This window comes from Lytechinus variegatus, chromosome 6, assembly GCF_018143015.1.
Source record: "Lytechinus variegatus isolate NC3 chromosome 6, Lvar_3.0, whole genome shotgun sequence".
Taxonomy (NCBI): Eukaryota; Metazoa; Echinodermata; class Echinoidea; order Temnopleuroida; family Toxopneustidae; genus Lytechinus; species Lytechinus variegatus.
In genome coordinates this window covers 18,205,974-18,326,263 of record NC_054745.1, presented here as the reverse complement: position 1 = coordinate 18,326,263, position 120,290 = coordinate 18,205,974, and the positions used below count along the sequence as shown (strand labels likewise).

Below are 120,290 nucleotides of genomic sequence, written 5' to 3'. Positions count from 1 at the left end.
AATATATATAGAAATAAAAATTAAATGATCTGAACATGATACCTCAATTTCTAATACTTACAACAGACAGTTAAAAAAAATCAAATGTTAACTTTGACCAGTTTGTCTCAACACTAAAACTGTAGCATTGGTATAGATAGACAAGGGTGGAAAATATGTAAACAATACACATAAATCTATACAGTTAGATCACAAATTAAAAATAACATAAAATTCATAATCTAGAGAACCTAGAGTATTCACGATTGTTTGATTGAATAAGTTCCACTGTCATGATTTGATATATTGACCTTATAATGGGACACAAGTTAATATGCCAACAATATTACTGTCATAATCCAAGGTCAAATGAAAGTAAATGTGGTGTGTTTTTGAAGGTTAATATCTTCTTTCTTCCTTACCATCCATTAATTTCATTATTTTATTTCAAAACCTTTAAAAAATATATCGTAAATCGAAGTACCCTTCAATTAATTCACATACATATCATAAATCTTTGGTAAGGATTGGTGTTGAAAAAAAGTGGACATTTCCTACTTTTAACAAAATTATCATAACATTTATTTTGTTTATTCTTTTTTTTTTCATTTGTTTCAAAACCTTTCAAAATATATTATACATGGAACAGTCTTCATCTTCAATTAATTCATGTACATATCATAAATCTTTGGTAAGGATTGGTGTAAAAAAAAGGAGAAAAAAAGAGCAAGTTCTTACATTTAACAAATCATAAAATTGATTTTTAATTATTTTTTGGTTGAAACAGTGCTTTCAAGGAAAGGAGTGTTATAAATTAAGCTTCCTTCAGTCCCTTTAAAAAATAGAAGATTGCTCTGTGAACAAGAATCACTAATAGTTCATTGTGTGTTTAAGTAGGACAGCCAATTTAAAAAGTATACTTTTTATGGACATGCTTCATAAATCTTCTATAATCTAAGCTGTATGAGAAACAAAATATTGTTTCTTAATCACTTTAGAACTACTAAAAAAAGTATTAAGACAGCCCAATTTTAACCGAAGTAGCACCAAAATAAACGAGTGATATATCAATTTTCAGCAAAACATTCTTAGGGTGGGACCATTAGCAAGGTATAGAGAGAGGGGAAAACCCCAGTAATTATGGCGAAAGAATGGGCTTGAGAGAAAGACATAAACAGTGCTGCAAAAACTTTGCAAACGACTTGCAGGTCAGTCATACGATCTAAAAAGATCAATCTCAAATCTTGTCATTGGCTGCAAATTTGCAATCGACCACTGCATGGTGTGCTTGTTGCAACAAAAATTCTAGTTGATTTTTAGCTCGGCAATCAATTACAAATTTGCAATTGATTGACACTTGGTTTCTTGCATCATTCCTATAAACACAGAGAATGAGAGAAGAGTGAATGTATAGAAAGAGACACATAATAACTTTCACAAAATTGGACCAAACTTGAACCAAAAATGGAAGTAATGTAAAAAAAAACAATTCTATAAAACCTATTTTCACCACAAGAGGGAGCCCTGTAGAGAACCGCCTATCGGGGGCGTGTGAGGAGGGTGAAATTGAAGTGCCGCGTCTCGGGAATCGGATGCGAGACCTCGCCGAATGCTATCTTTTCGGTCTGCGAGAAAATGATCATCGCGGCGGTCAGGAACGCGATCCAGAGGAAGAATCCGATGGCGAGACCCACGTAACAGAGGCGCCGGGTCGTACCCGAGGCCCGCTGGGCACCGATGATGTCACCTACGGATGCACGATCACGAACCTGTGGAAGGAAACAGGTTTTAAAAGATATTTTTTTTAGAGACTTTGATGTACCACTGACAGGCAGCTTCGGTGGACTGGACTGCCTGCTTCAACTCAGCCTTACTTTAAGCCAACCAGATACAAGGATTTCAGTACATTATAACAAAAAGGCTCTAATACAAATAACTTGGTTCCAAATTGCATTTGAAATTTGCAACTTATCTCTTTGTTTTTTTAATTTCAGGGGCAGGGGGGACGGGGGGGGGGGGGGGGTGACCAGCAAAGCCCATTTCCCCATGCTTTGGTAGAGTTGGGAACAGACATTGACTAGAGTTGGTCTCATGTAAAGATAGAGAGCACATCATGAAACTTTGGAAGAGTTTCATAACAACTTGTTACAATAACAAATTTACAGTACCAGTTAAAAGCTACTGAAATCCTTTAATCTGATTGGCTGATAGAAAATTTGTTAAAGAAATTGTGCACTTGTTAATATAACAAGTCTTTATGAAAGCGGATCCAGAAGTCAGTGATTTTTGCTATTTTCTCTGAGCCAATCAGATGCAAGGATTTCAGTAGCTTATAACTCAACGGATCTCGATCTCACCTGTCTGGACTTGAGGATAGCGACAAGTCCAATGGGAGGAAAGAAGACCAAGACGAAGATGGCTAGACCCAGATAGTCCCTGCACGGAGGACCATTGTACTGTACCCCTATGACAGAGATATTGGACACCACTGGCCGTACCTGGAATTAAAAGAAACAGAGAGAAAGGTTTCATTCAATATCATATTTTTTGTTTTAAGCCTTAAAGCATGGCATTATTATCAGCCTTTTACAGCAACACCAAATTAATATTTTTATTTTGAAGGGCGACCTTTCACAACTTACTGGCCAACTCTGCATTATTATGATATTAGCTTCAACATGGCAATGAAAGGGGATCTTTCACAGGCTCTCTTTTTATTTTCCATGGCTTTTTTACATTTCAGGGGCAAAATCACATGGAGGCCCTATGTAGATTTTTCTGTTATATTATACTCACTACACCGACCACTTATTTCCTTCTAACATGTTTTAGGTATGCTTCCAGAAGTTCAAGGCATTCCCTTTTTAAAAAAATAGACATTAAATTAATGACCATCATATTTTAGAAACCAAAATTCACTTCCAAATGTAAAAGGGAAAGTGAATATACATATACATCATAATTTGCATAGCCCTGTGGTGGGAGATTAACTGTTTTCAGAGTTGGTTGCCCCCACCCCTTCTGTTAATTAAATAATAAGCAAATTAGACTTACTGCTTGGGTATATACTCCAGGGTACGATGCGTAAGGTGACCGCATACCATGATGGAAGTTGTTCTCTTGAAGCCTTGTGTATGCTGCAAGAAAATTTCAAAGAAAAAAAAATACCTTCTGCAAACGTATCACAATTCACACAAAACAGCAACACAATTTCAAGACATGTTGCAAAACTTTGAAAAAGCCTATAAAAAATCAGTGGTATGATAAGCTAATTGAACATTCCAGGGGGAGGAAATTGGAGATTTCCAATTACTGGTATATGAAGCAAACAAGTGAAATATCAATGTTTTAAAAACAATATATTCCACAATCCATCTTCAATATCCATAAAATAATTTCACATTCTTCCCAAGTTTGTCCTTACCCTCAATTTCATTAAATTTGTTTTTTGTTTCTATATGTATGGAATCTAGTTTCGGTTTGGGGGCATACACTGCAGAGAGCAGGCTTGGCAGGGAGGACACTAATTTTTACACTCAATTTATCGTTACATATTCAATTGCAATATTTATCTCCATACTCTCCTTGAACAAGAAAGAAAACAACAAGACAAGTCAACAACTGAACAAGGCCAGGTTATAATAATATAAAGAGCTCTATTCCAAACATGATCATTTCCTGCCCATGAGAGGTTAAAGTCAGGTAAAACTGACATGTATTCAGGGGCGGATCCAGGATTTTGAAATAGGGGGGCGCCAGCGGCGAGGGAGCGAAGCAACCGAGCGGGGAGGGTGTGGGAGGGGGATCCCCCCCTCCCACGGCAAGGACTTTTTCAAAAAATCATGTCCAAAATTCGTATTTTGAGAGAGCACCTTTAGAAGAAAAATACACACTTAACCCTAAAAAGACTGGGGGGCTGATTCAGCCCCCCCCTCGACATTTTTCGCGATAAATCTGCTGCGCAATTTTTTTTTACCGTGTCGCTCGTTGACTTTTTACTTTCAAGTTTTGCGCAACTTTTGAGACCAAAATTGTGACCCCGGGTACGCGGTTCCAAAATTACACAACATTTCGTAAGTGCATGCAGACCCAAAATTACTCAAAAACGTGAATTTGTGTACAAATCCAATGCAAATAGTGTTCTTAGCCAAAATTCATAAATGTATCATTATATTTCCTTTTACTTTTTATAATCAATTAATTTTATCTTGTTTATGGTCAAAATAAAGTCCCCGACAATTTCCATTGAAAAAACAATAAAAAACAAAAAGTCGAAAAACAAAGAAATACATAAGAAATTTAGAAAACAATAGAATACATAAGAAAATAAATTTGATTTTGAATTTTTTTTTAATCAATTTGATCAGATGCCTATCTAGAGTATGTGAAACAAAAATTAGCATTTCAGGGGCATTATTTTATTAATTAGAACAAACTTATGATTTTACGCATAAATTATAGCATAATTAATGAGACATGAGATTTTTTGCCGAATTTGATGTTATAGTTTTGTAGATAATGCCATGGGTAACGCGTGTGCCAATTTTCGTCGCGATCGCGCGATCAACAGCCGAGATCATAAGGGGGGCTGAATCAGCCTCCCCCCCAGTCTTTTTAGGCGTTGAAATAGCCCAGTCTATTTAGGGTTAAATCACTGTAACTTCATGAATAAAAGACACATACTGACTCATTTAGGAGCTGGTTTCCAGTCACACACCGTATAAGCGGTCATTCAAAACATACATTTGGCAAAGGCTTTTCACTTGCTTGCATCGTGTGATTGAAACGTCAAAATTAAATGATACGAAACTGAGACTTGTAATCGATAAGTTCCGAATAATCCATTCTCTTTATTGTCATTTGTGTATTTACATTGTGTATTTCAAACGAGAATTGTTTAGTCGTATGGCAACATGCATAAAATTTGGTTCTTTTTTCCCCAAAATGCACAGCAAATTGTTACAAACTACAGAAAAAAACGACATCATCTTCTGGTAATCAACCTAATTTTCCCTCGTATTATTTTCAAATCATCTTCAATAATCCAGTCATTCTGCACAACCTCAAAGTAATATGATGCTTCTTAAGGGGATTCTCATCATTTTTATCGTTTACGTTCAAAGTCTCTCATCGCGTTGCCATCTTAACTTATGACCAGCCAGGATGAAATTGTATTTATTTTAACATAAGATAATCAATTTTTACGAAGCACTTGTTAAAACTATACCACAAATAATTAAATAAGGTCAATGATAAAATGCTAGAAAATACATGTAAGGAGCTTTGATATCCAGTCCATAATTGTATAAGTTATAACTATCAGTGGCAGAAAATGTAAAATAAACCCAGGCTCGTCTTCGGTATACAGAGTTCAGAAGGCAATTTGTAAGCTTTTCATTTATGAAATTACAACTTGTTTAGACCATGAATTCATATAGGCTTCCAATTTGATGTTTTTTCTACATGTTGAATCAATGTATACTAGCTTTCCAACCAACAAAGTAAATGTTGTAAACTGTATTGATTGCCTTCTGTTGGGGGACGGGGGACGTGTTCTCCCTCAAATATTTCGGGGGAGGTCGTCCCCCCCCCTAGATTTTTAAAACTACATTGTATTTAAGCTTGTAACCGATTTTGCAATCGGCAACCGATTTCATTCGATTTCACAACAATCGGCGATCACCTGCCGATCTTCGATCATGCCCCTTGAAGGAAAAAATCGGATATAAAAAATCGGCATAGATCTAGTTACAGTGCAGTCAGAACATATTTCAAGATTGTTCTATTTAGAGCTTGTTAACAATGGAATAGTTCGAACAATCAGATTCCTGGAATGTCAGAAAAGAGTCGCAACAATTTGACCTACTTATGACCTACCGGTAGCTGCGCTGACTGGTATGGTGGGAGTGGAACTTTAGATGAATGTATTGTATAATACAAAAAAGGAACATGTACTTGTACTGGGATTGTCATTTATCCCGCCCATGAGTGCACACAAAGGCCAATAGCAATGAAGTTTGAGAGCTGTGTGTGACCGCATGGGTGCATGAATATTACATGCATTATGTATGCTAGTGCTTATGCTGATAAATCCCGCCCATGAGTGCACACAATGGCCAATAGCAATGGAGTTTGAGAGCTGTGTGTGACTGCATGGGTGTATGACTGCATGAATGTGTTGTACGCATTATGTATGCTAGTGCTGATAAATCCCGCCCATGAGTGTATACAATGGACGAATAGCAAGGGAGTTTGAGAGCTGTGTGTGACCGCATGGGTGCAAGAATAAACATGCATTATGTATGCTAGTGCTTTTGCTGATAAATCCCGCCCAGGAGTGCACACAATGGCCAATAGCAATGGAGTTTGAGAGCTGTGTGTGACCGCATGGGTGCATGAATATTACATGCATTATGTATGCTAGTGCTTTTGCTGATAAATCCCGCCCATGAGTGCACACAATGGCCAATAGCAACGGAGTTTGAGAGCTGTGTGTGACTGCATGAATGTGTTGTAGGCATTATGTATGCTAGTGCTTACGCAAATCCCGCCCATGATGAGTGTATACAATGGACAAATAGCAAGGGAGTTTGAGAGCTGTGTGTGACCACGTGGGTGCATGAATGTGTTGTACGTATTATGTACGCTAGTGCTTTCGCTGATAAATCCCACCCATGAGTGTATACAATGGACGAATAGCAAGGGAGTTTGAGAAAAGTGTATGATTGAATGCTGTGTTGTATATATGCTAATAGGTCCATGATGCTAGTGATTGCCCTGCTTAAATCCCGCCCATAAGTGCACACACGACCAAGGGACGAATAATTGCAAGGGAATTTGAGAGCTGTGTGTGTGCATGGATGAGTTGCGTGTTGTACGTGCCAAAAAGTATAAAGTAAAGAATTTTGCGCTAGCCCGTTCATGTCTGGGCGGTACCAGTTTTCGGCTCTGCCCCAAAACTATCTTGAATTGTGTGCTTGCGCGCATTTGGTAATTCACTGATATTGTTGAGAGGGTGGATATACGAAAGATCGATACTGAGGCGTGACTTAACTTTTTCGAGGACTGATTCGGAGAAATGATATACAAGTAAGCTATTTTCACAAAATGGGTGTACTTTGGAATGGATTTTGGGCGTGGCTGTAATCACATATTATAATGAGCGAACTGAGCTGAGCCGATCGTTCATTGACCTGTGATCTATGAGAATTATTTTCCTTTGCTCGGAAGATGCGTCATTCGGTTTTCTTTCTAATAACAATCACTCATTTTGTTGTAAAGCAGTAACACCTCAAAACCCTTTTAAAACATGTTCCAAACGATCGCGCATGTCGGCGACTTCCATTCCTAAACATTCGTCTTTGTGACTTTGTCAAGAAGATGCGCGCGACCGAGAACAAAAGTTTTATGTATTCCTTTATTTTTAAACATCGCCGATTCGATTTTCGATTCGATTTCGATTTTAGAAGCTTAACTGCCGATCCGATTTTCGATCTGATTTTTGATCCGATTTACAACATTAATTGTATTTTTTTTTCGATTTTGCTGGCAATTTTTTTTTAAAAGATATATTGTAATCAGCAAACCTATAGATTATCAAACATTAAAAATGGGGTAAGGGGGGGGTTAATGTCACAATTTCTACTTTTTAACAATACACAATGTGTCCTCGGGACGTTTTTCCCCAGCACGAAAGTATTTTTATTCTCCCCACCCCCCCCCCCCGTCACATAAAATCTTCGCTCCTTACGCTGACATATAGCTGCCTATACACAGCAAACGCGGAGTGGGGTCGACTAGTGATTGAGAATATACAATTTTGCTCCTTGATAATTCGTTGGAATGATTGCTTCGGCGAAACTTAGTTGGCGCCCTGGATAATATGCCTCTGAATCTACCAGAAAGTGTAAAAGTTAGTTTACATTAAATACAAATATGTCTGACCTATACATTTCAGTGAAAACGTACATGACCAAGGCAGAATGATAATGCTGCGCACGTGGCGCCCGATATAGGGCTTTATCTTTGAGTGAAGAATAATCTCGGGGATAGACATTATCATTCGCATCGTTGACACTTTCTCTTGCGATCTGTTACTTACAATTTACATGTATTTGCCATAAAGACGGACAAACGCATGTTACAAAAAACACAAAATTTCGGGAAAAAATGATATCCAATCCAACATCTTCACACTGGTCACTGCACTGCAACTCCCGATTACAAGTGGTGCAACTTTCCAACCAATCGACTTGCGCGCCCTGGAATTCCGGAATTTACATATTGCAATACAGTATGACAGAGGTGCATTTGTGCGAACACAAAGGCCATGAGCGTAAGTTAAAATATAGTTTTGACTAGATCTAGCCCTTGAAATTGACTACATTGTACCAATCCAGTAAATATAACCATCCAAAAAAAAAAAAAAAAAAATCCGGCGAAAATAGGGGGGCGCGCGCCGGGGCCCCCCTCTGGATCCGCCACTGGTATTTGCAGATTGGAAAATTAGGTGATCATATAGGCCAGGGGTTCTCAAACTACGGCTCGCGGGCCGGCCCGCAGAGCTTCTCAATCTGGCCCGCGAGACTCTGCTGGGGTTTTTAATCACTTTTAAGTCACAATAAGAAACATAGCTCAATAAGATTACATTGTGTAACCTTGTAGACCTTACCTTAATAAAAATAATGGCAGTCAAATTAATTTAACTTTTAAACAAAATTTATAGATCTGTTCGATCTACTTTTTTAATAGATGACCAGCACTGTTCTCATCTACTTTTTTAATAGATGACCAGCGCTGTTCTCACTATGTTTGGAATTACATACAGGTGCGAACGTGCATTTTCAACAATGAACATTTTAAAGAACAAAGTACCTTCGCAGGGGCCGCCGAACGGTTTTCAAAGTGGGGGACGGCTGGCCGTGCAAAAAAATTACAATCATATGGTCATTACGTTTTTGTACATGGTTTTGGAAGCCCCCCCCCCCCCCCCTGCTTGACCAGTGAACATTTGTACCAGTGCCTTCGTCTCGCAATTACACCTTTTGTGCCAAGGTTCAAGCAGCTTGTTGCTGACAGACTGTCACGTTTCCCATGTATTGAAAGTGACTAGGAGACTGACATCCTTGTTAGAGTGACGAGTCTACAACAGACATGCTCTATTATTCAATCTACTGTGACTACAAAAAATATTGATAATTCAAAACATTATCTGTCTCCCCAATACCAGGTTTGAATAGGTACAAATACGAATCTAGTTCCTTTTAACAAAGTAACAATGTGCTACAATTTTGTTATCATTAGTATTGACTCTTGTCTCTTGCTGTATTTTGAATTTTTTTATAATTTTGCCTGCGTTCTATACGGTATGAAACTATTAATAATTTGTTGGATTAAAATATGCTCCCATAATAAGGGCCAGATTGCACAAGAAAGCATCTAGGACCCCCGGCGACCGCAAGGCAAGGGTCTTTGCGAATCGCGCACATTTTTTTTGTCAAGTATCCACTTCACCCTGGCCCTTAGTTTCAGGTTTACTTGGAGTCTCATCTGGTCCCTCATGAAGAAAGGGTTTGAGAACCCCTGATATACCTAGCAAGGCAGGGGTACTAAAGAGGCATGATTTTTGGTAGGCCTAGCTAGGTCCAACATTTTTGAAATGGCTTCACTCACGCTGGACACACTCATTTATCGCACGCACTTGTTGTGTACATTGTCAATACAACTAGACCAGATCATGTTTCACGACAGTCCGTCCTAAAAACAACATATCTTCACATCATTTTCATCCTAGACATAACTCATTCATACACTGATATCATTGAAAAGATATTGATTCCATTTAATCAGCAAAATTGTATTATTCGACTTACGGGCAGACATTTTGTAATGTTTTTTCGTCCGGATCAGCTACAAGCTAACCTCTGTTCTCCATCCATCGCATATAGATCTTTATTTACACCCGATCGAAGGTGTTTACTATTAAAATATAGGTAAATTATGAAAGAATTTTAATAAATTGAGCATTATTTCGAGCAATTTAAACGATATTTTCATAATTTTACATATTTACGAATAACATTACAGCAAATATTATATCTATTACTATTATTTAAAATGGACTTATCACAGCCTAGCGCCTAGTAATATTTTGAAAAATCTTAATGTACACAATACCCCCGTTTATATAATAGAATAGCCCAACGTCATTGGTCGCTATATTATATACCTCGGCCTCAAACATGAAAATGGATGCATTTCACATCACAGGTTCGGGAGATGCCGCATGCATCTAATTTTCAGAGCAAAACGTCATTTCGAATGTGATTTGGAGATGGAGGACTAGGAGGAGGTCCGGATGTTTTGAGAGAGGGATATCGGGAGATGCCGCATGCATGGGCGGAAATCCCAGGGGACGTGTCCCCCTACCAAAAATAGTAGGGGGACACAATATTGTCCCCCTACTATTTTGGGGGTCTTTTGTGCAAAAGAAAAAAAGTCATTAAAAATAGAAATAAAACATGTATTTTGGACGAGATGACCTTACTCTATTTATTAATAATTTTTTTTTTTGCTTGTCAGGTCAGGTCGAAATGACCTGACAATTGGGGTGGTAAGCTTTTTCCAGCCCCTGGTCCCCCCCCCCCCAGTTGGAGAGAGATTTCCGCCCTTGGCCGCATGCATCTAATTTTCAGAGAAACTGTCTTTTTGAATGTGATTTGGAGATGATAGAGGTCCCGTTGTTTTGCGAAAGGGTTGCCCATTTACAAAGAAATGTTAACAGGGCCTAGAATTTCCATAGGTGGATTCGAGGCCGGGACCACCCCCCCCCCCCTATATATTGGCGGAGCAAAAAGAGAAGGTGAAAGGGGAAAGAAAATATTCAAAAAACAGAAAAGAAGAGAAAAGGAAAGGAGAAAAAAGAGGAGGAAGACGACGAATAAAATAAAGCAGGGGAAGGAAAAAAATTCATGTCACTAAAAAAAGAAAAATCGCTCGCACTTCTCGCTTGCATTTATTTAATGATGCTTGATGTAGTTCAATAGGCGGATATCAGCTTAAAATATAAAGGGATGAAAAAATGACTGTGGGAATAAAAAAAATGGCCAGTCAAGGGATAGTGGAAAGGGCGCCGTATTGTGAGGAGCGGAACAGTTTTCAAACTGGGTAGGCTGAGCTGTACTTGTCAGTTTTATAGCCATCTCCAAGGCCGAGCGAGACATACTAGGCCTATAGGTTAGTGCAGAAGCAAAAAAAAAGGGTTATTGCAAAAGGCTCTCTGAGGGAATGTGGGTAAGAGATATTTGAAGAGTTCAGATCATCCAATGAACGCATGGGTCTCCATACTGATCCTGAATCATACTCACAAGCCTAAAATTTGTCAAAATCAATTCAACCTCTATATAAGCCATAAAGGTAGCTATTATATTAACTTCTAGAAAATGACAAATTTTCGGAGCGGGTTTTTTTATTTGTCAGAATACAAATAGTTAGGTCCCCTTAAAACTGCAAAGCCTATATAAATAAAGCCTTTTTTCTGAGGGGCATTAGCGTACCTACGGGGGGGGGGGCAGAGGGGCCCCTCTGCCCCCCCCGGGCAGACTGCCCCGCCCTTGACGATTCAGAACCCATGCAAGCCAGGGGCGTATCCCTGCTCCCCCGGGCCCCCCGAAAAGTCACAACTCCCTGATGAGCCAAGTGGCCCGCTCCTTTGAACTTGAATTGACCGGGACTTGAAGACCCTTTTTTTTGCTTGTCATGTTTTTTTTTTCTATACGAAATGCTTTATCAATATCATATTTGCTCCTCCCCGATATCCCCGTACAGTTAACATCTTCCCGAAGTGCCCCCCCCCTCGGCCCCCCTTTCCCCTCGGGGAATTCCCTAATAATCCCTGGCAAAAGCTCGACTTTGTTTGGCAACGTCATCAAAACTATTGCGTAATGATCGACTGACGTGACTTGAAAATGGAAGAACTTGGATGATTATGATTGATAGGATAATGATAATAAGCGACATTTCGGACTGATTCGACGGCTTCAAACAGAGGCATACCCAGACAGACTAAACATTGAGAGGCCTATATCAACTATGTGCCAAATTATGGTAATTGGGGGAACTTTTATTTGAATTTCAGTGTGAATCGAAGATTGATAATTGTGGTGTAGACCCACTCGTATATTTTTTTGTATTGAATGTCAGATTATCGTGTCTTAATTGCAAATGTACTGAAAATATTCTAAAAAGCTACACATTTTTTCCCCCAACGTTTTGTTTGAATAGATTTTACTGTTTATACTGTAGTTTATGGTAAATATTTTAAATATCATATCGCAAACATTTACTTTAAAATGCTTCCTTAGACGTATTTTAAATTGTAAACCTGGTTATAAAAAAAGCGTGAAAATTCCAGGCAAGCAAATTTTCAATTCTGCCATGTCTGCTGTGTTTTTCCAATGCAGGCATGACAGGCTATGCCCATGCCATGGACTTGTGCCAGATGCTATATTGATGCATGTCATCATCCCCATCAATTATCACCGTCATTACCATCATCATCAGAAAAATATATCACTATGATCATTGCATTACCAGGAATCATACTCATCAGTCTCCAGCTCCACCATCATCATCGACAATTTTCCTAGACAGCTGGCAGCCATCTGTTTCAAGGAGTTTTTTAAACATTTTTTAATTTTTTAAATTTCTCCTCGTACACAGACGGCTCGCTATAGTCACATAGTGCAGCCACCATTGGGGGCTTCAATGCAAAATCCCCCCAGTCAGTGCTCTTCAATTTTTGTCTTTAATGAAAGGCGACCGAATGCAAATTATTATTCCCTCTTTTCATTAATTGCCCCAAATAAATAAATGAAATTAAATAAAAGGAACAAAAACAGTGACTTACCTCAGCTGTCACATAACTTCACTTCTCTGTTTTATCCAAACTTAATACATTTACATATGGCCATTGAGTCCCCTGTACAGATCGCGCTAGAACTTTGGTCTCGGCTGTATTTGGTGAGTGAAGCCAATGGAGTTCAGCTGAACTACAAACATAACAGAGACCAAAGCTTTTGGTCTACATCTTTCCCTGCAATGTGCTGTTCACCTAACTTCATCACAATCATGTGCATAGGCCTAACTGTTTTGTGAAAAATAAGCAAAATTTTAAAATATCATAACTTTCTCATTTCACATCTGATTTTGATGAAAATTTTCACCGTTATGTTATATAGTTTGATTTTCTCTATTAATTCAAATCAACATTTTTTTAGGGTGGACTTGACCTTTAAATGACAATTGATAATGTCATTTTGTCATCATTTAACTTTTCTGGCTCATTTCTTTGCATGAAAAGAGAGAAATGAATTAGCCGAGCGGAATGCAAGACACAGCAAGATAATAAAGTTACTGGAATGCACTTGTTCACTGCTACCACCCTGCCTGTGGTGAATCTACAGGTAGGACTATGGTATGCCAATGCTGTATTGAGCACACAGTTTAAAAAATCATTAAAATATCTTTTGTGACCAAAATTACTAATTTCCATACAGTTGCAATTTAGTTTTTATAAGTAACTTGGGAATAATTTTTGTATTCACCAGAGCGCTCAATAACTTGAATTTTGGGCATATTTTTGTGTACGCCCTCTATTGGTGGAAAGTAATATGGCAAGAAAATTTTCATTTTTCAATCTCTATTTACAATTTAGAGAAAATAATTTAAAGAATCAAATTTACATAAGAGCCAAGTTATATGATGAATAGCTGTAATGAAAACTGAAAGTGTATTAAAATCAAGCATTTGTCCCATAGAAAAATAGAAAATAAGCCAAACATTGTCAACCTTATTTTGCCACACACAGAGATGTAACTGAGAACAAGGTTATATCATAACCTTGTTCATTGAATGAGTGCTGGAATGCTTGAAGCGAGGCAGTGGCATACCCAGGATTTCCCAAGGGGGGGGGGCCGCCAAAAAAATTGCAGAGATGCCGAGTTCAAAGACCAGCTATGTGTGAGATTTTATGTGAATCTGAGTGAGATCACAGACATTGTGTACAATGTACGTCTATATGGGGATAGGCTGTGATAGTTGCATGAGACAGAGATTTGAGGGGATGAACAAGAGTCCAAAATGCTTGAGTCTCATGCATAATGCGTGAGACTTGGCAGCTCTGAAATTGACAAGCAAAAAAAGGGCTTCAAGTTCAAAAGAGCTGGCTCGTCAAGGATCAGTTGTGACTCGTCGGGGGGGGGGGGCAGTCTGCCCCCCCCCCCCCCCCCCCGGTACGCTAGTGAAGCCAGGCTAGATGAATTAGATTGGACAGTACTGTGTAGTTAAATCAAACCATCGATGGCTGAATTATATTGACAGGACTTGTGTATTTCATATTTTCACCAAACATTTTGCTCTAATTGTAGGTGATGTACTGCTTTATCCATCTCTGAATCTACCCATCCTGCCATCAATGATCAAGGTCACGTTCAAGGGCAATGTGAAGGTCATAGATAACTCAGCAAATAAAGAAGTCAATGATGGCATCACACAGCAGCAAAGAGAGCATACGAAGAATGATTTGGGATTATCTTGAAGAGAACGACCTAGCAGAGTTTCCACGGCCGGTACATCACAGGATACCAAATTTCAAGGTGAGGATCTGCTGGGGCCCGTCTTACAAAGAGTCACGATTGATCTGATCAATCGCAACTATGGAATGCCAGCAAAGTCAACATATAAAATGCATGTTTGTTCCAAAAAAAATATGAATGTATATCCATAAATTCATTGGCCCGAATTCACAAAGGTGGACTCTGCAAAATCCACGGATTTTAGAATCCGTGGATTTTTGAGTCCATGGATTCTGGAAAATCCACGGATTCTGCAGTTTGTGATTCACAAACAGTGGACTCAAAAATCCACGGATTCTACCAGACCCACGGTTGAGTCCATGGATTCAACCGTGGACTCAACCGAATCCACGGATTCAACCGTGGATTTTCAATCAAATTTAGGGACTTCCCCTTTTTGAGACTGCACTGCGCATGCTCAGTGTCATGAAAACAAACATCTGCAGCATATACACAATATACAACAAAATATTATTCTAAAATAAATGTTTGCTGGTACCCCCCCCCCCCCCTCCCAAGAATTATGTTTGCTGGCATTGATTGTTGTATATCTTTACACACACACACAAAAAAAGCACATCATCAGCTAGCTGCACCTGATCAACCATGGCCCTGAAGTGGCAAAAAGCAGAAATCCATTATTTAATCGAGTTAATCTCAGATAGACAGGATAAGATATGTAACTGAGAAACTAATCACAGTCCTTTTTACAGCAACCAATTCCACATCACTAAAGCACCACTGGATCCATCTTTAAGAACAAGGTAATTACTGATTGCCAATTCACTCTGAATCACGCCATGATCATGATGCAATCAGGAAATTAATCATGAATAACGTTTTCACACATTCCAATCCTTTATACTTAAACATCATCACCTAATCTAAAATATCACAGCATTATATTTGATTTTGACACACACAAAAAACATATCATCACCATGATCACTCTTATGAATGGGAATAACATCTGGAATAATTCAAAGCACAATCAATTCAATTTGATAACAGACAACAATTTAATATATTATTTTGTCACATTTTCCACACATGAATAACCACACTTTACATGATTATTTAACTATGATTACATAGATTATGACTGTTAAAATTAATTTTTCTGCAAGTCAAGTGATATGCATGTAATTTTTTTTTAATTTATATACATCATACTATCATGGAATACCATCAACCCTATACAGGCCTCGGAGCCCCCCCCCCGCCCCTCAATGATTTACGCAATATTTTCGCAGCGCGATATTTTTTTAACGTGCTCGCTGACTTTTACCAGACCAGTTTTGCGTCACCGGGTACGCGGTCCCAAAATTACGTAACATTATGTCAGACCAAAAATTGCTCAAAAGCGTGATTTCGTGTACAAAATCAATGCAAATTATGTTTTCAACCAAAAATCATAAATGTATGATTATTTTTAGCTTTGCTGGTTTAAATGTATTTATTTTATGCTGTTTATTATCAGAAGAGTCCCCAACAAATTTCATTGAAAAAACAATGATATCAAATATGCATTACGTGAAATTGGGAGTTGGGAGAAATTAATTGCCAAACACAGATTTACAAACTTTTTTTGAGGGGTTTATATTGTATCAGCAGTACTGCAGATTATATTAAATACTCATAGATAAAGAAATAACAGAAGTTCTTGATTTGTGGATGTGGTTGGGAGAATTCATTTGAATATTGATATCATAAAAACTGTATATAGACATATCTATTCATAAATTAGGAATTATGTTGCAATGGATGACATTGTACTATAAAGACCAAGAAAAACAAATATAGTATACAAATACAGTACCTGACTCATTATCAATATTCATGAAAACTAGGGCCACACATTTTAAATGTCCAGCTCAGACGTCAGATAGGGGTAATACTATATTATATTTATGTTATTAATGTACTTATATTCATCACTCTGTATGATGATTAAGTATTTATTGAATATTGATATATGACTTCGGTATTATCAATTGAAAAATACACGAAGAGCATGACAGTAAGAAAGTGAGTATTTATTTTTAAAGTAAACCTAGTTAGAAGGATCTGGTCTTTGTCTGAATGATTTTCACACTTCTCTAACTTAAAGAAATACAATGGAATTATAAGATTTTGTATATATGTTGATATATCAAACGCAATTATCGAAAGACTCACTTAAATTCTTAGTCTGTAGCGTCTAATATCAAGATAAATGAATTTGTAAGGAAAATGCTCAAGAGCATATTTAACCCTATATAGCCCGGGCTATTTTGAAATTGCATAGCCCGGGGGGCCTATTAGGCCCCCCCCCTCAGATCTCGGCCGTTTATCGACCAATTGCGACCAAATTTGGTGGGTGGGTGTCTCATTATGTATTTTACAAGAATGCGTTGTCAAATTTGTGATATTATCATTTATTTATCTAATTAATTATGCAAATATTCAAATTTTTTCAAGGAATTTTCATTTTTTTGTAGTTTTCCCCCATTTTTTGAGAAAATGCAATGGAATCAAGCATGTTAGTAGCCAGTCATGTAATCTAAAAGACAGCTCACTCAACTGTATTGAAATTGTATAATTATTAGATTATAATAGTAATTAATTATGCGCATATGCTAATTTTTCTCGATAATATTCTTGTTTCCTTCCGTGTTTCCAAATTCTTATATATTTCTTTGTTTTTAATTTATTATGTATTTCTTTGTTTTGAAATCTCTACTTTTTATTGTTTTTTTTAATCTAGAATAGTTGGTGATAGCCCAAAAGAAACTCATGTGAGGAAAAACAGAAAAAAACATTCATCTGACAACACTTATTGTAAAACCCATACATTGTACACACAAAAGTCAATGGAAATTGCCATTTTCGGTGACATTGGTTACGAATATGTGCTATATCTCTGCAAGTGTACCCCCGATTTTCACAAACGGTCTCAAAATGTGCCGGAGATGTAAAAGAAAAAAGTCATGAAATTTCAGCGTATTATTTTTTTGCATTTAGAAATTATCGTGAAATATGTCGAGGAGGGGCCTTTTAGGCCCCCCGGGCTATAAAGGGTTAAAGGACAAATAAGTACTGTACAGTACATTACAAAGAGAGGGTGCTAAATAAAACAATCTAAATTTCAATGCTTAAAAATAGTCAATGACCGCTATTATACTTTAGTGACATTGGAATGATGATAGGAGTACAAGTCACATTATCGACCCTTCCCCAAAAGTTCAGACTGGCATAACAGAGTCTACATTTATATTAAAAATGCAATCTGCACACTGACGGAATACCTGTTCTTCCGATTAAGGAAGTACAGGGCTTGTTCCCCACCAGGACTCCTAATGTAGACATGAGTCCCATCGATGACACCTATGACAACAGGTAGAGGTTCACTACATTCTGTATTCCTCCTCAGCTCAGATCACCCTCACACATGTTGATGAGATGGAGTGCAGTCTCTTTTGAGAAGCGATACCGCATTCGAAAGGCTTTATCCATGTACAACTCAAAAGGATTCATTCATTTCTGTAATCCCATCAGGGTCTGGGCCTGTTGGCTATCTGTGTATACATGGAAAAAGAATTAGAGTAGACAAACATGAAAAAAAATGATAATTCAAGATTCCCTGAACAATAGGTAAGGTTTGCTAACCATTCAGCCCCCCCCTAGTCTTCTTAGGTACAGTATGGAAATAGCCCAGTCTATTTAGGATTAAGTTTTTCTTTTCCTAATTTTGTTTTTACATTAATATGCATTGCATACATCAAGTCAAATGTTTCAAATAATCTGCTGCTTTAATTGCTGTACTCCTTTCATTCATTTTGACTCCATCCATTTTTAAATCTTGAAAATTGTCACTGCTTGTGCAAGTAGGAACAAAAAATTGCCATGTTGGTTTCATCACTAGTGCTTCAACCAGTATCTCCTCCATATAGAAACAAGTCATAATTTTGTCAGTTATAAAAAAGGGAAATATTTTGCAATAAGCACTGCATCGGTTTATTGTTCAATTGAAACAAAGCTTACCTCTCTGAGGCTGTTGACACGATCAAGATGCATTAAATGAGCACGGTGATTTTCTGCCATTTTTTGTTCTGCATAGAAAATGAAATTGACATAGGGTTAAGTTTCAATGGCAAAGAAAATAGTCATAAGAAAAATGAGCATGAGACTAGAATGAGATTCAGTCATCAGTCATTGAGATAACAGTTTGAGAAAATTCTCTAAAATCTGTATTCTGAAAATTGTCTCATCTCTGTAAGGACATCCCCTATTTTATCTCTGAAAATGCCCATTTTTTTTTTTGCTAAAATTAAAATACATGACTGCTCTCCCAAATTTATTTTCTTTGAAACGATTCATCATCTCAAATGAAATCTTCAAAATTGCTGAAAAGACTAGCCTGGAGGTTCCTGGAGAGTAAAAATTAGTCATAGCTGGCCCGTAGGCTTACTCATGACCATCATGACCCTGGATAGTACCAACTGAACTTCTGTCATGTCTGTCAGTTCTGAATCTGAGACTGAGTCAGTGCACCGTAGGCGTAGAACTGATTTTTACTCTCCAGGAGCCTTCAGGCGTGCAGGCTAGAGTAAGATAGACCATGTAGATCTAAGAAAATCCAGCGACAGGGACAGGGGGAATCATAAATTTCGGAAGAACCGAGTGAAAAGGGGAACAAGTCAAGGGTCTAATCGTCTAACGTCAACGAGTACGTCTAGCCGTGTCACAGAGCTCGCGAAAGAACAACACAGAAATGCACTTGTGGGGCTACACAAAACCATTTCCGCGAGAATTTTTTTCACTATCTCGACTCTCATGACCGTACCTAATTATATACATGCATTTATGACATAAATTCGGACATTAATTCACAAATCAATACATAAAAAGTGACAAAAAATATTGCTCATCAAACAAATATGTCAAATTACTCACAATTTTCTCGGAGCTCGGTCCAGCATGTATTTTTTCCACCACTTTCACGTCCAGTCTTCCACCTTAAATTTTGCTGCAAAATTATCGTCCAGCGGTTGTTGTCTGCACAAAGCTTATACCCAAATGCTGCGCTGTGATTGGCCAATTACGCCTAGAATCCACGGATTCTGTGGAGAATCCACGGATTCTGTGGAGTCCACTGTTTCAGACCACCCCAAACAGTTGACTCGAAATCGTGACGTAATAGACTTGGTAGAATCCGTGGATTCGGTCGAGTCCACCTTTGTGAATCACAAAAGCGAATCCGTGGACTGTGGACTCAACAAAATCCGTGGATTAATCCGTGGATTTTGCAGAATCCACCTTTGTGAATTCGGGCCATTGATTTCTTGACAATTTGGTGTGTTCTTCTTTGTTAACAAGACATTTTGCAAGTTTCCTGTAGAAAAAATTATGACCCTGATTTCCATAGAGTTACGATTAATTTGATCAATGATATCAATCATAACTCTTTGTGAGATGGGGCCCAGATGTGCTAAAACAGTGCTTGACTTTACTGGTTGGTGGCCCGGGGAAACCATGAGTGTAGGGCCACCAAAATTTTGAAAAAGCCCGCACTTGGTGGCCCTGATGGGCTACCAAATATTTTAATAAATTGTAATGTTTTGCATTGTTTAAGGGCCATCAAATATGAAATTGATGATTTTGGTGGACGTAAGGCCACCAAGAAAAAAAGTTAGTGCGGAGCCTTGGCTAAAATGATCTATTCAATTGACTGTTCAGCGAGTGTGAACATGATTTAAGTCTAAAGATGGAAGTGCAATTCCTCTTTACAATGAGTTGTGTTTGAAACACTTATCACTTGAAATTAGTGATGGTCGGAAGTAGTGTTTACATGATGAATGGTGGTCAGAAATCTGTGCCGATTGGGCCCAACCACCATAGCTACAGTTTATAAACACTGATATAGAGGTTTTGCAATTATTTAGATTGGAAGTATATAGTAAATCCAACTTTTGGTTGATCGAATGCTAATATGTGTTATTTCATTTTCTCCATGTAGGGAGCAGCTGAAGCCTGCAACAGACTGGGTAGAATGGGGATCTTTCAGAAAGCAAAGACGATAAAAGTAAATCCAGACAAGCCGCAACAACAAGCGAGATTCCTTGCTTTAGAGGTCAGTATATTCATCATAGTATTTTGCGTGTTTATGAACGAGGGGTGCCCTGTCGCACAAAACTTAGTGAAAGATCTTAGTTGATTTTTAGGCTTGAGTGCACATAAACATCAGTAAAAATAAGCATAAACATCAGTCCTAAGATCAGTCTTTTACTTTTGTAAAACCAGACCCTAGACAAAGCTATTTATCCAAAGCAATATTTAGTAAAGATATATTAGTGATTAATGGTAAAGTTGCTTTGTACCCTTGATTTCACATAATAATGAAAAATTTACATCAGCCCTATGCATTAGCACTATGTATTTTGTCAACATAAAACAACCAAACAATCAAATCAGCGAAGTTATTTTTCATTAATACTAAATAGGTTCATTATTGCGGATTGAAATAATCGCTAGAGGGTATTCATTTGTCTCGCAATCTACTATGGTCAACAAGGAAATTCGTGATCACTCTCGCAAAAAGTGTTCACGGGCTTTCTAGGAAATTCGTGATCACTCTCGCAAATAGTGTTCACTTTTGAATACCCTCTAGCAATTATTTTTCATTGATTGACATGTAGGCCTACATATAAAAATACCCGGTACTTGTATAAAAAGTGGTACATTTTGGATGGTAGTTATGTAACAGCTAGTATGAATGTTGTACATTCAGCCTCCCATTTGCTTGAGTACAACAAGCTTTGTATTTCTTGTACAATAATGAAAGAATAATGAAATCAAACTTTACAGGAAAGAAGATAATTATAAATAATTGAATGTTTTTTTTTCCATATATTTGCAGATAAATAAAAGTAGTTGCAGTAAAAACTGAATTTCCAAGAAAGTCTAAAACCAAGAGTAATTGTCATTATATCATTGTGAATTGAGATCAGGTGCAGATACATTTGTGAAAAACGTTCACAGTGTAGATTGTCAACATAGATAACATGCTTGTGGGACAGCAGTGTATTATTATTTCTTGGAAAATGACACAACTTTTGGCTTTAATCTATGCCAATTTCTTAGCAATTACACAATTTCTACCAAAATCCTTTGGCACATATTCTTTGTCTATGCAAAAAGACACTTAGGGGTCATCTTAGCAGATTCAGTTCGAACTCATTTTGAGATTGTTGCCACAACTGTCATTTCTCTTTGATCCTCAGGCACACAAAACTCTGTTAGTCCCTACTCCTCGGCTCAGGACCGGTCTGTTCAATAGGATTACCCCTCCAGCTGGGGCTAACAAGAAGATGCTTAGAACCTGTTCATCTTCACAGGTAAATATCTCTTACCCCCGCCCCCACCATCACTAACATCCCTGTGGCATCGGTTCACCCCCTTCCCTCCCCTCCCAAAATCAAACTTATTTTGCTGTAACCCTTACAGAGATGTCAATTTCAAAGACTAGCTGAGTGTGAGATATTCTGTGACTTGGCGTGAGATCGTAGGCATTGTGTATAAAGTATATAGGAATAGGCTGTGATACAGGAATGAGAAGGAGATTTGGGGGATGAACGAGAGTTCCAAAAGTGGGAGTCTCATGCTTTACTCTTGTAAAACCTGCTGAATTTTATGTAACTAATATATTCAATTTGCCCCCCCCCCTATAAATATAATTTGATAATGAATAAATGAAAAAAAGTGTGGTGACTGATCCTAATTTCCATCATCATGATTCTGTTTTTGCAAAAGAGGTTAATAACAATTTGAAATGAAAATACAATCAGACCATCCATCAATCAATCAACCGATCGATCCAGTGGCAGACTGTGACCCGGAGGAGACAAAGTATTGGAGGGGCACAGCATTGTTCACTAACATCACAGAGCCCCTCCAATCATTGTCTCCTCAGGGTCACAGTCTGCCACTGGATCAATCAGTCAATCAATCGATTGAACAATCAGTCAATGAATAAATTCAAAAATGGTGAATAGGGTTGGTGGGGGCTCAATTTCTTCAATGGGTATCTAACTACATCGGTTTGAAAAAAAACATGTTTGAACTCTTCTATTCTCCAGGGTTTTTTCTACTGCTGCATTATTGATAAAAGGCAAACATTTCTGTGACGTTGATAAGAAATACATTTTAGTGAGAAGTTTTATTGTAAAAAAATTATTGCTTTTGCCATGAGAGAGAGAGAAAGAGAAGAAAGGTACTTCAGCAGTCACAGCTCATTTTGCTTCTATGTCAGTTATAACCTAATTTTACATGAAATTGTGCTTTGATTCTAAATACAGGGTGTGAGGCAATACAGCTCACCAGTAGGCTTGGATGCAGCGGTCAAGGTTGACCTGGTCATCATCGGGTCAGTTGCTGTCTCTCCTAAAGGTAACACTGTCAAACACATAGAAAAAAATCTTTGTTGTTCAATTTTGGTCCCTCAAATTGGCAACATTATCATGTTTCTTTCATTGTTACAGTTTACGTATGTTATCAAAAATAATTACAGATTGATAAATTGATGAGGAATGTCTCAAAATTGAGAACATTACTAGTTTTCTTTCATGGATAAATTTCTCCTGTTTTTAAGTTTATATGTTTCAGAATTAACTATACGTATTGATAAATTAACGAGGAATGTTTTTTGAAGTTCAACATTTTCCAGTTTGCATCAAAATCAGCCTTATTTGAGGTACCTTATGCTGAGTTTTCTAGATATCACTTTTCACCAGGAATTTCTAATTGTTATATTTTTTTATTCCATTTCTTTTTTCATAGAGAGTTATGTGTGTTTTTGTCAATTGAGATCATCCTGCTTCAGCTGTGACTTAATTTTCTTTTTGATTTTGTCAAAGTGATATCAATGTAAAAACCAAATCATGTATCCTGTGGGTAATTGCATAAAAAGTTCAACCACCTATAGAGATGAAGCATCTTTCTGACGTTATTCATTTCAGTTTTCTAGTTCATACGTGAAGTTGTGATTTGCTCAAGTTTTCATGGTTTGAGCAGTTCATGAAGTGATGAAAGAGAGTGGCGAAAAATGGGGATGGAATGTACAAAAATATTTTAATCATGAAATGTCTCTTTTTATCTTTCTCCACTTGTATTTTCTAGGTTACAGGATTGGGAAGGGTGAAGGATATGCAGACATGGAATTTGCCATGATGTCATCAATGGGTGCGGTTAACAAGGATACCGTTGTCATAACGACGGTCCACGACTGCCAAGTCAAGGATGACCTCCCTGACCATTTATTTGGAGACCACGACCTGGGCGTCGATTTCATCGTGACGCCGACGAGGACGATTGAGTGCGAGAATAAGCGTGCGAGGCCGAAAGGAATCGTCTGGGAACTGCTGACGAGGGAGAAATTCTCACAGATTCCGGTGTTGGAGGTTCTGAGGAGGCGGGAAGCGGAGATGGGCGTCGATGTCAGGCTGAAAGAAGAAAGATCTGAAGGTAGTGTTGACTGTCACACAGGAAAGGAGCATATAAACAGAAGAGTAGAGGAGAGGGATAGATTTGTAGACTCATCCACAGCCGCTACTGCAAACAATTATAGCAATGATGAAGCGTCACTGTTAGGAATGCATGGCAAAATGCCTGGTGTGGAGTCTAGTTACAAAGGAAAAAGATGTACATCAGACAGAACGGACACAAGAGTTTCTCAAGGATTGGTGGATAAGAAGAATGGAGACAATGATAAAAATGGGACAGATGAAAGGTCAAAAGCATATGAAATGAAGGGTCAAAGTGCAAATAATAGTCAAAGATCAAAGGGTCATAAGCCAAACTCTGGAAGAAGGAAAGATTTAGCTGGTATGTTTGCGTGGAACTAATCATTTTTGGTTGTTCTTCTAGGTTCACTGATTATCTGCAAAAGTGAGCCACCAGCATTACGTTGGTGATACTGAACAAATAATTAATTTGCAAATTATCCCTCTGATGGATGTAAAATAATAAAATGATATAAGATTTGTATAGCTCATGTATCCACCTCACTAGGTGCTCAAGGCGCTCCTATATTACCCCGGCTAAGCTAGTCTACCGATTCCGTTGCACACAGCTTTTTGAGGAATTACTTCTTGCCGGTACCCATTTACGTCACCTGGGTCGAGTGCAGCAGTGTTGATGAATTTCTTGCTGAAGGAAAACCAGCAATGGCTAGGATTCGAACCCACGACCCTCTGTTTGAAAGGCGAGAGTCAGGACCACTAGACCATGGCGCACCCTAATATCTATTAAAGCAACCAAACTGAACTGAACTGGACTATTTTGTGACTGCCTTAGTGGTGCATTTAGCCACTGCTGTAAAGCCTTCAGTTACATGTTTCACATGACGGCATATTAGTTCAAATAATAATAATCCGCTTTTATACAGCGCGTAATGCATCGGAACAACGTGTCTAAGCGCTTGTTCAAAGGCCATGAAACTCATATTTCTTTGATTCATCAAATCCATTATTGATTATTGTATATTTGATTATTCTTGAGTATTTTGGCTGCCATTGCTCTCTCAATGGATTTGATGGAGCGCGGAAAAAATTACCCCCCCCTTCCAAAAAAAATGTGCGAATTAATTCATTGAATGTCACCTGCTTAAGTTCATTAAAGGAGAAGTTCACCTTGACAAAAACTTAATTGTAAAAATAGCAGAAAAATAATAGAATGTATTTGTGAAGGTTTGAGGAAAATCCACTGAAGATTACCGTAAGAAATTTCAAGTTTTTAATTTGTGAGGCCATAAACGAGCAACTGCTCCATAAGTTATGTAATATAAAATGCATTTTTGTCACATTTTTTATGGTTCTTTATGACTTATTTGTATTTTTTCTTTAGTAGGAAGTGTGAAATCATTTGTGTGTTGATATACTGAAGGTATGCAATAAAAACATTTCCAATTTTCTGAGAAAATGACATTTCATTGATTTTAATAATAATAATAATACCAACATGCTGATATAGCGCATTTCACTGCCAAATGCGTCCCTATGTGCCCTATTGCGTCCTTATTTTATACCATACAATATGTAGGAAAGCTGCTCGCACATGACGTCACAACTCACAAATCCAAAAAAAAATCTATATTAATTTTTTATTCCTTGATGGATTTTCCTCAAACCTTCGTCAATATTTTTTCTGCTATTTTTACAATGAACATTTTGTCAGGGTGAAGTTCCCCATTAAGTCATTGGAATTAGCCAGGTTTCAAACAAATACACAGCAAAACCTGTGGTGTTAACCATTGCACATAGAGGACCACACCAGTTATTTTACACCAGTGTTAAATTGACAGTGTTATTTGAGCACCTATAGGTGTTATTACAACACCTTTGGTTGTTACATGTACACTCTTTGGTGTTATGTTCAACCTCTAGGGTGTAAGTTCAACACCTCAGGGTGTGGTCCTCTATTAACAACATCTGGTGTAAGTTTTAACACCACAGTTTTTACAGTTTACGAACCAGCCTAATTTACACTGATTTCAATAAGGCCTATTTGACATTTCATCTGTCCATACATTGGACCACCGTCCATAAACTAATTTATGTGAAATTTGATGTGTGTGCAGGTTTTTCATATCATGCATTTTGATATAATAGATTATGGTCTTAAAAATGCCAATTGCCCCCATTAAAAAATGATAATTATGATATTTCAGTATTCTATATCTTTATATGTATTAAAAATATATTATGATGATATATTCCCACCAACTGCACTGTTACATTGTTTTGTCTGTTAGTGTGCATGAAATTTAAAGGAAAAAAATGAATACAAGTAGTTTATTCATCTATTGATTTATTTTACATTTATTCATTAATTTGATAAATCTGAAGGATTTGTAGGAATGAAAATTGATTTGAGAACTGGCATGTACAGAGGGGGTGGGGGGTCTTGTACCTTCAACGGCCAAGGAAAAAATATATAATGTTAATTTCTGAATATCATGTCAATTATATTACAAAATAGGATTTTCTTTTTAAAAAAAGAAGAAAATTGACTCTGTGGCTTTGCTTCCTCTAGATTTTAAAGAAATTTTGCCACACAGCAACATTTTGCCACCTCATTTTTTTGCTCATTACACCGCTTGGTTAGAGATAAATATTGAGAAAGTGGAAGAACACAAGAAAGTTAGATATGAATTTAAAAAACTAAAGAGAGAGAGAGGGGAAAGGAAGGAGGGATGGAGAGCGAAATACAATGAGAGGGCTGTGAAGAATGATGGTGGATCAGTTTGATAAGATGAAGTGAAATAATGTGTTTGTGAAAGGGGTGATCATATTAGCCAGTTATTAATGTTGGCTGGGTGAAGGAAGAGAAAGTAAGTGAGAAAGTGGCGGTTGTCAAAGAGGAGGAAAGGAGCGGAGAAGAGGAGGGAAAGAGAATGAAAGCAAAAAGAGTGGACTAGAAAGTAGGAAAGAGTGGAGAGGTAGAAAGGAAGGAGAGAAAGAAAGGATGAAAGTAAGAAGAAAAGGATGAGGAATGAAAGGTAGAAATTACCGTGGTTAGGAAAAAGAGAGCTAAGTTAAATACAGGGGGGGGGGGAATAGTAAAGACGAAATAACGGAATGGGTGAAAATGAAGGATAAAAGTAAAGATAGAGAGCGGTGAAAAGGAGAGGTCTGAGATGAGAAGGAAAGAAAGGAAAAGGAAGGTGGGAAAGGAGACATGCATGGGAAAAAGAGAGTTAGAAATAGAGAAATGGAAAAGAAATGTAAGTGCCAAAGGAAAGAGAGAAGAAAAAATGATGAAAGTACGAAAAGAAAGTTGAGAAATGAAAGTGAGGTACGCAGCGCTCTTTGCAATAAAAAAGAAGGAAAATATGAACTCAACATTTTGAAAGGTTGGAGGAGTGACAGCCTTTTATGAATGCTTTATTTACCCCTTTAAATTGTTCGAACCAACGCTCAAAATATATTTCGAAAATGTTGTGAAAAAGGGGCTTGGGATTATATAAAAAAGGGGGGAGTGGAAAAGGTGAAGAGGTATGATAGAAAAAAAAAACAAAAACGTCCCAGGGCCCTGGGTGCATGAGAAATGTAAAGGAGCTAAAAAAAAGTAGATAGCTAAGAAGAGTTACATGGCCTCATTGAATATCCTCCTGTTTGTTTCGTTTAAACTGAATTAAAGAATAAAGTGATAAAAAAGTCGGTCACCACCCCCCCCCAAAAAAAATACAAAGAAGTCGCTCACAATAGCATTGCAAGAGGGCGCAATTCCCGAAAAGAGAATTTATTTTCGTTAATTCTGCGCATGCGCATTTTAACTCGAACTGACACTGGTTCGACGACGATCCGGCGAACAACAGTGGGAAAAACCCTGTTTTTAGTGAAATTTCAGGTGAACTGAAGGGGTTGGCTGCAAATCCTCAATTTTGTTACCTTGGAAAGTGTCATTTGAGTAAGTATATCGAATTTTCTTTTCAATTCATTACTCGATCAATGAGAAACTTTGAAGTATTTTTCGGTCGACTTTGTGTGCTCGCGCGAATGATCTGAACAGAGGAGTCATGTGTGTGTGTCGAGTTGGATTTGCACGGATAATGAATGAGAGAAGCTCAGCCTCGCCTAAGCCAAGACCATGAAGCCAACGCAAATTAGCCCCTCAATCCTGCCGGATGCACCGGGGTGCAAAAACTGTAAAATCGGCGATTGTCCTGTTGTGCGACTGTCATTTGTGCTAGTGCAACTTTAGAGTGTCTTTGCTTGCCAAAATATGTACCGTATGTGGGTGAATATGATTATGATGTGTTAAATTTTTTTTTGTCTGATTCATAAAAAAAAGAAATGGAATTGGAAATTGGAAGGCCTTTTTTAATGTAATTTTTAACATTAAAGTCCCCCAAGAATGGTTTGATTCAGAAAACATCGAAAAGAGCACTAAATAATACTTTGCACTGATCGACATCAACAAATTTCCCCACCTGAAATTTAGTGAAAATTATTCGCAAACTAGCTAGTTCCTCAATCACATTTCAAGGCCAATGTCCACCACTTTTCTGAATATCAGGAACGACTGTATTTCGATTTTCGGCTTTGATCTTAGGCATTGTTCAAATTTTCATACAATACAGACATTGCTTCACTTGACTCGAGCATGGCTTCATCATAAGTTTGATGGACTGAAGTTAATGACAAAAATCATGGAAAGAGTGTGAACAAATGGGTGAGCTGCCACAGCACAGGCAATCTTTTGGTCGCTTACTTCAGTCCATATCAAAATCACGGCGAAGCCAAGCTCTTACTGGTGATTTCTGACTGAAAATTGTAACAATGGGGCCGAGATCATGGCCGAAATACAGCCACTCCCGATGGCGATATTCGGACAAGCAGTGGGCATATACCTAGAAGTGTGACTGAGAGACTTGCCATGCCATGGCATTTGTAAACAATTTCATGGTGGGGAAATTTGCTCGAAGAAGTCGGTCAGTGCGAACTGCATTAGTGCCCAGAAAAGTTTAGTCTTTAGATCTAGAACTTTTTGAGGCCTAATGTTTGTTTAATGTAAAGACAATTCTTTGCTGTTACTTGTTACTTAAGAGTTGAGGCTAATTTTTTTTTTACTAAAGCTCAGCTTTAGAGATAAGAGTTAAGCAGCTACACATTTAGCAGCTCGAGGGCCTAAATTAATTCATATTTAGTATAACTTTAGTAGTTGCTGACAATTTTTATTTCTAACAAAGTTTTGGAAATTATTTATCATGAGTAAAATGAAATTATCAAAGTGATGGACAAATCATGACCTCTCTTTCATGTTTCATGCTATGCCTACATGTCGGTTTGGGAACAATTAGAAAAAAAGATGATTCTCATTCGTTAAGTTTAATAAAAAAAAATGATATCTCGAGAGACAATGATTGATTTTTCAAATTTACCTATTCTGACCTCTCCCACATGTATTATCATTGAGTGCGTAATAGATCTTTTTTTCTTAAAAAGGTAAAGTATCAACTTTTATGTATACGTTATAAAATTTGAAGGCATCAGAAAAGCAGAGGTGGGCTGAAGCCAATTCTGTAGTGATTCTTTCAACTGGGGGCAGTCTCTCATTTAAAATAGAAATTTCATTGGGTTTGAAGTAAATTAGAAACAAATTATGCAGGGACTAATTTTCCTAGTATAGCATTGCAATTTGCTCCACATTTTCTAAAGACTGCTGTGCATTGATTAAGTTTATTATATAGCATATTTTTACATAAGACTGTACATCACTTAGTTGAGAGCTTTTCTCTTATGACCAAATATGGTTTATTCCCTTATATGAGGCAAAATTTGTCATCATTAGAGATGTCCGGAAAAAAACAACAGGATAAAAAGGGACAATTTTTCATTCAAGAAATCTGCTCATTGTGTGCCATCATGCCCTGGTGATCCCTTTGCATTTGTGAGAAATGAAGCAAAACTAGGTAACATGTTTTTTTTTAATGAAATTTGGAGCTAAATTATTTGCAAAAGACCCCCTCATGGCCCCCACCCCTCCCACAGAAAAATAATGAGTTTTGAGGAATTTTTTTATTTCATTCTCTGTCTTCAGCTACAGCATTTAGTATCAGCATCAAGAACCTTGAAACAGATTCTGAGCCCCCCCCCCTCAAACAAGCCATCTCAAGTCCTAAAATCCCATACATGATGCAGGATAAAATGCATGCTCATATTAAAGTGATATATGTGACCTACCACCTAAGCTTGTAACCGATTTTGCAATCGGCAACCGATTTCATTCGATTTCACAACAATCGGCGATCACCTGCCGATCTTCGATCATGCCCCTTGAAGGAAAAAATCGGATATAAAAAATCGGCATAGATCTAGTTACAGTGCAGTCAGAACATATTTCAAGATTGTTCTATTTAGAGCTTGTTAACAATGGAATAGTTCGAACAATCAGATTCCTGGAATGTCAGAAAAGAGTCGCAACAATTTGACCTACTTATGACCTACCGGTAGCTGCGCTGACTGGTATGGTGGGAGTGGAACTTTAGATGAATGTATTGTATAATACAAAAAAGGAACATGTACTTGTACTGGGATTGTCATTTATCCCGCCCATGAGTGCACACAAAGGCCAATAGCAATGAAGTTTGAGAGCTGTGTGTGACCGCATGGGTGCATGAATATTACATGCATTATGTATGCTAGTGCTTATGCTGATAAATCCCGCCCATGAGTGCACACAATGGCCAATAGCAATGGAGTTTGAGAGCTGTGTGTGACTGCATGGGTGTATGACTGCATGAATGTGTTGTACGCATTATGTATGCTAGTGCTGATAAATCCCGCCCATGAGTGTATACAATGGACGAATAGCAAGGGAGTTTGATAGCTGTGTGTGACCGCATGGGTGCAAGAATAAACATGCATTATGTATGCTAGTGCTTTTGCTGATAAATCCCGCCCAGGAGTGCACACAATGGCCAATAGCAATGGAGTTTGAGAGCTGTGTGTGACCGCATGGGTGCATGAATATTACATGCATTATGTATGCTAGTGCTTTTGCTGATAAATCCCGCCCATGAGTGCACACAATGGCCAATAGCAACGGAGTTTGAGAGCTGTGTGTGACTGCATGAATGTGTTGTAGGCATTATGTATGCTAGTGCTTACGCAAATCCCGCCCATGATGAGTGTATACAATGGACAAATAGCAAGGGAGTTTGAGAGCTGTGTGTGACCACGTGGGTGCATGAATGTGTTGTACGTATTATGTACGCTAGTGCTTTCGCTGATAAATCCCACCCATGAGTGTATACAATGGACGAATAGCAAGGGAGTTTGAGAAAAGTGTATGATTGAATGCTGTGTTGTATATATGCTAATAGGTCCATGATGCTAGTGATTGCCCTGCTTAAATCCCGCCCATAAGTGCACACACGACCAAGGGACGAATAATTGCAAGGGAATTTGAGAGCTGTGTGTGTGCATGGATGAGTTGCGTGTTGTACGTGCCAAAAAGTATAAAGTAAAGAATTTTGCGCTAGCCCGTTCATGTCTGGGCGGTACCAGTTTTCGGCTCTGCCCCAAAACTATCTTGAATTGTGTGCTTGCGCGCATTTGGTAATTCACTGATATTGTTGAGAGGGTGGATATACGAAAGATCGATACTGAGGCGTGACTTAACTTTTTCGAGGACTGATTCGGAGAAATGATATACAAGTAAGCTATTTTCACAAAATGGGTGTACTTTGGAATGGATTTTGGGCGTGGCTGTAATCACATATTATAATGAGCGAACTGAGCTGAGCCGATCGTTCATTGACCTGTGATCTATGAGAATTATTTTCCTTTGCTCGGAAGATGCGTCATTCGGTTTTCTTTCTAATAACAATCACTCATTTTGTTGTAAAGCAGTAACACCTCAAAACCCTTTTAAAACATGTTCCAAACGATCGCGCATGTCGGCGACTTCCATTCCTAAACATTCGTCTTTGTGACTTTGTCAAGAAGATGCCCGCGACCGAGAACAAAAGTTTTATGTATTCCTTTATTTTTAAACATCGCCGATTCGATTTTCGATTCGATTTCGATTTTAGAAGCTTAACTGCCGATCCGATTTTCGATCTGATTTTTGATCCGATTTACAACATTAGTACCACCCCAAAATCACCAATAATACCTTGGTCACATTTGCTCTACGGCGGCTGTACGGCTGGTCAAAAACAGTTGTTTTATTAATATTAATTCAAACCACCAATATGTAGTTGGTACAAAAAATGTTAAAAACGGCTGTTTTCGAATCGCCGTACAGCAAATGTGACCTAGGTATAAGTTGCCAGGTAAGGTTCTCTGTCAATAGCCAAAATAGTAATTTAGCCCCCAAAATCCAAAAACTAAAAAAATAGCTTATCTGAAAGGGCGATTCTTCTTCATACTGTGAAATTTTGAAGTCGTGAAGTTGAATAAAAGAAAAGATGCAAGAGTTTTTTGGTCACTACTTTTACAGACTGCTTGGAAGTCTCACTGAGATTACACAGTGAGGCAGTATGCACATCTCATGCTTGAGTGAACCCCAAACTCTAAACCTTGTTTTCTCATTTTTTAAGCTCTTGCTAAATTTCCTCCATATTAAATCAAGTACATGTAATGGTTATTGTTGGTCAATTGTAACATATAATTTTAAAGCTTAGGAAATTAATTTTCAAGCTCAATAAAAATCTCAATATTCATTTTGGTCAACTTATTGTTGGTTTAACTTATTGATGGTTTTGTGGTGACAAGTCACATGTTGATTTTGTTTTGTTCTCTGTCTTCAGCATCATCATTGAGTATCCAGCAGAGAGCCTTGATCAAATGGATTCAGATTCTGTGAAGATGGAGACAGATGATGATGACTCATCACTTGAGGAGGAGGAAGAGGAGGAGGGAGAGGAGTGTGAACCCAAACAGGAAGTCTGGGTTCAAAGTTCATCAGGTACAATTTAATTTTCATATATATCAAGATACAATAAAAGTTGTATTTTTGAAACGATTCAAAATTGTGTTATGATTGAAGCGAAGGCTGCAGCAAGATTTCACTGACACCTTTCACTATAACAATAAACCCAACCCCTGCTTACAATGTGCACATGCAGTTGGCCTCCAGTATTAAAGAGGGGTGTAAGAGTTCAGCTTTTAAGCTGAGTTCAGTGTGGTTTTTCAGACTATTTTGAGCTTTTTGTGTACTTTGTATGAAGGTATGGAGCTTTTGTAATTTCAGCTACCGTAAGTAACGGTGTATTAACCGCACCTGTGTATTAACCGCACCCCCAACTTTGGACTAAAAAAAAAAAAAAAAAAAATCTTCTCACATTTACATGCATATTTGAGGTACGAAGAAACAAAATCTAAGTTTTTAAGATTTCAAAGTATCCAAAGAGATTACCGGTATGCAGAAATATGCTGTTCTTGATCAATTCATCTACAAATGTTAGAAAGAAAGAACGGTCCCGACAATATTGGCAACTTACACACTCGCTCACCTCACAGTCACAGTGTACACACACAGCACTGCCATTACATTGCAAACTACGATACAGTACAAGTCATGCCAGTACATCTTATCAAATTATAAAATATGATCTGTGTCTTTCCCAGCGTAGGAGGAAGAAACATTCACATTTCTTGCATCACAATCTCACAATCACTTTCAGAAATTTGATGTCTTAGCATGAATTTTGGATACGGGATTATAGGAAGGTTCAAGAAACAAAGAAATTGGCATTTTTCCAGTTGTTTTTTACGGCTTCGTGCCGTCTCTCTCGTGCGTGGTTTACATGGTATCTTATGAAAAGCAAACAGGAAGGAAAAAAACAAGCTGGCGCGAAACGGGACTTTGAATAGCGCCAGCTTAAGTCGCACTATAACCACATTACAACGCAATCTCTAAGCTCACTCAACTCTCGCTCAGCGGTGACAAAATATTACCGAGTATGCTTGGCGTCTCTTTTAAATTAGCCAGGGAACTTCACTACTTTGAATCGAGAATAAAGTCAAAATTAGTGTCATGAAGGTGGGTGCGTTATGGACAACATTTAATTAATATTGCAATAATCGCTTCCCATTACCCGCGGCTCATACCCCTCTAAACGACATTGCCTGGGTGGCTACGCCCGGCCACTCGATGTGTTGTGAACTGGCAGACATCGTACATGTACGGGAGGGGTTACGGCGGGCTGGCTCAGACCCGTCACCGTGTATAAACCGCACCCCCGACTTTTGCTTCTACCCCGCCGAGAAAAAGGTGCGGTTAATACACCGTTACTTACGGTATATTCAATAATGGTCACTCACACCTGTGAAAAAGATTTGTGATAGGAAACACTAGAAATGCAATCATTCATCTTTAGGAGATTAATGTTTTTTTTTTTTTTAAATTCTTCTCAGATTCTAAAAATTACAAACCAGTTCATCTGAACATCTCCTACCAAATGGGTAGTCAGGACTCTGCCACTCACTCCGGTAATGGGCAACAAGCAAAGAGGGTAAGTCGTTCTTCATCTACTGCTAAATTCGTGAAACTTTCAAAATAGAGCTTTAATCGTGGCACACACTGCATGATCCATTTTCAACGAAAATTGTATTTTGTATTAAATATGAAAGTTCCAACGTTTGAAATAATTTTATTTGAAGTTTGGTGCGGTCACGATTGTCTGCTGTAAGTTCTAGATACAATTCTCCTCTTCCCTATTTCATGAAGAATAAAGGTAGGGAACCATCTGCGCCAGCCGTCCTTCAAAGGCTTACCCCAGAGCTACTGCAAGGGTATAGAATCCTGATAGATCTAATGGGTGATTGTTGCAAGGTTTACCCCAGAGCTACTGCAAGGGTATAGAATCCTGATAGATCTAATGGGTGATTGTTGCAAGGTGGTACAACTCGGCAGACTATGCTTCCTCTACTTGAAATTTTATGTTATTTTCTTTGCTTTAAATTCTATACTCCCCCTTTTCCTACTTTATACAGAACAAAGGCAGCGACCCGTCTGCGTTGGATGTCTTGCAAAGACTCACACCAGAGTTGCAGCAATGTTTTTGAATCTTGATAGATCTGATGGGTGACTTAAAAGAGTTTCTCTTGGCCTTTCCTTTACAGAGCACTAAGTAAGGTGGTGCAACTCGGTGAACTTAGCAGACTGTATATCTCTTCTACCTACTTCAAACTAGTTGTTACCATTTCTTCTGCAAGGTCTATGATTGTCCTTATCCCTTCTTTATACAGAACAAAGGCAGCGACCCGACTGCGTTGGCTGTCCTGCGAAGACTCACTCCAGAGTTACAGCAAGGGTATAGAATCCTGATAGATCTGATGGGTGACCGTTGCAAGAGTTTCTCTTGGCCTTTCATGGACAAGGTCGATCCGGTGCTTCTCAAACTCCCTGACTACTATGACAGGATCAAGACACCGATGTGGCTCACTAGGAGTAAGTAAACAGAAGAGTTGATATATTTCCCAGAAAACATTTGTAGGCTATGATTTTAAAGATGAACAATTTCAGATAACTAGAAAACAATCAAGCATCCATGTGGCCTTCAAGGATTGAGTAAGGTTTAATATGTTGAGCCCTCAGCACGAGATTACTGCTGCTAGGGTCAATGGAAAATGTGCGTACACTGATATCAAACAATGTTCAACGTGTTGGAGTGTAGAATGTTTCCAAAAATGAATTTTAGGGAACGATTTGATTCTGGTATAATCATAGTTTAATCTTGCGTGAATGATCAATGTATGGCAGGTCGACTAAAACGATGGGTGATTTCAAGTACGGTGTGGACCTTTTGGTGTTGGTGTTAGGGCAATTTTCACACAATTATAACACCAAATGTAAAATGAAGATGGTCCCGAAAAGTCACTCACAACTTGTTGAGATGTCAATAATGTGATCTGGATCAGTTTTTCAAACTCTGAATAAGTTTTGGAGCTAGGGGAAGCATTCCAAATTTCAACACCAACACCAAGGCCAACACTGGACTTGAAATCACCCAATCAATACTTGATGAATGACTTTTCTACCTGACTCCCTGATTACTTTCATACTCGTTTTACCCTTCCCATTCTCTCCTTTTTCCAGTTGAAGAAAAATTTGAGGATATGGAATACACATCGATCACTGAGTTTGTTGCTGATGTTCGTCAGATTCTTGAGAATTGTTATCGCTATAACGGACTGAAGCATTCTGTGTCCAGACAAGCTCAGATGATGGAATGCCATTTTGAACAGAAGCTGTCCCAGCTCTCGAGGTAAAGCAAAGACCCCGTTTTGCAAATATTGTTTTTTGTGACATATTTGCTCTTGACCATTAAATTGCTGTTATTTCAGTAGCTTCTAGCTCTGATTCATTACATCATAGCTTTCACGCAAGTGGACCAAAATTCTTCAAACTTGCAGTTTCTTTAAACTTGGTATCATTAAGAAATATTGATTTTCTAAGTTTTATTCATGACAGATTTGCTCATGTTCAATCATATGCTACAATTTCATTAGCTTTTATGTTTTTTTTACATCATAACGAATGATAAGTTCTGGATTGCTATTAAAATTGTACATATTCTCTCAGTCAAGCAAGTGTCTCACTAGAATTGTACAGATCCATTATGGCTTTTTATGCTGAGCTGGAAAGAACAAATCGGCTGTCAATTTAGAATTGCATTTCAGCTAGATATTGAAATTTTTTGATAGTCTTTGAATTGAATTGGTGTGTTAAAACATAAAACACGCAGCTCGCCGGCTAAATATTTTCGATTTACAAACAAAAATCAGAGGGAAATTATGTAATTGAGCATGATCGGTTCATCACGGACGGACATTTGATAGATTTTGAAAGTTTTGAAGGCTTGTAACAAATTAGGAATAAGATGAACAAGGTTCCTTTGTGTTTTATAGTGAAGGGTAGGACATAGTATGCTGAATGATTAAAAAAGTTTGTTGCCATGGTTACCTACAAACACAGGTATCCACTAAATGTGCCATATCACGGACGGACAAGATAGAAATGTGGTTTTTAGAATTTTTGTACATTTTTATTGTTTCTATCTAAACAGCTTTACATGGACCAATTATTGTTAATGCACCTAACACTCGAGTATGTTAGCTTCTATGTTCAGCATATTGAATTCTTAACCAATATCAAACTTCCGAGAGAATTGCAAATATTTTCCATCACGGACGGACATCATGGACAGACATCACGGACGGACACAATTAAAATACAATGGAAGTACTCTGTAAAAAGTTCTTAGTACATTTTTGGTAAACAAATGCAATTGTTTTGATGATTTGTACATATTTTAATAATATTAAACAGTATTAGTTGCACAATCAAGTTGCTACAACTTCAATCAAGTTGCTGCAACTTGATTTAAGATGTAGCAACTTGATTTCTATGCTAGACGCACAGTATAATCTAGACATACGATTACTCTTAACACATTTCTTGTCAAAATCGAACGTAAAGAATAGGTGATGTACAACTGTATAATAAAAAAAAAAAAATGTAAAAAGCCATTGATATGCAGGCAGAAAGGAGCAAATTCACATGACAGTCCTTTTACTTTCAGAAGATGTTAGTATTCATAGAGAATTAGCAAGTGAAAAGACTTTAAATGAAAAATTGACATCCTGGTTCTTCCCGCATACATTTTTTACATAGTTTTTGTGGCTCAACTTACCCCAGACGATGGCACAACTTACCCCACAGATGGGGCAAGTTGAGCAATTTGACATCCTTTTTTTCAAAGGTCACAATGACATTCAGCGTGGGGGTAGAAAGTTATATATAGGTGAAAAATATTTCCCAAGAATCAAATTTAAAGGTAAGGTACTTATTTCTACAATATTACTAGTCATATCAATTCTAACGTGCAAAATGCAAAAAGTGTCACAACTTACCCCGCCTTCCCCTATTGTCTTTTTAAAGTGTAGAATACAAGTAGGTTCAAAATCAACAGCTAGTTGATTATTGATCATGTTGATACAAGTATTTTTATGATCATGATGATTTTAGGCATTAATTTTCCAAGAGCAAAGATGTTTTATTAAGGTCCAAAAACTAAATCTAAAAGATTAACAGGTCACTGATCCTTATGCTTGTTTGTTGGATCAACACTTGTCAGGGGCTCTCTTTAAATCCATCTTTTGCATATATCAAAGCGGAGACACCCCATAACATCAACAGCCCTCATGTATTTAGGCCCTGACCGAATCCAAAATTGAAATTGATATTCCAATCCAAAGCTTAACTTCTAAACACTACATTGCAAGCTTTATGCATTTTCACAGTTTACCAGATTAGCGATTTGCTTAAAATTAGCTCCAAAATGGACTTCGAAAAAAGGTATTCATGTAATTTTCACAAACCTATGTTCTGTTTAGAAGCATTGTGAATCCATAAGTTTGTACATGGAAAAATTGATTTTTCTGCTTAAATCAGATTATGCATTGCATTCTACTTCTTCTCCATCACTTTCTGCAAGCTTGAATTGATGAAATCTACAGCTTTGGACTTGTTCTTGCCATACTTTGTTTCCCGCTTTTTTGGCATATACATGTACATGCAGCTTTTCAACTCTATCTGCATTCCAATAATGCTTAACAATTTTCCTGACAACAATATAGCCCCAATAACGGCCAAACAAAGATATCACAAAAAATTGTGAAGAGTTGTAGGCTTATTCCATTTGAGTTCTGAATAATTCTCAGAGCCATTTTTCACTGCAATTAGAAGCTAAAATTAAACTCATAATCTGCTCAGCAAAGTTTCTCATTTGCATATATGAATCTTTCCACAAGTATTTCACTCGTCCGTCCGTGATGAAATTAATGTCCGTCCGTGATCATTTTTCATTGATTTATTAAATGCATAAAATGTATGGATTTTAGCTATGTTCAAATAAAATGATGAACAGTGTCCAGTGAAATACTTCTACACACTTTTATTTCTGTTTCTATTCTGATAAAGAATAAAAAGCTGAGTCCATAGACATTATCCTAATAAAAATGATCACGGACGGACATTAATTTCATCACGGACGGACGGAAATGTTAACATCTACAAGGAAAGTTTACTTCCCATATTTTTTCCCTACTAATTTATGTTTGATGATAGATTAATGTTCAGAGTGCAAGACCATTAAAAAAATTGGAGTAACTTTGAAAACAATAAAACTAGAGTGAAATGAATTTGAGTGAATTAACTTTGTCCGTCCGTGATCAAATTAATGTCCGTCCGTGATCATTTTTGACTGACTTTATGATATGGATAAAATGTATGGATTTTAGCCATGTTCAAATAAAATAATGTACAGTGTTTAGAGAGATACCTCTAAACCTTTTTATTTTTTATTTCTACTCTGATAAAGAATAAAAAAACTTTTCATCTTTTTTTCCATCACGGACGGAAATTTCAAAATGGAAATGTTAACACCTACCAAAAAAAATTAGTTCCCAATATTCTTTTTCTACTATATTATGTCTGATAATAGAGAAATGTTCAGAGTGCAAGAACATCCAAACCAAATTAGAGTAACTTTAAAAACAATTAAACTAGAGTGAATATAATTTGAGTAAAAATGTCCGTCCGTGATGACAGGTAGCAGCACCCCCATGAATAAAATGGACTATTCCGGTACTTTCGGAATCATCAATCTTCATGAAACTTAGTTTTTTGAAACCTGAGATATCAAAGATTATTTTAAAAGCAAATTTGATAAAAGTACCTTAAAAAAATTTTTTCACCTCAATGCGAACCCTTAACCGATCATGCTCAATTATACAATGCCAAGACATGAATCATGAATCAGATTGAGAAAAAGAAACGTTTGAAATTGGTAAAGTACAAGTTAATACTGATAGAAAGGATGCACAATATATTGATAATTCATTTTTTTTCCATTGTTATGTTGAAATGTTAGAAAATGAAGAAACAAACAGCAAATATAGTGAGTTGAATAATAAAAAATATACAAAAATATTTATTGAATTTGAATTGAATTTATTGGAACATCATTGGCATCTGCCAGTCTTCTTTTCATTAAAAAATATAAAACGTATCCAATTTGAGGAACATTTGAGGTAAAACAAGATATAACATCATATTAAATCCAATTGATGAAAATATGAACAGTTTGCTGAAGCAAAATGCAATTATATGATTGGATTAATTAAAAAAAGATGTAAAGATTGAATAGAAATTCATCTTCTTACTATTCTTTCAGGCATATTAAGGACAAGACTAATTTCCATGTGACCAGTGGCCCACAACTTACAGAGCCAGAAACATCTTCAAGCTCTATGTTTGGTAAGTGTTAACATCTGAAAGATAAGTTATGATTATGCTAATAAAAGTAATGATAATGATTTTTAGACTAGTATTTAAGAAACACTTATATTCATATAGCACTTTGCATTGGACGGTTACATGGAACACAATAACAGATTATACAAAATCATACTGAAAAAACATTTACATTGAAATAACGTTTTGAATGTGTTCCACGTAGACCAAGCTCATACCAAGCTGATACTTAAATCTTCTCTATAACAGGACGCAGAGTCAGCCAGAGGATTCTGGAAAGTAAATCCTCCCTGACACCCGTCGCAGACGCCATGGTGAAGCAACTAGAGAGAGAAGAGGAGGAGAGAAGGAAACAGAGGATTATAGAAAGGAAAGCAGAGCTGGAAAGACTGAACAAGCGACTCTTAGAATGGGAGAAAACAGAACTGTTGGTTGAGCCGCTTGCAACCCAGCTCAAATCCATGTGGGAGGTAGGATAACTTTCAAATTATTAAAAAGAAAATTATTGTGAAGCAACATTTGCTTCATCTAAGATGTAGGGTTGGGGTTGCAATGAGATTTTATTTTTGGTTTAGGATAGGGTGTATTGTTCAATCGAAAACCAAAAGAGTGCTGGTCGATATTTGATTTCAGTGTGAGTCGATTATCGCCATAACACGATGTTAGGACGATATATCGCCAAGTCTGAAAATCCATTGTATCCATTCAGTATGCTCTGCAATTCTGTGAGAGCAGGGAAGGGGGAAATGAAAATAAGGGTGTCAGTAAATGCTTGTCCATGAAAAGCGGGTATTTGGGTACCAACTTTCAAAGCGCTGAGTTGGTTTAAAGCGGTGCAGCATTTGTGGTCAATCAATGGTAATGAACTCTTAACCATAATATGAACGGGGAGGGGGCTGATTCAGCACCCTCAACATTTTCTGCGATAAATCTGCTGCTCAAAAAAATTTTGAGGGACTTTTTACTTTTAAGTCTCGCACAACTTTCTTAGGCGTCGAAAAAGCCCAGTCTATTTAGGGATAATTATCAACAATATTTCGTTCATGTATCGTGTTACTGCTATATTTCAACATAATCATAAAACCATTATGATATATCGTAGTTTTTCAATGTATAATTTCAATAATAACTTATTATTTCATTTATTCAGATTCCAGCCATCGGACAGTTCCTCAAGCTGTGCTGCGAGAACATGTACTTGCCAGAGTTCTCCATCTTTGAACTAGAGAGGGCGCTTATCCTCCCGCAATCCAGCAAACTCCTAGCACGTATCTTCACCAATATTCTTACCACGAGGTACCACCGGAAACGGTGAGTGCATATGCATCATGGAGTAGTGGTTACGACTTCCGTCTCTTATTCAAAGGGTTGTGGATTCAATTCCTGCTTCATGTTTCAGTTTTAATCAGCAAGAAATTTATTCATATTGTGCTGCATTCAACCCAGGTGAGGTAAATGAGGACCTGGGGAGCGTTTCATCAACAGGTTTGTCTGACAAGTTTTCAGATCTGACATCCTGCCTTGATTCTGATTCGCTGAGAAGCACTTTTACTATGGTAACTGTCAGATAAAATGGGATTTGTCAGATAAAATGTCTGACAAGTCCTTCATGAAACGCCCAAGGTAGGAATTCATTCCTTGAAACACTGCAAGGAACAGCTGCTCTCCTGAAGCCATGGTAAATATGCTGCATTAGCGCAGCGCTCAAGAGAATACAGTTAAATTAAGCGTTACGTGCTATAAAAAAGAGATCAGCAAGTATTATTAATATGACACATATCTAGCAGACAGAGGATTGTTGGTTCAAAATCCAGAATGCCTTGTGTTCCCTTCAGCAAGAATTTAATCCACATTTTGCTGCACTTGCTGCACTTGACCCAGGTGAGGTATTAGTCTGCAGGCACAGACCCTGATTGAAACAAGACTAGCCCATGTAAAACTTGCTGTTTCACTTCAGGACACAAGTCATTTTAGGCTGCATATTCAGACCACTTGAGTGAAGGGTTTGCCCAGCAGACTGGTGAGGTGAATAGGTATCCAGTATGATTAATTCTGAGAATGCATTGAGCGCTGCTGATGAAACAGCAGTTTGAGCTAAAACTGGGTTAATGTTACTTCCCTTTTGTATCCATTAAAAAATGGGCTATATAAATTCAGCTTTTATTTTCTGTGGGGGGCTTCATGGTCTAGCGGTCAACAATTTTGTCTTTCAATCATAGGGACGTGGGTTCAATCCCCAGCCATTGTGTGTTTTACTTTAGCAAGAAATTTACCTTCATTGTGCTGTACATAACTGGGTAAAAAGAAATTCCTCAAATGGGAGAGCACCTGTAGGCAGCGCGGCTATAGCCAGGGTAATGATTATAATCATTATAGAGCGCTTAATGGTACGGAACAACATGTCTAAGAGGTTTACAGATATATTATTACCCTTGTCATCGGATTCAATCAGTTATTCCCACAAACAATGTGTGCAGATCTTCGACTCCCTGGGGAGTATTCCAGTCAGTCTCCGATGAGGAGCACAGAGTACTGGACAAGCTACAATGACTTTCACATCCTACCAGGTACCCATTTAGAACCTGGGTCAAGAGTGGCAAAGTGTAGATTAACCTCTTGCCAAAAGACGCCAGACCTTGGTGGGATTCGAACACACTACCCTCTGTTTACAAGGCGAGAGTCAGAACCACGACACAACCGGCTCTACAAAAATAATATTATTGCAATGCGCAGTTGAGTATATACTTGTAGAAATTGCGCAATATAATTGTACAGTTATTTTTATCTGTGAATTTCATTGGGTGTTTGTGTACAGGGTGTCGAAGAAACCCCCAATGCCGTATGAATTCTGGCAGGACAAGCTACGCAAGAACCTTGATGTCTGGTATGCCTTTCTAAGCGTTGAGACTGCTACACGACAAAGTGTGAGTTGAATCGTTGTATTCCAATTCTCAGTTTCTGTTTCATATCGCCATGGTAGTAGAAATTTATAATGCTCCAGTATCAGTTATTAGAAGATGTTTATTTCACTGTAAAGACAAGAAGATAAATGGAAACATTAAAAAAGGGTCAAAGGTTATATGTGACCTGCTACTCCTAAAGCAATAGTAAGTCACCCAAAATTAATCTTGAGATTTTTGTGGAGCTTGGCAATTCCATAAAATGATCAACCATTTTGTACGTCTGACCCCCATTTTTCTCAAGTTTTACTTCATTTTATAAAATGACCAAGTCATGGTCCTTTGAGAGCTTTACAGACTGTCAAAAGAACAAGAAATCAGAGACAGAAAATTTCATGAAGGTCCCACATATAGGGGGTTGGAAGTACATATTTTATGGAATTGCCTAACTTGGTTGGCACCGGTCTAAAGAAATTGGATGAGTCAGGCCTAATTGAACATTAACGTGGAGAAGGTTTACGGCTCACAATGTATAACATGAAGAAGGGGAAGGAAATACAGGCAGAAAGATTGAAATGGACAGACCAGAATGATGAAAAGAGGAAATAAAAGTATTCTTTTCTTGAAAGTGAGTGAAGTCCTGAAAAGGACTGTAAACCAGATGAGATGAGCTGAATATGGCTTGAGTAGCGATGGTTTGAGTAGTAGCAGGATGAAATGAAGAGAGGTTACTCGACGTTTTGGGCGGGTTGACTGTCAGTCTTTCATTATTGTTTGTACTTGTAATTCGACAGGTTGCCCGTCATCTGTACATCTCTGAGCGTTTCTTTGAAGTGCTTGGGGATGTGAACCCCCTGACTGGTCGTCAGTATCATGATCTATCCATCTATGAGAGAGTCTGGATATTGAAGGGCATGTGTGATCATCTATTTGTAAGTCTGAGCTTTGTTCAAGCAAATCGTATCAAACCAAATCAAATCAAAACAAATCAAATCAAATCAAAACCAAATCAAATCAAAACAAATCAAAACAAAACAAATCAAATCAAATCAAAACAAATCATTGCTCTCTATTGTCATCATATTGCAGTGTAACAAAGTCAACTCCATATGTGTTGTATATTCTTTTGATTGTTTTCTGTATTGTGCAGGGCCCTGGTTGACAACAGTGTCTAAATCACTGAACAGGCTACCCTGGTAAAGACGACTAATAAAATATATGAAATTAGTTTACCTCTGAGAATCATAATTTTTTAAAGCAGTAGTCTGTGGCCCAGTAGGTGAGAGCAGAGCTTTCTGTGGTGACCTTCAAGGTTCCATGGCATTTGTTCCGGCGACAGTTGCTCTGATGTAAAATCTGCATGTTAACCCTATCTAGGCCGGGGTATTTTGGGAGTTCATATGGCCGGGGGGGGGGCCTCCCAGGCCCCCCCTAAGATCTCGGCCGTTGGCCGTGCGATCGTGCCAAAAATTGGCACGGGGGTTGCCTGGGACATAGTCTACAAGATTGTATAGTAATTTATTTCATGCGAAACACTATTAACCCTATCTAGGCCGGGGGGGGGGGGGGGCCTCGGAGGCCCCCCCTCAACGAATCGCTCGATATTTTCGCCGTGCGAAATTTTTTTACTGCGCCACTCCCTGACTTTTTACTTTCAAGTCTTGCGCAACTTTTGAGACCAATTTCGCGTCACTCGGGTATGTGTTCCGAAATTATGCAACATTATGTAAGTGCATGTCAGGCCGAAAATTGCTCAAAAACGTGATTAAGGTTAAGTGATTATGCTAATTAGGTTAGGTTAACCCTAAGATAGGTTAACCCTAAAAAGACTGGGGGGGGGGCTGATTCAGCCCCCCCCCTCGACATTTTTCGTGATAAATCCGCCGCGCGAAATTTTTTGACCGCGTCGCTTGCTGACTTTTTACTTTCAAGTCTCGCGCAACTTTTGAGACCAAAATTGTGACCCCCGGGTACCCGGTTCCAAAATTACGCAACATTTCGTAAGTGCATGCAGACCCAACATTACTCAAAAACGTGAATTTGTGTACAAATCCAATGCAAATAGTGTTCTTAGCCAATATTCACAAATGCATCATTATTTTTCCTTTTACTGCTTAAAATCAATTAATTTTATCTTTTTTATGGTCTAAATAAAGTCCCCGACAATTTCCATTGAAAAAACAATAAAAAACAAAAAGTCGAAAAACAAAGAAATACATAAGAAATTTAGAAAACAATAGAATACATAAGAAAATAAATGTGATTTTGAAATTTTTTTTAAATCAATTTGATCAGATGCCTATCTAGAGTATGTGAAACAAAAATTAGCATTTCAGGGGCATTATTTTATTAATTAGAGCAAACTTATGATTTTACGCATAAATTAGCATAATTAATGAGACATGAGATTTTTTGCAGAATTTGATGTTATAGTTTTGTAGATAATGCCATGGGTAACGCGTGTGCCAATTTTCGTCGCGATCGCGCGATCGACGGCCGAGATCATAGGGGGGGGCTGAATCAGCCCCCCCCATCTTCTTAGGCGTCGAAATAGCCCAGTCTATTTAGGGTTAAGCCAAACATAAAGACGTAACCTCCAAAACTAAATAATAGACCCTAATCTTATTCTGAACCGAAAACTCTATTAAACTCCTAATTCTAACCCTATGCCCTCACAGATATTAACACCAGAGCAAATGTCGCAGGAGCAATTGTCGTGTCGCCACCTGCGAAGTCAGCAACATATTTTTGAAATTAACCTTAAGTGTTGCACTGTTTATATTGGATTTAAACTTTCCCATTACATGTTCGTAACATCAGAAGGAAAAAAAAAACTCCAAGTTGACATTGCTTGAGCTGAAAAAAGAGGTACCGGTATATAAAACATGTTCTGCATGAGCTGGTCTAATTGCTTCGACTTGTGAAGCTTATTTGGAGGTTGATCTGTGAAAGTTGACCTATGTCTGTTTATTTTGCATTATATCACTGTGATAGTGTTGCACACTCATTTGGATGATTTTGTTTCGCTGATCCCCAGGAAACGGACTATGATGTATGGTTTGGTGTGGATACCAGCACAATAGAGGATCAGCGCGTTGTGATGCTGGGGGAGGATGATGACAAGGCCAGCTATCTCTACTTCCCTCATTTCTTGTCGACTGATCTTAGGATCTATCGTCAGGCTCAAATCAGAGAAGAAAAACCAAAGAAAAAGGTAAAGGAAAAATGGAATACTGTCGGTAAACTTACAGGCAGATTATTGTATGTTTTCAAGGGGAATTTGACACCGTTCTGAAATAAATAAGTTATGACGTGAAGGACATGAAGTAAAATGCGTTTCATTGGATAAATCAAGAGATTTTACATCACAATTCAATTTTTTAGGTACCTGATCAAAATAAGATATCTCCGTATTCATGTCTTGTTTTTTTTATGAAACCCCTTCTCAATTCAGAATGGGCTGAAAATTTCAGTATACAATCTTTTTGATAGCTTTGTAATTTCTGATGACTAAATATGTAAAGTAATTGCTCAAAGGTCTATTTTGAATAAAAATGAAAACATTGTTGAGAGAAAGGATGGTGGATGCCAAATTCAAACTCTAACAGCCGTAAATAGGCCGAATTTGAAACCCTGTCTGAAATAAGTTTAAAGGGATTGTTTAACTTTGTGAGCAGCCGATTTAAAAAATTCTCAAACCAAGATGAAACATGTGTACAAGTGCATGTATTAGAACTAATAAACCCTGAAAACAACCATTATTTAGAATAAAAAGCTAAAACTACGAGGCAAATCCCAATTGTGTAAATAGGCGTCTTATAGACACCTAAATAGTACACATAAGTGTATGGGATGAAATTAAGATGGTGTTTACGGTCACTTTATATTTCAATTTTTGTAGCACTAAATAATCATTTTTTAACGCAATTTTTTCTGGGCTTCATTTTTGGAACATATCACAGACACAGGTGACAAGTGTGACCTTCTAGCTCAGATTTTTAAAAGTCAAAGCAATGTTAACCAATCACTTTAAGATGAGTTTTCATTTGTCTAATATTGGAAATGAGCTCATATCTTATATTTCCAATCATTGCATCATGTGTATCCAAACCCAATAATTTGATGCTTTTTCTACCTTACATTTTATCAGTATTAAAATTGCCTTTGAGTTGAATGCCATCTACCTGGTTATTAATTTACCGAGCTTTTTTCCCCAATCTTTGTTGCCTCTCCCAGAAAGCGGAAAAGGAAGCAAAGAGCCCTTCAAAGAAGGCAAAGAAAGAAGCTGAAAGCGCTTCTGAGGTCGAGGAGGGGCCCAAGAAGAGAGGCAGGCCCAGGAAAAACGCAGAACCCGACGAGAAGTCGCCCAAGAAGGCCGCCAAGACGCCCGCAACCCCTGCCAGCGCCGGGCCGAAGAAGCGGGGCAGACCTAGGAAGGATGCAGGAGAGACGAGTGAGTCAGAGACTACTACCAGTAAAGGGAAGGAGACTGGTGGTGAAGCCAAGACCCCATCTCAGGCTACTCCTGGTGTTAAGGCAGGGAGAGGTAGACCTAGGAAGGATGGTTCCACTCCAGCTCAGGCTGCTAAGAAGGTGAGGCAGCTGTTACTGATGGATAAAAATTTCGCAGGATAGGAAACATGGAAATATATTCCACAGGGCCTTTGGCAATTTCTCTCCCAGAATGCTCACAAGAGCCCTGGGGAGCGTTTCATGAAAGGACTTGTCAGACGTTTTATCCGACAAATCCCAATTTATCCGACAGTTACCATAGTAATAGTGCTTATCAGCCAATCAAAATCAAGGAAAGATGTCAGATCTGACATCATGTCAGACAAAAATGTTGATGAAACGGTCCCCAGGAAAATTAAAAAAGTGCCCCCCACAATCCCTATTCACTGCAAAATGTTAAAACTTATTCAGGGTTCCCAGCCATGGAAAATCATGGAAAATTTTGTGGTCATGGAATTTCAGGGAAAAGTCAGGGAATGTGGAAAATTGTGAAAAGCCATTGGATTGCATTTACCTCGTGGCTATGGCATCTTTCTAGATTGTAGTGTCTCGCAACTCTCATACCCTGTCATCATACTCTGCTATTGTAATTGGTGTTCATGATTTCAATTTTTCCCAGTTTTGTGATATCCCAAATTCTGCATAACTCCCGGGACATTACAGGAAGTCATGGATATCAGCAATTTAGTCATGGAAAAATTATGGAAAAGTCATGGAATTCTGTTTTCAAATATCTGTGGGAACCCTGTTATTCATTGTTGCTTATTTAGGCTGTAGGTCATGGAAAGTAGCCCCCCAAAATAAAAATCATTTTGTTTGCCTCATAGAGAGAGGACGGTGCACTATGATTCTTGTCTGTGAGTGATAAATGAATTTCACCAAGTACGATATGAATTTCGATAATATTTGGTCATTTTTTGGGTGTTTTTCCTAGATTTTTCACAAATAGTAAAGACCAGTGAGTTTTGCAAAATCTTTAAATGTTTTTTATTTTACATGTATCTCCAAAATTTGTGTATTACAACTGAAAAATGTGAATATTTATTTGTTAACATGAAGCTGATACAGTTTTAAACGATTCATATTGCACATCATATCTTTGCAGACAGACCTTTTTGTCATTAAATTCTCATTACATGCATTTATTCTCCATAGTATCAAAGAGTTGTCGATTTAAAGCAAATTTAACAGACATCTTGAATATTTTCTTTTTTTATTCATCTGTTTACTACAGACGCCTGCTAAGCCAATGGCAATCGTAACACCAACAAGGCGTTCAAGTCGGCGATCAGCAAGATTAGACAAACCTGAGCTTGAGGAGCAGGATGAAAAGAGCCAAAATGGTGGTGACAACGAAGATGTTACAGATGCTGCCTGTGACTCACAGAACAATGGAACAAACGTTGAAGATAAGGACCAAAAATCTGATAGGACAGTATGCACTGATGGACCTCAGTCGTCATCCGTGTGTGATGACAGTCTGGATAGAACAGAAAATGAAGCAGGGACTCTATCTCGGGAGATAGAAGAGGGCGCAGATAACTTGGACAATAAACACCTTGAAACAATATCAACTAAAGACATTGACAATGTTGTTGATGGTTTACCTGGGAGTGATGAGGGAAGGACTCAGAAAAGTGGTGTACAGGGAGGGGAAGCCCGTAGTACGGTAGAAGGGGATTCCCCAAATTCAGCGGGAGGGAAATCCCCTTCCGAGAATGTATTATGTAATGGTGTAATGGAGGTGGATGATAGCAGTCATGAAACACATTCCAATGATGCCCCAAGGGGCCCCAAAGATGATGGTGCAGGTCATTCTGGTGACCTTACTAAACCAACGGAGGAGATAACCAATGGACCGGATGCCCAAGTTTCACCAGATACTGTTCAAACCAAGGGTGAGTCGGTGGATGAGACTCACCAGTTGGAAAACGGCAGTTCAGCTAATGGAATGAGTACCCTCAATCAGAACCAGTCTAATAATGTTATGGACATTGACCACAAGGTTGCCCAGCTTTCTGAAAATGACATCAGCAAGGACCCATGCAGCAATGGCATGGACATTGTGGATAATGTCATTAATGACTGCGTAAACAATTCTAAGTCTGTAGATACTGAAGCAACAAGTATTAAAAGCAACAATCTGTGTCAGGAGGATTGTTCAGTGGACAAAGATGTAGGTGCCCAGGATGGACAAACACCGCAAGAACGCTCTGAGAAGGATTCAGCGGATGCAGCAAATGGCCCATCTGTAGCTGAAGGTGAAGCTCTGCCAGAGGTTAAGGCAGAGGTGGCTGTCAAGGACGAAACAATGGAGGTGGTGGAAGGTGACCTGAAGGGGAATGATCTGAAGCAGGGTGACCTGAAGCAGGATGATCTGGAGCAGGATGACGTGAAGCCGGATGGTGAGGTCATGGAGAGAATCCCAACCCCTCCTCCCCCGCAACCTTTACCGGGTATCCTCCCGCCGGAGGGAGAATTCGAGATGGTGTGCGACAGTCTGGAAACCTTCAGGGTCCTGGTTGAGAAGTTTGCCCAGAAGGATGAGACTATCACCAAAGGACGAAAGACGGTAAGATCAGGAATCTAAGTCAATATAAAAAATGATATTGGGAGCCTTTAATGGCATGACAGAAGTAGTGGACAGAGGCCTATATGCTGGAATCTTGTTCAACTTTGACCATGGTTTGACTGGCCTAAAATTTTCATTTGTTTCATTTGTGACCTGTGTTCTTTCCCTACATGCTTTGATGGATGCAGAAACAATTTTAGTGATTATAATGAGCATTCTACTGAGTGGATTTTGAACTATAAATCACATTACTATTATTGTAACAGCTGTTTCAATATGAGATCATACAGAATCCAGTGAAATGACTACCTGATTTTCTGTTAGTATATGAGCAAAATGATTCTTGAAGAAAATCTGCTATTGCTGAGAATTTCTAAAAACATCTTGGCATTCCAGCCAGAAAGGGGTCTTTTCCCAATCAATAATAATACACTGTTCTACAGCACTAATCTGTGGTGACGATCGTTTTCAGCTTAGATTTCATAAATTTCAGTTCATGGTATATATGATCTATGGTGATACAATGGCAATTAACCTTGGTTTTACAGACTTTCTCATGAAATAAATGATTACTACAACTGCATTTACATAGCTTTAATCTTCGTACTTCTTCAGATTGTCCAACCTATCAAGAGATCCGGTCGAACCACTGACCTCCACAGGACACTCGCCAAGATGCTGGAAGACTTGGAACCAATCGAAGCCAAGCTGCAGAAGGTTGTCCACAAGGCCAGAGAGGTGGTGTACAACGAGCAGGAGGCCTACAAGAAGGATCCTAGTCCTGACCAGGTATGGTCATGATTACTTTCCTTTGGGTGTATGTGACTTGGGCAAGGGTTGTCATCAGATGTAGGAGCGACTAGATTGAGCCACTCCAATTGGGGCTTGACTGAGAATTTTATCTGAAAGCAAGGAAGTGTTAAGGGCATATTCAAGCTCCCAGTAAACAATTTTCACCGTTCGAAAATCGCCCGGCACCTTGCCACAGGGTTCAGTGGGGTAAAATTAGCTGCTTTTATTTTTTTTCGGATCATTTTCTTTGTCAGTGAGGAAATATTAGTGACCAGTAGAGTTGATATACTCTGTACAGGTACAAGCATGTATCTACTGTAATTTTGTGTATATTGATGAAGCAATGTACTTGTTCTCAAACTCCCACCAGTAGGTCATAGTTTCCTAGAAAATTATTCAATGTATTTTTCTCTATCTGCTTTGCAGGAGGCAGCAGCTTACTGGTACCAGCTTCACGTCAAGAAGCCATCAGAAGCAGTAGAGACGTCCTCAATAGCGGCAAGCAGCATTGATGATGACTTCTCCAGTTCGGAAAGCAGCTCTGAACTTGACAGTGATGAGCTTAGCGATCAGGAGAGTGATGATGACACAGCAGAGTATGATAACAGTGATGCCGATTATGAAGCGTCTGTATCCAGAGGTCCAACCCCCAGTGTTGAGGTCAATGGGTCGGAAGGATCTGAAAGTCTTGGAGGGAAGGTTGATCTGTACTCTGGTGTTGAGATTGCGGGAAGGACCATGAGGTCCTCAAAGCGTAGGAGAGCTCAGAAGAGGGAGGATATAAGGGACCGGAAGAAAGCCAAGCGATCTAAAATCCAGATCGTCAAAGGCGTTCCTCTTCAAGGTAGATATGCGCAACGTGGTGAAGTTGAGGAGACGGATGAGACCAAGCTCAAGAAGGTTCATGAGGAACTCAAGGAGAAATTGAAGGCAGGTTCTACGTTTCAAATGACAAAGAATATGGTCCCAGGAGCAGCGCAGAGGAACTTTCCGCCCTATAAAAAGAATGAGAGTTACAGCCGTCCATCTGCTCCTAAGAAGAAGGCAACTCCAGTATTCCAACGGGATACAAGTGACAAGTTCATCAGAATCCTGAAGCGTACTGCAGGAGCTAGCGAAGCTGCTGCAGTATCTCCAATCCCTAAACTGACCAAGCAGTCACCAAAAGAACCAACTTTGAAAGTTCCATTTCTACAGAAAACCAAGGCTACCGTTCAGCCTACTACTGATGCACCAGTTGCAGATAAGAAAACAAAGACAGAGACATTTTCGTTCACCATTGACGCTAAAGTTTGGGAGTCTCTGAAGGACAAGCCAGAAGAGCGTCAAAGACTAATTGTAGAGCATGTTGAAAAGATGAGGGGTGCCAGTGGACAAAAGAAGGAAATGCCTCAGAAAGTTCAGAACTATAGGAATACACCATGGTTCTCAAACAAGGGCAGTGGTTCAAGCAAGTCTACCAGCTCAGCAGGTGGGTCAGCTGAGGAATTCAGCCTATCTCTTCCTGAGACACCAGAAAAGAGATTGCATGTGGCCATTGGGAATGCCAGCCAGGGGCAGACAGGAAGTCCTGTCGTCAAGCAGACGCACACTCCAGGCATTCCAGACAGCATGCCCATCCTAGATCCAATTGGTAGTCACAAGGGATCAGTGCTTCAAAACACCAACATGCCTACCCTAGCACCGGCGGTTTCACAGAAGATTGTTCAGTCTAACATCTTAGGTAGTCCAGGAAGTGTCTCTGTGCCACAACAGGCATTGGCTCAAACCCAAGGACTTCTGCAGCCAAGATCGGGAAATCAACCTACTGCAATAGCATCCTCAGGAAATAATGTAAGTACTTCAGTGCCCAGGGAACAACTGTTCATCCTCTTACCAAATGGACAGCTGACTCGAAGTGACGGTACTCCTCTGGAAACCAAGCACTTTGGTGTCGCTAACAAGGCTACTTTTTCTCCTTCACGGCAAGCAATTGAGAACTCTCAACAGCTTCCTAGGGTGCAATTAGGCACCCAACAGTACATGTACATCCCGCCTCAGAATGTGGGAAATGTTCTATCTGGTGCCAAAGGTAATGTCGTCAGAAAGGCACAGGCACCAGGAACTGCTTTGTCCTTGAATGTAGGGATGGCTCATCCCACCGCTGCCTCTGCTAGCACTCAGAGTGTCAGACAGCAGGTTCAGGCAACACAACTCCAGGACCAAATCAACCAAAAAGTGGTAAAGTCCCAGCCATCTACTCCTTGCACTCTGTATATCATTCCCCATTCTAATCAAAACCCACTATACACTGCATGCAAATCATCCAATAATGCTACCAAACCCAGTGCAAGTCAGGAAAATACACCTCTATATCTAATCAATTTCCTCAACATACCACTTGGTACTACTGACAAGCAGGGTAGGAGTAAGAAAACTAATGAAGAGGCTGCTGAAGAAATGTCTTCATCAGGGGGGAATGGAGATGGTTCTCATCGCATAAGTCTCAAATCCCCACCTGTACATTCTAAGATGACAGATCCTCCTGCAAACGTAGGAGGAACTACTTTTACCGGTTCAAATAGGGGCATGAGTGAGAACTTTACCTCGAAGCAACAAAACGATAAGGGCATAGTTAGGTTTCCAGTAAACAATCTTAACCAACCATACGTAGCTCTAGGTAAGGTATTTCAGCAAGCTTCTGGGAGGGATGAACTTCCGAAACCTAATTGCAAAACTGAGGTCAAAGGTCAAGATCCCAATCTTACACCTGAGAAATCAGTCCCCATGAAACCAGATACTGTTACATCCATTGCAATGAACCCAGTGTCTGATGAGGTAGCAGGAACCAGACCTGATGAGATCACTTTTCAAGCGAAAGATCAGTCAAGTCATAGTCCTTCTGAAGCTCATGCTTCGCCAGACGAGGGTGTCTTTAAGCTGCTTAATCAGTACTTTGATGAAATCCTGGAGGAGAACCTTGGCCCCTTGTACATGCCTCCTTTAGATCAGGGTGCCCAAGATGCAGGGACATCAATGTAGCTTTCATATGTAGTCCAAGACATTCAAGAGCCAAGTCTTTATGAACAGTTTTGCCGCCAAATGCTTCCCAAGATATACAAGGGCCAAGCCTTTCTGGTAAGGGTTTACAGGAACATATATTTGTAGTCCCAAATGTTTTCCACAAAATATGTGGACCAAATTTTTATGAAAACATTTTTACAAGATTGAATACATATGAATTATGGAGGCAGACCGAAAGATGTACCCTTGTGTAAATATCATCTGTATGATTTTGATTGGAGAACGTGTTTGATATTCATATAGGAAGAGGGCATGGATTGCAGAAATCTACTTCTTTTTTCAGAGGCGGATGTAGTTTTAAGGATTATGGTATAGGATCAATCTAATTCAGACAGATTTTGGAGGTTAAAGGTGATAATCACTTGGACTCTTCAAATGATTTGTTAGTGACGGAAATTAATCCATCAGGATTTTCCATGAAAGGATGATGGGGGGGGGTCAACTCATTTACCACATCGCAAGATATTAGTCAGTTACTCAATTTGAATACCGCAGATGAAAAAAATATTAGATGAAGATGTGGTAAGGGGAAAAATATTTTTTTTATGTATAGTAAGTGGACATTTACAGTTTAAAGGTGTGTAATCAGAATAAATATCCCATTGAAATATGGAAAGCATTGCCGGTCTAGCACCACTATAAAGCAAATAGTCATTCGCTCAAGCAACCTTGAGCCATAAGACTTTTCCATTAAGAGGCTCTGCTTCAAGGATAAGATGCTTTGTTCAATGTATTTTGGACAGCTTATTCAAAACCAATAGGGATTGAATAGTCCTTGGCTCCTGAACCTTATCACCCAGAGGCAATTCTTGCAGCATACGCTTTCCAGCATGGCAATCCCCTGGCATATGAAGCAAGGACTCCGGATTTGTTTGAGCTTGGTAACTATGGTGTATTTCACTGATCAGTTGTTTGTTGTCAAGAGTTCACTGTTTAGGACGGTTGAGTTTAATTCCTGCTTTTCTGTTTAAAAAGGACAGTTCAGTCATGTCCTATCAGCTGTTATCTCTTTGGCGTCTTATACCTGGTAATCCCTGTAAAAATCCTAAGGGAAATGAATTTAGATGTCAAAGGGTAAACAAGTTTTGACTGACTCATTTTTCATTACAGTTTTAGTTTTAGCTGTTGCTAAATTTTTCCAAATGTTTTACTTTCACCCAATTTTGCATGAAAGTTTAATTTGTTCTGTTTTTAACCTAATTTGTTTTTTATCCCTGCTTTAACTTGGATTCTTTCTAATCCTTAATTAAGGGTTCATATTTATACCTTATCTAGCTTTCCATAACTTTGATATATGCCAACCTGGGGCCCATTACAAGGAAGAAGCTCAGTGATTGATTGTTACTTTGTGCGACATTACGATCAATTCAATCAAGCGTAAAAATCAACACTACAATGAATCGCTAAGCTTGTTTATGTGGGGGCACTGGCGAGTCTTTCACAAAGCTGTTCGTTCGTACATGTAAGTTACAAGCGACTTTACGCCTGGCTGGTGATATCTTCATATGGTAAATGATATACTCCAGAGTTTCATTGATTTTGATTCAGCACCTAAGGAAGGATCACTGTTCATTAAGTCACTGGTAAATTACGAATAGCTTTATGAAACACCCACCATTAGTGACAACTCTTTATGAGATGGTACCCTGTTCTGTAGGCCAGAGATTTTTGAGTTCACAAGTTTTTACATTTGCGAACAGTTTCGATAATTACCATAGTCATCTGTATAAAATGGAAATCCCAGAAATGTTGCATAAGAAGAAAAGTGACAGCACAAATTTGAATTTAGATATGAATAGGCATTTCAGTAAGTATGAAGCTGCGGTTTGCTGATATGCTAATATGATTAATATTTTCTTTTTTTTCTCACTAATTGTTGAAATTCGGTGAAAGAACAATTTTTTTTTTCATTTTGTGTTCAATGTATGTTCATAAAAATGAAAGGCATCAATTCATTTTCAGATTTTGATTTTTTGGGGGGAGGGGGATATTTTTTGCATGATATTTGTCGACATCAGTGGCAGATCAGGATTTCTCAGGGTGCAACTGGAAATTTTCTTAGATTTAGATATATAAATATCTATTTTCAGTGCTTCTCAAAATACAGATGGGACGTACATCCCTTGTGTCTTCGCCTGGATCCGCCACTGATCTGCATGAGTTTTGATATACACCTTTTCAGACCCATATCTGGAAAGTTACCACTTACTCACTGATGACTCATATTTGCATGTTACTTTGGAGCCAGATATAATCTCTATTGTGTTCGCATTGAAGTCCAGGATCCCATCTTACAAAGAGTTGTGATTGATCCAAGCTACCTCAGCTATACGGAACTTCATCATTGACATGATTTGAAAGGAGAATGAAAACTTTGGAAGAAGATAGCTTGTGTGAAAACAGAAAAATCAAAGAAACTGATCAAATAAGTTTGAGAAAAATCAGACAAATAATGAGAAAGTTATATGAGCATTTGAATATTGCGATCACTAACGCTATGGAGATCCTCACATTGGCAATGCGACAAAGATGTGTGATGTCACTTGTGAACAACTCTCCCTATTACTTTAGTATATACCGGTATTTCACTTTAAACTGCCTCTTTTATCACATCATCTGTAGATATGTGTTCTTTCTATTGGAGGGCATGTAATACAGATTTTTAAAGAATACGTCATGGATAAAGAGTTTGTATCTTGATACTTGATGCGATATTGCAGCGCAAGAGCTCTTATCACCATAAGAAGGGCAAAAAGAGATATTTTGGGGGTATTTTATAGTCCATCAAAGGAAAGTTGTTCACATGTGACATCACACATCCTTGTCGCATTGCCAATGACAGGATCTCCATAGCATTAGTGATTGCAATATTCAAATGCTCAAAACTTTCTCATTATTTGTCTGATTTGTCTCAAACTTTCTTTGTTATTCTTTGATTTTTTTTGGTTTCGACACAAGCCTACTTGTTCCAAAGGTTTCATTCTCCTTTAAAGGAAATTCCCAAAATTCCCTTTGTAAACAAAGAGAAAGCACACTACTAGTATTGTCAAGACAATGATAAATACATGAATACACATCATAATCATATTTAGAAAAAAAATGAACAAACTTGCATGTTAGATGTTTGCATTGGTGGCTTTCCATAGTTGTGGTTGATTGGATCAATCACACATTTTTGTAAGACTGGAGCCCATAATAAAGTGCTTAGTGACTGCTCATATGACTAATTTTCATTTTTTTTTATTGCTCATTGTGGTCAAGACAATTGAAAACAAAAGTCTTGGATCATTGCTAATAGATTAGGGGGTGTGGCAAGAAAAGATTTGTAATCGCAAAGTTTTGCAACTTGATTTTGCAACAGCAAATTGATTTTTATTGCCTGTTGCAAGAAGCACACCATCAAGCAAGAACATATTTGCAATTAACTGCCAGACATATGATTGTTTTTTTTTACTTGTAATTGGGTGATTTCAAGTTCAGTGTTGAGCTTTTTGGTGTTGGTGTTTGGTCAATTTTTACACGAGTATAACACCAAACATTAAATGAAGATGGCCCTGAAAAGTCACCACCAGTTGTCTAGATGTCAATATTGTGATCTGGATCAGTTTTACAAACTCAAACAAGGTTTTGGAGTTAGGGGATTAAACAATCCCAAATTCCAACACCAACACCGGACTTGAAGTCGCCCAATGATTGACAAGTGTTTTTGCAACACCCTATTCGTGTTACTGTCCCCAGGGGAGGATTTCACGAAGTGATTTTCACAGACAATTGTTATTACATGTGGCTACTTAAATCCTTGCATCTGATTGGCTAGCAGCAATTTGTCTGTAATGTGGAACATTCGCTTTTGGAATAGGAATGTTTATTCTTGAATTGAGAGAAAAATAATAAATTGTTCACCATATTATTAGATAAACCTAGAATGCTGTGCCTTTTTTTGTTTAGGTAGGAATGTGGTAGACCTATATTATGATTGCAGATGCTGATAGATTAACCTTATTGAATTTATGTCTTATTCTATTTTGAAAATTTCAGGCACAGAGCATCATCCAATCAAATGCTGTTGGAACCAATTTCCCAGGAGGAACAGGTACCAAGGGTATGAAACCTCAGGCGACTATCATTTCCCTCTCACCCAAGCAACAAGGGGTTCAACAGCTTGTCTCACCGACAGCGCAAGATATTAAGGGAGTTCCAAATATTGTGGCGCAACTGACTGCAGGTGCTTCAAGTACCGGCGCCGAGAAAACCGTAGTTCTGCCGACCAACTTGAAAGTCAATATGCAAAACAAGCAATATAAGATTCTGTACGTGCAGAAGCCTGGTGCGTCTAAACCTGAATTGTGTCTTCAACCATGCAACACAGATGGTTCAACTGCACTGAGTGGTACCCTTCAAGGTTCGATGCCTCTGGTATCTTTGCAGCAGCCTATTCAACCGATCCCTGCCGCTACCTCTGGCAGAAATGTGCAGATTCAAATGTTACCACAGGGTGGGAATAAAATTGTAATGCAGGCTGTAGGGGGAACCCCACAAGGACTTATGGTGCAAAACACTCAACAGCCGCAAGTGGTACAGAATTTGGTATCACAGAATGTTCTACAGGCGCAAGCGTTGCAGAATGTGGTCCTTCAGAGTCCTGTAGCGGCACCGCAGGTTGTGAATCCAGCTGCAGGTAGTAATACCAGTGTAGTTACTATGATATCTACTCCGATACCACCAGTTCCACCAGTATCAGTCATATCGGCACCTTCAGTCCAAATGGCACCTTCCATTCAGGTTCCTTCAGCAGTTAGTCCACTATTGGTAGCACCGCCAGTGAATCAGACAACCATGTTAGCAGGGAGCCCTTCCAAAGCTGCACCAAACCAGATGGTGCACCTCCTTGATTCTGGCATTGTTGGAGCATCAGGAGCACCGACCATGGCGCCAGCTGGCGCATCATCATTAATACCATCATTGGCACCACCCATGCTTTCCCCTGTCACTCAGCAAGTGACACCTTTGGTGCCATCAGATAATGTCATCTTACAGGCGGCATCGGCTTCCGGCTTACTTTTACAGGCACCGGAACCGTCAATGCAACAAATTGCAGTGAAGGGATTGTTTGAACCGAGTGGACAGTGATTGAAAGAATGTGCATTGCTTGAGAAAGACAATTTCTAATTTGTTTTATTTCTAAGTGGAGCCCACTGTAATGTAATTACCACACACTAAATTGTCATAATGAATATTGCAATTTTTGTAGAATATTTTAATTCTAGGCCACCATTTCCACTGTTGTGTTGTAGTAATTTCTGTAAGTTTTTAATTTCATGAACCAACTTGTCTCTGATTCTACTGGACGCAGTTGTTACAAGCTTCTGAAATCCCTGCATCAGATTGGCTGAGAGCAAATTTATCAGTGAATATTAATGACAAGGTGCTTCATGAAAACACTCCTCTACTTGTAATGGAAAGTCACTGTAATAACATGACAAACTGACCAGGGTCATTTACACGTAACGTTAGTAGTGATTGGCGTTCAATTCAGTTTTGTGATTGATTGTACATTATGGTCAATGCAATCAATCATAAAAGATTATTCTCCGATCAGTTGCCAAGCCAAGCGTGACGGGACCCAGGGGACAGTTTCACAAACGTTAAGTTGGATATAATAAAGTTGGGTGTCAGCGCCGAAACGCATAGCATCTAACTTCCATATTGCATTGGTAGAACAGAGTGTGGACTCCTTGTAGAAGATGAGCAAGATGTTTTATATTCTTCTACGTAGGTTTAATGTGACCAATAGGATATTGTATCATATTTGGTGCAACTAATGGAGCATTGCAAGGAACTTACCATCCAGCCCACTAGTCAATTTTGGGTCCAAATATCAATCGTCAGGCAATAAATTGCAAATTTGAATCTGTACTTGATTGGGGGGGGGGGGGTGTTTCACAAAGATTTAAGGATGAGCTGGAGCCGCACTTAAGTGCTGACACCTACATGATATGCAGTGCACAATCTTTTTTATTATAAATATCAGTAGTGCGCATCCTCTAGCATGATTTGACCAATTCAGTGATTGCAGTCATGCATTTTATACCGCACGCAACTAGGCATTTAAGTGTGAATCTAAGTCATACTAAATCTTTGTGAACCCCTCCCTGGTCTGCTTTTTACAACATGCAGTAAAAATCAATTTGTATTAGTTACAATTGGTATGTCACTTGTAATATTTTTATAGGAAATTTGCAATCAATTTCAAATACTTTCATGCAACACCCCTCTAAGGCTTTACTTGCTACTCAAGTCTAGAGTTACTCCCTGTGAAACAGGACCCTTTGGAGTGTTTCACGAAAGGACCTGTCATACGTTTTATCTTGCAGTCCCATTTTATCTGGCAGTAACCATAGTAACACTGTTTCTTAGCCAATCAACATCAGGTAAAGTTGTCAGATCTGACAATTTGTTGGACAAAAATGTTGATGAAAGTCTCCCCCGGTTTTCCTCTTTGCAGTTAAACTGCAATTCCATTCTATGTACAATATGCGCTACCGAAGTGGTGAAAGTCAAGGTTCCCAGTTCCATAAAGACTTGTAATAGTATCAAATGCACAATTTCTGTAGCAAGTTTAATATCGGCCAATCAGATTGAAGGTTTCAGTAGCTTTTAACTGTTATTGCAAATTTGTTATTATAACAAGTTCTATGAAACGGGGACCTAGAATAATATTTTTTGTATGAAACCGTCTTACATTGATAATCATGTACCTGGGTACCTATTGCCTTGAAGTAGTAGTATGTAGTAGTAGAAGTATACTATATTTATTGTAGACGAGATAATGCTGGAAGCATTTCGTGACAAAACAAAAGCCCATATTCTGAAGTCGGGCTTAACTTAAACTCAGGTTTAAAGTTGTGGTTTAAGTATGGATAGCCAATTGTTACATAAATTACTAACAGTAGAGATATACTTCATCTCATTTGGCTATCAAACCATTCATAATTGTGTAGGATATATATGATTGTCTTCACCATCAATGAATCAGGAATGGGCACAGTAATAATAAGGAACATACAACTTCAAAAAATTGACACATTTGGCTTCCCATAATTTTGGAACAGAGTTAGACCATGGTCTAAGTTAAACCTGACTTCAGAATACGGGCCATAATAGAGTTTTAGGAGAAAATTGACTATTGAGAAGATTTGTTGTCAAGGGATCATCTTTGTTTGGGAAAGATTGGGGTCCAGTAACATGAAGCATAGTGATTGATTGTGTGGCTGAATTTTAAGATTGATCATACATTATATTGAATGCAATCAATCATAAACATTAGCTTTGTGATTAATTGCTAAGCTTTATGTTATAGGGCCAAGTGTTTTTGATACTTTTATTAGCTGGTATGAATGATACATGTAGATTTGAACTTAAGTTGTTCCATTTGGATGTTTTCCAGAGAATGCCAGCTCTAAAAATGAATTGTTCCTTAGTTTGCATTGTGTTGCTATGTCAGTAACCCTATGCCAAGCTTCATGTTTTTCTTTAAAAAATTGTCATTATTTATAAGGACATGTATGCATAAAGTTTGATGATGATTTTGTTTTTATATTTTGCTGGATTTGTTTTTGCATTGATGTTTACGTTGAGGAATGGCAGTACAATTTTAAGCATTCCAATCTGAAGTAAAGAATGGATAATTTAGGCTGAAAATTGTATGATTTAAACAGAGAAGATTCAGAAAAACAAAACTGAAAATTTCAACAAATTTGGACAAGGATTAACAAAGTTATGACAGTTCAAAGTTTTGCATTATTTCTGTTCTATTCTGTATGTCCTTGTGAATATGTAATGAGTAAGCTAATGATGTCATATCCTCACCTGTTTTGTTTTATGTTGTATGAATTTTTAAACTTCATATTGTGTCCTCCAAAAATGTACAAAAATATGATTGACTACTAATTTACCGTCTAAGATAATCATTGCTGAACCTAATGCTGTTACAATGGGACATATAAATTACACACATGAAGAAAAATATGAAAAAAAAATTATCTCATCAATGAGATAAGGGGCCCGTTGCAGAAAGTGTTGCAGTCAATCGCAACTCATGCGAAACTTGATTTTCAACCAATCAACAGCGCACATTTGGGACTTGCGATTGATTTTTTGACTTGCGTTTAAACGCAACTCTTTCTGCAACGGGCCCAAGAAAGAGGATATTAGGACTTGAAAACATTAGCCCATCTATTGCATATTCATGACGACATTCATTTAAGTGAAACTTCCTTAGTTTTGGAATTCAACAACTTCATTATTATGTCAGGCTTTGATACAGAATATTCAGCAATTTGCTCTTTGAATGTTACTCTGTTTTTATCATTTTCAGCTTGGAGTACCCCTTAAAAACATTTTTCCCGAATAATGATTTACCGGTAAGCCTTGAAAGTGGACAGGCAGTGAATTCAATAGGTGGTTGTGCATGTCGTGCCTCACATTGCTTCACTCCACCCAATTTGTATGCCATGAACACAATGGCCTGTATTCTTAACGCTGGTTTGATTTATATTCCAGTCTAAATTTGGGGCAGACTATGGATAGCCAATCTTGACACAAATCTCTGACAGTACGTTTGTCAGCTCATCTGTTACTGAGATTATTTCATAAATGTTGGGGAATGATAACTGATTTTTGTTTCATTATACCGTGATGAAAGAGCACACAGAACATATCGTAAACATAATGTTAACAAAATTTTGATATTTTTGGCATCCCATAATTTCAGCACATAGTTCGACCATTGGCTTAAGTTAAACCAGACTTAAGAATATGGGCCAATGCATAAATATTAATTTTTAAGGCATACTTTGCTAGCAGTCTACTTGTGAACAAGCAAATTAAAATGCCCCATCACTTTTGCCAATGGTAATTATTTAATTATCATGTCGTTGTTTTATGTTTTATTTGACATTAATGATTCAATCTTAATTACATGTACATATATGTAAATGTACAAAATACAAATGCAGCCAAATTTGTTTGTCCGGCTCCTGTCTTTGTTTAATAGTGTGTTATGAATGTAAAGAATGAATGATCTGAACTCCATTGATTTGATTGTACAATAATTTCAATGTCAGAATATCTATGTTCTAATACTCTGCTATTTCACAGAAAGAATTGTATTTTGGACTGTACATGTAAAGGTAACATTAAACAGGTATTCAGGTATGAAAAAAAATTGAAGAAAAATGTGTCAATTATCTTTTGATTGTGTTTATAGGTGATTGGATTCCTTTCAGTGCATGTCTGCTATAGTGAAATATGTTTTAAAATTGAAAACACCTTTGAAATTGATTTGTCATGTTTGAACCCCTCCCCCCCCCCCCCTCAAAAAGTTTTGAAAAGAATGTTTCTCATTATGGCAGTGATTTTATGTGTTTTTGTCCAATGAGAGAAATGATAGACTGACAATGTGTGGCCGTTTTCAGAGAGAAACTCCCACAAAACTGCATATTTCTATTCATCAATGAATGATAAGCCTTTACAGAGGATAATTACCACAAAATACTGTTGCAAGAGGTCCCTTTCAGAAACTTTGAATATCAATACGTTCTGCAAGTATTACTGCAAAGTTTCCAATCATGTTCCTAATGATACAATGATCATGTGACTATAAATGCATGGAATAGAGCAAGCGTTATGAAGTGCCAGAGTGATGATGGCACAAGTTCATTCTTTTTCTGTATATATGCGTTTTTGAAACCATATCTCGGCAGAGCATGATGAAAAAAAAAACACAGCCCCTAAATTTTGGTGGGAATCAGTCCATGGAGGCCGAAAATGTGACCATATGAATGCATAATAAGCCTTATTGAAATCAGTGTAAACGGGATGGGCAGAAATCCTAGGGGGACAATATCAAATATCCCCCTACATTTTTTGTGGAAAGAAATACATCATTCAAAATCGAAATAAAACATGTATTTTGGACGAGATGACATTACTTTTCGGGTGATGACCTTTTTTTTTTGCTTGTCAACTTTATTTTGATCTTTTTTTATTTTTTTTTTGGGGGGGGTTAAATTTTCGAACCCCTGGTCCCCCTACCTTTGGGGAGAGATTTCCACCCTTGGGGATAATGTATTCATACCTTGAGCCATCATGAACCAATTTGTTGTCAAATGTGACATGTGGAGCGTTTTCATCATACACTAAAATATGGCAGAAAAACTAGAACCCCCCCAAAAAAAGAAGAAACGATGATTCTATTCACTTTGAAGCCAAATTTGGGGCGAAAACGTTCATTTTGACACATGTTAAATGTGATGTGTGGAGGGTTTTCATCATACACTGCTATATGGTATCAGAAACTAGAACCCCCCCAAAAAAAAAGCAATTTGAGGTTCTCTTTTCACTTTGAAACAAAATTTTTGGCCAAATCTTTCATTTAGACATGATTTTGACACATGTTAAATGTGACATGTGGAGGGTTTTCATCATACACTGAAATATGGCATCAGAAACACTAGAACCCCCCCCCAAAAAAAAAATTTTTAGGTACTCTATACACTTTCAACAAAATTTTTCGACATGATTTTGACACGTGATGTGTGGAGGGTTTTCATCATACACTAAAATATGGTATCAGAAACACTAGAGCCCCCCCCCAAAAAACAGAAAATTCTTCATTTTGATGTGCTTATGATACATCGAAACTGATACCAGTGTGGATTTACAGAGATTAAGAATGCAGGAGAAAGTCTAAGATATGGAAAGAATAGTTAAGGGGAATTATTTTGAGAATGAGAGAATAAAAAGGAACGAGGAAAGGAAAATTTAAATAATGTATGAAGATGGAAAGATTTTCTTTTCTTTTGATATGAAGATATTTGCCAATTAACCTCTAATGGAAGTGCACCATTGTGGAAACTGTTCACAAGATCAAAACAGTGGAAAAGTGTGATAATTCCAAACTTTAGAACATGGTAACCAATTTGGTATGCATTCCAATTTAAACAGGCCTTAACAGGGAATCCAACATTGGTCATAAAATGTAAGAGCAAAATAAAACGGAATGGTGAAAGTTTGAAAGAATAGAAATCAGACAAGAGATAGTTGTTCAAACTTTCACCGACCTATCTACTTGTCTGATTTTTCTTTTTACTCTAAAAACAACTATTTATGTGGGTTGGATTCCCCTTCAAATTTATATATTCTGGCTGCGAGTATTGACTTTAAAAAAAAAATTGTTCTGCCTTCCTCTCTGATCTTTTCCATGAATTTAATCACTATAATTCTATCCTTTTCTTCCTCCTTGGGTCTTTATCTTTCTTTCCCTTCCTTTTGTTCTGTCTCTCAATTACATTTATTTTTCCAATCTTCTTTTCTCCCTTTCAACTTCCTTCTACGCATCACTCGTCTCAATTTTATAGCCTTCGCTCGCATCAAAATCTTACTATGTCCATTTTTATTCTCCTTACTTTCCCACTAATGCCCATTAGTATATTTCTGCCGTTCTCTCTCTAGCCACCCTTCCATTATGTATTTCTTTGTCGCCTTCTCTTTCCTCAATCGTATCTCGCCCAAAAGACCCATTTTCCAGAGATTGAAATTAATGTGATGACATGTCATAGTGCCCTCCATCGGAGGATATAGGAATCTGTGTAAACTGAGTTGTCAGAGATTCGCCAGCTGCAGATCACCAACACATGCAAGGCAATGGCTTCAGCCTCAAAGATGGTGTCGCAATGATGTCATTGCACAAGGCTCATTTATTTCCAATTTATCTAATGCCCATTCGTCTAATTACTGACTCGTCTACTGTCATTCGGTCTTTCATCAATCTGTCCAATATCCATATGGTAGAATTGCTATTTCATCTAATAACCAGTTGGTCCAGTAGCCATTACGTCCATAAACCACTTGGTCTAATTGGATGAAGTGTTAATTGGGCGAAATGAATGAAAAGAAAATGGGTATTAGACCAACTGGTTATGAGATGAAATGGTCATAGGCAAACTGGTGATTAGACGAAGTGATTATTGGACCAAATGGTTGTTAGCCAAAATGTTGATGGACAGAATGGCATTAGACCAAATGAAGCTAGACCTCGTGATGAGTGGACGTCTGGACGAGTTGGCAATAGACGAATCGGCAGTTTACCTTAAGGTCTTTTCTCATTTTACACAACACATAACAGACCAATACCAAGAACAGTGCATGTTGATGTGATGTTAATTTATTTCTACATTCCCTCCAAATAATCTCTAGACAGCCTTTAGAACTTGGCAAACTGCTTCTTTGCGGATCCAGGGGCCTGTGTCACCTTCAGGACGTTGAATCGAACGGTCTTACTGAGAGGGCGACATTCACCAACGGTCACGATGTCTCCGATTTTGGCGTCCCTGTGAAGAATGAAGAACACGAGAAGAAAAACAGTGAATATGTATTCAGAGTCGCCGGGCTAAAGCCTGGGATATATATGAATATGTACTGGGGTCCGTTGCAGAAAGAGTTACATTTAAACGCAAGTCAAAAAATCAATCGCAAGTCCCAAATGCGCGCTGTTGATTGGTTGAAAATCATGTTGCGCATGATTTTTAGAGTTGCGATTGATTGCAACTCTTTCTGCAACGGGCACCTGGTAACATAGTCTAAGACCAAGGGGGTGTTGCAAGAAAATATTTGCAATCAATTGCAAATATTCTGTTGCAATTTTACAATTAACAGATCAGTTTTAGCTGTAGCAAATAGATTACACTCCTTGTTTCAAGAAGCAGATTAGCAATCAATTACTAATTTGCAATCAATTGCAAGACATGATTAATCTAGGGACCAAAAATTGACTTACAATTGATCGCAAGTTTCTTGCAAGTCAAATCATTTAGGATCACAGAATCTGTTTCACTTCTGAGAAATTCAACTAAAGATAGAACATGTGTCCTTCATAATGTGGTTTAGAAGACTGCTTTGTCTTGGCAAATATTCGTCTTACAGAAGATAGATTTGTGAAAGTTTTCCCGTAATAACGAAAATCTGCTGGAAGTGCCTATAGACGGTACATGAAAACGTGAAATGTGCTAAACACAAGAGGAATATCATTATTCTTAACAGTGATATCCAGCTTAACTCAATAAGGCCTGGTCCCACTGGACGATAGACACAAAATGTATTCATAACGGATACAGCGGACAAGCAAAATTTTCTATCCGTTCTCATCCGCTCCAGACAACGGACAAAATGGGCGACCAATGAAATCACAATGGACGGTTGCTCGATGGATATAGAGCGTAAGAAACACATATGCAGAGTACACAATGTGTACATAACGTTTACCATCGGATGGCAAGATTCTTTTCCGTTTTACATCCTCTCTGCATCCGTAAGTGCAGTAGGACCAAGTCTTTACTGTTTGATCAAAATAAATCAAGATAATCTATACAGGCTTTTTTTTTTCCAAGGGTGGTGATTTTCCTTGGCATGAGTACGAGGGGAAGATTGCATCAGTGAAGTGCTTAAAAGCGTTGTCAGCATCCCTCCTTGAGAGGGAATATGAAGACCATCGTGAGAAACATCATGTGCAATATTTCCATCTAGTACTCGCCAATGGACATTTCTTCAGGCGTAAATAAAATCAAGATAAAAACTCAGTTTAACTGGCCTTGGTAACTTAACACAACATCTTTCTGTAATTCTCACTTAGAACAAAACTGTCATCGTCCAACAAAACAAGTTCAGTTTGCGATACCAATGACAAAACAAATGAAAAATCAAGTTTACTTTTTATAACTTGTTTTGCAATGTCGCAATTTGTTCCCTTACTTGAATCACTTATTTGGTTTATGGATTACTTATCCATTTTCCTTCATTAATCTTTTGATTTAACAATTATTGATTGCCTTATTCTTTCTTGTAAGATAAGGGGTGGGGCGTAGGCTTACCTGAAGCAGGGTGAGAGATGGACAGACATGGTCTTGTGCCTCTTCTCAAATCGGTTGTATTTCTTGATGTAATGGAGGTAGTCGCGCCTGATGACGATCGTCCTCTGCATCTTCATCTTGGTGATGACGCCGGTCAAGATACGGCCGCGGATGTGGACGTTGCCGGTGAACGGGCACTTCTTGTCGATGTAGTGACCATCGCGAGCCTGGAAACAAGGAAAAGGACACGAGAAATGTCCAGTGTTAGTCAAGAAATCATGCTCAAATGTGTTTTATAAGGATACCATGCATTCGGTTACTGATTTATTGAGTTATCTCTCTATTGGTGACAATTTGAGGATTGAATGAATGTAGATTGCATCAGTGAAGTGCTTAAAAGCAATGTCAGCATCCCTACTTGGAGGGAATATGAAGACCATCGTGAGAAACATCATGTGCAATCTAACAGTAGTAACACTGATATTTCTTTGATTTCATTTTCAAGGGGGGGGGGAGGCACTAACTGGTGTGATCACCTGTTAGTGCATCCCAATGTTACAATCAGATGCTTAGTAATACATGAGGGGGGGCATCCCCTTATTATAAACAAAATGTTTATGAAACAAAGATGAGCCTAGTGCAGCTCTCCACATATTTTACCCTAACATGTCATCCATACCCCCCCCTATAAGTGACCCTTGCTCTGTCCCTGCCTAAAGGAAGTGTATCTTGATGACTTACCTCAGATGGAGTCTTGAACCCTAGACCAACATTGCGGACGAGTCTGTTGGCCTTCTTGTTGGTGGCCAATAGCCGCTTGTTGTTCTGGAACACGGTGGGTTGTTTCTGGAACGCCCTCTCCGTCTGAACAAAAGAAAATTCACATTTTAACCGTCATTTCTCCACCAGAAAATTTTAAAGGCCATTTTAAATTAACAACCTCGATACCTTCAAAATGGAAAGACCTATATCCTTACCAGCAACTGTGTGTGACATTTTGTGAAAGTTGGCACAAATGGCACTATACATACATGCCCATTATTTAACATTTATTATCAACATCACTACCATCGCCACATCATCGCCATCATCATCACCACCATTTTGCTTTGGATTTTCCTAAAATTAATGCATTAAATAGCAAAAATATTTATGAATATTAGTGCTTTGTTATAGTGTCTGATATTAATTTCAATCAATTAAAGGTCAAGTCCACCCCAGAAAAATGTTGGTGTGAATAAATAGAGAAAAATCAATCTAGCATAACCCTGAAAATTTCATCAAAATCAGATGTAAAATAAGAAAGTTATGACATTTTAAAGTTTCACTTATTTTTCACATAACATTGATATGTACAACTCAGTGACATGCAAATGAGACGGTCAATGATGTCCATCACTCAATATTTCTTTTGTTTTTTATTGTTTGAATTATACAATATTTCATTTTTTACAGATTTGACAATAGGGACCAACTCCACTAAATCATATAGTTTTAAAGGGGAATCCAACACAAATAAAAACTTGTTTTTATAAGGAACAGAAAAATCAGACAAGTTGATAGGTGAGAGTTTGAACAATATTGGACAACCAAAAAGAAAGATATGAATTTTTAAAAGTTGTAAATATTGGTAATCACTATACCCATTGAGATTTCAAATTGGCAGCATATGGGATGTCATAGTGATGTAAGGCAAGGACTACTCTTCCATGTACTCCAATACATATTATGGCTAAACTTGTCATTTTTCCCAAAAGTTTTATTTCAAATTATATTTTTCTTTCATGAGGACATACTACAATATACAACCTGGGCTATATTTAGATTACTGCCCCAGGGGAATGGGTACAGGAGAAAACCACAAATCCCTGATAATAAAGTACATGGCCTATGGGAAAGTTGTCCTTGCCCCTTGTCATAATTTACTTACACAGTTGCCAATTTGAAATGTACATAGTAATAGTGATCTCAATTTTAAAGCAGCTATAACTTTCTCATTGCTTGTCCAATTTCTTTCAAACTTTCACCATTCTGTTTAATTTATTTTTCTCCTTCCCAACACAACATTTTATGGCCAAGGCTGGATTCCCCTTTAAGCAATGCTACTTTGCTAGTTACAACTGTTCATGGAGGAATTAAGCATTGTTTCACTTGATGAGGAGAAATTAGAATATTTCATATTTCATATAATAGAATACAAAAGAAATAGTGAGTGGATAATATCATCAGTCTCCTCATTTGCATACCGACCTGGACAAGCGTATATAACTGTTTTGTGAAATTAAGCAAAACTTAAAAATGTAATAACTTTCTTATTTTACATCCAATTTTGATGAGGTTTTCAGTGTTTTGCTTGTTGGATTTTTATCTTTTTTTAATCAACTTTTTGTTGGGGTGGACTTGTCCTTTAATGAAATATCAGATGCGATATTCCTTAAACTGTCCGCTTGCCTGGACGGTCGGACCAACAACCTGTCTGGACATATGACAACATGGGTCCCGTCTTACAAAGAGTTGCGATTGATCCAATCAATCACAACTATGGATGGCCAGCAATGTCATCATCTATTATGCACAGTTTATCAATATATTTTCTAGCTTTGAAGTATATTCATGCATTCATTGTTTTCATCATGAAAATTCACTGTGCTTCTCTTTGTTTACAAAGGACATTGTGCATATTTCCTGTAGAAAAAATTACGACACTCGTGGATTTCCATCAATGTATTACAAAACACAGTATAAATCTTAAAATCAGATTCAGCAGACGCTTGACAGGGTCTGTAAACCATCATAAAATCAATATTGAATATAATCATCGCCCATTGTCAATAAAGCCATTCGTGAAAGTATTTTAACCCATAAAGTGCTAGGATTTTGATGTATGTAACGGTAACTGCTAAGCCTATTTAGGCTTTTTTTACCTGATCATACCCTTTTCATTCATAAAATTGTAAAAAATCTTCTACTAAACTTCCAACAATGAGCCATATACCAAATGAAAGCTAATAAGACAATCTTTCTCTTGATGTACATTTCAAGGTCATGGCGTGTAATATGATACCAAAGAACACTTCCACAAGAGGGCGCTATTTTTTATGTACATCAATATGAAGACAGTATTTCTCCTTTCTTGTAAAAGTGGCTTGACACTTTTCTCTTGTTTTCATGTCATCAATAAAGGGGCATCTTAGGAACATTGTCTGAAAGTTTCATGGTAAGAGCTTCTTTATTTTTTTTTATATGAATATTTTTGTATAGAGTGACCAGATATCGATATTTGTTTGAAAAATCGAATTTATAGTAATATCTTCTCTTCCCCAAGATCTCTCTTTTTCTCACATCTTTTTTCATGCTTACAATTATTTTATGCTCCTTTTTCTTTCTCCCCAACTCCTAGCTTGATCATCCCCACCCCCCCCCCCGGGGGGGCGGTCTCACTCGCGGAAAGGTTTAGAAAGTTGGGGCTGCTGAGCGAAAAGTGGAGGGGGGGAGGCAGAAGGGGCCGACCATGAACAAAAGTCACAATCACTTTTTTTTCTATGAAATAGATTGGGGGCTGAAGCCCCGTCAGACTCCATCCCCCCCCCCCCCCCGCGGTCTCTGTCTCCCTCTCTTTTTATCTCAATTGGTACTCCCAATCTTCTTTTTTTTCAATTTCATTTGTTCTTCCATAGCTTTCAATTTGTCTGTATCATTCCCCCTCTCTACTCTCTTTTATGCTCACTCCTTTTTTCACTTTCTCTCTTGATCTTCTCATTTCATATCTCTCTTGTACACTCTTGCTATTTTCCGTCCCTCTTTTACTCACACTCTAGCATTGTTATTCCTTCATATAATTATTTCCTATTCTACATATCATTTATATTTCAAATTCAGTCACCATCACACATCAGAATATCTCCTTCCAATACTTTTGATAAATAAACAGAATAAAATGTCGAATTTCAACTAACATATTTATCTTTTATTGCAGGTACCATGACAAGCATCAATGACATGACTGCGATTGAAAGATCAACATCAACAGAACTTCTTTTTATGTAACAAGAATTTCAACCAAGTAAAGAAATATCAAATATCCAGTATTTGAGAAAAGCAAAATATGGTAGACATATAAGTAAAAAGAGAAACAATGACTGAAAATGAACAGTGCATTGTAAACCATTGTGATTACTATAACATGTTATAAGAGCAATGATATAAAAAGGTCCAAACATTTGAAATGTACATTTTTCTGGTATGGCAATCATGAGTTCAACTTTAGGACATAAATAGAAATATACTTGTATGCAATATTTACAATGTAAATCATGTGTGAAAATCAACAAAGGTCAAGTTTACTATAAAAAATAAATATTGAAATGTATATGAAAGATTTCTTTTTGGCTTGTAAGTATTCCAATGTATGTTACTATAGCTCCAATTTCAGATGAACATTTTGACAGTCAAAGTAAAGGTTCAAAATATGTTATCCCCAACGTACATAATAGACCAAATTATACGTTATGGCACAAAAATAATAATGTATGTGTAATGATTGTTGTGTATAACAATTTATAAAATGCCATATTTTGTATTTACAAAAGAATGAATTATAAAAAAAACACATCGATTGAGAAAAGAAGAATGACATGTTTATTGAAATGTCTTTGAATGTTGATAGTTCTGTATAACAATTTATAAAATGCCATATTTTGTATTTACAAAAGAATGAATTATAAAAAAAAACACATCGATTGAGAAAAGAAGAATGACATGTTTATTGAAATGTCTTTGAATGTTGATAGGAAATGTAAATCCGCAGAAATATAACACTGAAAAATAAATATTGTTTGCAAAGATACAATGACGTGATCTGAATTATTATTTGTGTATTTAGTGTACGTTTATAATACAAATAGCAGAAACATGAGAACCAAATACTTGGTTCATTGGTTGGTAGTTCAAAAAAGCAAATCGTACATGTAAATAACAAATGTTGGTACATGTTCAGATCCTGCTGAGGACCTGAGAACAAGTACATGTAACCATGCAAAACTTACGACCGGCTATTTGAAACACCAATCAATGTAAGGAAGTTTTATAGTAAACTATAGTACTAACAACATGAAAAACAAAATTGTACAAAGAAATGGACTTCCCATTCCAATACCGTGATTCTAAAGATGATTTCAACATTCAAATAAGATCTGATTCTTTCATGTACCCCTAATTCACAAAAATGAATGAGATCAAGGTGCTGTTACAATGAACTAGGTAAAGTGAAGAGATAATCAATCCATCTTATCACATGCATAAGTGATGAATAGCAAACACAAAAATAAATAGAAGTACATGTATTCAAGGTATAGACAACTGTTATTCATATACTGAAGAATGTCCACTTTAGGCCTGATTTCAGAAATGTCTATTTCATTCACAATCTCAAGAATGTCTACTTTGGCTTGTGTTGAGAATAGCACTTGGGACACACGGCAACTCCACATCTCAAGCAACCAAAAGATGTTCTCTTACGCTTGTCACCCTTCCTGTCTGAGCAAACTGTACACTCGCGATACTTATTCGATTGTCCGAAGTCACATTTCCGTTTCCCTTGCGCTCTCGTTCCCGTGCTGGGAGACATCGGTCCTTGTAATCTTCCACTTCTAACTGGTTCCATCATCGCCTCATATACCTTGATATAAAACTTCTTGCGGTTGATGGGCGAAGGATTCACTTTGCAGTAAATGACATAAGCATTGAGGATGGCCTTTTGTACAAATCTCATCGCGACTTTCAATGTCCACCTTCGTGTTGCCCTTTCAACTTCATATTCGTAAACTTTCTGATCAGCAAGGTCTACTCCTATTTTAGTATGGTTGTACAAATGTACAACCTGTGGAATGCATTGCTCGTTTTTGTCCGCTGTTGCAACGTTTTCGCCTGTCTTTTTCTTCACCCATCGGGCACTTCCTTTTGTGGATAATAGACAAACACCAGGTTGTTTTTGTGACGCTTTCTGCCGAAACGTTATGGCAAGAAGAGGACCCTTCCTCGATGCTGACACACTGCCGACGGGATTTCTCGCATCCTTTACTGAAGTCGGGATTCCACGTCTTCGATTCACTCTGACTGTCCCAGTTACTTGGATCTTCCTCTCATAGAGTTCGTTCACGAGATCGACATTAGTGTAAAAATTGTCCATGGCTATGTGCCACCAGTTATTTGCGTGGCGTTGACACAACTTCCTTACAACGTTGTCCGGTCTGTTTGGATACTCATCCAAGTAACGATCAGGGACCCTCATCTCAGAACCAGCACATAACGATGACGTAATTGTGTAGCCTGTAGTCTCGCAGAGTTCATAATTCTTGATGCCAAACTTGTGGTGCTTCTTCAGAGGCATGAACTGTATAATTCCTGCACGACCGCGGTATCCAACTAAGCCTTCATCAATTGTTAGGTCTTGATGAGGAACATAATGTTCGTAGAAGGCTCTATTGAAGTGCTCATAGACAAATCGCACCTTTCGCCCAGGATCCTCCTCATCAGCGTCTTCATCCTCGCAGTCGTAAAATTGAATAAATCTCATCAAGAGCAAGAAATGGTCACGCGGCATCACCTCAGCCCAGCATGGTGTGAACTGTGACCAGTCCTGTTGGTTCCAGTAGTCACTAACACTAGATTTCCTTATCATTCCCATATTCAAAAATAAGGCGAGGAATGCTAACATAACTGGAACGTTCAACTCCTGGCTCAGCTTGGTCCATTGTCGATAACGAGAACGAGGAGAGAGGATTGCCTCCCCATGGTCCCGTGCATATCTGTTCTTCGCAGCAGAAATAACTTTGTTGGCGTATTTCTTGGTAAAATCCACGATAGACATCAGGAATGCCTCAGTCAGAATAGTTTTACAAAGTCAAGAGGTGCGGATTGTTCATCGACTCTCGCTAAGACCCTGGGCTGAGCTCGAAAACGACGTCGAGGAGTCTCATCATCGTCAAGGTTGTTGACTCTCGTCCACAAACCGGCCCCAGCACCACCGTCTCCATCGCCGCTACTCCCGGCGCTATCATCAGCACTGCTACCGCTGGATCCCGCACCTTCACCAACTGCAACTTCTTCGTCACTTTCAGCGTCCGAGTCTTCGTTATACTCCACATCGGAGGTTCTTTCATCCCCAGATGATTCCGACATCATTGCAACATCATCATCAGTGTCAGCACTCATCTTTCTCCCTCAAATATAATCACAAATGTCGATAAAATATGGTATTTGACGAAAAATCCGAGTAGAGAATCAACGTAAACGATGTAAACAAACTACTAGCATGCGTGTGTAAAACGTACGGCGCATCGTTCGCTCAGCTGCACGCTGGGGATTCCAAACAAAAGAAAACAGGAAAATTTCTTTTCTTCTTTCATCTCTCTTTATCCAATCAGATTTCTTTTTACATCGAAAAAAATCGTGGAGGTAGTATAAGAACTACTTTGATTGGTTATCGCGGTCCCGGGGTGAAAGGTCCTAATTTGCATAAGTAGCGTGCCTTGGAAATGCAAGCGTGCAGTGTGCAATTTCAGGGCCAGTTTTCTGGCCAGTCGCACTGTCTCGATGGCCAGAAAACTGGCCCCTCGCGATTTATGGGTTAATTATTCTTGTGTTTTGCATTGAGAAAGTTTTTCTCATTCAGGCTCCCAAGTTTTGCCAAATTCCATCAAAGCGTCTGTTGCAGTTTCAGACCATGTTATAATACACAATGTAAAACTGTTATAGATCTATATATCCAATATACGTCAAGACAAATCATTCATCAGGGTGGTCTTTTCCTTCCTTGAACATTCTTATGTTAAGTCAAGTCAAATGGCATGCATGCATTTTGAACTTCTTTGTGAAACAAAACTCAGACTCAACAGTTGAGGCGCAAGAGAGAGAATATCTCCAATATCAGAGACTTTTGTAAATAATTTGGGTATCCAATTTCAGAGAGTCTCCAGTTTGGGAGACCAATTTTCTTTGTTTATATTTGCTGTAAAAGAATTATCTTGGTGGCAAATAAAAATGTGATAGGCAGATTCCTCATGTAAAATTACCCCTTTTCACCGTCTACTTCAAAAATTCACGGTCTACTTTTGTTTTGATAAGGATTTGCTCAAGACGCTTTTATTTCGACTGGAAATACAAGCGTCTTGAGCAAGACTTATCACTGGAAATAAAAGCGTCTTGAGCAAATCCTTGTCAAAACAAAAGTACACCGTTAATTTTTGAAGTAGACAGTAAAAAGGGGTAATTTTACATGACGCTTTTATCACTGGAAATACAAATTACAAGCGTCTTGAGCAAGACTTATCACTGGAAATAAAAGCGTCTTGAGCAAATCCTTATCAAAACAAAAGTAGACTGTTAATTTTTGAAGTAGACAGTGAAAAGGGGTAATTTTACATGAGGAATCTGCCTATCGCATTTTTATTTGCCGCCACCATTTGCCATCTTTAATTTGCCTTTGACAAACTATTATGATCGCAAATTAATCGCTCCCTCTATTTATTCACTAACACTGCAACGCACAATAACCGAACGTTTTGTCCACAGGCGTAGCTCTCAATCACGTCCACTGTCTATGCACACAGTGCCAGAGACGTTCTGCGCCTTGCCCTGCCGGCTGCCGCACACACATGCACACTAGACACGAACATGCCGTTTTCCACACGGACGAGGGTTTCCCTCACCGACACCGTTCCCGTCAAGAATTTCCCACAATTCTACCCCACTAAACTGGTATCATACTAACTCTATCTTCACTGAATATTATCTTTATGTATTCTTTTTATCATATTAACGATTCATGATATTATTTAAGCAAGGAAAAATCACTAAATTTTACATTTATTCAATGGATATTTTTTTCCACACGCACCTGATCAGCCATGTTGAAAGGCAAAAGAAAGCAAGTGGGATTGTTCAAATTTGAACTGAGAGGGAGCTCTTTATTTCATATTTAGCTTTCGGGACGATCCACCTCGACATGGCTTGTATGGGGTGATACAGCTGGGAGAGGATGGATCGAGAAGAGGGTGGGGGAGGCATGGATAAAAAGAGCATTTACCCCTCTCCCATGCATTGCCCCTGGAATGGACGAAAATAGATAGCATATAGTAATTTGTAAATAATATGCTGCATCAATCATCATTTTCCGCCGTTAACTGCTCTAATTCAAGTTCAAAACGCTATCATCATACCTGTGTCAGCAAAGGGGGTGACATAAAAATAGGCCTATATACTGATATAGCTATGATGTGCCTACTGATGTAAAATTTTGATTTTCTCATAATTGAGTTGCTTAACATCGTAAATAATGTTCTGAATATATTTAACCCCAGTGCTATCTGTCTTTGTGAAATGGGTGAAATACGAAACACTGCGATGGGTATCGCCCTTCCTCTTGATTTTTTTTTAACTGCCCCTCCCCTCACTCAGAAAAAAAGTATAGTAAATTTTTGTTTACCAATTTAAAGATGTAGGACTACTTCATGTTTGACCCTAAAAATATAGCGGAATTTTCTCTGACCATGATTAGTGTGGTTTTCTCCTGTAAGCGTGATTTACTTCTGGGTATCGCAGGCCTACGTCAAATTGACGCTCGATTTATTTTTATGATTTTTATTGACCGTAAAATAATCTGATCAGTGAACTGTCATGCGAAATTAACAAATTTTCTCTATTTGTAGCAGTGAAGGTGTTTGTTCAGGTATTCAAGTTTTGAGAACATTTGAGAACTGCCAATATTAAAGGGAGGTCCGAGGAATTCGAAGTCTAAACTGAAAAAAAAAATGTGAGTTGCATTCACAAAAAGAAAAATCAAGATTTTCTCTGCTATATACCACTGGCGGACAGATGAAGGGAGGGGGGGGGGGGGGGCGTCGATGCTTTCAGGCCATTGGCCCCAATTAAAAGTCTACCGCCACCACCAAAAAAGGATAAATTAAGAGAGAAAGTGAAAGGAAATTGTGAAATAAGATATCCTGAATATTATGTCAAAGTCAATCACAAATTTGATTTTGGTTTAAGAACCAAATTTGCATACACGCTCTTTTTTGTGCTTTTTAAAAAAATCTTTACCCTACACGCAATGTCTGTCTCCACTGCGTAGAGGTATTGATTGCTGAATTGAGGAGAGGCCAATAATGATAATGGGATAAATAGAAGTTGGTTATGATTTCCAGGCAGTTCTAAATTTGTATTTTATCCCGCATGGGATAGATAATGTAAACTTCTAGAATGACCTCAATCGCCATAAACAGCCCCCATTTAAAAGAAAAGTTGTAGAGTGTTCTTTTTTCCCTCTATTTTCTCGTTTCTTACCCTTTCCTTCGTTACCCCCCCCCCCCCCCTTCATCCCTGTCCCTTCTATTTTTAAATGCAATTCCCAGGGGCCACGGAAAGGTTTTCAAAGTGCGGTGGGGGGGGGGGGCGGCTGATCATGCAAAAAATCACAATCATTATGGTTATTTTTACGTTTTTGTATCCCGGTTTTGGAAAAAAGTGGGGGCTGAAGCCCCCCCCCCCCCACTCCGCTTAAGAGACCCCTTAAAGTTCATGTATACACTCTTTCTTTTCTTGTATCCTTCGTCTCCCCAATACTAACTGCCAGGGGCGGAAATCTCTCCGAAAAGGTAGGGGGACAAGGGGCTGGAAAATTTGACAAGCAAAAAAAAAAAAGAAAAGGGTATCACCCCAATTAAGGTCATTTTGACGAAAATAAATTTGACACGCAAAAAAAAAGGTTATCATACCAAAAGTAAGGTCATCTCGTCCTAAAACACATCATTATTTCGATTTTGAATGATGTATTTCTTACCATCATAAAATAGTAGGGAGGACATTTGGGATTTATTCCCATGCTAACTGCCTTCTGTACAACGGCAATGGGGGGGGGGGGCATACATTATTGTAATATGTCGACATTACGACACTCATGACTGTAAACGAAAAGGCGAAATGAGAGGAATCTTCAAAAATGATGATGGTGGATAACGTCGTTTTTTCCGCATATTTCCTCTTCATTTCCGAGATGAAAATATCATGGCCAACTGCTCCGTGCCTTTCCGTATTTAAAACACGCTCCATGCTCGAATGGCGTGAGTATAATGTTGTCACCACTGCGGCAGAAAGATTGATAGATTTTAGCGATGATTTTGTCAGAAAAGCAATTTACTGTGAATCAAGGGAGAAAAAAGTGTGTTGATAAGAAAATGTGAGGATGTTATGCGAATGTGATGATTAATGTGATTTTCGCCCACCCGATTTGCCTTCAGTTCGTAACCCCTCTCATCCCCTTTCCATTGGACGCTTTGATTTTCTCTTTTTTCTGATTATTGATAATTAAGAGTCGTCGTATTTATAATGATTTTCATCATTATTGTTATTACTATCATATTCCATTTTATTATTATCATCATCACCAAGGGCGGATCCAGGATTTTCTAGGGGGGGGGGCACATTTTCCCGAGGAAAAATTTGACAAGCAAAAATAAAAGGATCTTCACTTTCAAAGGGGGGAGGGCACACTTCTGTTTTAATCGCATTTCTACGTGCCTCTCAAGGGGGGGGGCACGGACCGACTGTGGCCCCGTGGATACGCTAGTGATCATCACCATTCATTAGTATCATTATCACAATAAGCATCATTATAATTATTATCATTACAATTTTATACAATTTTCAAAATTATCACTTAGGGTCTATCAATATTCATCTTCTACCATCATTAATATTATTATCATCATTGTTGTCATTATCACGATTATCATTATCATAATAGGTATTGTTGTAATCATCATGACCATAATAATCATCATCATCATTCATCATCATCATCCTCAATATCATCATCAGCAGCAGCATCATCAACATCATCATCAAAATCATCATGAACATCGTCATCATCCTTCTCCTCCGCCCCCTCATCATCATCATCATCATTATTATCAATAACACCATTATCATTATACCATCACCATCATTATTATTTGATGCCCCCACCTCCACCCCCACCCCATCCCCTTTGCCAATCTCCTCCCATCGTCATGATCGATAGTGAAATACTATCGGTCATTTTGACACCCGGCTAATAAACGCCGAGAATCACTTTCGAGTCAGAACGCGTCAATTATATCGGGGATGCGGTCACTTTTGTGTGAGGCTGGGAGGAAAGAGGATCTTCAGTCATAATTAATATGAAATGATCAGGCCTATATCATTTAGATACCGGTTATAACAGTATTTGAAAAGAATCTACGGAGGAGATATCGATTGCCGTCAGTTACCGCTTATTGCACTTCTACCGGAGATATCAATTTATACGTTTGGTAAGTCTTCTTTTTAATTCTTTTATTAATATTGATAATTATTTTGCTTTGAATATCGAAATAATGGTGGTTTCTAGTAAAAAGTAGATTAAGCTGTACATAGTAAATTTCTAATTTAGTGCTTATTTTTCGCAATCTTTTAACTTGAAATTTAAACTGATATCAAATCCGATTGATTCCATGAGTAATTTGTTAACTTTATTTTATAGAAAAATACACGAAAAAGAAACTCATGCCAACCTTCAAAAGGCCTTCATTTTTAATGGGAATACTTTTATCATGTGAAAAATAGTGCTTTCTGCAAATGTAAAACCATTTCTACGCAGTATTCATTATCACCATTTTAATAATGCAATTATACGTAACAATCATGATCATGGTCACAAGACGATGTACGTCAGTTTGTATGCAGGTGTAGCACTAGAATCTACATTTGGGGGAATTTACACTATCTTCAAATGGTTTTTTTTCTCACTTTTTCTAAATATCTGGGGCTTTTACCAGAGGTTTTCAGAGACGGATTCGAAACACATGTTCCTTTTTCTTTAATTATTACATTTTTTTGTGGGGAAAGGGGGGGTGTGCGCATGCATGAATCGATAATTTTTCATCAAAATAAACTAGTTATGCACTGTAGTTATTTTTTTTATCCGGTCGACAGAGAAGTTGAATACTCAAATCACCAACTCGCACACATTATCAAAATTACCAAACCCACTGACGCAAGATGGGAGGGAGGGGGGGGGGTGTAAAATCCACGAAGGAAAAATGAGGAGAAAGAAAAAAAAAGTACAAATGGTTGAAATATGATATAATTTTCTAATTATCCTATCAAAATATATCACAAACCAGCTCTTTCGTCAAAATTATTGCTCGCTCGTTTCGCTCGCTCGAAAGTTTTCCTCTTTATGCCATGTTTGGCCCCTCAAAGATTTTGGATCATTACCCCTCTGGATGAACCATATCAAATGAACCGTTTAACTCTGAAATGATGAGAATTTGGGGACTATTTCACGAAAATTGCCAACACTGAGGAGTTGTCATTTCTCGACTACAATTAGATACCTGATCGAGCTTCTCAGCCAATCACAACCGAGGAAAAGTGATCAGATCTGACAACTTTTTCAGACGAATTGTTGGTGAAACGCTCCCGTGACGAAGAACAATAATTAGGCCTACTAATTATCTCTGGAATCATCATTATTGTTTGTAATATGCCCTGACATTTTAATTGGTTCTTAAGGACAAGATGCAATTAAAGACTGAGCAGATTATTCATCCGTGACGTAATAATTACGTCGCACTAATGGCAAAATACCGCAAGACATACGGCTGCACGTAATTAACAAACAAAAGATACAAAATAGTATATAGTAGGATGTAGCGGGAAAGGGGGGGATTCTTTAACACTTCCATCAATTATTATAAGCATGTTTCACTCAACCCTGTTTAAAGGGGAGTCCCCTCCAAAAAAACCCAACAACAACATTATACATATTTACTTATGAAGACAAAAATCAATCAAGCTTTAAGGGGAATGAAACCTTTGGAACAAATAGGCTTGTGTAGAAACAGAAAAATCATCAATAATAAGAATAAAGAAAGTTTGAGAAAAATCGGACAAATAATGAGAAAGTTATGAGCATTTGAATATTGCAATCACTAATGCTATGGAGATCCTCCCATTGGCAATGCGACAAGGATGTGTGATGTCACTGATGAACAACTTTCCCTTTGGTGGACTATAAAATACCCTAAAAAATGTCTCTTTTTGCTTTTTCTTATGATGATACAAACTTTTTATCCATGATGTATTCTTAAAAAATATGTATTACATGCCCTCATGTAGAAAGAACACACGATCTATGGATAGATGTTATAAAAGAGGCAATGGGGAGAGTTGTTCACAAGTGACATCACACATCTTTGTCGCATTGCCAATTAATTTGCTATCTCCATAGCATTAGTAATCGCAATATTCAAATGCTCATAACTTTCTCATTATTTGTCCGATTTTTCTCAAACTTTCGTTGATCTGTTTCTTTGATTTTTCTGTTTTCACACAAGCTATCTTGTTCCAATGGTTTCATTCTCCTTTACCATGTTAACGTTTGAAAAATCAATTGAGAAAAGGATGTCAATTAAGAAAGTTCTTATTATTACTTTTTTAAGTTTCGCTTTATTTCACATGATATGCACATCCTGGTCAGTTTACAAATTATGATGGAACCAGTGAAATTCACACACTTTGTTTTTCATTACTGTATTTGAAACATAATATGTATAATATTATTTAGTTTTCTAAAAAGCGCCTTGAGCACTCCACATAGTGGATTTGGCGCGATATAAGTCTAATTATTAGTATTATTATTTCGATTTTCTAATGTGATAGAAAGTTTGATTTAACTTTCGTTATTGTTGTTGTCGTTGATGTCAGTTAATTTTCCGTTCAAATTTCACTTATGACATTTGCTTTCAGTTTCATCTTATTTCATTCAATTTTCGTCCCGGATTCGTTGAAATTATAGAATTTTGATCATCTTTTAATTCCGATGAAAGCGTGCGTGTTCTCGGTGTGTGTATGACCCATTAATTACAGTCGCACATCCGACTCGAAGAGGTGGGCGAAATATTAACCGCGATTTCATCGAAGCGAAGAAGGGTGAATGCTTGCTCGTGCGTGAAGATATAATAAATTGACACTTTCTTTATATTTGAGGGGGCTGGATGGGTGTTCCGAAGGGAGAAGAAGCCTCATCGCTTGTCAAATTTCTTTAATTTTCTTCCCATATTTTAATCCCATTCATTTCCCGAATTCTTTTATTTATCGTTTTGGGATAGATCGGAGGGGGGATTCGTAAAATAGAAGGAATGGTTTGATAGACTGAGCTAAAGAAGCCTGGTTGGTTTTGATGAGGATGACGAGATCGGGAGAATAAAGTTGAATTCTTGATGAGATATCGAGAAAACGAGAAAAAAAGAGAGAGGGGGGGGGGGGGATTGGAGAGGGCTTAAAGTGATTGGTTAACATTGGTTTGACTTTAAAAAGATCTGAGCTAGAACATGTAGAAGGTCACACTTGTCACCTGTGTCTGTGATATGTTACAAAAATGAAGCCCAGAAAAATTGCGTTCGAAAGTAATTATTTAGTGCTTCAAACATCGAAATATAAAGTGACCGGAAACACCATCTTAATTTCATCCCATTATGTGTACTATTTAGGCGTCTATAAGACGCCTATTTACAAAATCGGGGTTTGCGTTGTAGTTTTAGCTTTTCATTCTCAATAATGGTTGTTTTCAGGGTTTATTAGTTCTAATACATGCACTTGTACACATGTTTCATCTTGGTTTGAGAATTTTTTAAATCGGCTGCTCACAAAGTTAAACAATAGGGCCTACCTTTAAGGGGAAAATTCATCCAGATTTCAACTTTGTTGCAATAAAAAATAGAATAACAAAATGTTTTGACGAAAATCAACTCAAGAAGCGAATTACCGACTAATTTTATGACGTCACATGCGAGCATCTCCTATTGATGTCACATTGAAAAAAACCCAGAAGATAATATATATTTAAAAAGAAGATTTTATAGAAAAATAACAGAATTATTCTGCAAAGTGCTATAACAGGAACATTTCTGCAATTTATCAGAACAGGTCTGTTGAAAATAGAAGAAAAACAAGTTTTATTACAGGGAATTTGTAAGGTTTCAGACACCAAATATTAATTTTCTGTAAATGTACACAATGCAGCATGTTACAGGTGTTCTCGAGTCTCTTCGTAGTTCTAATCATTATGTAGTGTTTGTCTTTATGTTTTAGTTTGCCATCAGACACATCACTTTATTCACGCTTATATTAACATGATAACAATGAATGGGGGAAAATAGTTTTAGTCATCTTGAATCGACAAAATGGGATGTTCTGGAATTTGCAATGCCCGATGACATCAGTATATGGGACACATATACTGGCGTGTCGATTTGTTATATGACGTCACATTATGACGTCACAGTAATAAAACCTGTAAGCATTCACAACTATGTCTTTTTCGTAAAACCTTCAACAATATTTCCTCTCTCTACTTTGTCTACTTTTATCAGAACAAACTAATCATAAGGGCAAATAAATTTCCCATTAAAATGAGGTGAGATTGCAAAGACCTCTTGATCAGTAAAACTTATTTTCTTCTGTTTTGAATAATGCATTACACAAAATATCGTTTCTCCCAAGTGGGAGTATCTCTCTGATATTGAAACGGATCTGATGACGTTTATGCCATAATTTTCATTCTAATTTCACATCCTAAAGGTGGAAATAGAATTTATCGAAGACAGGGGATGAAATATTAATAGGAAAAATGATGAATGCGTAAACTGAGAAGTTGGATGTATAGGGTGTTCCAAAAATGCGACTCTGGATCTAATAGAAATCACGAAAGTAGAAAATGGACATGTAACTTGATTAGAATAATAATCTTTAAATTGTACACTGCAAAACCTCCGGTGTTGATTTCATCAACACCAACCCGGAATCTATGTATGTCCACACCAGAAAAAGTGTTAAACAACACCAGTTTGGTTTTGGTCTAACACCAGATAGGTGTTTACACCAATCAGGCCTGGTATTAAAACAGCATCGGTTTGATTCCATAGATTCCGGGCAGGTGGTAAATTAACACGGGAGTTTATGCAGTGAATGTTACTATTTTACCCAAACTTTACAATGTACTTATTTATTGCAGGCATGTCTTGAGCCCGGTGAACATTTTAATGTACAATTTAAAGTTTATGTGTATTTTTCGAAATCATTATTTAGTTTTATCAACCGAAGCATGCGTAAAAACATAATTTCCCATTTTATTATTCAAGACATCTATAATATTACATATCATCTTACCATATCATCTTATTTACCATATCATCTTATTTGATATTAAAATTTGTTTGTAATTTGGGCTGACATTATAATGAATAAACACTGATTTACAAAAGAGAATTAAAAGTTTAATGTGATAAATTAGGAATTTAAGCCTGTTTTGAATTCTATCATAGCGTATATTAGCAGCCCCTACAACTTTATTTTGTCTTGAGGACAGCACTAACCGAGGAGTCGCGGGACGCTCAATGATTAAGCATTTGCACATTGGTGCGTTCATATTTTGTGGGATGTATTTATTACTTTGCTGCTTTGTTTCATATCTAATTTGATTTTTTTCCGGGGGTATACGGGTGATATTTTTTCTAAATCATTTTTTGACGATTTCTACATACCCGGTACTGAAGTTAATGAGCCATGACGTTCAATGGTTAAGGTACCACAGAAAGAATATGCAGCTATATTTTATTTTCGATTTGGGGACAACGTGACAGGTGAAATTAAACTATTTTTTCTAAATATGATTTTTACGCACCATGTAGTGCTAGCCAAAGAGCCAGGATGGTTAGTGATTAAATAACCGCAGAAAGAATGATGATGTTGGGTGCGATATCTTTTTTTTTTTTTTTTATCTTTGTATGATCTCGCAAGAATGTGATTCGGCGGTGATAAATTTGTCTTTATCTGCCTACGATGGATATGAATAGAAAATGATCACTATCTCTCCTTCTATCCCCCTCTCTCCTCCTTCTACCCCCCCTCTCCTCCTCCTTCTCCTCCCCATCTCTCCTCTCCTCTTCTCTCTCCCCCTCTCCCCGCCTCTCTCTCCCTCTTTCTTACCTTCTACTCCTTCTTTCCCAAATCTCTCTCATCTTCTTTCCACATTTCTCAATTTTGAGTGATCTATGAATGATATATACAGTGCGTCCCAGAAAAAAACCGAGATTTAGCGATGATTTATCATAACTTAATCATAAATAAAATAGGCAAATGACCTACCAATGAAAAGGTTAGAATCTCCTCTTTCATCTGGTATTACTTAGGTCATTCCTCATTCACGCATGAGTGAGCAAAACAAAGAAAGGATGCAAAAACTCATTTGGCGGGGGTATCTGAATTTCAAAACGAAAATCACATGACTAAAAAGTTCAATATCTGCTCTTTTCTTTGATACCTTAATCACAAAAATGTTCAAGAAGTAAAAAAGTTATGAACCTCGAAACAATGCTTATATTTCATAATTTCATTAAATAGACGTGTTTTCACCTGTTTCCCACAGAAGCTATCGCACGGTAACAAAAGACTTGGCTGATCGTCAACAAAACGGAGTGTCGAGTGAGTTTGAATGTTAGCCTGTAAAAACATCTTCATTTTATGAAATTATTAAAATTCAAGTCTTATTTCAAATAACCAGAACCTTTTTATTTCTTGACTATTTTCTGTAATTGAGGTATCAAATTAAAGAGCAGATATTGAACTTTTTAAAAATGTGGTTTTCTTTATAAAACCAAGATACGGGTCGCTAAGTGACTTTTTGGTATCCCCTTTTCAATTTTTTTTTGCTCACTCATGCGTGAATGAGAAATAATTTAAGTAATTTCAGATAAAAGAGGAGATTCTAAGCTTTAAAATGGTAGGTCATTTGTCTGTTGTATTTGTGATTAAGTTATGATAAATCATCGATAAATCTCGGTTTCGTTTTTTGTGGGACGCACTGTATATTTGAAAGGACAAAATTCAATCCCCAAAAGAATATTCGATATAGATTATAATTCTATTTATTTACATGTTTTTAAGTAATTATCTATCTATCTATCTATCTTCTATTATCTATTATTTATTTATTCATTAACTTACCTACTTATTTAATTCATGTATATGTCTTGTTTTGGGGGTGCCCCTTCCACTCCCCCTCTCTCTCTCCTCACCCCCTTCCATCATCTCTCCTTTCTCTCCCATACTTTCACCCCTTCACTCCCACTCTCTCGAGAAAGTTCTGTTTAAAATATATTTTAAAGAAAGTAACAGAAACTTTCATTTCAGATGGAAGATTGATGTTATGAATGATGTGATGATATTGTTTTTTTTTTCATTTAGTATAGCTTGATGAGAAGTGAGGTCAAGTTACATTATAAATAATTGATTTAGACGACATTATGCTGATTTTGTCATGTGGACGTACACAGAAATTTGACCAGTCACGTATCTTATTTAAAAGAAAAAAGCATTTTCGGGGAGGGTGGGGGGCGGGGGGCAAGACGCATAATACTTTTGAAAGAAACTCATAGTGAGAGAGCGAAGCAATCACGCTTGTCATGAGTGCACTTTGCATTTTCTAAAGTGAAATCAAATTAGTTCGTGCACAATTATTATGTAACTGTTATACACTATTATTTCTATTTAGATAATGGACAGGCTGCAATTATTCATGCTTGTTGTCATGGCAACGTTACTCAGCCTTGTAATGCCATCTGATGCCGGACGCAGAGATGGGTGCAGATATTACAGTGAGTATATCGTGGTGATACGATTCCGCTTGGTCTATGCCCACTACTGCTAACCCGACACTAATTGGTCTGAATTAATTTCTTTCTCAAAGTTTAACCAGATGCAACAATTTACACGAATGAAAAAAATGTGGTAGCAAATAAACCGAAGTGAACGGGAAGTGTAATCGTTTTTCTGGGATAATTTTGTTTTATTTCTTACAAAATCATCATATTTTCATCTTTAAATGTCATTTTTGCTTGCTCACTTCACTCGCACACGACTATTTGAAAAAAAAATCTTCCATGCGAATTTTGAATTTTTCAATACAAAAATATATTTTTTCTGTGATAGATTTTGAACAATGTTCAGAACGCAATATTTCATCTTATAATTTTTTCGTTTCTGCTATTTGGTCGTGAATATTATTATTATTATCACCATCACCATCATCATCATCATCATCACCATTATTAATTATTATCAGCATTACTATTATTATTATATTATTACTATCATTATTATTATTTTATTTATTTGTCTTATATATAATTTTTTGGGGAAAGAGGGGAGAAGTCTGTACGCCAGTGCTCGGCCTCTTAAATTAAGTTCATTTATGAATAGCTAATAATAATATCGTCGGGTCCCTTTAGTAAAGCTTTGATATATTGCTATGCTTTTTTATCCCTCTTCCCAGGGAGGATGTGTAAACACGAAGGAACACGCTATGAACGATGGGATACATGGTCCACCGATGATTGCTATGACTGTACGTGCCTCGGGAAAGGCTATGGATATAAATGCTGCCAGGAGTAAGTGTTTCAGCACTCACCTTGAGTGTATGTAATGAATTTTTTCCTAAAAGCCAAATTAACATTTCCACAAACTATACATTAAAGATTTAAAAAAATTATTAGATTATTAAGTTTTTGTTGGGTGACATATACGAGCAGCTGCCCCATATGTAATGTCCTAAAAAAAACTTCATAAATTTTTATTTTTTTTTTCTTTCAGGAGCTGTTTTTTAAATTGTTATTGCATGATGTATGATTTCTTTTTGATTGATTTTTTTTCTATACGATATATTAAGAAAATACTCGCATATGATGTAATAGATAAAACATGAAATTCTTATGACTTTTTAAATCTTTGATTCTTCTGAAACCTTCTCCAATTATTTTTTATACTCCACATAATCCACTAATCCTGTATCCGTCGCACAATCTTGCGCAATACTCAATTTTGCGTGACGCCCTCTCGTGACCATATCAGAGAGTCATCGAAACGAATAAATTTTCAGTATGTGCACTGTTTCCCTGTGCAAAACAGAGAATGTTCTATTATTTTGTTTAGATGAAATGGAAGGTAATTTACAGGCATTCTCGCTAATATGTTAATATAAAGATTAGTGGACATTATTTTTTTTAAGAGGGAACAGGCGCGGATCAAGGGGGGGGGGGGGGGCTGAAGGTGCGCAAGCCCCCGTAGGAAAAAAAAGAGAGACAAATTGACCTTGCATATAAAGGTGAAAACCTTTTTGTTTTTTGGCTTGTTAATTTCTTGGCGGACGAATAATTCATCTTGAATTTCAGGTGACAACCTTTTTTTTGCTTGTAAAATTTCCAATGGGTAATTAAAATATGGCACTCCATAAAAAAAAATCCTGGATCCTGTAGCACCCCGTAAAATTTCAACTCTGGATCTGAGGGAAGGGGAGGGAGTAAATCATGGGTGTGAATGGGAGAATATTGATAATAATTAATCATTTACCAATGACGCCACTATTCAATATAAAGTATTATAATGGCTGTTTCCTTCTCCTCTCCCTTCATTATCTTGATATTATGCATGTCGTTATCATAGCAGCTGCAAATGCTTGTGAGTGACATATTTAGAAATTTGTATTTCGATTTTATTTTTTTATAGAATATTCTCACTCCGACTCTTCTCTCTCCCCAACTTCTCTGTCATCTTCAACCCCCTCCCCTCTTTCTCTCATCCATCTCTCTCTCTCTCCCTCAACCTCCCCCCTCTCTTCCTTAACCCCCCTCCCTCCCTCTCTCTCTCTTACATTAGCTTTTGGTTACCAATGATATTCGATGAGAGTCAATGTGAAGCCGTCTGGGACAAGGAATCCTGTTCCTACTCGGTTGTGAACCGCAACCCGGCCGACACGACACCTTGTGAAATCTTCGCTGGAATTTTGAAATAGATATAGCGCCATCTATAGACAACCTCTGTATAGTACTGATGATAATTTTTATTCTTAAGTTAACCCACTGATATTTATCTTTCTGTTAATGAAAAAAGATGAGTGTGCTAAACGGGAAAATACATTAGATTAGACCAATCGTTTTATTTTTTTTCACAATTATAATGATTATTTTTTTTATTGAGTAGTTTTTATTGACAACTTCAATTCATATACAAAATAAAATATATATAACAAATAGAACTTTGATGTCTTTACAGATACCTAGACAACTCATAAATTTAACATAATTTTTTCACGAATGTGAATGTGATAATCGATTATCTTGCCATAATGTAAAAGGAAAGAATTAATTTCATGTACTTGTATAGCTGATAAAATAACGAATTTCATTGATGCAGAACGGTTCTTAACATTTGCTCTGCAGCGATAACTTCTCCGCTGTGAATTCCACACGCTAATGAAATCAGCAACTTCAACCCTGGATTTATACCCTACCCTAAACCTAACATAAACCCCTATTGCAACCCTAACCCTACATCTTAGATGAAATAAAGCCCGGAGCAATTGTCACAGGAGCAAATGTCATGTCACCATGCAGAACATACACAAATATACTGATTGTCAGTGATAACGCCTTGATTGGATCATCAATGAAGCAAACAGATCTCGAAATTATTCTAGCTTTGAAAAATAACTCAATTTCATTTCGTGCCGAACTATCAAAATTGCCCTATGTAAGTTAAACAATGACTGATGTCTTCCTGGTCATACATACTGCCAGAGAGTCGTTATTTTTTCAACTTATCATTAGTATTATCGTTCATGATTTTTTTTTACATTTTGTTTTTGGAGAGAGTTTGTTGGGCATAACTTTGTGTTTTATCTCTTATTATTTTAAATGGAGGACAAAGTGTTTCTTTGAAAGGATTAACATTTCTTTGTGAACAGTACTAGTTTATACACTATAAATTCAAAGGATTTGAAATAAATCCAGATCAGTTGTGAATAGTGACCAGCCGATTTTTTTATTCATTTTAAATCTTAAGGAATAACCTTTCAATCTCAAAAGATTTAAATTCAAATCTTTTAGATTTTTATTTAAATCAACAAGGTTTAAATCTAAACCTAAAGTTCGGCTGATCACTATTCACAGCCGATCTGGAATCATTTTAAATCCTAGGAATTTAGCATGTTTAGAGTGTAGATTATCATGTTTGTCATAAAATGATATATATAACAAAAACACTTTCACACTTTTAACACTCCGCACCCAGGGTTAAAGGTCACACATGTGAATGAGTCATGCAATGTCGTATTACCAATTATCTTTTTATGAAGCGTATAAATTTTAGTCCCAGCAACGTTGCCCCATGCGATTTTCCAAGTACCGCCAACAAAAGTTAAAGGGGGAGGAAAAAAAGAAGATTATAATAAGAGAGAATTCTGTGTCGTCAAACCATGGACAAGGTTAAACGATGTTATACCGCTTTTATTCCACTGAAAAAAATATTTCGTTATTCCTATTTAAAAAAAGTTATAAGGGAAAAGTTTGCCCCTTATACTATCAGATAATGTGTTAAATATTGGGCTATATCTTATGGTACAATGCAAATTAATAAATTTTGTTTGTTCATCATAAAACTTTCAGTGATATTTTTTCTTTTTTGTGCTGCTGATGGAGATCATCAGGAGAGGAAGATAGAGAGAAAGATGGAGAGAGAAAAAAGAAGAACGGGAGAGAAGGAAGGAGAGATAATTAAAGGATGGGAGGGGAGAGGGGAGCAGGATGGCAACTGGTGCTGTGGCCGAGTGGTCAAAGGCGCCTGGCTATACATGGAAAGTCCGGGGTTCGATTCACGGCCGCGGCAACTATGCCCGTGAGCAAGGCATTTAATCTACATTGCTCTTTTATCCTGCTTTCAAATAAATAGGAATGCTATCTGCATTATTGGTAACTAGATGTGCACTGTCTTGTTAAAAAAAAACAATGATTTGAAGTGAAGAATATGACAATAATAAGAAAAATGATATACATATAATGAAAAAAACAAACGAACTAGTAAAAAGAGAAGCCAGGGAAACTTATAACTCAAAATATCTTCCTTTTTTGATCATCTGAAAAGATTACCCCCCCTCCTCCATGGACCGATTAATACCATTAAACAACAATAGAGACAAAAATAATAGGACATCAATAAAAGAAACCCTCTATTGACGGTCCCTGGACATGCTAATCCCATCTTTATACTACATCCTCATTATCGTACCCCTATAATTGACCCCATACCAATTAGTAGCACCCCTTTGATCCCCCTCAATGGGGGTATTAGGGCACCTGTGTTGGACCCATGTCGCTTGGTAGAGAGCAAAAAGAAAGAAGATTTGGAATGATAGACGGTTTTGTCGATAATAGAAGGGGGGGGGGGTGTATAGTCATATGAGATGGAGAGAGAGATAGATGAATTAGATGTTAGATATGGGAGATGGATAGGAGATGAATAGATTGGAAGATAGTTATATTAGGAGATAGAAAACCCAAGGAGATAAATAGATAAAAAATAGATAGATTTGGAGATAGATAAAAGGTAGATAAAAAGGGAAGTTAAAAAGACAAATAGATCTACTTATCTGAAATATAGCTACATTTGTTTTTAAAAGGGAATGAAGGATCGATCGATAGAAGATAAAAAGATGGATGATGGATCGATGGATGGATATTTGGATAGATAGATAGATGGACGGATGGATAGATAGAGAGATAACTAGATAGATGGATGGATAGATAGATAGACAGATAGAGAGATAGATAGATAGAGAGATAGACAGACAGATAGAAAGGGAGATAACTAGATGGATGGATGGATAGATAGATAAATAAATGGAAGGATGAATGAATGGATGGATAGATAGATAGTATGGTAGGTAGGTAGATGGATGTATGGATTGAAGGAAGGATGGATGGATGGATTAATAGGTAGGTAGATAGATAGATAGATAGAAAGAAAGAGAGATAGAAAGAGAGATAGAAAGAGAGATAGATATATGGATTGATGGATGAATGGGGGTTATGAGACAGACTGGATAGTGGCAAGTAGATACATTCCTACATTACATAAAAAAAAGAATTTCAATGCCTTGTTTTGAAGGGACACACTTCTGTATTATACATGTCTATTGAATATATTGACATATATAGTTCAATTGAAGTTAGATACAAATCATTATTTATTAAAACTATCAATCGGATGTATATCATCCCACATAAATACATGTATGAGATGAGCAGGGAGACGGAACGTATTTGAATGTCTGCTCATGTTCAAGTGGACGCCCTAACACGTAGAAATATTTTTACACCGTGAAAAAGGTTCACAGACAAAAATTTATAGACTGTGACATTTCCTCAAACATAGGTTATGCTACAGTATCAAATATGTTTTCTTGGAGAAAAAAAAATCATGTAGCTAGCCTAAGAAATCAGACTCGAACTCTTGAAGAAAAACTACAGTCGGATGTAATAAATGAACACAAGGTCAACTGAAATGAATTGATTTGAATTAAGATAAATGGAATCGAACTGAATTTAATGAAAGTTAGTTGAATTATATTGAGTGGAATCGCAGTGAACTTAATAAAAGTTGAATTAAACTAGAATCGAATTAAATTAAATGAAATTTGAATTGAATCCAATTGAATTTAATTGAACTAAGTTAAGTTGGGTTAAACTGAGTTTAACGGATTGGAATGAAATTGATTTGATTTGAATTGAAATGAACCGAATGGAACTTATTTTAATTGAATTATGCTCAGATGAGCTAACTGAATTAATTGAATGGAATCGAAGTCAAATGAACTGAACTGACTTATATTATTTTTTTTAATTGAAACGAATGAATGGAAACGAATTTAATTAAAAAAGAAATAAGAATTTAATTGAATCAATTTTAGATAAGTTGGATCATATTGATCTGAAAGGAGTCGGAATTAACTTAATATTGGAATCAATATAATTGAATTGAAAATAAAATGAAATAAATTATTCGAATTTAAATGAATTGAAACAAACTGGATTTAAGATTAATTGAAATAAAACGAGTTGAATTTGATAAAATGAAATTTAAAAACAAAATGGGTTCGAAATAGTGAACTGAATCGATAAGAATTGCATCGAACTAACTAAATTAATTGAACTGCATGGAATCAAACTTAATCGAAATTAATTTGACTTGAAACAAAATAAATATATTTTGTAGCAGGGACAGCGGAACGGTTTTCAAAGTATGGGGGGGGGGGGGCGGGGGCTGAGCCAAGGGGGGGGGGGAATTGAGTCGAGTCAAATTATACGTACAGGTGCAAATAATTATTCGAAACTTTTAAGTTAGTTCTTATCTAAATCTTGCAGATTTGAAATTCGAATCCTTGACATTTAGGGTTTATTCATTGGTTTTAGACGATTTAAAATTTGGAGCAACCGGTATCAGAAAAATTGATGTGATCTGTCCGAACACTGCCCTACATTTCATACCGAAACCCCAGCTATTGAAAGCGATGCAGATTTTATCTACCCACCCCCTTCCACTCACAAACTTTCACCATCCTTTCCGAATGGCACAAACTCGACAGAAATCGTATTCTGTTTCTTTCGGGTTGTCATAAAATTGTATACCCATCTTGACATAGCTGTTAGTCAGGCCCAGACAAGCAATAAAACACTTTTTTTTCTTGGTGCCCGATGAAAACCCTTTTTTACTGCATAAGTGACAAATCTGATTCACAATTATGAAGGGATCAGGACTTTCTGCCCTTTAACAAACAAGGGGAAAAGGAGAAAAAATAGAAAAAGGTGTAGTCTATGAATGAAGACCCATAGCGATGGTGCAAAAAATGACAGAAGGTCAGTGAATTTCATTGGCCAGCTTGGCGGATGGACTCCTAAAGTTTGGACAGATTAACCCATAAAAATGTATCCAAACTGAAAATAAAAATACTATGTATAGATAAAGTAAATAAGTAAATAAATATAACACAAATAAAACGTAAATAAAAAAATAAAACACAGTTTGAATAAGATTATAGAATTGTGAATTTGAATAAATAAACATATATAAATATAGTCCCCCAACAGACGAACATAATATCATATCATGAATAAACATACCCTATGCCAGAATAGGAAGCGCTGCCATAAAATGATGAAATCGGGGTCGAGAATATAGACTACGACGACCCATGTCAACCAAACAATTATTTATTGCAGCATTCCAACACGTCTGGGCACATGTCAACACCCCTCCCTCTTTACGACTTGGACGAAATGGAATCGTCCACTTTCAAAGTATGCTTAGTCTGATACCGCAGACAAGTTTACTAAAACCACGAATCTTGAAGTGCATGTTCATGGTTATAGCAGGTCAAACAAAACATTAGCGTACAGATGGGGGGGGGGGGGGCTTGGGGCGCTTGCACTCCAAAATTTTTCACGACCAAGAAAAAAAAGGAAAGGATAGGAAGAGACTAAGGGTGAAATACTAGTACGATATAATTTTCTGAATATTATGCCAAAATCGATCACAAAATTCGACTACCGTAATAAAAATGTTGAAATTTTTGCTCGCTCGCACAACTTTTTTTTCAAAATGTATTTTACCCGATACGCCATATCTGGCTCCCTCCAAATATTTGGCTCATTACGCCACTGAAACAAAAGGTTGCTTTGAAAAAAAAACCAAACACGACTAACACTGATAATTTCATCGAAATCGGATGACTGTAAAATACTTATGGATTTATTATTGCAAAGGTCTGCTAATCCGACTTTTAAATAATTTCGTTAGTTTGAAAATAACTTCGAAAAATAGAGATTATGCCAAAGACAGCATGTAAAATCATTACTGAATGGTACGCGCCTCAAAACCCAAATAACCAACAGCAATATCACCAACATTACAACAACCCTATACAAAATCTTTTTTTTCTTCACCCCACTCAGCCAATCAGATCCCCCCCTACGTTCTGCGAAGGAAATGGACGAGTCCAGTCACCGGTCTGTCAGGACCTGTCAACTATTCGCCGCGGGGTAGGCATTCCCCGATATTACAGAGGGATTCTCAGGAGACAAATTAGTGGACTTCGGAACACAATTTCTTCATTTCACTGCTAAGACGTTTCGTCTCGGCCCCCGCGGCGAACGGGGGAAATAAGAAGAAAAGAGAGAAAAAAATAACCAAAACTGACGCAGAAAAAAAGACGGAACATACATTTTTCGTCTCCGCTTTCAGTCACATTATTTTTAGATTTTTGTTTTTGAGACGGGATTCTTTCCCACACTTGGGACAGAAACAATTTTGACAACATTTGGTCTTATGTTTCCAACAACTGAAAGGTAGTATAGGAATAAAGGTCCACCCATGCAGTGCACCCGTATAAGATTATTGCAATAAAATTATGGACATTTTTCTTGCAATTTTTTTTTCACTTGCTTTCCACTCCGTTTGGTAGTGACGTCAAGGATCACTCAAATTGGAGTGACTTTGGAGTGAAGGTAGTTACAACAACGAACGGTTTACAAAATTTTCACTTCTTAAAAAGATGAAAATAACTAAATAACAGGTGAAAGTCAATCTTAAAGTGTTTATTCACTCTATCCGGGGAGTGAATTAATGTTCACTCGTGTTTTTGAAGAGTACATTATCGCTGTTTTAGAGGGCACTGGGAACGATTTTTTCTTTACTGGGGGTGCTTAAGTAAATTTGACAAGCAAAACATTTCACTAAAAAATGAAGGTTGGTTTAGGTCCCGAGAAATTTGACAAGCAAAAAAAAAAAAAAAAATCACAGAACATCCGTCTAAACCAACTCGGTATACCACTTTGGTCTAATAAATATATATTACGTCGTCTATACTCATTAAAATGATGATACGGATCCCAATCAAAATAATGATCATGGCTGAAATCTAGATCACGTGACCAGACATTTATTTCAGCCGAAAGGCAAATTTGCTAATGAACGGAACTAATATCTAGTTCTATTGACCAGTCATGGTTTGAGATCTTATATGTATAACACATATCATTTTGCTCAGGCTTATTAGAATATGTTACACTAATTCTTAGAACAATCCCAAACGCCCTCGGCTTTGTCTTGTGCGTGATGAACTGTTCCAAAGGTTTTTCGCGCTTTTATTTATTTTTTTTCACTGATGCCCTTGTATAATTATCATTACATGAAAATTTGGTTCATAAACCATCCATCTAATCAAAAGTGCATGTGTATGAAATGTTATACCTATTAAAATGCAAGAGACAAAATGGTAAAGCTGTAAAATGGGGAAATGGCAGCGCAGGCCTACGGCGATGAATCGATTACAAGATTAAGTCTGAAAACTCAAGACTAACCAGAGTGTGCGCGCGTACCCAAGAGAAATTTCACCTGTCTCCAAATCATAACCGGCCCCATGCATTTAAAGTCAACTGGGGTTTTGTTTGTCATTGTTTTCCATCAAATCTAATAAATTCATCTTTAGCTTGCGTTTTTTCCCCTTTGACAGAAATTGAAGACAGCAAATACGTTTGAGAAATGGCGATGTCAAAGTTTGTAAGATTTAAAAAAAAGGGAAAGATGCTGTCTTGGTTTTTGTTTACTTTATTACGAGGAAGCCTGATTGTGTTTGACATGCTATGGAGGAGAGATGAAAGATGAGAAAAAGGGAGAGAGAGAGAGAGAGGGAGAGAGGGTGGGGAGGAGGGGGGGGGGATGTGCGATATGTAGACAGTTTATATCATTATTCACGTTTCATAATCCATTCTGAATTGGCAATGTTAGCATTCGACGAAATTGCGAGAAAAATGAACTTGACAGCCTCCCTGTGCATCAACACATTGAATGGAAAAGTTATTTATATTCGAACTTTAATTGTACCCTACTTATTTTTTTTAATGAAATAAAGTGCCTCTAAGTAAGCAAGGCGTCTGGTCTACAAAAACGCTCATTGCTTTTAGGGAATTTCCCCCAAAATATAAATGATTAAAAAGGAAACAAAAATATTGATGATAAATGAGAAGTTTGACTATCATTGGTAAAATAGTTTTAGTCCAAATTTGAGGGGGATTTCCATTCCCAAACCGCCTCTAAGACCAAAGCGTCAATTTAATTCAATCAGTTCAGTTTCAATCCATAATATATAAGTCTCTGATATAGAATGTATATTATTATTATTTTATTCGGTATTTCAACAAAAACAGTTTACAATCAATTTACAAGAGATTTACAAAGTGAAAAGGGATGTTTACAGAACAAGGCCAGGTTGCCTGGAAAAAAAGGAAAAAGTTAAATAAATTAGTAGCCCGCAGGCTTTCCTCCCCGACCTGGACTTGTCTGTTAACATCCCAAGAATATATAGATTGTTATATTAATACAACCAATAATTCATATAGAAAAAGCATATTGAAATTGATATGTATAAGCACAATCAAATATAGTCTGATTAAAAACGTAACTACAGGACAGCTAAAGAAGGTGTAGTAAATTGGTATTTAGATATACATTAAATTGGCCAGGTAAATATAAACTTTAAATTAAGTACATTGTATTGGGAAAAGATGTGTAAGCAGTAAAAATCGGAAGCCTAATAAGATTTGGAATAAATAGGCCTAACATTATTATAAATAATATAAATATTTCCTCCACCTGCATTTTACACACGTGGGCATTTCCAAATATCATTATGAATAAAATATATTTAAAAAATTAATGACATGTGTGAATTGGGTTCATCTGTAAATTTCCAGTTATTCCATGTATGGAGAAATCAGATATTTTATTTGCATTCGAGTTGAATCGATCCCTATTGCTTTCCTGTCATTTTAAGGCCCTCGATTCTTTTGCTCGTCTATTTATGTTTTTTCATTAGACCTACAAGAAGTTTTCATTTTCCATTTATGCAACGTAAGATCTTTAAATTCAAAATTGCTTGCAGTTTCTAAATCCCAAAATCATGGGGGATCGGTCATTCGCATATGCTGGACCATCCTTGTGGAATCAGTTGCCATATTCCATTCGTCGTATTTTATATATCGCTAATTTCAAAATTGCTCTAAAAAACCATTTGTTTAAAATTGCCTTCCAGTAGTTTCCTTTTATTGTCATGACTGTGCTTCTTTTATCCTTGTCCCTTCCTGCTCCATGAAATGTTTCTCTTATTTCCTTTTTGCAGCGCCTTGAGATCATAATCAACGTGGATTTGGCGCTTTAGAGATACTCTACATTAGTATTATTATTGCTTACATACAAAAAAAAAATATGTATCATGATTGGGTCATCATTGTTAAAGAAATTACATCGTACAATTAAAATTGCCTCTAACGAACCTGAAGAAAAGGATAACATTCAGTGGATGAAAACAATGATTCGAAAAAAAATCATCTTAGCGATTCAAGTATGAATATGACAGTTGGTGAATCAAAAGCATATACACCCCCCACCGATGCATTGAAAATGACAGCATCTTATACTTCTCTCTAAAACATGAAAAAGACTGACATCTTTTACTCGTCCGGGTTTTTTTCTTCCAAGGCCTACTTTAGATTGTCACGAACTCTGATTGACATACGTAATAGTGCCTTTCCATTGTAAGTTTTGTTTAAAGGGAAAACTATCTTTCCTTTGCCTCAATAGGCCACTGAAACTGCCAATCACACCGATGAAGACTGGGGGAACTATGTACACAATTTTCGTGTATTGTTACTGAAATAATAGCCCAGGCGAACACTGACTGCGCCCGTACAAAGAGAATGTCAATTGAGGCGGGGAGTCTATTGTGCGCGCGTATTGAATGAGGTGTTCTGTAAGCAGACGACAGCCCTGCGCGATAGCCTCGCTCGATCACTCATTCTGTCCGCCGCTGTGATTTCGTCTGCCGCAACAGGTGAATACGGTCACGGATTCGTCACTGCTTGCTCAATTTTGCAGACGACTGGCGAACACTCTTGTTGTCGATAAAAGATTGAACCAATTGGTTTCAGTTTTAACGAGAAACTGCTGTTTCAAGCTCTGTATCTGTTCAGGAAACATCCGTGCCTTCGCCTCAGTACGAGATTCACACCGACATCATGATCGAGAGGTTGCTTGTGTTATTCCTTGCTTTCGTCGCGTCGACGCCCGCCGTCGTTTGGGGGCAGGAGACGGAGACAGACATGGCGATGCTCGGGATGAGCTCCCGCACGTACCCGCTCGACCTCAGCGGTCGCCCCAAGGAATCAGTATGCGTCGAAATCCCGGAGGATCTGAGCTTATGTCAAAATATTGGATACACATCCATGCGGATGCCGAATCTCTTGGAGCATGACACCCTTGATGAGGTAAAAAACCAAGCTAAGAGCTGGATTCCTCTTCTCCTCCAGCACTGTCACGAAGGCACCCAGCTCTTTCTCTGTACGCTCTTCGCTCCAGTATGCCTTGTCCTCGACCGCCCTATCTACCCGTGTCGGTCGCTCTGCGAGGAGGTCCAAGCCGGCTGCGGTCCCCTGATGGAGTCCAACTGCTTTCCTTGGCCGGATATGCTCAGGTGCGACAAGTTTCCCGAGGACAACGATCTCTGCATCCGACTGAACATGCGGAATCAGAACGGGACCGTCGAGGCTCAGCCGTTTGAGATGTCTGCAGGTACGGGACGTTCCGGTAAAATTTAGTGATAGATTACTAATATTTTATAATCCTTAATCAAACCACGTTTTTTCATGTTTTTGTAATAATTTATGTGGTCAATCTGCCAAGGCCAAGCGAGGGCGCAAGTCGAGCGAGGGGCAGGGGCCGCTGTTGGGCCCGCTCTTGGGTCGAATCAGTGAGCCGGTCCAGATCCAGGGGCTTGTTTCAAATGTTGCAACTTTGCCTTTACGGCAATTGCCATGATAATGATTATAGGACAGTTACCTCAGTTGCACCGTTTATCATCTAGATCGTACAATCATTACCCGTTGGACTGATACGAGTCAATTATAGATTTTGTATAACCTGTACACCTGGGTGAAGAGCGGCAAACATTTGTTCATATCCATGACGATTGCCAACTATGCCAAGTGTATAAAAAAAAATATATATGTAAGCCTAGGAAGACCTGTCCATAGCCGGGGTGACGAGAAATCATTTTATCTCCGGTGATCTATGTTATATTGGTTATCAAACCTGTATAATCATTAATAAGAAAAAGGAACAAGAAAAGTTGTCTCATTGATAAACATGATAAAGGTAGATGGTATATTTGTAGACAGATAGCCTGCAAGTGAGAACCAGATATAAAGGAGAACAAAATAGAGAAACGGCCTTTGCCTCTTCTGCTCGATCTCACTGGAATGCTCTTCCACTAAGGGTCCCATCATCTGAGTCGCTTGAAGCATTTAAAGGGGAATCCAACCCAAATAAAAACTTGTTCTTAGGGGAATAAGAAAAATCAGACAAGTTGATAGGTGAAAGTTTGAACACTATCTGACAAATAATAAGAAAGTTATGATTTTTTAAAGTTGTGAATATTGGTAATCCCTAGATCCATGGAGAATGCAAATTGGCCACATATGTGATGTCACAGTGATGTAAGGCAAGGACTACTCTTCCATGTACTCCAATACATAAAATGGCTAATATGTCATTTTTTCAAATGTTTTACTTCAAATTTTATTTTTTCTTTCATGAGGACATAAAACAATATACTACCAGGGTTATATTTAGATTACTGCCCCAGGGGAATGGGCAGTTAGGAGAAAACCACAAATCCCTGATAATTAAGTACATGGCCTATGGGAAAGTTGTCCTTGCCTCTTGTCATAATTTACTTACCCAGTTGCCAATTTGAAATCTACATAATCATAGGGATTTCAATTTTAAAGCAGCCATAACTTTCTTATTGCTGGTCCGATTTCTTTCAAACTTTCACCATTCTGTTTTATCTATTTTTCTCCTTTCCAACACTACATTTTATGACCAAGGCTGGATTCCCCTTTAACAAGAATTTAAAATCATATGTGTTTCTTCTTTGGTTGAATATGTTTATGTAATTTTGATCTGACCATACACTCGCACAAACAAACATTTTTCTTTTTTTCTGACATCCCACCCCCATCCTTCTGCGTCTAGGAATAGTTTACTAGAAATATAAGGCGCATAATAAATGCTGTGTTTATTAAGGAAAGGGGGAAATACAGTCAATCATTATACTTATAGAAAGGCTGACATAACAACAACAACAACATAAACACAGGTTTGGTTTACTGTACCACTTCTCTTTCCTTACCACTGATGACTAAAAAACGTATAAGGTTTTAATTAAACACTGAGTAGTGAGTGTCGTAATAACTCACCTGATTTACATGTAAATTGGTTTTCAATCACAGTTAAGGTTGCCATGTCTCGCCGATAGTGCTGTGTAATATGTCCACAGTAAAATCTAGAGGGTTTAAATCCAATTCGTAACACCAGTGTACCAAACCCGGAGGTGTTTCAAAATTACACCCTAGACATGCTAGAGATTGAACATAACACCAAGAGTGTAACAGAAACAACAATATGTGTTGTAATAACACCAATAGGTGTGAACTAACACCCAAAACGCCCCAACCCCCCCAAAAAAAAAAAGAAAGAAAGATGCGCAGTGAAATAACTGGTGTGGCCATTTTTATGCACCAATAAACATGATCAACATCACGGTTTTTTTTTGTAGTGGATGATAATTCCAATATTTTCCTTCGTTGGTTCATAGTCTTCAAATACGGCATGGCGTGATATCGTAAAAAATGAAATCCTGGTGAAATGTTATTCTCCTATAGTAGAGCGTACAATGTTGACTGTGTATAGACAGGAAGATGGAACAGGTGCGTGTAGGATGGTGTATTTCATCGCGAAAATAAATAATACATCGGTTTAAAGAAATAACCATTCAAAATGGAGGACCTGGTACAACTGAAGATGGGTTGGAAAAGGGAGCGATGGGCAGAGACTGAGAGGAGGGATGTGAGAGACGGGGGGGGGGGGGGTGGTATTATGGGGATTATATACGATGTTATCTTCACCAGAAATATCTGACGAAGTTCCTATATCAGTCATGGGCTATAATAAGATTTTCAGGGAATTTCACCTTGCTAACTCCAAGTTACGCTTCTGTTTGGTCGGAAATGAGGTTTGAAGTCAAGTTGTGTTTGATTTTTATTTAATATCATTATAATTCGTTATTTATTTATTATTTTTTTTAGGGGGGTTGCGTTTAATTATTGTAACTCTTTCAGCGACTAGTCCCCCTCGACTTATCAGACTTGGGGAAGGACCAGACCTGCATTCGAGATGTTTTTCAAACACTTCTCTTTTACTTTGTTCGCTTTTGACCTCTCCGCCCCTCCTACCTCAAGAGCTCATCCCCTATTCGGGGTGTAACCGGGTGAAAAATGACTTTTATTCACGGAATAAGTGTTAGATGTGTTTACCTGCATGTAATCAGTCGCGCAGCCGAAAGGGGGTTCAGGGGCACATGCCTTGCCCTCTCTAGTGACAATCAGGGTAATTTTATGAAAGCTATTCTAAAAGTGGGTCATTGTGACAATGACATAGAAACCCAAGAAAAATGAAGGACAAAAAAGAGAAAATACATGGATCAAATTTGATATTTTTGTTGTGCTATAATATGCAAAATCAATATTTTTCGATCACAATTTCGAATTTATTTAGGAGCGTGATTCTGTGATGGTTATTGCTGTAGGAAAAGGGTGCGTGGTGGTGGTGGTGATGTGTGTGTTTGTGGGGGGGGGGGGGGCGCTGCTCCTCTCTTAATAACATCCCATCATAAGATAAGTGTCCCCTCTCTCGGTATTGGTACATTTCTGTACCTGTCCCCTAAAAATCTTCTGGAGTCTGTACCATGTCTGTATGCCTTCTACGTGCGCGTGATATCTATTTTCAGATTTTTTTTAGGGAGGGGGGGGGGGGGGTGGGCTATACACCTCGACATCTGATTGTAAAATACTACCATAATACCAGTGCCCTCAATTAACACGGGTACTTCACTGCACCCCTCACTATCCCTGAAATCCATTTGAATTCCTTCGACGGGATTTCCACGGTAGCTTTAGCTTTTTCACCTCCGCGGTGACATGAAAAATGAGAAAACCAGACACACACTATTCAGACTTCTGTTCAATTTAAACGCAAACATGGCAAATGAGAAATGAAGCCCGAAGTCCTACGAAGACTTGAATTGTCTGGTTATCCTGTGATCCGCCTTGATTTATGTTTAAAACGTTTGTATTCAGTGCAGTGACACCATTTCCTTTCCATCTTTTTCTTCCTTTTTTTTAAACAAGTTTTACAATTACAAAGATTATTAATGCTCATATCGTTACAATAATACCACCGCCCTCGTGTTGACGAGTCCTTCAAACATTTAGGACTTCTCTATTCAATGAGGATGACAAGTCAATAAATATTTCATTTGACAAAGGAGCTTGCGCCCCGAAATAGGTCGAGTTTTGACGTTTTTAAATTTATGGCAAGGTAAAATGTATCGAGTTTTTTTCTGTCGGCAGACAGTAAACACTTAGCCTATTTTCTTGTTGATTGGTCTCGCAAAGTATTATTGTCACGTAACGTAATAATTGGATGTCTTCTAAGCTCAGGAAAAAGAACAAAGCAATGTGGTTCCTATAAACATGCTACAGGTATACAATTAGCATATTGTAACTTCTTTAAGCTGATCGTTGATATTATTGTATTTGTATTCGAATCTTTTTGAACGCCCTCACTCAATTCTGATGATTTTGAAACGTTTGCTAATTTTAGATCGCCATAGTGAATCAAACTATTTTCAAATGCTTTAGGCCTATTGGTTTTGTATTTTTAAAAGTAAAACATCTGTGAATAGGTGGAAAAAAATAACACAAGCTTGAGGTCTAAATCGAAAGTAAAGTAAGTAAGCCATGACGTTTAAAAGTTCTCACATTTGCCCTTTCCTTTTGGAACATGTCAGACAGTCGCCGTTTGATATCACAAACCAGGTAAAATGTACACCTGGGGCCTGTTGCATAAAACTTTTTACCTGAGGAAACTCTGGTAAAAACTGAAAACTAAGGTTAGTGTGATTTCTGCCATTGACTTTAACACAGGGCGAAAACTCTGGTAAAAACAACCTGAGTTTTCTCAGGTAAAAAGTTTTATGCAACGGGCCCCTTGTGGGTGTTTCATAAAGCTATTCGTAAAGTTACGCACAACTTTACGCACGACTGGAACATGATCTTAGGTGCTGCCATAGGGATAGTGTGGCACAAGAAAGGATCACCAGTCGTGCGTAAGTTTACGAACAGCTTCATGAAACACCCATCAGTAACCTTGGCACATATTTTGTCACATGAGTTGTCACATGATCTTACCTTGGGATATGAATTTCGTGCGACCGATGATGATATGGCTTCATGTTGATTCATTATTACACTCAAGGTTCTTTTGTGCATAGTGTCAGGTGGTGTGTTCGCTCAATCACGTGATCACCTCATTTTGGCCCCGTTTGATAAAAGGATGCTAAATTATCTTTTTAAATTATCAACTTACCTACCCAGAGTCGAACAGTCTATACACTCTAGACAGTTCATCAGATATTGGGTAAAAAGGAAAATTCGTGTTGGGTAAAATGATGATACCTAAAGTAGCCAAGTATTTGTCAAAACGTTACCCATTGTTTAATTGAAATTTACCCATAAAACATACATTGCGCTTAATAATGGGACGAATCTAACCACAAAACATGTCCTTTTTAAACCAATATTAGTTATTTTTTTCTATTTTTTAGAGTTCACATTTGGTACGCAGTTCAATTTGCCACTCTTTCAGTTTTAACCAACCCATCACCATATCAGTTTTGATATCGCCTACCTGCCATGCCTGCGTGTACCCATCTGTTGGTTAAAAAAGTATCATAAATGATATTTTGTTCTGCCCAAACTCTTCGCATGGAGGTTCACAATATAACCAGGGCTGCGCCATGCTGGATATTATGATAGGGGAAGGGCGCTACCCCCGTGGGTGCCCCTACTACTGAGTCCGGTCATTAAAGGGTTATTAAGGGATTGGAGAAAGAAAAATACGGTAAGGAAATTTTTAAAAAGTATTTGGCGGGATGGCTTGTTTGAACATGCACGTGTGAATGGACCTTTTATCGTTAATATCTTAAGTTATACTCATGTTTTAGTATTTTCCCCCACCTTCTCCCCCAAAAAAAACACCCTTCTGGCAGTATATTTTGATAGACATACTATACTGCAAAACTACGGTGTTGATTTAACACCAACCCGGAATCTCTATATATGTCCACAGACTCCACACCAGAAAAGTATTGAAACAACACCAGTTTGGAATCAAACCGATGCTGTTTTGATACTAATTGGTGTTGTATAAACACCTTTCCGGTGTTAGACCAAAACGAATCTGGTGTTGTTTAACACTTCTCCGGTGTGGACACTATTCCTGGCTGGTGTTAAATCAACACCGGAGTTTTTGCAGTGTAGTATGTGTCCCTCGCAGCCGAAAAGCAAGTCGAATATCACATTACAATTTCTGCTGTCTGCGGGGAAAACAAGTGACCGCAATTTAATTGTGAAGCCTAATTAGGTAGTAACCTATATCTTGAGATCATCGTATTGTCATTAATTCAATCAAATTACGAGTCTGAGGTGTCGTGACTCTTCTTCCGTCGGCTACAGGGGATAGTCCCGACCTTTCGTTTGAGGACGCGGACGCTAATTTACAACGGTAGTTGATTTTGGAAGAGACTTTTTGGGCCCGTCGTAAGACTCTAGCCGGCAATGCAAATTGTGTGACATGAGATTTTTTTTTTCGTTTCGCATCTGCGACGGAAACGTTCAATATGCGTTTCGTGTGCAAAATTCTGGTTGCTACTATGGTAACAGCGATATATCCGATTGAGGACGACTTTCCAAAGCCACATTTGATTCCTCCTAGAGCTCGAGAGGCCGCCCGGGGGGCCCACTTCCATTGATTAGTGGATACCAAGAGCAACCACGCGTAAAAGGGGACAGAGTGGCAAGTACATTACGTATAGACCTATGTAGCGTTATAAGGGTGTCAAAACGATGTTTAAAATGCTGAAAAAGGGATACTGACATATCCAATACTTGTAGGGTGTCACAATCCAAATACTAATTAAGAGATGCATTTTCATAATATGAAAAAGACTTACTTCCATTGTTTAGGGTGCTTTTCGAAACTCCATTGTCGCGCATGGTATCCACTCATCAATGGAAGTGGTCCCCCCGGAATTTGAATCTAATCCCCATTTCTGGGGAATGTAAAACATAATGCCCCTCACATCGTGTGCTCGAGGCATATCGTTTGTGTAGAATGCGTACACAATAGAACAAAGAAACCCGTTAGCTCAAACCATGGACCCTATAGGGTCCGTGCTTAAACGTATTGTACATGTATATGCTGTGTACAGAAATGGTTTTGGCTAGAGAGGTTGATCTGACCCATGAAATCAATTGCCAGTGATCCACCAATAATCCACATTAAATGCAATATCGATTCGATGGAGTGTAATGATCTATCACAGACAATCCAAGCGTTCATTCAGTAAGTTTTTCCTCATTCAATATGTACTCGATCTGTTTGAAAAACCACTTTCTTATCCATGTCATAATCTATTTAGGTCCTACATTTCGAATATCTCCAGCCATCAGTCATAATATACATGTATGTATAGTGCGGGTGTCGCGGGAAAGGATTTTGCACACGAAAAGCAGATCTGTAGGGCCTGTAACCCCCCTGTAACACAAAGTTTAGCATTGATCGTACAGCAGTTTTCTACGTTTGATTCTATTGACTATAATGTACAATCAATCTTAAAAATCAAGTGTATGATTAAGCGATAACTTTTGTGTAAGGGGACCCCAAAATTAGCGTCGGTGAAGATTGCGAAAGGTCCCAATTATGTCAACACAGTTGCAGTACATGAATGTTTCATCAGTTACATGCGCGTGTATGTGTCAATCACTGGCGTGCAGATGGAGTGCTTGGGAGCACGCTGGACCCCCTCCCCCGCCCCCAAAAAACATTTACGACCAAGAAAAAGGGGAGAAAAGTAAGAAAGGAAAAGGGAGGAAATACATTTATTCTGTCAAAATTTATCAAAGTATTGATTTTGAATAAGAAATATCAAAATATTTGTTCACTCGCTTGCAGCTTTTAAAAAACTTTTGCCCAATACGCCCCTAGAGTGCCTCCCGATTTTGGGCTCATTACGCATGCTAATGATCGATGCTAAAAGCAAAATGAATCCGTGAGAGAAAGAGAAACGATACACAGACACCATATTATACCCGTCTCCGACGAGCCGGAGGTTCGGGGGAGAGGACGTGGATGTTGGCAAGTGGTCAAACCATTCTGACCACTTGTCTGGTCAAGATATTGACCACTTGTTACAAAGAGGGGATTGAATGGGGCGCCAGGTGTCCGATGGATAATTCACACCAGTTGTCTAGTCTTGCATGTACATCCTTTATGTGTACATCCAATACTTGGACAACTCACTTGCCTGACTTGGTTTTCATCCAATACTTAGAGAACTTTAAATTATTTGATTCGCTTGCTTCAATCGCTCGCATTTTTTTCCTCAGAAATATGGCATGTATAATATGAGGACAAGGTCAACAGCTGACTTGGAAATGTGGCTGATATGGTAGACTTTATGTCTTTCACCATTCCTCATATTCATTCGGACACAAGGTGTATTCACCAGAATTTTCGTAAGCTCGGAGCCCCTCCCCCAATTTTTGTTTTCATTACTGAAACCAATTAACTCTGTCGTATTTTGTCAACATAATAGTTTTCATGGACTATCTCAGAATATTTGTTTTTAATGGTTAATTCAGGTGCGATTGATCAGTCTTCTAACGTTTCAAGATGGTAATTAAACAGAAATTACTTTTTTTTGATTTACCCCCCCCCCCCGAACACAAAGGAAAAGAACAAGAAATAAAAAAGCGAAGCGAATTATTGTTCAGTGTAACATCCAATATTTTCATAAAAGCTGAAGGTCAGAAATGTTCTCTTACGTGTGATAAACAATCGTAAAACAGACCATAAACCGGTCATTAAAATTTACGCTCTAAAAATAAAAAAACCCCTTTTAATGCTGGGTTCATTGAGACTTTTTGAAGTTGAAAAAGGAGAAATGAATGTTGTAGTTTATTTTCATATTCCGGTCATCTTTTTTCTATGATTATTTTTGAATTTCCAATGGTATTTTTTCAGGCATAAAACACGTGGGCGTGTAATTTTCATCGCCCTATAATCGGACGCTATTTATCAAACTATCAGCATTAATTTGATTGTGAAGATGGTCTCAAAACTTCAGTGCCGAAATATCTACACGTTAGGGCACTTTGTGCATTGGCTTATAGATGGAGGGGGGCTCCACCACTAAAATAATGAGAAAAAGAATGAAGAGGAAAGGAAAAAAAAGGGGAAATTGTGATATTATTTTCTGAACAAATTGTCAATATCTGTCACGAAATGAGCTTCTGGTACTCAAGAGTGTCAACATTATCTTTCAATTGCTTCGCTCGCTCGAGGTTATTTTATTAAGTAGAAATTTCGCTCCATTCACCATTTTTGGCCCCCCTCCCCCAAATAAAAAATGGTTGGCCATTACGCCACTGATACTTTATACTTCATATTTCAATTTCCTTGCCAGTCATGTTTTTACCAATCGATTTAATAAATGGAATATGTTGCCATTTCAATTGAAAGCATGTTAAATGGTAATTTAGATTCGCTTTTATTCGACCGGATGAGACCTATACATTAAGCCTATCTCGAGTCACAATCTCTTAACGTTTCATGATTTGAACGCGAACCTACATCGACTAAGTAGTATCATGTAACATATTTATGTAGTCCAATTCGAGCAAAATTGCGCTGTAAATCAACATGGACATTGATTGTAATCTTCGATTTCATTACTAATTTCCGGGCCGATTCCTCCAAGGACCGAGCATGGAGACTTGCGGATATTTCGGTGAATATCCGCATTTTTGGGGGGAGAAATTGAAATGTGTAAAACGAGAGGTGAAATGAGTGGTACTTAAACCAAATTGGATTGCGAATGATGACTGTGCAATGTTTAGGCCTATAGGTAATGTTCTTCCTGCAAAGTTCGATTTCATGCGTCATATCCAATCTGAGATTGAGATAACATTAAAAACAAATCTCTACTTGGTTTATGAAGGCAAATAGGCATCTGATTCAATTCGAATAATCGATATTTTTTATGATTATCCCCATAAATATGAAGCTGCATGATCTACAAAATAAGCAAAACAATGATTTTCATGACTATTTCATGAATTTAAAAATGGTGTACCCCTTTAGATAGTATGATGGATTAGTTTACATTTATGAATTATCAACTGCATATACTGTTCATGATGTACCGTTAGTTTTCGTCTTCCTCGTTTGTATAAAAATGATTTTATGATTTTGTATAAATTTCAATATTAAGTGCCTTTTTTTCTCTCATTTAAATCCACTCATTTATGATGAAGTGGTCTACAATTTGTTATGTCATCTCGGACCAGAGAAATCTCCAATATGACCCAGTTTGGCGTTTAACGAATAGATTTATGAGGTCTACTTTTCATCTTTGCAGTCCCTGATTTTCTCAATATTTTCTGTGTCTCTGCATAGGCAACTGTTTTTTTTGCGAAAGACTGGACTCCCATCTTCGGCTATGTCTGATGATTTGAAACCATGTGAGTACAAGGACAAAGCAATTAGCATTTGATTGGCAACCAGTCTCAACAATCACTCACCAGTTGAAAAAAAATCACATTTTATCCATGAGAAGCCGATAGTGAAAATAGGTTGATTTTTTAAAGGGGGATTCTGGTCGCTTTTTAACAATATTAATGATAGCCTGATAAACTGTTAACCCTAAAAGGACTTGGGGGGGGGGGGGCAGGATCGATGGCCCCCTCACTTATTTCTTTGAAGTCTCGCGCAACTTTCGAGACCAAATTCGAGGCAGACGATTAGAGCATCGCGACGCCACGTTACTTTTAACGAATCAAAGTCATGCCGAAAATTACTCATTTATATTCTTTGTGTACAAATTCAAATTCGAAAAACAAAGATATACATAAGGGAAATTTGGCTTTCGGATTATTTTTTTTTAATTGAAATCTTTAAAGTAGTTTACAAAGAAAACAAAAGAAGAAGAAAATTTGAAGTGAAATTCGTGTTAAATATGCAAATAATGTTTTTCACGAATAAATTTGCATATTTTATTCATAAAAAATACTTTTTTCAGAATTTCTTTTTATACTGGCTTGTAGTTTACTAGTATGTGGTAAGGAATGTGGCTGCAGAGGAATAGGGGTAATTCATGCTAGAAACGAATGGGTAATAAACTCACAATTTGAATTTTAGACGATTTTTGAAAATTTGAATTTCGACGACTTTATAACACACCTACGATTTGAATTTTGACGATTTGTGACATTTTGAATTTTGACGACTGGATAACCTACAATTAAGTTTTGATGATTAAAAAAAATAATTTTAACGACTGGGTAGTAAACCTACGATTCGAATTTTGACAGACAAACGATCTGTCACTGAATACAAGTCCTCCCAGAGTGCGTGTGTCTACATCGTGAATAAACATGCCAATAAGTTAATTGTCAAACAACTCAAATGTTTGGTAAACTCTCGGCTAGGTCATGTGAAGAGGGCAGGAGGGACAGAAAGTAGTTTGACAAGCAGCACAGATTTTTTCCGACTCGTTCACAGGCTAGTCTGTGAGCACAGACTAAAATTTGACTCATATTTGTCATGTCTCGGGCGAAGACTAGACTAAACTCTCTAAACAACTTGTGGCGTGCGTCTGTAATCCATAGCGAATCGATGCAGAGGCTCAAGGTTCGAGCTCTGGACGTCTTCTTGACATTTTGGATGTTTTATCCGGAAAAGGTATGTTTTATGCTACAGTTACCATGGTATCAGTCGGACTCCCATGCTTTTCCGGCCAATCCAAATCAAAGTAATTCTACAAACCTTAAACTGCAAAAACTCCGGTGTTGATTTAACACCAGCCCGGAATTTATTTATGTCCACACCATGCAGAGAAGTATTGAAACAACACCAATTAGGAATCAAACCGATGCTGTTTTAAACACCTATCTGGTGTTAGACCAAAACGAAACTGGTGTTGTTTAACACTTCTCTGGTGTGGACATATGTAGATTCCGGGCTGGTGTTAAATCAACACCAGAGTTTTTGCAGTGTATCACTTGTGAGATTACAAATGTTGACAAAACGCACTCCTGACATTCTGTTGATCTGACAATTATTCGCACACAAAGACAAGCTTTGAACCTCTCTTCAAAAATCAACACGACGGGTATCGTCACCCCCAATAATCATTCTCAGTTGATACCCGAGTTAAAAAACCCATTAAATTACAAATCTATGAAAAAGCCTTACATTCTTTATCACTCCTTCATGTCCTTATCCCCTCTAAACTTTGCAAAAACTACATTACATCAACCAGTCAAAATGTGTTGGAATGCGTGTAATATTGCACTTGGCTCAATCGAATGGTATTTTTGTATTGCGCGATTTAATTGTCTAAGGTCTAAAGCGCTTGACCAGGCGCATGAATGTCCGGGGTTCGATCCCCGGCCAGGGTATGCCCTTAACCAAGGCATCATGTGCTCTTTGAAATAAATGCAGAAAATGCTATCTCCCGGTGTATTGGGGCGATCGGTATTGACAAATTGGTAGGTCCTCGCATTTGCGTGTAAATTGAAATTTCGCCTTGGGCGTCGTGTTATATTGAAATCCAATATAACTTGCTTTCGGAATGTTGTTAGTTTGGGTTTGGCTTGATCTGTGGGTTCCGACAATGCACTTGTACACATTCCCCATAACATTGCTATGAATTATGAGGTCACAGGTCAAGGGTCATCTCACGTTCACGATTCCCTCATATGCTTCGGGACGGTTGTTAAAGGGAACACGGGATGCTATCAAAGGGGTGTGTGCTATTTAAAGAAATGCGAATAATACATAATGATATCAAATGATTGATTGCTCATATAGGTTTTAGGAAGTTATTTGATTGAAGTAAGTCGGTGGTTTGTGAAGCAGGTTAAGCTATCTGGGAGACCTTCCTGCTCACTGTGGGTTGAGATCGCTATAATCATAGTGCCGCAAAACACTGGCGATTCGAAACAACATAAATGATTATTGCTTTATAGATAATATAATATAGTCCTAATAACGACTTAAATCACTTTGATTGCAAATTCCGAAGTGGGAGAATGTGAAAACCAAGTGCATCATGGGTATTCACGCAAGGCAAAGGCGAGAGAAATGGATTAAAATAAATATCGGAGTGATACCGTGCTCATGGTGTGGCAATAGGTTGGGGAATTGTACGTGAGTAAAGGTCAATGTAAATAGTCTTGATTAATTCCCAATGCCCCTTTCCACAAACAGTTGTAATTGATTGTCAATCTAACAGAACGATCATTCATATGATATCGGGTGCGTCGACAATGCGCATGCCATTTTACACGGGCCATTTACGAGTGTAAATTATTCGTGTCATTATTGGTCCCGTGGTCGACTTTAATGATCCCACCGCTGCCACCATAAATATGTTCCGAAAACATATACATGTATAAATAGGCGTGCACCGTGTCTGTAATTACCAGCACATATGAGTAAATTAACCATTTCTACTAATAGGCCAGGAAAAATTTATGTGAGTCGTGAAAGGACGTTAATTGCTTCAACTTTGACGGACATTTTTCTCTTATTCTCGTTATGCATGTGCAGTCACTCGTATCAAATATTTCGACAGTGGAACTAAGAAAAAGAAAAGAAAAGGAGGGGGGGGGGCTAACCTGTCGATTGAAACAAAAACCTTGGCTGATGATAGGGGCGTTCACCTTTTATTATATACCATGTATACATCCAGTGTGACCAGAAACAGTATGGATAATGGCCCTTGGAATGTTCGAAGATGTGTACACAACCATACCGTGTCTACCTCAAATCATTCAATAGTATAATTATATCCTGAAATTGTTTGAATATGTGATTGCATCCTTCCAAGAAAGAACTACTTCTGAGAGGGATTCCAGCCAAGACATTCTTATGGAACCTTTTTTCCACTGTCACCTCAATGACCCTCGTCACATTGTATTGAAATCCCGTGGTAGAATGCACGGTGGTTGAGGAATCAGAGCAGAACGTCGTGGGTTCCCCCACGGGGAGATGTCGGCGGCTCCGGTAGCTGCCCACCGGTGAATGCAAACGGTTTTAACATGTGCTGTAGACAGATTTACAAGCTGGTCAACGCAACAGTTATATACATCGAACCAAAATTAAGTTGACTGTCACGACGGTGTCTATTCGCTGACTTGTGTACCTATGCAGGTTCGAGATAGTTTAGGGGGTTTCAAAATCAACTGGCTACCTTCAAAAGTCCTAACAGGATGAAATAATAAAGAACATCATCAGGAGGTACTTATGCCTAAGTAATTCAGTTAACAGATTTTTTTTTCTTTAAATAGTTGATTTGAATATTATGCTTAATAGGAATGTCGGAAAAGGCAAATTTGGTAACGGAGTCAGTGGTAACTGTAGGTTAACGAATGGCAAAATGGCCCCAAAACAACTCCTGGTGGGTGTTTCATAAAGCTGTTTGTAAGTTAAGGGCGAATTTAAGAACGACTGGTGATCCTTTCTTGTGGTAAACCGTATACACCATTGGTGATTATTCATCGCATAAGAAAGAATCACCAGTCGTTCTTAAAGTCGGTCTTATCTTGCTTACGAACACCTTTATGAAAGGGCCCACAGGGGCCCGTTGCAGAAAGAGTTGCAATCAATCGCAACTCTAAAAATCATGCGCAAGTCCCGAATGCGCGTTGTTGATTGGTCGAAAATCAAATTGCGCATGATTTTTTAGAGTTGCGATTGATTGCAACTCTTTCTGCAACGGGCCCCTGATAGAGAGGATGCCCCTGTCTGTCGGAATAAGGTGCATGTACACTGGACGGTAGACGATATACAGAGTTCCGCTTATCTTTTCTTCACATTTGAGGACGCAAAAGCTGCAATATTCAGTCCTGAAAGGAGGACGCAGATCCATGACAACACCTCAACACATTGACCTTTGGATATTGCGAAATACTATCCAACGAATATTGAGGATGACGATTGGATAGAATGTCCATTGAGTGAGACAGACAGACAGACAGACAGACAGACAACAAATACAAGAAGACAGACGTACAAACCACAATAGTACAAACAAGTGGTTGGCTGCGAGAAGAACTAGTGGTGGTTAAACATTTGACATCATTATAAATGGTCATCATCTCATCGCCGTTTAACGATTGCATGGCCCTGTGGTTTGTGGTCGAAGCCAAGTCTTTTTAGATCATGGACCTACTCAGATTATCTGGAATTTCATTGTATATGTTGGTTTTTAAAGTTTAGGAAATAAGTGCTAATTCAGCCACCTTGGGATTATGGTCGAAAGAGTGAAAGTGTTTTTGATTTACAATTTTACGAGTTCTTTGTTTTTATATTTCCGGAAGTACACTGTACTTCTTTTCGTATACATTCGTAATTCCGACGCTTCGTTGTTCCGAAGGTTCGTTTATCCGAAAGCGAAATAAGGTTCGTTGTTCCGAAGGTTCGACAATCCGAAAACGAAATGAGGTTCGTTGTTCCGAAGGTTCGCTAATCCGAAAACGAAATAAGGTTCGTTGTTCCGAAGGTGCGTTTATCCGAAAACGAAATGAAGTTCGTAGTTCATTTCGTTTTTGGACTAACGAACCTTCGGAATTACGAACCTCATTTCGTTTTCGGATTAACGAACCTTCGGAATTACGAACCTCATTTCGTTTTCGGACTAACGAACCTTCGGAATTACGACTCTCATTTCCTTTTCGGATTAACGAACCTTCGGAATTATGCCACAAATGTTCGGATTAACGAACCCTTTTTCGTTTTCGGATTAACGAACATCGAGGTATAGGCAATTTACGTGTTTCGGAATTACGAACCTTCGGAATAAAGAACCTTCGGAATTACGACCCTTCGGAATTACGAAGTGTAACCTTTCTTTTGACGGTGTTTTGTGAAAATGTCCTAACCTAGATTTTGTGTAAATTAACACTACCGACCAGGGCCCGGTTGAACAGAAGATACTATTATGGGAACTTTAGCATCCAATCGTGACTACCATGGTAACGCTGACAATCAGAATTTGCCATTCCATGGCAAAATTACCATAATGGTAACTTGTATGCAACGGTGCCCTGATAAGTTCGACCATGGAGCTAAAAAGGGAACCGTCCTTGTCGGAAAATACAGTCCCGACCTTTCGTTTGAGGACGCGGACGCTTATTTACAACGGTAGTTGACTTTGGAAGGGACTTTTGGGCCCGTCATCATGGTCGTAAAACTCAGTCCTGCAATGCAAATTGTGTGACATGAGATTTTTTGTTCGTTTCGCATCTACGACGGAAACATTCAATATGCGTTTCGTGTGCAAAATTCTGGTTGCTACTATGGTAACAGCGATTTATCCGATTGAGGACGACTTTCCAAAGCCACATTTGACTCCTCCTAGAGCTCGAGAGGCCGCCCGGGGGGCCCACTTCCATTGATTAGTGGATACCAGTAGCGACCACCCGTAAAAGGGGACAGAGTGGGCAGGTACGTTACGTATATAGGCCTATGTAACGTTATATGGGTGTCAAAACGATGTTTAAAATGCTGAAAAAGGGATATATATCCAATACTTGTAGGGTTTCACAAGCCAAATACTTGTTAAGAGATGCATTTTCATAATCTGGAAAAGAATTGCTTCCCTTGTTTAGCATGTTTAGGGTACTTTTCGAAACCCATGGTCGTGCCTGGTATCCACTCATCAATGGAAGTGGTCCCCCCGGAATTTGAATCTAATCCCCATTTCTGGGGAATGTAACACATAATGCCCCTCACATCGTGTGCGAGAGGCATATCGTTTGTGTATAAGGAGTAAACAAAAGAAACAAAGAAACAAAAGGAAACGAGTTCAAAGGTATCGCATGTGATGTGTACATATCAACGCATGCGAAATGTTCGGCTGGAGAGGTTGATCTTATCCATGAAATCAATTGCCAGTGATCCACCAATAATCCACATTAAATGTAATATCGATTCGATGGACTGTAATGATCTATATTTAAGCCTTCATTCAGTAAGTTTTTCCTCACTCAATATGTTCTCGATTTGTTTGAAAAACCACTTTCTTATCCATGTCATAAATCTATTTTAGGTCCTGCATTTTGAATATCTCCAGCCATCAGTCGTAATATACATGCATGTATGCGGTACGGGTATCGCGGAAAGGGATTTTGCACACGAAAAGCAGATTTGTAGGGCCTGTAACCCCCCTGTCACACAAAGCTTAGCATTGATCGTAGAGCAGTTTTCTACGTTTGATTCTATTGACTGTAATGCACAATCAATCTTAAAAATCAAGTGTGTGATTAAGCGTTAACTTTTGTGTTAGGGGACCCTAATACTAGCGTCCGTGATGATTGCGAAAGGTCCCAACTTGTCACACAGTGCGATCACATTAGTGTGTTCACATAGTGAACTATGTGAAAATATTATTCACATTGTTAAAATGCTCCAATTAAACAGTGGGGATATATTTTCAAACTGTGGACGTGTTCATTTAGTCGACTATAGGTATATGTAATTCACATAGCTCAATTTTAATGGTGTAAAGGTGATTCCACATCGTGTTCCACACTGTGAACACACTGTGAGGATATATTTTCACACTGTGGACACCTCGTCGTGTTCACTTAGTCGACTATGTGTTTATGTAATTCACATAGCTCAATTTTAACGGTGTGAAGGTGATTTCACATCGTGTTCCACACTGTGAACACACCGTGCTCTCTCCAGTAGGGATGGTCATGATCATGATGATGGTTGGATTTGTCTCCCGGTTTATTTTCAATTGGTCTAATGCAAATTCGTCTGAGTACCATCTCGTCTACTATCATTTGGTCTACAATCAGTTCGTCCACTATATCCACATGGTCTAATTGCCATTTCATCCATTCACCGTTTGGTCTAATAACCAAGTTTTCCAATAGCTATTTAGTCCATGACCTAATTGGACTAAGTGTTAATTGGGCGAGATGAATAAAAATAGAATGGATATTACACCATCTGGTTATGAGACGAAGTGATCATAGACGAACGGGTGATTACACGAAGTGATTATTGGACCAACTGTTTGTTACAAGAAATTTTGATGGACAGAATAACATTAGACTAAATGAAGGCAGACAATATGATGTGTCGACGAATAGACGAATTGGCAATTTATCTTTTCTCCCATACTCATCGATACTCGATTTCAAGTTTCCTTCCTTTCCTTTGGTTCTTTCGTCTTGAAGTCGAGCCAATCGGGAGGGATTTTGTTGTCATCTCTTGACAAATGCAGTTTATTTTAGTAAGCTCTGCCTCAAAGAGCCAAAGTATACCCAGCTGTTTTTGCGAACGAGCCTGTCAGGTCAAAGGTCAAAATCCTTAACGTTCCTCTCTATTCTTGTCATGTTTTTGTCGGAATCCAAACTTCTTGAGCATCTTCTTTTCTTAAGGAGGCGGTGCCGAAGAAAGAGCTTTGTTTGCCACGTGAAAGTATTTTTCATTTAGACAAAATTCATTTAAAGTTCTATTTTTCTTGTCGCAATTCTGTTGGATCGGAGACTGGCAAAATGTTGCTCCAACGTTCTTTCCCTCTACCTTCTCTTTGATTTCTTTGGTGGCTCAGTGGTAGAGAGTCCACCTCATGAAGGGGAGGTCGTGGGTTCAATCTCCGGCCAAGTCATCCTAAAGAATGTAAAAATTGGACCTCTGCCTTCTTGTCAGGCGCTTGAATTTTGATCATGGAGAAGGATTTTACGTTGCAGGAAGGGCCACTTGAAAATCAGCTTATACTGTAGTATAAAAGTGTCTATACCCTGTGTAAATAATTAAGAGTTATCAAGAACAACTTTGGTGTCATTAAGATACATGCAGGACCCTCTTTATAACACATTGTGTCATTGACCAAGATTTATAGAACTCTATGATAAATATGTACATGTGATGGGGGCAAAAACATAACATCAACATCATGAACATCGTTAGAGAACACGAATCGACAAACGAAATGCACATGCAGTTATCATGGATATAGGTTCATGCATAAAGTTAACTTCCCTTTAAGACAACTTGATGCGTCAGTTTTGTCCACATGCATGATTCTCAAATCCTTTGAGAAAAACAAGATGTTTAATCAAACATTTTCATGTTCCTACCATACGCGCCATTCCAAGGTAGGCCTTTTAACGAAATACTACATCGATTTCCGATGTTTCACAATGTGTTCCGATTTCCCTAATTCGCCCATTTCCAGACATGCGCGCGAAGGTGACAGTAGTTTAATGCAAACTGTCACTTTGAATCTAACTTTTATAGACACGGTGCTGTTATTACATAATTCAAGGATCTATTGCTCGATATGATTATTGTTTAGGTAATTTCAATTGAATTGATAAGATGTATACGGGGAAGGCGTTGTTTGTATCTTGCAATTATCAGGGGTCCGTAACACAGAACTTAGCAATGATCGTAGAACAATTTTCTACGATTGATTCCATTGACTACAATGTACAAGCAATGGTAAAAATCAAGCGTACGATCAATCGCTAACCTTTGTGTTACGGGACCCAGGTTGTTTCAAGCGTCTTGCAGACGATGACGATTCCTTGATGCAGTTTAGCAACTTCAAATAGTCTCCATTTGCTTTTCCATCATCACATTGTGATCATCATTTCCTCGTTATAAATCACTCTGTCCGTCTTGCGAAAACGATTCGCGAAACGGATTTCGCAGACTAGTTGAAATTAAAAACATTTTTTTGTAGGAAATCAAATCTCATTTTGTATGATGATAAACGCGTATTGGAGGCCAAGACCGACGAGAAATTCCCATTAATAATAGTGACATGTCTTGGATGATGTTTTAATGATTATAGGAAATTGATGGTGTAACCTTTCAAACCTTCAAACGCGTCTGG

At 37.9% G+C, this 120,290-nt stretch overlaps 7 protein-coding genes, 1 long non-coding RNA gene and 2 other non-coding genes across 11 annotated transcripts; 4 read left to right on the top strand and 6 right to left on the bottom strand.

The window, feature by feature from the left end:
- Nucleotides 1–431: 431 nt before the first annotated feature.
- LOC121417125 lies at nucleotides 432–9,938 on the bottom strand. The gene is made up of 4 exons (XM_041610707.1): nucleotides 9,852–9,938; nucleotides 3,034–3,116; nucleotides 2,337–2,477; nucleotides 432–1,748 (listed from the first exon to the last, which is right to left on the bottom strand). The coding sequence occupies exons 1-4, from the start codon at nucleotides 9,859–9,861 to the stop codon at nucleotides 1,518–1,520; spliced, it is 465 nt and encodes a 154-aa protein (XP_041466641.1). The 5' UTR covers nucleotides 9,862–9,938; the 3' UTR covers nucleotides 432–1,517.
- Nucleotides 9,939–11,983: 2,045 nt separating this feature from the next.
- On the top strand, nucleotides 11,984–24,635 carry LOC121417124 (methenyltetrahydrofolate synthase domain-containing protein-like). The gene is made up of 6 exons (XM_041610706.1): nucleotides 11,984–12,084; nucleotides 14,406–14,633; nucleotides 20,611–20,724; nucleotides 21,875–21,988; nucleotides 22,949–23,039; nucleotides 23,769–24,635. The coding sequence occupies exons 2-6, from the start codon at nucleotides 14,517–14,519 to the stop codon at nucleotides 24,491–24,493; spliced, it is 1,161 nt and encodes a 386-aa protein (XP_041466640.1). The 5' UTR covers nucleotides 11,984–12,084; nucleotides 14,406–14,516; the 3' UTR covers nucleotides 24,494–24,635.
- LOC121417126 lies at nucleotides 17,360–19,921 on the bottom strand. The gene is made up of 3 exons (XR_005970315.1): nucleotides 19,548–19,921; nucleotides 18,636–18,703; nucleotides 17,360–18,169 (listed from the first exon to the last, which is right to left on the bottom strand). It is a non-coding gene; the product is annotated as an uncharacterized LOC121417126 (long non-coding RNA).
- A 3,285-nt stretch (nucleotides 24,636–27,920) lies between the features above and the next one.
- On the top strand, nucleotides 27,921–61,983 carry LOC121417123. Its single transcript, XM_041610705.1, has 16 exons — nucleotides 27,921–28,058; nucleotides 32,908–33,065; nucleotides 34,517–34,614; nucleotides 35,351–35,552; nucleotides 36,201–36,369; nucleotides 40,342–40,424; nucleotides 40,671–40,891; nucleotides 41,572–41,732; nucleotides 43,237–43,345; nucleotides 44,116–44,253; nucleotides 46,359–46,535; nucleotides 47,558–47,914; nucleotides 49,068–50,405; nucleotides 51,021–51,194; nucleotides 51,624–53,030; nucleotides 58,305–61,983. The coding sequence occupies exons 2-16, from the start codon at nucleotides 32,945–32,947 to the stop codon at nucleotides 59,388–59,390; spliced, it is 5,841 nt and encodes a 1,946-aa protein (XP_041466639.1). The 5' UTR covers nucleotides 27,921–28,058; nucleotides 32,908–32,944; the 3' UTR covers nucleotides 59,391–61,983.
- Nucleotides 61,984–66,470: 4,487 nt separating this feature from the next.
- Nucleotides 66,471–69,052, bottom strand: LOC121417612 (40S ribosomal protein S11-like; the record flags this gene model as incomplete). Its single annotated transcript, XM_041611348.1, has 3 exons — nucleotides 66,471–66,652; nucleotides 68,189–68,394; nucleotides 68,909–69,052. Coding segments are annotated over 3 exons (477 nt in total), but the record flags the coding sequence as incomplete, so codon positions are not given.
- LOC121417921 lies at nucleotides 67,742–67,830 on the bottom strand. The gene has a single exon (XR_005970400.1). It is a non-coding gene; the product is annotated as a small nucleolar RNA SNORD35 (small nucleolar RNA).
- LOC121417920 lies at nucleotides 68,540–68,627 on the bottom strand. Its single transcript, XR_005970399.1, has one exon. It is a non-coding gene; the product is annotated as a small nucleolar RNA SNORD35 (small nucleolar RNA).
- Nucleotides 69,053–73,604: 4,552 nt separating the features above from the next.
- Nucleotides 73,605–75,035, bottom strand: LOC121417611 (piggyBac transposable element-derived protein 4-like). Its single transcript, XM_041611347.1, has one exon. The coding sequence runs from the start codon at nucleotides 75,033–75,035 to the stop codon at nucleotides 73,605–73,607; it is 1,431 nt and encodes a 476-aa protein (XP_041467281.1).
- Nucleotides 75,036–77,147: 2,112 nt separating this feature from the next.
- On the top strand, nucleotides 77,148–90,218 carry LOC121417122 (beta-microseminoprotein-like). 2 transcript variants are annotated; one of them, XM_041610703.1, is made up of 4 exons: nucleotides 77,148–77,402; nucleotides 87,798–87,900; nucleotides 88,578–88,692; nucleotides 89,957–90,218. In XM_041610703.1, the coding sequence occupies exons 2-4, from the start codon at nucleotides 87,801–87,803 to the stop codon at nucleotides 90,090–90,092; spliced, it is 351 nt and encodes a 116-aa protein (XP_041466637.1). In that variant the 5' UTR covers nucleotides 77,148–77,402; nucleotides 87,798–87,800; the 3' UTR covers nucleotides 90,093–90,218. The 2 variants fall into 2 exon arrangements, with proteins under 2 accessions (XP_041466637.1, XP_041466636.1); XM_041610702.1 differs by lacking the exon at nucleotides 77,148–77,402 and adding an exon at nucleotides 80,284–80,514.
- Nucleotides 90,219–99,937: 9,719 nt separating this feature from the next.
- On the top strand, nucleotides 99,938–100,802 carry LOC121416549 (secreted frizzled-related protein 5-like). Its single transcript, XM_041610040.1, has one exon. It carries the CDS (start codon nucleotides 100,204–100,206, stop codon nucleotides 100,780–100,782), a length of 579 nt encoding a protein of 192 aa, XP_041465974.1. The 5' UTR covers nucleotides 99,938–100,203; the 3' UTR covers nucleotides 100,783–100,802.
- The last annotated feature ends 19,488 nt before the right edge of the window (nucleotides 100,803–120,290 follow it).

Bases quoted from the DNA above. Each gene is read 5' to 3' on its own strand.
- LOC121417122 (XM_041610703.1), top strand. From the start codon at position 87,801: ATGGACAGGCTGCAATTATTCATGCTTGTTGTCATGGCAACGTTACTC. The intron at 87,901-88,577 runs GTGAGTATATCG...CCCTCTTCCCAG, and splicing joins AGATGGGTGCAGATATTACA to GGAGGATGTGTAAACACGAA. The intron at 88,693-89,956 runs GTAAGTGTTTCA...CTCTTACATTAG, and splicing joins GGATATAAATGCTGCCAGGA to CTTTTGGTTACCAATGATAT.
- LOC121417125 (XM_041610707.1), bottom strand. The intron at 2,478-3,033 runs GTAAGTCTAATT...TTTTAATTCCAG, and splicing joins CTGGAGTATATACCCAAGCA to GTACGGCCAGTGGTGTCCAA. The intron at 1,749-2,336 runs GTGAGATCGAGA...TTCCTTCCACAG, and splicing joins CTATCCTCAAGTCCAGACAG to GTTCGTGATCGTGCATCCGT.
- LOC121417123 (XM_041610705.1), top strand. From the start codon at position 32,945: ATGGATTCAGATTCTGTGAAGATGGAGACAGATGATGATGACTCATCA. The intron at 33,066-34,516 runs GTACAATTTAAT...AATTCTTCTCAG, and splicing joins CTGGGTTCAAAGTTCATCAG to ATTCTAAAAATTACAAACCA. The intron at 50,406-51,020 runs GTAAGATCAGGA...GTACTTCTTCAG, and splicing joins TCACCAAAGGACGAAAGACG to ATTGTCCAACCTATCAAGAG.
- LOC121416549 (XM_041610040.1), top strand. From the start codon at position 100,204: ATGATCGAGAGGTTGCTTGTGTTATTCCTTGCTTTCGTCGCGTCGACG.
- LOC121417124 (XM_041610706.1), top strand. From the start codon at position 14,517: ATGATGGCATCACACAGCAGCAAAGAGAGCATACGAAGAATGATTTGG. The intron at 14,634-20,610 runs GTGAGGATCTGC...TTCTCCATGTAG, and splicing joins ACAGGATACCAAATTTCAAG to GGAGCAGCTGAAGCCTGCAA. The intron at 20,725-21,874 runs GTCAGTATATTC...TTTGATCCTCAG, and splicing joins CGAGATTCCTTGCTTTAGAG to GCACACAAAACTCTGTTAGT.
- LOC121417611 (XM_041611347.1), bottom strand. From the start codon at position 75,035: ATGTCTATCGTGGATTTTACCAAGAAATACGCCAACAAAGTTATTTCT.